General features: G+C 45.2%; 1 protein-coding gene across 2 annotated transcripts; it reads left to right on the forward strand.

Moving 5' to 3' along the window:
* Window positions 1-711: 711 nt before the first annotated feature.
* Window positions 712-68,383, forward strand: CPPED1 (calcineurin like phosphoesterase domain containing 1). Of its 2 annotated transcripts, XM_028705716.2 has the most exons (4): window positions 714-875; window positions 9,878-10,096; window positions 41,576-41,998; window positions 65,259-68,383. In XM_028705716.2, exons 1-4 carry the CDS (start codon window positions 809-811, stop codon window positions 65,486-65,488), a joined length of 939 nt encoding a protein of 312 aa, XP_028561549.1. In that variant the 5' UTR covers window positions 714-808; the 3' UTR covers window positions 65,489-68,383. The 2 variants fall into 2 exon arrangements, with proteins under 2 accessions (XP_077774614.1, XP_028561549.1); XM_077918488.1 differs by lacking the exon at window positions 41,576-41,998 and having other exon boundaries at window positions 712-875.
* The last annotated feature ends 47,204 nt before the right edge of the window (window positions 68,384-115,587 follow it).

The raw sequence follows: 115,587 nt of genomic DNA on the forward strand, positions 1-115,587 counted from the left end.
AGCAAAATTCTTAACCCGAGGTGATATTTCTGGGTTAGCAGAGTCTGTAACCTGAAGCGTATGTAACCCGAGGTACCACTGTAACAGTATTATGTAAGCCACCATCTTGCCAATCCTTTTTGTACCTTGCACCTTGAACAATGCTGCACCCACTTTACTTGGAAGCAAGCCCCCACTGAGCGCGGTGGGATTTACTTCTGAGTAAATGCACACACACACACACACACACACACACACAGGATCAGGACCTCCGCAAATAACGCCCTCCCCTTTCACCCCGCTTCCTCAAGGCAGCCACCACTTTGAATCTTTTATAGTACTGTCTTCTGCAGAGAGCGGGGATCTTTCCCTGCTGCAAACTGCGAAACCTGTTTTCTGCTGCGATCAACGGATCAAAGGTCAACGGTGGTGCAAGCGTTTGCTCTCTGAGCCTGGGCAGAGTGCCCTTTCCATGCCGACTGAGCGACCGTCCGCAGACACAGCTCATTCACAGCTGGGATCTGGCACTTCCAGATCCTAGGCATGGTGTAAGCCTGAGGAGCTGCTTTTGTGACATATGTTTAAGCTTTTCTCGCAACCTTTGCACGTCGGAACGCTCTCCGCCCTGCGGGGGGCGGGGACCACGGCTCCATCACTCACTTCGGGCCACGCCCCCGCCCTAATACCACGCCCCTTCTCCATAGACCACGCCTCTCCCCTCTCCTGCTCCCGAGTTTACTCCTCCTTCCCGTTCCCAGCAGTGGGAGGAGTATCGGGCAGTCCTGTTTGGTGGTCTGGTTTTGCTCTAGGGTGGTTGAGCAGGCACGCCATGGCCGGCAAAGAGCAGGATGAACTCCTAAAAGCCCGGAACCGTACTCTGAGCGCTTTCCGCGAAGGTATATTTACTTAATTTTAGGATCTCCCTGTCTCCAAGTCTGGGTTTTTTCGGTACGGAAAGTGAGAGCGGAACTCTTCCGCTAGGCGAGTTGGTTCCGCCCGGATACTTATCAGCGACGTACGGGTGGGCTATGGGGGACTGGAATAGGCGACGCGCCGAAGCGGTGAAAGAAAACGGGGGCTAGCAAAGGAAGGGCACGACGCGATGCTTATTATTTTCGTCTAGCTTGACTACGAGGGCTCTCCTTAGGCGGGGCGGGGGCAGTTAAGGGAGAGGGGAGAGGCTAAAGAAAGGAGGCAGCGTTGTGTAGTGGCTAGACCCACCAGGGTGGGGAGCCTAGTGCCCTCCAAATGTTGACTTGCTGGTTTAATTGTCTCTAGCTTTGGGGAAATGGCGGGGGTGTCCTAAAACATGTGGAAGGCCACAAGTGGGCTAGAGCAGGCACAGGCAAACTCAGCCTTCCAGATGTTTTGGGACTACAACTCCCATCACCCCTAGCTAACAGGGCCAGCTAACAGGGATGATGGGAGTTGTAGTCCCAAAACATCAGGAGGGCCAAGTTTGCCTATGCCTGGGCTAGAGTTTTAATCTAACGGGAATCCCCACCCCCTCAGGCCCCGCTGGGTGATCTTGAGCTAGTTTCTCTCTGCGTTACCTACACACAAGTCTTACTTTAAATGTAGTTTGCTGGGGTGTTGCAAGGATAAAACGTGGTACTAAGGCAAACTTGCCCAGTGTTCGTTTTTTGAGCTTGGAGGAAAGATAGGAGATAAATCGAGGTGCTGGGGAAGTTTCTCAGGTCACATGGATTTTGAAGTGAAGGTTTTGGAATTGTATGGCTGCCTTGTCAGGGCAGAAGCTTTCATAGTCAAAATATGTGAGTCAGGTAGGGAGAAGGACAACAGCTCAGTGAGAGAGCTTATACTTGGCATGCAGAAGACCCCAGTCTCATCACCAGTTAAAAAGATTTCAAGCAGCAAGTGATGGATGGGACCCTCAGCCTAACCTTCTGGGGAGCTGTTGCTAGTTGAGAGCTATCTGGGCAGGTATAAGGAAACTTGTTATTTCCTTTCCTATGGGTTTAATAAGACTGTCCACTTGATTGATTGATTGATTGATTGATTGCATTTGTATCCCACCTTTTCTCCAATGAGCTCCAAGTGGTGTACATGGTTCTACCCATCCTCATTTAATCTCCACAACAACCCTGTGTTGTAACAAATGCAAGACCAGACTATTGCCATCTTGTTGCAGGCTGACACCATAATCCCATACCCTCCAGCATTGCTCTGATGAAAATAGGGATGTCCTATTCAATAATAATAATATTGTGTGCCTTCCAACATATATAAAAACATAATCAAACATTAAGCATTAAAATACAGTGGTACCTCTGGTTACGTACTTAATTCATTCTGGAGGTCTGTTCTTAACCTGAAACTGTTCTTAACCTGAAGCACCACTTTAGCCAATGGGACCTCCCACTGCTGCTGCGCGATTTCTGTTCTCATCCTGAAGCAAAGTTCTTAACCCGAGGTACTATTTCTGGGTTAGCAGAGTCTAACCTGAAGCGTATGTAACCTGAAGTGTATGTAACCCGAGGTGCCCATGGCGGCGGCAGCGGGAGGCCCCATTAGCTAAAGTGGTGCTTCAGGTTAAGAACAGTTTCAGGTTAAGAACGGACCTCCGGAATGAATTAAGTTCTTAACCCAAGGAACCACTGTAAGCAGGAAAATGCTTAGTTAGCTGAGGTGTGGATACATCTGTTTTTGCAGTTAAGCTGGAAGTAGGTTGGTGTCTTGCATGACTAACCTCTATCACTATAAAAACTGAGTAAACAGAGATCAGGGTTTAGCCTCTGATCACTTCACTTTCCTGCTTGAGCAAGAAATAAAACTTTGCTTTTAGAGAATTTCTGGGTGTCACATGTCATTGCTAGTGAGTAAAGGACTCAGTTGTGCAATGGAGCTTAGGTGGGGTTTCCCCACATCAATTTTAAGATAGGGAAGGCTGAGAGGCAGTGATTGGCCCAAGGTAAGCTTCATAGCCAAGTGGGGATTTGAACCCTGGTCTCCCAGGTCTTTGTCTAAATGAGTACTCTAACCCAGCCTTTCTCAACCTTGGGTCCCTAGATCTTGTTGGACTACAACTCCATCATTTCTTGCCAGTCGTCAGGGATTATGGGGGTTGTAGTTTGAGAACATCTGGGGATCCAAGGTTTAAAAAGGCTTCTCTAACCACCATACCAAACCAAACCTCTCTCTCTTCCTCAGAAGGTACATAGGTCACAGGTGTATTCTGTGTTGTAGCTAATACTGGACTTCCCTTGGGAAATCACTTGTAGCTGGACTTGCCTACAACAGGAATGGATTTTTGAAGTGTTCCTAGTGTATACTAAATTTTGCTGGACTCGAGAAAGCTTAGAATAACAAGGAGTGGATAGTGTAGTTGCTTCATAAAAGTTGTCAGGTGGCAGGGCTGGCCATGAGGCAAGGTTCCCTCAATAGTTTTGTAAAAGAAAGACTTTAAAAGGTGCTTATTTTAACCATCTCTGCAGCACCATTTCCTTATTTTTGTTGGGTTTTTAAACCACTCCTGAAGGCTTAAGGTGAAAAATGGCACTTGAAATGATGACAGTAAGAACAGTTCTATATAAAATAGACTCAAAAATTGCTTGGAAACTCTTTTCACCCACTGCAATTCAATGTTTACTCTTTCTCTTTAAAAAAAATGGCTTATGTCGCTTCTGAAAGAGACTTTTGCCCTGATCTCTGAAGGAAGGGAGTTCTAAGGCCAAAAAGAGTCTCACTGTGCCTCTCTTCCAATGGCCCACAAACAATTGGCTGATTTTGGAAACAAAACAAAAATGTTGGGGCACCACAACCATTCCTCTCCCCTTTCAGATCAACCAGTGCAGAGCCACACCATACATTATAATCAGTGCAAATTGCATGACTCCTCCCAAATAATCCTGGGAACTCTAGTTTCCCTGTCATAGAGACCTGAAAGCCTGGCACCTCATCCTTGGAGGCAGCCACAGCAGCTGAAGATCATGATTTTCTAGCCACTGATGAATTTAGAACATAAGAAGAACCTGTGGAATTGACAATGGCCCATCTAGGCTAATATCCTGCACTTGCAGTGGCCAACCAGATGCCTATGGGAAGCCTGCATTCAGGACCTGAGTTCAACAACCCTATCCTTGCCTTTGGTTTTTAGAAGCTGGTACAGTGGTACCTCGGGTTAAGTACTTAATTCGTTCTGGAGGTCCGTACTTTACCTGAAACTGTTCTTAACCTGAAGCACCACTTTAGCTAATGGGGCCTCCTGCTGCTGCCGCTCCCCCGGAGCACAATTTCTGTTCTCATCCTGAAGCAAAGTTCTTAACCTGAAGCACTATTTCTGGGTTAGCTATTTCAGGTCTGTAACCTGAAGCATATGTAACCTGAAGCATATGTAACCCGAGGTACCACTGTATTTAGAAGCCTACTGCTCCAACAGTGGAGGAGAATATAGGCATTGGGGTTGATAGCTTTATGTTCAAGGAACTTGTCTAATTTGTATATCACATATTGTGATAGCAAATTCCACAGTTCAGCTTTATTCTGTTATGAATCTCCTGCTGTTCGGCTTCATTGGATGAATCTGGAGTCTAATATTACGAGGGGGAAAGTGTCTCTGTTCCCCTTGTCCATACCACGTATAATTTGCATGGTTCCCCCATCTTACTTGTTTTCCTTTTGTATGTGAAAAAGCACCAAGAAATTGCCGGTGGGGTTCAGGGAAGGAGAAAGTTACATGCAGCCCAAACTTTTTAAGGCAGAAGTAGCCATTCTAGGATTGCGACTACTTTTGCCTGTCGTTTCTTGTACTGTATTGTTATTTTTTCAGGGGTTCAGCTAACCATGGCCTTGATTAACCCTTCGTGAATGTCTTCGTTCTGTTTCCGTGGGAAATGTATTTAATCTCCGGAAAACAAAAGCCAAATCTCCTGATCCAGAATGGTGTATGAGTTCCTGCCACATTCCCATTCTGGCAAAGAGCTGCCTGCAGATGGTTTTGTCAGTTTGGAACAGAGCACCTTCCATTCTGCAGAAGACCTGATGACAGATGGAGTCACCTAGTTACACAAAAGTCTACAGTGAAATGTTATCACAAGGGATGTCCAGACACAATGTAAATGTCACTGAACGAAACTTGGATGCTAATGCTCTGGCGAAGCATGCATTCATTGGGGTTTTTAAAAGTGAGGTCTGCGGGAACTTGAATGAAATTTACTGGCTCCTTTTTAAAACTGTTTCATAAAGTGCTTGGGCAGGCTGTCGGGTTGCCCCAACAGAGGAATGTCAACTTGAACGTACCAAAAAGTTAAGGTTAATCTTGAATATATGTTGTGCTTTTCTGTTGCCTGTTTCTCTGAATCACTGGAGGCTGGGGAGAAGATGTGTGTGTTGTACATTGATACAGTTATGAAATTTTATGCATAATGAACACAGTAAAGATATTAATGCAAAAAAGGAAAACTTAGCATTAAGTTTAGTAAAAGCTATGGTTCTCCCAGTAGTGATGTATGGAAGTGAAAGCTGGACCATAAAGAAGGCTGATCACCGAAGAATTGATGCTTTTGAATTATGGTGCTGGAGGAGACTCTTGAGAGTCCCATGGACTGCAAGAAGATCAAACCTCTCCATTCTGAAGGAAATCAGCCCTGAGTGCTCACTGGAAGGACAGATCCTGAAGCTGAGGCTCCAATACTCTGGCTACCTCATGAGAGGAGAAGACTCCCTGGAAAAGAACCTGATGTTGGGAAAGATGGAGGGCACAAGGAGAAGGGGACGACAGAGGACGAAATGGATGGACAGTGTTCTCGAAGCTACCAACATGAGTTTGACCAAACTGTGGGGGGCAGTGGAAGACAGGAGTGCCTGGCGTGCTCTGGTCCAGGGGGTCACAAAGAGCTGGACACGACTAAACAACAACAACAAAGCATTAAAAACTCTTCACACAATAAAAACATCACAAATGTATTAGGATTGTACTAATACATACTGCAGGAGAGGGCATCCTACACATACCTTCCTATGAGGAGGTCCATTCTACCTGATGTTGGCATTGGGCTTTTAATGCGGTGACACCTGCCCATTAGAACCCCCCTCCCATTATACATTATTTACTAAAGTATTACTTATTAATACATCAGATAGGCACATTTTCTGTTGTCTCCAGCACTTGCTAAATACAGTCCTCTTTCAACAAGCCCTCTTAATGCAAATCCTTATTCCAGTTGGTGTCTGTATGGGATTCAAATTGATTTTAGTGTCATCACTAGCAACCCTTAGATACCAGGTGGCGATGATAATATTTACCCAGAGATTTTGGTCTTAATTGTTGTTGATCTTTTAGTTGGGTGGGTTAAGGTGTCTCTTTTTAAAGTTATTTTAGTGTAAGCATTTTTAGTTAATGGTGTTTTTTTTTAAAAAAAATGGTATTGTCTCAAAAAACCGACAACCAGCTTTGAGACAATTTTTTGTGGTAGGCAAAAAATTAAATATAATAAATAATAATGTACAGTAACTTCCCTGCTCATTAAATAGACAATGTCATCTGAACTCCCAGAAAACAAATCAGGATGAATGATCAATAAACATGATGTCTGGAAGTACCCACAAAAAAGGATTTGGGGCGGGGGAATGAGGAAGCAAATTTGGCTGATACTTCTTGAAACAAATAAGATAATGATAAAACATTATACTGTTCGCTCTCTGTGGTCTGTGGCTTCTAGAAGTTTGCGGTTAGCTCAGCTCACTTCTGATGCTGTCCCCTGAGGAAATAGGGAGCTTGGGTGACTGACCATGGGAAGAGATTTAGCTTCAGCTTTGCTCATCTGTGTGCCCTTTTGAAATTAAAATCAAGGCACACCCCTATCCCTGCCCTGCATTATATGGGGCAGACACATAATTAAGTGATCTTGCACTTGTCTACCCAAATGTAAGTCTCACAGAATTCATTGGAGGTTACTCCCCAGTAAATGGATGTAGGATTGCCGCCTAAATCTCTATTTTAGTTTTTCCTTCATTGCTGCCTCTGTAAATCACCTTTCTGCCAAAAAGTTCATGGTGGTACATGTGTATATTTCATGTGAGGCTGCCACTGTTGTGTCTAGTTTGTCACTAACTCAGGAAATAGCAAAACGTTGATACCGTTCAACTGATGTAACTTGGATATGCAAGCCTCTCTGTTCCTACACCTACATTTCTCTGAACAACGCAGCTCATCACCAGTGGATTATCACAGTGTGAAGCAATCGTGTTCAGCATATGGAACAAAAGCAGTCAACACAGTTTACGGAATCGGAACGATAAATCACCTTGACAGTTAAGTTAATTTCAGTGGTCTCTTTTCTGTGCTCAGACTGCCAAAGTAAAAAAAAAAGAGAGAGCCTGGTTTGGTAATATATTTGTCAGTATTTTCCATGAGTTACTGACCCTTCTCCTGAGGTCACACTACATGTTAATGATAATTATCACTGGTCAGTGAAGTAGCAGCAGGGGTCAGGAGGGTTGGCGAGGTGCAGGACCGACAGAAACAGGATTTGGACTTTGACATGTCCGGAAGGAGAAGGGCGCTCTCTCTCACACACTCACACACAAACAAACACAAACACACACACTGTCTTCTTGCTCTAAGTCACTCCCTGAGAAACTGTTTGCCTCAAAGGTGCAGTTTGCTCTAAATAGCAGCATACAGAGAAAACAACCCAAATAGCAGCACACAGAGAAAACAATCAGGAAACTGGGAGCAGGAGGGAGAAGAGAACGTGTCAACTGTGTCATACTACAGTGGTACCTCGGGTTACTGACGCTTCAGGTTACATACACTTCAGGTTACAGATTCCATTAACCCAGAAATAGTACCTCGGGTTAAGAACTTTGCTTCAGGATGAGAACAGAAATCATGCTCCGGCAGCAGCGGGAGGCCCCATTAGCTAAAGTGGTGCTTCAGGTTAAGAACAGTTTCAGGTTAAGAACAGACCTCCGGAACGAATTAAGTACTTAACCCGAGGTACCACTGTATTTATTAATGAGCTCCCTTAGGACATTATCCACTCCATAATTCTGATTCCATGGAGAGAGTGGGGCCTGCCTGCTGGCCTCACCCTCACCATTGCATGCCCTTTTTGACTCACCATTGTACTATCAATACATTGAGGTAATGTCCACTGTAATGTCCATTCCAGGAGGAATGGACACTGCAAGAGGCAGTTCTGGGAGGGGAGAAGCCAAATGGTAGCTGGTTTCTATTGGCCTCTCCATTCCTCCTCTGCATCTGAGGTGGGTAAAGGACCCCTGGATGGTTAAGTCCAGTCAAAAGCGACTATGGGGTTGCGGCGCTCATCTCACTTTCAGGCCGGCGCTTGTCCACAGACAGCTTTCCAGGTCATGTGGCCAGCATGACTAAACCACATCTGGTGCAACAGAACACCATGACGGAAGCCAGAGCGCATTGAAATGCCATTTACCTTCCCGCCACAGCGGTACCTACTTATCTACTTGTACCAGCGTGCTTTCAAACTGTTAGGTTGGCAGGAGCTGGGACAGCAACAGGAGCTCAACCCGTCATGGGGATTTGAACCTCCGACCTGATCGGCAAGCCCAAGAGGCTCAGTGGTTTAGACCACAGCACCACCCAGGCCAAGCTGTCCCACCTCTGTGCCTGTAGCGGACAATGCTCTAGAGAGGGCCATCCTGTCTCGCCTGCTCCTCTGAAGTGGCCTTTTGTGGAGAGGGCCATCCTGTATCGCCTTTCCGCCTGAAGCAGCCCGGTGGGCAGAGCAGGCCACAGTGTCTCACCTCATCCTTTAAGCCTTGTGTTAGGGGGTTCTTTGCTTTGACTTGAGACCACTTCAAACACTGTGTTCATATTTCTCTGTCCAATTACGCATTAGGTAAGCTGTTCCAGTGAGAGTTTTGCGGGTCTTTTGGTCTTCATTACGGGTGAGTCAGCTTGGCTTGATGTGGCAGAAAGGGAAAAATTCTGCACTTCTTCGTGCACAATTGGGGCAGCGCCATTAGCTGACAAGGTGATTAATCTCGCTGCCAGGAGATTTGCATTGCAAAGTGGCTCTTAATTGAGGTTCGGTCCAATTGTCTGTTGACCTGGGGGACTTGGCGATGATGAAGTATTAGAACCTCTGTTAGTGGAGCAGTGACCCCAATCCTATGGGGTGTTTCAGGGTGGGTGTGTCTTGTTTTCCTTAGGAAAATATCTCTAAAAAGTGTGTCTTCGGGTGAGGAAGGCACTGTGTCCAGACCCCACCTACCCTTAGTAATTCTGTGTTTCTTGTCTGTTCGTTGTACAGTGGTGCCCCGCAAGACGAATGCCTCGCAAGACGAAAAACCCGCTAGACGAAAGGGTTTTCCGTTTCGGAGGCGCTTCACAAGACGAATTTCCCTACGGGCTTGCTTCGCAAGACGAAAACGTCTTGTGAGTCTCGCCATTTCCCCCCCCCTCCCCCCCCTTTTTCAAAGCCGCTAAGCCGTTAATAGCCTTTTAACAGCTTAGCCGCTAAGCCTTTAATAGCCGCTAAGCCGCTAAATCGCTAATAGCGCTAATCCGCTTAGCCGCTAATGGGCTTGCTTCGCAAGACGAAGAAACCGCTAGACGAAGAGAATCGCGGAACGGATTCTTTTCGTCTTGCGAGGCACCACTGTAGTTGAACAATATCAATACAAAATGACTTTGGAGAACAGATTTGCCAGTGTAGTCAAGTCATTCAAATCAAAAGTGGGGTGATATAGTGCCTTTTCTTGTCTTGCGATGTCACACAAAGCTGTGACAAACTCCATCACTAGTGAGGGGAGCGGGGTAACGTGATAGTGCCTAAAAGTGTCTTTAAAATCTATAACTCTTGCTGTTATTAATGCAGAAAAGGTTTGGAATCAACTGACTGCAGTAGCATTTGTTTTTATCTTTATGTGTTTCTGTTTTTTATGTATTTAGATGCGGAACAGGAATGGAGAGCCCCTTTCTACTTCATTCAAGGAGCGGATCCTCAGTTTGGATTGATGAAAGCGTATTCAATTGGCGACTGTGACCATGGAGGCGACGAATGGGAAGAGGAGCTCAAACTAACACAGCAAGCAGTGCAAGCGATTAACCAGCTGAACCCCAAACCGAAATTCTTCGTACTCTGCGGAGATCTCATACATGGCATGCCAGGTAGGATAGTTTTAAAAGAGATAAAAACTGTTCCTGCTGGCACATTCCTCCAGAATCTGCAGGACTACTACAACTCCCATAATTCCAGATAGTTGCCCTTTTTTGGCAGGGGGCTGTCAGGAACTGGATTCCAGCAAGAACTCCCTGCAAGCAGAGGTTGGGCAGGAGTCACCCCAGCTTCTAAAAACTGTGTTTATTCAAACAGGCCTTTCAAAGCTGGGATTCTCTGCCAACCAGCTCTCCCTGATGTGCTTGATGCTTTTGTTGTGACGGTGTGTTTTGGCTCGTGACATTTTGTATGGAAGTGTAATTTATAAATAGTTTAAATAAACACAAGATCTGGAGAACCACAGGCTTCCCACCCCTGCTGTAGTCTAATGAAATGCAGGGTGCTGCCTTATACTGAATCAGACCCATTGGGCCATAGCTTGTTCCATATCGTCTACACTGGCTGTCAGCAGCTCTCCAGGATTGCAGGCAGGGGTTTCTCCCAGCCCTCCCTGGAGATGCTGGGAAGGGAACCTGGGACCTCCTGATCTGTAGTTGTTCCCTAAGAAAGGAAGCTCTTCCTTCTGAATGTCTCCTTGCACTGTGATGGGCAGCAGGTGGCTTGTGGGCTCTACCCGTCTTCCAACACCACATCTGGGTGAAGTAATCTTGTTAGCGAAATCAAAAGCCCGGCTTCCGTTGAAAAATGAAATGCTAAGCTTCTCTCTCCCTCTCATGCTTATCGTAATAGATTTAGAAAGTATAACAATCAAAGACTAGCAACAAAGGCATTAGGTGAGAAGAAGCTTTGAATTTGTACTGCAGCAATGTTGGTTCTGTTTCACAAGAACTTCTTTTTTCTGTTTAATGCCTCCCCCCCCCCCCCCGGCCAACTCTTCAAAATATGCTGAGTGCTATTACCTCTGGTTTGGCACCTCTCAGATCTTTTTTATTTTTTAATCTGCACCTCTTTTTTACTGCTGGGAAATAATGATGACAAACCAGAGATCTGCAACCAATATATTTATTTCTGAGGTGCGTCTCTATACCTCTCTTTAACTTTTTTTAATATATATATATGTGTATATATATGTGTGTGTGTGTGTGTGTGTGTATCTTTATTAATTTAAAATAAATACATTTATGAGAAAACAGACGTACTTACAAGTAAACAAAAATACCATCAAACGAACAAATAAAAGAAAAATCAAACAAACCACCACACTATAAGATACAAGAAGATTAATATAATGATCATCATATATACTCCTGATACGGAACACAATTATAAAATTTATAGAGAAGAAATTTAAAACTGACTTCCAATTAATCTCACTGTACTTTATCTATCCGTTACTTTATACCGCACAGTTACATATTTCTTATATAGTTTCTTTTTACCTCCCTGCAAACTTATATTTCTACAATACTGCTCTTTAACTTATAAAAATTCAAAGCCCAGTTTCCCAGCATGCCTACAACTGGCAGACTATGCTTTGAAGGGAGGCCTCATAGCAAGGGTAGAGAACCTTTGGGCTAGATGCCCCTTCAGGGCTGACCATTGGCCATGATAGCTGAGGCTGATGAGAACTGAAGTCCAACCACCTCTGGAAGGCTGCAGGTGCCCCTTCTCTCCCTTGTAACCAGGACGCCTTCACAGAAGGGAGGCAGGACTGAGATGGTTTGGAGAAAGCATGCCTGTACATGGCTCATTCTAGGTCTGATAAACCCCGGTTTACTGGACCAAGGTGGCTATGTCCGAGCCAGCCCTTTTGTATCACCTTGTGCAAATATCTGTCTCTTGGCCCTGGGTGGTATGGAGAAAGCTCCCTGGAGAAGTGGGAGAAGGATAAAAACATGATGCGGAAATAGTCTTTTTCTCCAGTTACCTTGCCACTGGTCTTCCTTTTCCTTGACCTCCTTCCTTCCTTCCTTCCTTCCTTCCTTCCTTCCTTCCTAACTTACCTTCCCATTGGGCTTCTCAGCTTTCTGGCTTACCCAACACCCCTTCTCTCTCTTACCTCTTTATTTCTTGACAGCACCACTAAGTAATTTATTTCTCTGTCTCCAAACTGATCTTCCTCTTTCCCACAAGAGCTGCTCCCCCACTCCCCCTTGGCGTCTGATATGCTCATGAACTTTCCATGACATGAGTAGCAGTTCAGCCCAGAGGCTTTGTCTCGCAGGCGTTCGGCTGTCTCTGACAACGGCAGCCCTCGATTTTCACTTCGTCTCTCTCCCTGCTCCTTTCCATAATAATCTTCCATATGGCTCACCTGTTGCTTACAATGGGACATAAAAAAACAACAACATATTAATATAATGATTCCTTGTAGCAAATGGTTCTTTTTCTATATGTGGGCAAATTGCCTTCAACCTCTCTGTCTTATTGAAACGTCACCCCAGCACCTTACAAATTGCTCATGTTCCGTGACGAGATCTACACAGAGATGCATCGTTATGAGTTTCCAAAGTGTCACTTGCTTATTCCATCCAGAAAATAAGGAGTCGTCACTGTATGGAACTGGCATTAGGGGTGTGGGAGGTGTTCGATTCAGTTCACATTTAAAAGCGAGCTCAAATAATTTGCACTTTGAAACACGACGCAAACTGAAACGCAGCCTTCTTTGAAATTTGCATGTCTCTGAATTTTTCAGTGCTGTTCTGCAGCCAAGTAATGTGTACAGAAAAGCGTATATATTAGTGCAAATAACCTAGAAACATGCATTATATTGGAGAAAACTGCTTTGCAAAAATATACATATGAGGGAAAACTCAACACAAAATGCAGTTAGGACAAATGAGCACTAAAATGCTGATGAATTTCCACACTGGCTTTTTAAAAAATCACAACTGATGTGGAGAAGTGAACATAAGAGTGAAAAAAATGAGAAACTGAAATGGACAGATTCTCCTGTTCTTAACTGACATGCATGGGGTGCATTCCCAGGGTTCCTTTGGAAGGAGGGCTTGATTGTTAAACCACTGGGGATTACAGCTCTGTGAAGGGAACAGGGGTCTCCTCACATCTCTCAGAATCCTTAAGAAACTACAGTTCCCAGGATTCTTTGTGGGGAAGGCCGTGCTCATTTAAAGTGCTCTGATGCAGGTGGGGCATTTGATATTGCTCCTGTTGTACCAAGTTCTTCATTGTCAGAGCAAAAGGTTTCTGGATGAGATGGCGGAGGATGAGGAGGATTTTAGGCTGATCCAGCAGCGGCAATTATTATGTTCTTTCTAGCCATGGTGATTGAATAGAGCTTCCAAGTTTAGAGACAATGTACCTTAGGATACCAGTTGATGGAGAACAAACCCAGGAAAGAGGGTCATTTGTCTTTATGTCCTCGTTGTGGGCTTCCCAGAAGCAACTGGTCAGTTGTTGTGGGGAATGCGATGGTGGATCCGAGATGGACCTCTGTTACTGTACAGTAAAGGTAAAGGGAACCCTGACCATTAGGTCCAGTTGTGGCCGACTCTGGGGTTGCGGCGCTCATCTCGCTTTATTGGCCAAGGGAGCTGGCGTACAGCTTCTGGGTCATGTGGCCAGCATGACTAAGCCGCTTCTGGCGAACCAGAGCAGTGCATGGAAACGCTGTTTACCTTCCTGCCGGAGTGGTACCTATTTATCTACTTGCACTTTGACTTGCTTTCGAACTGCTAGGTTGGCAAGAGCAGGGACCAAGCAATGGGAGCTCACCCCATCGCGGGGATTCGAACCGCCGACCTTCTGATCGGCAAGTCCTAGGCTCTGTGGTTTAACCCACAGCACCACCCGCGTCCTTACGGTACAGTAGGGCTCAGTTAATGCTCTTAATGTTACCATTTCCCAACCTAACCTCTCCTTACAGGGCTGTTATGGTGAAAATGGGAGCATGGAGACAATGTGTGCCACCTTAAGCTCCTTGGCGGAAAACTGGAATATGAATTTAATAACTTGAGGGATTGCCTTAGGATATGCCCTCTTGACCGCTTTCATCTGTGAAAATGGCACTGTTACAGGCGTCACATAATATACATTGGTTGCTTGTAAGAAATTGACCTTTTAGCATGGCAGCATCTACAGTTTTAGCATATTGTAGATTTGAGTTATTATTCCCTTTTATTCTTGTTTATAACTGTGTCTTTTATTGATAACTTTAAATTTTCATTATCCATCACTTTCAATAAAAATAATAAGAAGCAAAATGTATAAGGAGATTAATATAACTAACAGTACAGTGGTACCTCGGGTTAAGAACTTAATTCGTTCTGGAGGTCCGTTCTTAACCTGAAACTGTTCTTAACCTGAAGCACCACTTTAGCTAATGGGGCCTCCCATTGCTGCCACGCTGCTGCTGTGCGATTTCTGTTCTCATCCAGAAGCAAAGTTCTTATCCCGAAGTACTATTTCAGGGTTAGCAGAGTCTGTAACCTGAAGCGTCTGTAACCTGAGATACCACTGTAGTTGTAAATGAATACAGACAGACAACAAGAATTGTATAAACAGGAGGATTTATTTATTTATGGATATACTATGGGCAAATATGGAAAATGAATAACAATATACAAAATGGATGAAAATAATGTGATAAAATTATATGTGATATAAAAAACCAGAAGAAGGAAGGAGGGAAGTCAGCGCTTAGGAGCAAGTATAAATGTAAAATGCAACACATTGTGTGTGTATGGAGTATGCAGCCGGAAAACTAATAAAGATTATTTGGATAACTTTAAATTTTGTTTTTGTAAACTGCTTAGAGGTTTTATTTACAACCAAGCAGCAAATAAGATGAGTCATATGCTAACTACATAGGTTAAGAGCATTTTGAAGCAGGAAGAAGGTAAGGCGAGCCTCCTGGATCAGACCCCATCTAGTTCAGCATCCTCTTCTCACAGTGGCTGGTCAGTGGGAACCGTGCAAGGTGGACATGAACACAACAGCACTCTGCCTACCTGCAGTTCCCTGCAGGTGGTAATCAGAGGCTTAATGTCTCTGATGGTGGAGGTAGAACATAGCCATAAGGCTAGTGGCTGTTGAAAGCCTTCTCTTCCATACGAAGAGGCACTTAGGAAGCTGGCTTAGATTCAGACCATGGGGCCATCCATCTCAGTACAGTGGTACCTCGGGTTACATATGCTTCAGGTTACAAACACTACAGGTTACAGACTCTGCTAACCCAGAAATATTACCTTGGGTTAAGAACTTTGCTTCAGGATGAGAAGAGAAATCGTGCTCTGGCGGTGCAGCGGCAGCAGGAGGCCCCATTAGCTAAAGTGGTGCTTCAGATTAAGAACGGTTTCAGGTTAAGAACAGACCTCCAGAACAAATTAAGTTCTTAACCCACAGTACCACTGTACTGTCGACACAATACTATCACCCAGCCTTACCCGGAGATACCGGGGACTGAACCCAGGAACTTCTGATTGCAAGGCAAACACTCTACCGCTGAGCTATGACGACGCAATGCTTACAGAGAACGAGAATACAGTGTAATACTTCCCATAATATTTCAAAAGGGCTGCTCTCTCCTCTCCTCCTTCTCCCCTCGGTTTGCCAAATGTTACCAAATATACATTTTAGTCGCACAACTTATAAAACATTTAAACGGAACATATTGAACACAGCCAAGATCGCTTCTGTGCCGCTTGCCGTGTTTGCTTTGCGCTTGTGTAAACATTGACAGCAGCCCCCTGCGCTGTTTTCGAGCCCTAGCTAGGAAGCGAAAGAGCAACCGCTTCTTCCTCTGGAGGTCTTTTCGCGCCTACTTCTTCAAACAGTCTTCTGTGCCATCCGGATTACTTTGGGGATAAATGGCTTTGCACACGGCCATGCATTATTAAAAAGTGTCTTTTTTAAAAAAAGAAAAGGGGGGGAGGAAAACTAGCGCTAATGGCTAGCTAAGTTGTGTCCAAGGATGTGAAAGCAAGCGGTTAAGTACAGAGTGTCTCAGTTGACTGCAAATGCCATCAGTTGCGGAGGATGACGCAAGACTCAACCCAAGTGGTGTGAATCCCCAAGATCTCAGCAAGGACTTATCAGGGACAGTGACTAGTTCCCTGCATAGGAACATAGGCAGCTGCTTACACTGAATCTGACCGATGCTCCATCTAGTTCAGCATTGTCTATGCCACGGTTTCCCAAACGTGGGTCTCCAGCTGTTTTTGGACTACAACTCCCATCATCCCTAGCCAGCAGGACCAGTGGTCAGGGGTGATGGGAACTGTAGTCCAAAAGCAGCTGTAGTTTGGGGGACCCTGGTCTACACTGACATGCAGCAACTCTCCAGGGTTTCAGGTGAGGGGTGTTGCCAACACAACCCTGGAAATCAGACCTGAGACATTAACAGAGCTAGTCCCTCCCATTTCTGTTAGAAGGCCTGCCCAGGGCTTAGTGGGAAAATATTTGCTTGATCTTATCTTATTCATTCATTCATTCATTTATTTCCTATATCACCCTTCATCCAAAGATGACAGGGAGGTTTTCAATATGAAAACACAAAAAATGCATACTATAATAACAAACGGAAACACTAACCTCACATGCCCACAGTTTAAAAGGCTGTACAGATTGTTTAATTAGCCAAAGGCCTGGGAGAATAGGAATAGTTTTGCCTGACACCTAAAGATGTGTAACGAAGGGGCCAGGCGAGCTTTTCTGGGGAGAGCATTCCACAAGTGGGGAGCCACCACAGAAAAGGCCCGTTCTCATTTTGCCACCACCCAGACCTCTCGTGGAGGAAGCACATGAAGAAGTGCCTCTAATGATGATTGCAGTGTCTGAGTCAGTTCATATGGGGAAAGGTGATCCTTGATGTATTGCAATCCTGTGCCGTTTAAGCCTTTATAGGTCAAATCAGCACTTTGAATAAGGCCCAGAAACTAATTGGCAGGCAAGTGCAGCCAGGCTGGGATTGGCATTACAGTGGTACCTTGAGTTAAGAATTTAATTTGTTCTGGAGGTCTGTTCTTAAGCTGAAACTGTTCTTAACCTGAGGTACCACTTTAGCTAATGGGGCCTCCTGCTGCTGCGCCGCCGCCGCGCGATTTCTGTTCTCATCCTGAAGCAAAGTTCTTAACCTGAGGTACTATTTCTGGGTTAGCAGAGTCTGTAACCTGAAGCGTCTGTAACCTGAGGTACCACTGTATATGCTCAAAGTGGCTTGCCCTGGTGAGCAACCTGGCTGATAAATTCTGCACCAGCTGAAGTTGCTGAACTGTCTTCAGAGGCAGCCCTGTTTGCCTCCTTGCCATGTAGTGCCATGTATATGGGGAGTTAAACTAACTCTACTCTCCCGCTTCCTAGTGGGTTAGATCAGAGTTTAGTATTTACACAACTTTCCATGTGTGTGTCTTGGTTTAGAATCTCTAGCTTTAAAAAAAATAAATTAAAAATATTTAGTATTATTTTAAATAGTGTTCTTTGTTCAAGGGCTTCCAGAATTAGAACGAAGCAATGATGGGATGCAAAAATAATTCTGCTGCTGATTGCAATGAAGAAAATGACCTGATTAAGGAAATTGTCACAGGAAAGCGGGAATTAAGTCTGTTGTTCTTCTAAGGATTTGAATAAATCTTTTCTCCTGTTTCTTAATATAACATTTGAGGTTGTGGGGGGGGAGGCAGGAGAGACACTGACTTTTGGTAATCCTAAAACACAACCTGCCCCCGCACAATCAGTTTTACAAGATGCATCCAGTCGTGGATTCAGGCTACAAAATTGATGGCCTCTGATCTGCAGGCGTTTTGGTTGCTGTCTCCTTGGAGCCAATGAATATACGAAACAAATTTATGTGGTGATAAATTCATGCAGCTACAAGACTGGTGCCCAGCTTTTTGGAGTTTGTTTGTTTTTAAAGAGAGATGGACTAATTTAGTGTTATTGTTTTTTAAATTGCTGTGGTTGTTTAGTGTGCCGAGTTGTTAAGTTCATAATACTAGAACTCGTGGAAATCCAACAGAGCTCAGTGTTGGAAAATTCAGGAGGACATATAAAAAGAAAATGCCTCTTCACACAGTGCATAGTTAAAATGTGGAACTCTTTCACATGGGAGGCAGTGATGACCACCAACTGGGATGGCTTTAAAAGAGGACTAGACAAATTCATAAGGGACGCAGGTGGCGCTGTGGGTTAAACCACAGAACCTAGGACTTGCCGATCAGAAGGTCGGCGGTTCGAATCCCTGCAACGGGGTGAGCTCCCGTTGCTCGGTCCCTGCTCCTGCCAACCTAGCAGTTCGAAAGCACGTCAAAGTGCAAGTAGATAAATAGGTACTGCTCTGGCGGGAAGGTAAATGGGGTTTCCATGTGCTGCTCCGGTTTGCCAGAAGTGGCTTAGTCATGCTGGGCACATGACCCGGAAGCTATGTGCCAGCTTCCTAGGCCAATAAAGCGAGATGAGCGCTGCAACCCCAGAGTCGGTCACGGCTGGACCTAATGGTCAGGGGTCCCTTTACCTTTACCTTTTACAAATTCATAGATGAAAAGGTTGTCAATGGCCACTAGCCATGATGGCTGTGCTCTGCCTTTACAGTCAAGAGGCAATATTTCCTCTGAATAGCATAGAATTGTGGAGTTGGAAGCGACCCCCCCCAAGGATCATCTAGTCCAACCCCTTGCAATGCAGGAATCAAAGCTACAGCACCCAAGACAGATGGCCATCCGACCTCCAATGAAGGCGCATGGTACAAGAACACACACAAAAAACCAGGAATCAGAGACCTGCGTTGCTTCCAGAAACAGGAATGCTCAAGAGGGAGACCTTAACTACTGCAGCCTCCTAGGCTACTGGTCATCCACGGTTGGATCGGGACCCACCAATGTGTCATGCCTTGCTCCAAAGTGGGTTACAACAGGAGCACTTCCGGTATGCAAATATATGGCTAAAGATTGAGAAACAGGGGCCCCAGTGTGTGCTAGGGCAAAAAAAGGGGTACTGGGTATGATAAGGTTGAAGGGGTTTGTCCGAGACCACACCCCAACTCTGGCTGCTGGTAGTAAAGGAATTTCAGGGGTTGCTTACTCACAAGCAGCCTGGCAATTCTGGGTCTGTAGAATTATTATTATTTATTTATTTATTTATTTATTTATACATACCCCGCCCATCTGGCTGGGCTTCCCCAGCCACTCTGGGCGGCTTCCAACAGAAGATTAAAATACAGTAATCCATCAAACATTAAAAGCTTCCCTAAGCCTTCAGATGTCTTCTAAAAGTCTGGTAGTTTTTGTTCTCTTTGACATCTGGTGGGAGGGCATTCCACGGGGCAGGTGCCACTACCGAGAAGGCCCTCTGCCTGGTTCCCTGTAACTTGGCTTCTCGCAGTGAGGGAACTGCCAGAAGGTCCTCGGTGCTGGACCTCAGCTGAACCCATGCTATGATGTTGCTCTTTGGCCTGGTCCTGGACCTTTTGGCACCTTTGTCCTTGCCCCGTAGAATGTCTGGTCTACCCTCTGGTTCACCCTCCAAGGCCTCTGGCCCCAGAGATGGCCAGGGGTTGAGCCTGAGGCTTTCTGTATTCAAAGCGTGTGGTCTGCCTCTGAGTAGTGGTGCCTCCTCTTCGGAAAAGAATGGCCAAAGCACAGCTGCTGTTGAGCTGCTCTGGTGTCGAGGCCTAGGCACATGGCGACTTCCTAGGATTCCAAGAGCCTGGGGGCAATAAATAGCATCCTTATCAGCTAAACTAGGACGCAATCAAGCAGAACACTTGGGAGCGCATTATGAGCCATTAAAAGGAAGTAAGTAATCAGTGGCAATGTCTTCAGTTATGTAGAGGGTGATTAAAATTGGTTTGTACTTGGGATCATTATTAGTAGTAGTGTGAGAAGCTTTCTTTTTTATTGTGTGACCATGTATAGCGCTACCAAGAACTGTGGAGTTTAATCACGCATTTCATCAGATAGATATTTGCAGTGTAGAGACTTTGCCAGAAATACGGAGGTGCATGCGTCACCCACACCCCAGCAAATTATAGTTTTGTTGTTAGGAGGCCATGCTGTTGTTCTGCATCAAATGGACTGTATTACATCAGCAGAAGACATAATTGCCATGTACATAATTTCAACGGGTCAGTCTGCTTCAAAATGCATTTGCTGCATTTTGGATACAGGTGCTATTTTTTTTTCTTCTCCCTGCCCTGCCCTGCCCTGCAGTGAACTTGGGAAAAACATTTTCCTCTGGTTTTCAGAAGCCAGATTAGCACAGCACTGATTGGGCAGCTCCTTTGTCAGTCACAGAGTCGCATCCCCTTCCTCAAGGCCAGCAAACTTTTTCAGCAGGGGGGCTGGTCCACTGTCCCTCAGACCTTGTGCGGGGCCGGACTATGTTTTGAAGGGAAAAAATGAATGAATTCCTATGCCCCACAAATAACCCAGAGATGCATTTTAAATAACTGCACACATTCTACTCATGTAAAAACACCAGGCAGGCTCCACAAATAACCCAGAGATGCATTTTAAATAAAAGCACACACTCTATTCATGTAAAAACACGCTGATTCCCAGACCGACCGCGGACCCTATTTAGAAGGCGATTGGGCTGGATCCGGTCCCTGGGCCTTAGTTTGCCTACCCATGCTCAAGACAATGGCTGACCATTGTCCCTCCCCTCCCCTACCAGTTTCTATTATAAAATTGAGTGGGCGGGTGGAGAAATTTTGGTGCCAATCATAAAACATGCAAGGCGTTACAAAACAAAAGAAGACCGCTCACCTTTTTTTGGGGGGGGGGGGGATATGATGGAATCCCAGAGATGGTGTGTTAGGGCTGCAAAAACATTTTGAGCCTGAACATTGCATTGCTTTCCAGGAACATAATGCCAGTAGCATCCAGAGCAAGTGATGTAGATTTTTCCTTTGTATATTAGGCACACACGCAGCCCTCTGTTCTCCATCCATCCAAGCAAAAGGCATTATCAGAGGATACCAGGAAAGAACCCTCAAGGAGGATGCAAAACAAAGCCCGTGTTTGGGGGTGTATAGCCTGGAAAGAGTGCTCACTGGAAGGTCAGATCCTGAAGCTGAGGCTCCAATACTTTGGCCACCTCATGAGAAGAGAAGACTCCCTGGAAAAGACCCTGATGTTGGGAAAGATGGAGGGCACAAGGAGAAGGGGACGACAGAGGACGAGATGGTTGGATAGTGTTCAACAACAGCCTGGAAAGAAGAGGTGTGACCTGCAGAAAGTCCTGAAGGCCAGATAGAGAGGCCATATCTCATGTCATCAATGAATGTGGGTAAAGCAGAGTTCAACCTGATCCTGTTGCTGTTTCAAGATAACGTATGTAAATAACCTAGACCAGAAAGCAGCTATCTCCATTGAACGCTATAGGTTCCAACCACTTTAATGCCACCCGGTCTGTCACCCGGTTAGGCAGGGTCACATGATGTGGTTCCAATACTTCTTTGTCATCGTTCAGCAGCTGCTTGGCAAAAAAAGAACAATAATTGAAGATGGGCTATCATATCACCACTTAGTCTTCTCCAGGCTAAACATACCCAACTCCCTCAACCATTCCTCATAAGGCTTGGTTTCCAGACCCTTTTTGTAGTGTAGATTGCTGATGTCAGCATGCCTCCTAGCTTGTCAATATACTTCTTAAACTGTGGTGCCCAGATGTGGACACAGTATTCCGGGTGAAGTCTGTTGACAGATTATGATATGGTGGTACATAAGTACTTCAAGAAAGAAAGACAAGCAACAGAGGACCTTGCGGTAAGCAGTGGGGGGGCCTCTTAACACAGAGGGTTGTTGCCCTGGCACTGACTGACGTGGCAGCACTTTCCGTGGCTTGCTGTGTACCACTTAGTGGGCAGAAAGGCAGATTAGGAATATTTAAAATGCCCAGTCTTTCTCCCAAAGAGCCCACTACAAGGCATGCTGCATGGGGCAGATAACTAAATTACCTTCCACAAGTTGCTCCAAATGTTGACAGATTTTTAAGTAGATGCTACAAGTGCATGCCACAACCTCCTTCACGCTTCATTTATTGCCCGGTGAACTATGCTGTAGCCATTAATGACCAGGCAAAGTGGTTTTGCCTGCAATTTATTTATTTTTTTAAATGTCCAGCAGACAGAACCACACTGAACTTGATATGTACCTGATATGATAATGGATGGGTGAGGCCAAGGCCTGCATCGCTTAACAGTTCCTTTTAGACACAGGCCTCTGGAGCTCATCGTTGGCAAATGGAAAAGGCATAATCACAGCACATTATTGATTGTGTTGCCGTTGAAGCGTTGGAGGGTCCGAGGAATGCATGGCTTGTGAACGCCTGAGGAGATGTTAACACCACATTGCCACCTGCTTTGGGAACACCCATTGTTTTAATTATTGGAACTCAGTTGGAGCCGGTATGGTATACGGTAGTAGTAGATAACATTGCATTGGGTTATTTTTAAAAAATATGTTTTGGATAGCAATTTATGTTATGGAAATAATGTTTGTATCAGGACCAGAATTCACATCTCATGTCAGCCAAGATGTTTGGTGGGTGCTGGAGTTGGTGTCAGCTTTTTTGGCCTGAGGGTTGTTGTGAGGAGTTTTGTATGGAGCCTCAAGTTGTTTGGAGCAAGGGCAGCATAAACATGTCTCATGGACAGTCATACCTCGGGTTACAGACGCTTCAGGTTGCATTTTTTTCGGGTTGCGTACTGCTGAAACCCGGAAATACCAGAACGGGTTACTTCCGGGTTTCGGCGGTCGCACATGCGCAGAAACGCTAAATAGCGCTTTGCGCAGGCGCGGGTTGCAAACGTGCATCCCACACAGATCACATTCGCGACCCGAGCGTCCACTGTACTACTTCTGTACGCAACCCTTTCTCCTGTTCATTCCCCCCACACACATACACACGCTTTTAGATCAGGAGTAGGGCGACTTTTTCATCCTGAGGGCCACATTCCCTTCTAGGCTATTTTCTGAGGGCCACATGTTAGTCATGGAGGTGGCCAGAGGCAAAAGGGAGCAGAGCAACGTATGCACATTTTACCCCTGTACAGTTGGCTACTTTCTACACACACTTACACACCCCTCTTTGTCACCCGTCCAGGCAAGCAGGAAGTATTATCAAAGTTTGATAAGTGCCCAAGGAGGGTGCAAAGCAGGGCTGGTGAGGGATATGGCTTGCGGAGGGGGCCAGGTTGAGAGGCCTGGGGGCCACATTTGGCCCCTGGGCCTACATGTGCACCAAAGTCCTCTTCAGCTCTGCGGGGCTTTCTTCTGAGTGGACATATGTTGCGTTGTATAGAATTGCTCCGATATAAAAAGAAGAAAAGAACGTAATTCATCTTCTGCAGGTGTATGTAGTATAGTTCTGGCACTTGCTTGACTTCCATTTCTACTAGTGATTGGAGGGGCGGGGAACTGCCGTTTCTGAAAATGCATTGTTTCATAAAATATTAGTGACATAATGAAATGGATACAATACCTGTCAAAATTGTAAGGTTTAAAGCTTGTAATTAATTCCACCCACCCACACACTATCCTTTGGGTGGCCATCCTTGGGAAGCACACATGTCAGTGTAATAAATAGACATTTGCAGTTCTCTAGGTTGGCTAAAATTAGCATTTTCCAGCACCTTCATTCCCACCTTCCCTTTCAAAGCTTAAAAGAAAATGTTAAGGGAAATGTATTTGAAGCATGTACACACACACACAAATAAATATTTCAGTAAAAATGATTTAAAAATAAACTTTGAGTTTATTGGAACGTAACTTTTAAGCCACCTTTAAGCACACACACATATGTGTCGGCTTTGGTGTCAGTCCCATTGAATTCAATGGCACTTACTCCCAGGTTGGCTGTATGGTTGCAGCCTAAGTGTGCCTTGATTGAATTTCTTTTACTTTCAATGAGTGTTTTAGTTCAAATACTCCTGGCTCCTAGACTGAGATGTTTTATTGTGGTTTTATAATTGTTGGAAGCCATCCAGAGTGGTTGGGGCAACCCAGTCAGATGGACGGAACAACAACAACAACAGCAATTGCTGCACACTAATATTAAAATTGCATACCCCATATCTGCATTAAGTATTCATATTGATTTTAATAATATGTTATTGCTTCTTTTATTCCTTATATTGTATCTTAAGGTAAAGGTAAAGGTACCCCTGCCCGTACGGGCCAGTCTTGACAGACTCTGGGGTTGTGTGCCCATCTCACTTAAGAGGCCGGGAGCCAGCGCTGTCCGCAGACACTTCCGGGTCACGTGGCCAGCGTGACAAAGCTGCATCTGGCGAGCCAGCGCAGCACACGGAAACGCCGTTTACCTTCCCGCCAGTAAGCGGTCCCTATTTATCTACTTGCACCCGGGGGTGCTTTCGAACTGCTAGGTTGGCAGGCGCTGGGACCGAGCAACGGGAGCCCACCCCGCCGCGGGGATTCGAACCGCCGACCTTTCGATCGGCAAGCCCTAGGCGCTGAGGCTTTTACCCACAGCGCCACCCGCGTCCCATATTGTATCTTATCGTTCTACAATTTGAATTGTATGGCATGCAAATCGTAGTAGAAGAAAACAAAATGCAAGGAACAGAATGAGCAGTAAAAATTCAGTTGAAATTGTACAGCATCTAGCACAACATATTAGAATTTCTACAAGAGACAGAAAATTCAACCAGTGATCTGCCAAGACCCTCAGTAATTTCCAAGTGGTCTGGGAAGGGGGGTGGAGTTAAGAAACGGCTGGTTTAATGCATTGTGTTTTTCCACCCAGGAAATGCCCTCCGAACCCCAGTCCTGTATCCTATATTTCAGCTACTTTGGGAGGCCATCACTCAGGGGTAGAGCACATATTGTGATGCAGAAGGTCCCACGGTTTTAGACCTCCTGCCTGAGAGATAGCTTTCCACCATAAAGTGAGAAATAAGTGGCTACCAATTATCCACAGATGTGAAATGACCTGACAGAATTAAGTGTGGGATCCATTCTCTTTATTTCAGGATTGAAAGGTCAAATGGATGAATGAATCAAAAGTCAATAATCCATGCTAATATAATTCATTCATTCGTTGCCCTTTGCTTAATACCAGTCATAATATTAAAGCAGGCAATCAAGAACACAAAGAGAATAATGATTTTGTCCCTCTTCTCATCTCAGTCTCTTTTATCATCCCATCTCTGTCCCCTGCTCTTTGGCTTGTAATCATGGTTACTATCACAGTTCCACTATCAAGAACTCAAAGTTTGCTTAGCGAGTTACACCACTGCCCCACTCCCTCGCTAGCAGAAGTGTTAGAAACTCAGATATCACCAAATGGCACCTTAAACTTAGGTTACGGTTGTCACAATGGCATGTCTAGGCACCTTCTTTTGCAGTGAAATTTGTTGTTGTTATTCATTTCGTTTCTGTACCACTCTATAGTTTAAAGGACAAATCTCAAAATGGTTTACAACGCATTAAAACATCAAATCAAACTATTCAAGGGAAATATGTCATATCCTTCTCTAAGTGACATTTTGCTTTCCCCAGTCACCAACCTGGTATCCAGAGATGTCGAAAATGGTCACAATTGGACCCAAGCCAGTTGCAAAACGCACCTGGCTCCTGGCTAATTTCTAACACTGACTAGTAGTGGTGCTCCTTTGGGTAGCTGCCATTTTAATTTCCCATAATGCTACAGACTGGTGCTAAGTTAGGAACATTGTGTGGGAATTAAAATGGCAGCTGCCTTGCTTTAAAAAAAAAAAAAGTGACCCAGTACATTGCGTATTTTATTATTGTAAGCTGTTTCAGGACGTATCTGATGAAGAGCAGGATATGAATTGTTAAAGATATAAAGATTCCTCTGCAGTGTTGACAGATCTGCTTGCTGAGCATATGTAAGCCACCCAAGAAACCTTGTTAGCAATAGGCACATTACAATTTACGCCTTTATCAAGGCGTGGCAGATTCCTGCGCGGTTAGATTTTGCACGGCTCCCATTGTCCACGTGCTAAGAGCAAAGAAAATACCTTTTTAATTATGATTGCCACATTCCTTTAGCAAAGTTGACTGTCTGCGGAAAACACACATTTGTTGAAATCGGTTGCCACTGAGCGTTGCTCTGTCCGCGTCTTCCACTTACAAAACCTGCCAAGATAACTTTCAAGTCCTTAATTTGCTAACTATAATGAGTATGATACGGCTCGGTGGAAATGACACAAATTGATATTTTTAAAGACATAAAAACTAGTTAAAGGAACAGAAGGCAGACGGGGGGAATTATGCCGGAGCTGTCAGATTTAAACAAAGCTGCCCGGCCCTGGACAGTCTCCTAACGGAAAACATGAGCGATTGTTATCGAGCATGACACATTATTAGAGCTTCCACGGGTGGGATGCAGCTCTCCGTTCGGAGGAGCAACGGGTGCTTTTCAGCTAACTTGAATGTTACAACCCAATAGTCTTGAACCAAAGGATTGGTCTATCGGGGGCTACTAGCCATGATTGCTGTTACCTCGCCTGCAAAGTCAGAGGCTGCAATGCTTCTGAATACCACCTGCTGGAATCTTGTGTCCAGATTCTGCTTGCTGGTCTCCTGCATGTACCGTATTTTTCACTCTATAGGATGCACCAGACCATAGGAGGGGGAGAACAGGGGGGGGGGGGGAATTCTCCCCCTCTCTGCTCAGCGCCCCTTCAGCGAAGTGGCAGGAGAAACAGAGAGGGGAAACTGTGCAGCGCCTCTCCAGCGAAGTGAAGCCTGGAGAGCAAGAGGGATCGGTGTGCACCGACCCCTCTCGCTCTCCAGGCTTCAGGCAGCTATCCGCAAGCCTTCGGAGCGCAGCGGGAACTCCTGCTGCGCTCCGAAGGCTTGTGGATACCTGCCTGAAGCCTCCAGAGCGCAGCGGGACTTCCCGCTGCACTCCGGGGGCTTCAGCAAAAGCAATGCAAAGCCTCCGGAGCGCGGGGGGGGGCTCTCCCTCTGTGCTTCGGAGGCTGTGCGTTGCTATCGCTGAAGCCAAGGAACCTGCATTCGCTCCATAAGACGCACACACATTTCCCCTTAATTTTTGAAGGGGAAAGAGTGTGTCTTATAGAGCGAAAAATACGGTATCTGGTTGGCCCCCACAGGATGCTGGACTAGGTGGGCCATTGGCCTGGTCCAGCAGGACTCCTCTTATGTTCTTAACTGTCTGCTGGAACTGGCAGCCTCTCCCTTCCTTAACATATCTTAGTCTGTTGGTTTACATGCAGGGCTTCATTGCTTCACAGTGCCTTAAGCCTGTAGCTTTCTTTCCTGCCAAGACCGGACAAGCAGGACCGAAAAACACACTGATTGTGCCTGCCCGCTTCAGAGGGTTGAAGTTAGAAGCCCTTAATCCAGTGATTCCCATGGAATTTACTCTCCCATAGATTACTTGACCCCTGTCTCCCCTCACAGAGCTACAGTTCCCACAGTGGTTTAACAATCAATCTCTCTTCACAAGGAACTCTGGGAATTTTGGCTTGGGGGGGGCGGGTAGGGGCCTCTCCTACACAAAATAAGCCTATATGTAGCTCCAGTGAGGTACGCAGGTGGCGCTGTGGGTTAAACCACAGAGCCTAGGGCTTGGTGATCAGAAGGTCTGTGGTTCGAATCCCCGCGACAGGGTGAGCTCCCGTTGCTCAGTCCCTGCTCCTGCCAACCTAGCAGTTCAAAAGCACGTCAAAGTGCAAGTAGATAAATAGGTACCACTCCAGCGGGAAGGTAAACGGTGTTTCCGTGTGCTGCTCTGGTTCGCCAGAAGCGGCTTAGTCATGCTGGCCACATGACCCAGAAGCTGTACGCTGGCTCCCTCAGCCAATAAAGCGAGATGAGCGCCGCAACCCCAGAGTCGGCCACGACTGGACCTAATGGTCAGGGGTCCCTTTACCTTTACAGCTCCAGTAAATCCATATTTCCCATCTCACCACCCCCACCACTCCTTTGTTGTCTCTCGTGCTGAATTTTAGATTGTAAGCTCACTGGGGCAAAAATCTCTCATAATGCAGAATGCACCACAGGTAGTGATAGTACTATATAAATAACGGGGGGGGGGGGGGGGCGTTGCCTGATAGGTGGGATGTATGTAACACAACTGCATCACCACTCTTCTGTTTATAAATTCATAAACTGAATAATGCATAGAGCATTTATAGTGTTGTTTTATACATTTAAATGACCCACTTGCTTGATAGATTAAACGCTGCACTCCTGGGGGTCGCTTCCACTTCACCTTGTAAATTGTCAGCACCCGTCTCCCACCAAATTATCCCCTTGGGGGGCTATTACCGTTGGTTAATCTTGTATTATTAAAGCAAAACAGTGTTTTCTGAAAAATGCAGGCTGCGGAATTTTTTGCAGCTCAAAGGGGAGCTGGATGACCAAAGGTCAGGCTTAATAGAGAGGAATTTTCTTCTTGAATAATCCCAAGAGTTGAACTGTTTCTCTTTAAATCCCCATAGCACACACACACAAAAAAAACTTTTTTAAAAGGAAGGCTTTCCCTGTAATAATTGCCTGTCATTTGATGCACCGTGACTGCTCCCCTCCCCTTCCTGGGGTTGTAGACAGCTCTAGCCCTACCCAGAGTAGACCCACTGACGTTACTGGGCATGACTAGCTGAGACTTGTTCATCTCAGTGGGTCAGCTCTGGACACAACTTAGCTGGGGGCAGTCCTTCTGTCTCCAGCGTCGATCTGCTTAGCTTACTCACATCAGCATGCTTGCTTTAGCTTTAAAAGGTTTTATTGCTCTGTGCACACCACATCCACAGAGGATCCAGCTGCATTTGATTCTGCCTCCTGCATCTTCAGCAAAATTGCCAGCTAAATTGAGATCCCCGGATCTTCCTGTGTGATGGTTTGTGTTGGAACGCTGTATTGGAAGAGCACAGCATGGCTTCTCTCCCTTCCCCACCCCATCCCCAGCAAAAAAAGAAGTTACGGCAGATACCGTATTTTTCACTCTATAAGACGCACCAGACCATAAGATGCACCCAGTTTTTGGAGGAAGAAAACAAGTAAAAATATATTCTGAATCTCAGAAGCCAGAACAGCAAGAGGGATTGCTGTGCAGCGAAAGCAGCGATCCCTCTTGCTGTTCTGGCTTCTGGCATAGCTGCGCAGCCTGCCTTCGCTCCATAAGACGCACACACACATTTCCCCTTACTTTTTAGGAGGGGAAAAGTGAGTCTTATAGAGCAAAAAAATGCAGTATTTTCGTTCAGGTGTTTTTAAGCTGATCAAATTTTTACACACAAGTTACTGGGGATAAAGTATCACGTGATTGTTCTAGGCTAAGCAACTGATTCTGGGTGGCTTCTGATTATAATATAGTTAGAGACATTTCTGAACTGTTTGATGTTTATAATCTGGGCATTATTAGTGACCCCGCTTGCTGGAGATTGAGTGAGAGAGCCCCCATAATAGTAAGACTCTCAGAGGCTACTAGCCACGATGGTTGTGCTTTGCCTTCACAGGCATTAATGCTTCTGAATACCAGTTGCTGGAAACTGCAGGAGGGGAGAGGGCTCTTGTTTTCGAGTCCTGCATGCGGGTTTCCCACAGCTATCTGGGTGGCCACTGTGGGACTGGATGCAGTCTCTTTTTATGTTCTCAGATGCTTAAGGATGCCACCTGAAGTGTATGCAAAGGGGCTGAGAAGTCCGCTTTTGATTTATGAGGGAGGCAGCTGAATGGCCTTCTCGGCCACAAGCTACAGGGAACCAGGCAGAGGGCCTTCTCAGTAGTGGCACCCGCCCTGTGGAACGCCCTCCCACCAGACGTCAAAGAGAACAACAACTACCAGACTTTTAGAAGACATCTGAAGGCAGCCCTGTTTAGGGAAGCTTTTAATGTTTGATGCATTACTGTATTTTAATATTTTGTTGGAAGCCACCCAGAGTGGCTGGGGAAGCCCAGCCAGATGGGCGGGGTATAAATAAATTTATTATTATTATTATTATTATTATTATTATTATTATTATTATTATTATTATATGGCCTGACTTGCTGTAAAGGAAGCTTCCTCCATTTCTGTTGAGGTCCGCATGGCTGGGAGCCAGTGCTATGCAAGTTTACTCATGAGGAATTCCACTGGCCTAAGTCAGAGCCGTCTGCTCCATCTGGGCTGCGTCAAAGGGACTTGTCTCTCAAGCGGTTTGCAAGCTTCCATATGCAAACAGATTCCACCTGCAATAAGCAGCTGGCAGACGGAAGTAAAATATTTAGTATTTTGCATATTGGTTAGATGTCTTGCAGGCTGTACCACGTAAAGGCAGCAGAGACTTTTTTCATTTATTTTTCTCACATTTATCTTCCTGCTTTTTGTTTGTTTGTTCGTGCAACCCAAGGTGGTCTGCCATGAAACTGTGGTAGATCAGTCCATTAGTTTGGCTTTTAGGTATTTACATCCCTGGTATTTATTTATTGCCTGATTAATTCAAGATCTTCCCAAATTCAGTCTCTTTTCTCTCGATCCATTTCATTTGCCATCAGAATCCTCCCCAGATCCATAGGTTGTCTCCGACAGACTTCTACTCAGAGTAGACACATTTAAATTAATGAACCTAAGTTGTCTGTGTCCATTAATTTCAATGGCTTTACTCTGAGTAGGACTAGAATAGAATACAACCCCAACTCTCTTCAGTTGACACTCCCCCATTTTATTTATAATCACCCCCCCAATTAATTGCATCAAATGAGACTCCTCTAGAGTGGCAACCCTTATAATCACATCGCTTTCATTACCTAACAGAAATTGCTATTTTGTTTTATTTTCCACTTATGGCTAGTATTTTGATTCGTAAGAGTACAGAATGGCCACTGCCAAGAACCTTTAGAAATCTTCCCACATAGCAGGCTCATCTCACACAGCCTTCTATCAGAACATCCTGTGTTTTTCACCCTCATTTACGCGATAAACCACAAACTCTCCACCTCTGACTCTGTCCAACATCGAAGCTCCGTGTTAGCAGTGAAAGTACATTGTCGGGTTGTTACTTTGTGCTTTACAGTGTGTAACATACGCACTTTGCTCTCATCTCAGTGGCATTTTGTTACTACTATGTGCCCCCCTGCAATTATAGTCTTAACTACAGATGCAGTTATTGATTGATAGCCTCTCTCTCTCTCTCTCTCTCTCTCTCTCTCTCTCTCTTTCTCTCTTTCTCTCTTTCTCTCTCTTTGTTAAAATGTGTGGCACTTACTGCAACAATTTCATGGTGAATACCCGCACCTTTTTTTTCTAGAAAAAGAAGCACTGGTAATAAGTGAGCAGTAAACTATTTGGCCAATTTCCAGGTATAAATCTGGGGGAGCAGAGGAACTGCAGAACTATCCAACAATCCCTGTTGGTGGTAGAAATGACATTTCTAGGCTTTTATATTATTCATTTCACTTACACTTTTTGCCAAGCCTCCCAAAGAGATTTCCCAACAGGCACACATGAAAACAATTTCAAATCTACTCCAGATAACGGACCGGGATTAAAGAACTCCACTTCGAAGGCTGGTTGAAAAAGGCAAGTCTTCAACAAATGCTGAAAACACAAGAGAGACGGTGCCTGTCTGATATGTAACGGGGAGGGAGTTCCAAAGTCTAGGTGCCGCCACACTAAATACCGGCTTTTGACATTGTGTGGAATGGACCCCCTGAAGAGATCATTTCTGCGGGAGGCCCTCACCTGTGGAGCACGGTGATCATTTCGGAATATAAGAGATGAAACTCTCTTTTAGGTGTCTACATGGACACATACTCTGGGAGCCAAGATCGACTGCACTCACTTGCTCAGGCTGCTGCTGCAAGGGAGAATAATTGCTGGCTTGGGCGAAGCAGCACACTCCATCTTTCCCAACTGCAAGTGGGCAGCCAAGCAAGCACGTCCTCTGAGCCTGACCCAACACAAACCTAGGCATGAAGTGAAACCTGATGGGACAATGGCTGCTGCTCTTTTGCAATTCTCTGCTCCATCACTAGCTCCTCCTCCTGTGCCCTTTCGTCTCCTGGCCGTCTCCAGTGATGGGTAACTAGTTCTGCCACTTTCATTAACACCAGCAGGAAGGAAGCACCAGCACAGCAGTCAGGCATCGTTCTCCCACCACCACATACACAATCCGAAAGAGCAAAAGCTACCCCACTGTGACAGATTATGGGCTTTGGTCACCTCTAGACTGTTGCAATTTTGCAGGAGAGATTCAGTCACATGCAGGAAGTTTAGGTTTCCTCTGTTAAAGTGGATTAAAGCACCCTGGGCATGACAAATCCACGTCTTCTATCTTAAAAAAAACAACCAGATTCTTTGCAGTTAGGAAGACGACAGGGAAATGCAGTAAAACGTGCTGGATAATGAAAGATTGACAGGAAGTCGCATAAACAAGCAATTCAAGATGAATGTTCATTAAATAGCGGAATTTTTTTGCAGGCAGGACAAAATCGCAACCCAGATATTTGGGCATTCTGGTCTCATGCAAGGGAAGGATGCAAGTTGCAGCGTATCTTAGTGAGGTGGTGGCCAGTGTGGCAGAGCCATGTCTGTCAAGGTCGTGTTTCAGTAGGTAACACAAAGCTAAGGTTGGACCAATTGAAGCCTCCATCGGCAACATCCAGAGCCAGCAGGTAGAAGAGCAGGAATAGGCTAAACTAGGCAAAGCCGATCAGGACCTTGGACAGCTCACTGCCGAAGGAAGACCTGATGTTTCAGCAAGATGCAAAGCCTTTCTGAAAATTGGGGAAATTGGCCAGGCAGTTAAGCGTTACAGTGGTACCTCCGGTTGCGGACGGATCCATTCCGGAGCTCCGGTTGGATCCCAGGGTTTCCGCAACCGGAGGGACCACTTCTGCACATGCACGCACGGCAGCAGACCGCTTGTGCACACTTCCGGGTTTGCTGCTTTTGCAACCCGAAGTTTATGTTACCCAAGGGTAACATAAGCAGAGGTGCTACTGTATTGACTCGGTCCCTGCTGGGATGGTAAAAAAGTAAAGGGACCCCTGACCATTAGGTCCAGTCGTGGTCGACTCTGGGGTTGCGGTGCTCATCTCGATTTATTGGCCGAGGGAGCCGGCGTATAGCTTCCGGGTCATGTGGCCAGCATGACTAAGCCGCTTCTGGCAAACCAGAGCAGCGCGTGGAAACACCATTTACCTTCCCACCAAAGCGGTACCTATTAATCTACTTGCACTTTGACGTGCTTTTGAAGTGCTAGGTTGGCAGGAGCAGGGACCGAGCAACGGGAGCTCCCCCCGTTGCGGGGATTCGAACCGCCAACCTTCTGATTGGCAAGCCCTAGGCTCTGTGGTTTAGCCCACAGTGCCACCCATGTCCCTTATTGACTCGGTCCCTGCTGGGATGGTACTTTTAAAGGTCCTTTGTCTTATTCTTTTTATTCTTTTGCATTTTGTAATGTTGTTTTTAAATGTTGTAAGCTGCCTGGAAGAAAGGTGGGATATAAATACCTTGGATCCCAAATGCCTTGTGACTCAAACGTTTTGGCTCCCGAACACCGCAGACCCAGAAGTCAGTGTTCCAGTTTGTGAACGTTCTTTGGAACCCGAACATCCAACATGGTTTCCGCGGCTTCCGATTGAGTGCAGGAAGCTCCTGCAGCCAATCGGAAGCCATGCCTTGGTTGTCAAACGTTTTCGGAAGTCGAATGGACTTCCGGAACGGATTCCATTCGACAACCAAGGTGCGACTGTAATCATAATTGAAATATAGCTAATAATGATCAGAAGAAAGCAATGTGTTCTGGTCAGGGTCATCTTCCGAGCTGTTTTTGGGCTGTGGGGGTTTCAGAGCTTCCATAAATGTGGATGGGGCTCAGAACCATGTGTAACACTTTGTGCACCTTGATTTTCTTTTTTAGAAAATCAATAAATACCAAGCCCAGTTGGCTTTTTAGTTGCACATTTTAAAATCATGTTATTGTAACTTTTGTGCAATTATCGTAGCAATCGCCTCTTGATTTCCCCATGAAAGCAACCAGGCTAAAGTGCTAGCTGTGATGGACTGCTATTGATAAAGTCAGCCACAAATGGGCTGAGGTGCCAATATCAGTTGGAAGAGCTGAGCTGTGCTTAAATGAAGCATGGTGATTATTTTCACAGCGGTGGGTAGAAGAATAATCTTTGCGGGGGGGGGGGGGAGGTAGCTAAGTGGATTCCTATGTCATTGCTGTCTAAGGAGATGGACTAAATTCACAATCGCTCCTGTAATATAATAGATTAAAATTCTGGGAATAGTTAAGCTGCTCAAAGGTCAGCATGCCAAAAAATAAATGGACTGTTGGTGAAGCTCACAGTCACTTAAGAATTTTAGCATAAGAATTTGTTGCTGCTTACCTTTTGTAGTTGTATTTCCATGGTGTTTACCTCACTGTGGAAAGCTTTGAGTGAGGCAAGCTGATACAATTAATTTGTGGGTCAATTGTGTTTCCGTGCTGCAGAATGCTTTTAAAATAAGGGTTCTTGTACATTTGCCTAATTTGATCCAATCTGCTATTTTTACTGTACACAGTATATATAGAAGGGGGGGGGATATGAGTTTGGTTTTTTAAAAGGTGCTAGGAAGCTGCGTTATACTGACTGAGACCGTTGGTCCATTTGCCTCAGTATTATCTACATTGGCTCACCTTGTTTTTCTTATTGCACTCAGCTATGGACTTTGCCTATGTGAGTGGTGCCCAGGAACAGTTCACTGTGGGAGCACCAACACATTTTATGTATTTACAGGTGACTCCCCACTTATGCGGGGTTACATTCCGGGCCCCCATGCGCCTAAGTGCAATCGTGTAAAGTGGGGAGCACCCTTTAAACGCCCTCTCTGTCGCTTTGCCTTTAATCCATACCAAAAATTCTGTATCCAAAAATGTCCACAACTAGAATTGAAGCTCTGGGCTGGTAGGAGGCTGGAGGATGCTCAGGAAAGCAACAGCAGTTGCTGTTGCTGCTGCTGCTGCTGCTGCTGCTGCTGCTGCTGCTGCTGCTGCTGCTGCTGTGCTACCCCGCGTGACAGCTGTTTGGTGGAGAGGCTGAGCAGCACAAACAAATCCCACTCCAGTCTCTTTGGAGCTTCCTCCACCCTCACTGATGTCCTCTTTGGGCTCTGGGGACGATTTCCTCACGAGCCACAAGGACTCTCCAGCTCTCTCCCACCATTTCCGGGTTTGAACTGAATTATCTAATTATTTTCCAGTGCCCCGCATATACGTGGTTGTGCACAAGTAGAACAAGTGTAAATGGGGAATGCCTGTATTTATTTTGATCTGTATCTGGCATTTTGATCAAGAAAAGATTTCCTCACAGACTCACACACATATACACCAGGAGGCTTTAAAAAAAATGCTTTGTTTTATTTTTTGACAAAGTAATAATCTTAAATAAATAAGAATAAAAATCTGCACCCCCACCACTGAGACCATTCCATTGTAACTGTCAAACCTCCCAAAATTTCAACACCTCTTGCAATGGTTTGACCCCTTTCTATTTTAACAGTACAAATTCTACAGACACCCTCCATATCTCCTCAAAATCATTTCTCCTGCATATTCCCCGTCTTACCTTAATGGCAAATGCTAATTTATCATTAATAGCTATATCCCCCACCTCTTTATACCATTCTTCCATTTTATATTCTGCTTGCCCCTTCCACTTCCCAGCTATAATAATTTGTGCAGCTATCAATAAATTTGTGAGCAAGTCCTTCATAGCCTGTGAACCTTCCACCCCTTTGTAAATTGATAATAATGCTACCTCTGGATTTTCAGTCAGCTTTAACCCAGTGACCAGGAGGCTTTTGCAAAAACGAAACGAAAAGACAAGTGAGACCTTCAAAAAAATGTTGCAGCATGAAGTGCTCTTGTACAGTGTTGCCAGCCCAGCCTGCCCTCTTCTGGGCCCTGAACAACAGCCCTTCACACTGCAACATTTTGTATACAGTGGACGCTCAGGTTGCGATCGTGATCCGTGCGGAAGGTATGTTCGCAACCCGCAGCGCTGCACCTGTGCACACGCGGGTTGCGATTTGGCGCTTCTGTGCATGTGTGAGTGCCGAAACCCGGAAGTAACCCATTACGGTACTTCCGGGTTCGGCGCAGTGCGCAACCTGAAAACACGCAACCTGAAGCATCTGTAACCCGAGGTATGACTGTATTCTAAAACTGGCGTGTGAATTTTCTCCACTGCTTCTCGTCTTTTCCTTTTTCTAGATGGACATTTTTATTCCACTTAAAGCATAAGAAACCTCCCATGATACCGTTTTTGTTCTAGGGTATTCCCTTCTTGTTTCACATCTCACAGTGATAAATCAGTTTGTGGAAAGCAACAACTTCATATTATATTGCAGTTTGGCACAGCCTAATCATTTGCCTGTATGGGAGTTGGGCAGCCAATTCACCTAGTTTTCTCTGCTCAGGAAATGCTGAAGGCAGGGAAGGACTCCCATCAGGCAGCCCACTGACACACCACCTGCAGTCTGAAGGGAGGAGCTGAGGCACAGGTATACTCACCTCCGGGAAAAGTAGGTCAAAGTCAGAACAAAAACAAAGCACCACTGGGTATCTCCTTCTAGGCCAGAGGTGGGGAACCTGTGGCCCTCCAGACGTTTCTGAACTATCACTTCCCATCAGCCCCAGCAAGGATGGCCAAGGGGCAAGGATGACGGACGTCATCGTTCAGCAATAGCTGGAGGGCTGAAGCTTCCCCGACTGACAAGGGAAAAGGCCATGGAGGCTCACAAATTTGTAGTGTAGGTAACATCCACACTGCCATGGCAGTGTGATCTGGTCCAGGGGTGAAGGAGGTGGATTGGGTGCTACTGGTAGATTTGCAGTAAGAACATAAGAAGAGATCGTCCAAAAGCTCATCTAGTCCAGCATCCTGTTCTCACAGCCAGGTGCCAATGCAAGCAGGATCCAAGCACAGCAACATTATCTCCTCTAGCGATTCCCAGTGATTGGTATTCTTAGGCCTGCTGCCTTCAGAAATGGAGGCAGAGCATAACCATTGTGGCTAGTAGTCATTGATAGCCTTCATTCTTGGCAAAGGTGTCCCAGTTATGAAACAACAACAGCACCTAAAAAAGTTCTCCACCCCATCACCACCCTAAACTATTTTGAATGCTTAGGGGGAAACCAGGAGTGGATTTTTGTGTAAAAGGACTTGTGATCTTGGTTCAGGTATTGGTTACAAATTTCTGCACTCAGCATGTGCTCAGATAGATACAGTGGTACCTCGGGATGCGAACGGGATCAGTTCCAGAGCCCCGTTCGCATCCTGAAGCTAACACAACCCGCATATGCGTGTGCACGGGTCGCGTTTCACCGCTTCCACGCATGTGCGCGATGTCATTTTTACCATCTTTGCATGCGTGCGCGGCGAAACCCAGAAGTAACACACTCCGTTACTTCTGGGTCGCCGTGGAGCGCAACCCGAAAATACTTAACTTGAAGCGCATTTATCCCGAGGTATGACTGTACTTATTCTTAACCGGAAGCCACCCACCTGAGCCCATAACTTCCACCAGTCACTGGACCTCAGGGTCCCAGTTCAAACAAACAAATAAACAGCGTAGCTCCCATAAGTCTCAGCACCCCTCGTGTAGTATTTGTCCAGGGAGACCTGGTTTTGAATTCCTAGTCAGCCATATGAAGCACAGCTGGGTGAACTTGGGCAAACAGTTATCTCCCTGCCTGATCCGCCTTACAGGGTTGCTGTGAGGATAAAACGCAGGGAGCCATGTACAGTGGTACCTCGCAAGACGAATGCCTCGCAAGATGGAAAACTCGCAAGACGAAAGGGTTTTTTGTTTTTTGAGTTGCTTCGCAAGACGATTTTCCCTATGGGCTTGCTTCGCAAGATGGAAACGTCTTGCAAGTTTGTTTCCTTTTTCTTAACACCGTTAATACAGTTGCGACTTGACTTCGAGGAGCAACTCATAGCACGCGGTGTGGTAGCCTTTTTTGAGGTTTTTGAAGACTTTGGTGATTTTTGAAGCTTTTCCAAAACTTTTCCGAAACCGTGCTTCGCAAGACGAAAAAATCGCAAGACGAAAAAACTCGCGGAACGAATTAATTTCGTCTTGCGAGGCACCACTGTACCTTGCCTTGAGCTCCTTGCAGAAAAGGGAGGGTATAACTGAAGTATATATTGTTTTTGCCTGCCAACCTAGCAGTTCGAAAGCACCCCCGGGTGCAAGTAGATAAATAGGGACCGCTTACTGGCGGGAAGGTAAACGGCGTTTCCGTGTGCTGCGCTGACTCGCCAGATGCAGCTTTGTCACGCTGGCCACGTGACCCGGAAGTGTCTCCGGACAGCGCTGGCCCCCGGCCTCTTGAGTGAGATGGGCGCACAACCCTAGAGTCTGGCAAGACTGGCCCGTACGGGCAGGGGTACCTTTACCTTATATTGTTTTTATTGATAGTCCGCCTCGCATCTAGAGAACATTGAGTGGCATGCATGGTTTGCACATGTGGCATTTAACTGTGAGGTAGAGCAGGCTGAAAGATTGTGACTGGCCTGAGGTCACCCAGTGAGCATTGCAGCTGATGCAGAGAATTGAACTTCAGTCTGACCCTCTCCGGCAGCTACATCAGGGAGTAGGGACCTAAGGCCCTCCAGATCCTGTTGAACTCCAGCTCCTCTCAGCCACAGCCAGCATGCCTAGTGGCCAGGGTTGATATAAGCTGCATTCCAAGAGTTTCTGGAGAGGGCTAAGGGCTCCCCACCCCTACGGTGCACCGTGCTAGCTCCTTGACAGCCTTGCTTCTCTCTTAAGAATGATCTGTGGGAAACAAGTTTGCAGTGGTTTCTTCCCCCCAGAGATGAGAGGGTACTTGTCCATTCAGGACCAGTTCCACTTTGCTAAAACTCTAGCTGATACCTACCTGCCCCCACAGAGACTAGCAGAGCTGCAGGAGGGATCTGTCAACTGATGCATTATAAATGGCTCCTCTTTCTGTACTTGCGTCCTCTGCAGCAGGCACGGCCAAGGTCAGTTAAACACTGGATTTATTAGCAAATGGATTAGCACTTTGAGAGAATAGTCTGCCAATGTCGCCTCTGCTGACCACAGCAAGCTGGGGTGAAGGCAGCCTGGCTCCTCTCCTAGTGTGGAAGCAGGATCTTCAGCGGGAGACGGGAATTTTGTTTTTAAAAAGGCCCTCTGTGTTCCTGGCCACTTTATAAAGAAGGGGAGGAGAGTTTTCTGTCCCAAAGCAAATGGAGAACTGCTCAGTCTGCCCTCAGCCAGCTCCTCTTCTCCCCACCTTCCACATTATAACAAGTCCGGGGACTGGCACTGCCTATGAGTACCTTAGTCTCCGGGTAGAACTCAGCAAGGAGGAGGAGGGACTTAGAAGTGACTGGTTCTGCCTGCCATTGGCTCTGGCTCTTAATTGGCTCCCTGCCTTCTCCCCTACCAGTCCCAATGGGCACCGGCCGGCACTCCCTAATGGGTTTGCCATCTAAGAAGAGATGCTCTGTAGACAGCAGAGGAAGGGAAATGGAAATGAAGGCAGGGCTTAAAATTATTAGTTGCATTATTACTTGGCGCAGTGGTTACAGTGCTGGATTAGGACGTGGGAGACCAGGGTTCAAATCCCCATTGAGCCACGAAGCCCCCTGAGTGACTTAGGGGCAGTCACTGTCTCTCAACTTAACCTACCTGTGAAGTTAAAATGGAGAGGGAGAGGAGTGTGTACACCACCTTAAGCTCTTTGGAGAAAAAAGGTGGGATGCAGATGTAGTTTATAGAATTGTATAAGGGACCCTGAGGATCATCTAGTCCAAACCCCTGCAATGCAGGCATGTGTAGCCATCCCATGTGGGGATCAAATCTGCAACCTTGGTGTAATAATAATAATAATAATAATAATAATAATAATAATAATAATAATAATAATAATTTATTATTTATACCCCGCCGCCCATCTGGCTGGGTTTCCCCAGCTACCCTGGGCGGCTTCCAACAAAATATTAAAATACAGTAGTCCATGAAACATTAAAAGCTTCTCTAAACAGGGCTGCCTTCAGATGTTTTCTAAAGGTCTGGTAGTTGTTGTTCTCTTTGACATCTGGTGGGAGGGCATTCCACAGGGCAGGCGCCACTACCAAGAAGGCCCTCTGCCTGGTTCCCTGTAACTTGGCTTCTCGCAGCGAGGGAACTGCCAGAAGGCCCTCGGCACTGGATCTCAGTGTCCGGGCAGAATGATGGGGGTGGAGACGCTCCTTCAGCACCACGCTCTAACCGACTAAGCTATATGCAATAATAGATACCATCATCATTGTTACTTTTTTAAATTTGTTAGTTGCTTTTCTTACAAAGTAACTCAAAGCAACTTACATTAGAGCACATTGAAATTAACAATAAAAGCCTTAAAGTACAGCAATACAAGTGAAGGCCTTAAAGCTAAACAAATGGGAGGCTAAAAACACAGATAACAAAAAAAAGGGCAGGACTACAGGTCCTCTCCACTAAAAGAGGTCACAGTGCCACCCTTCAAATTAAGGGTTAAAAGCCCAGGAAATAAGAAAAATCTGCCTGGCGCTTAAAGTGAAAAACAAGGGTTGCATTGAACCGAGTTCTACTCAGTTAAATAACTACTAAGTCGTGTTATTTAATTTCATTGGGTCTGCTCTGAGTATGACTAACGTGTGGTTTACGCATACTTAGGCTTAGTTAGAGCAGCATCACTAGCAGATTGTTCTCAGAAGATCTGAGAAGATTTGCAGCCAGCACTGCAAGCCAACAGACACCGTAAGGTATCCATCCTTGTCCATGCCAGCTATTCCTTCCCTGTGATCTCCCACCACTTCCTTACCGAAGGAGATAGCCTTGCATTATCCTTCAATCTATGACTGCAGAAATATGTGCTACGTCCCCTTCAGATGTGGCTGAACTCCACCTTCCACCATCCCTATCCATTGGTCATGCTGGCTGGGGTTGATGGGCCTTGGAGTCCAACATATAGAGAGGGTCACAGGCTCTGCACATCCTGATGTACTGCAGAACTATACACCTCTCCAGCTTAGACTCTCTTCTAAGAGAGGGAGAATACTGAGTTTTCTCATTATATAAAGCCTGTTATTTAGTGTTGTGTGCTTTTCCTCCAACACATCTGCAAGGAGGAACTCAGAGGCTTTCATTTTCGTTTTCAACTAACTGTGGCTTGTTGTTATGTCTGAACCAGGTTAGTCTTCAAATGCTTTTGAGATGCAAGCTAGCTTTGAATTGTGATTTTTGATCCTGTCTTATGACCCGCATGTGGGTCCCAGCCATTACAAATGCCATTACATATTTATGGAACCTTTCCTGAATCACTCCTGCCAAGCCATGTCAAATAAAATAATCTCTTTTTTAAAATGGCAGATCAAATGCTCCGATGGTTTGCTCAGCTTTTCACGGTTTGTTGAATTGTACCTTTCCAGATCATTGTATTTTCTAATTGGTATTTTTTTGGGTTTGGGCTTTTGATAATCAAGTTCTTTGCATAATGAGAGTGGCAGATGTCGAAAGGTTAGGAGGGAGCCAGAACTGGTAGAAATCCTGCAGAAATAATGTCTAATCCTTTTGGTTTGTAGGGACACCCTGGCGGGAGGCACAGATACAAGACTTGAAAAGCACCCTGAAGGGTGTCAGCAGCGACATCCCCCTGGTCTTCGTCAGTGGCAACCACGACCTTGGGAACACACCAACTCCTGAAACAATTGAAGATTATTGCCAAAAGTGGGGTGACGATTACTTCAGCTTCTGGGTCGGAGGGGTCTTCTTCCTTGTGCTGAACTCTCAGCTGTACTTTGATGCTTCCAAGTGCTTGGAATTAAAGCAGGCCCAGGATGAGTGGCTCCAGCAGCAGCTTGCAATGGCCGAAGCGAGAAAGTGCCGCCACGCTGTCGTCTTCCAGCACATCCCTCTGTTCCTGAGAGAACCTGATGAAGACCATGACTACTTCAACCTGGAGAAGTCCATTCGGCACGAGCTCTTGGAGAAGTTCCGCAAAGCAGGTACGGGGTTCCTTCATAGATCAGAGAGAGGCCTGGTCCGCGGCGAGGCAGTCGGTTAGACCAGTTCTGGGCTTAGAGGACCACTTCAGTCTGCAGGGGGAAGATGGGGGTGGGCCAATATGCAGCTGCAGCTGATGGGGCGGCAGCGCTTACCTCCCATCAACAGCATCGCTGCAAACGCACCAGCAGAACCAATCTGGTTGCAGCAGAACCCTTCTTGTAAGCTGCAGTGATACCAATGACAGAAGCTCAGATAAACATCAGTACTTTGCCCCAGCACTCTGCCCTACTTTGTTAGAAAAGCTGCTAACATGTTTGTTGTTGCTGTTGTTGCTGCAGCTGCTATTATTATTTACCGTATTTTTTGCTCTATAAGACACACTTTTCCCCTCCTAAAAAGTAAGGGGAAATGTGTGTGCGTCTTATGGAGCGAATGCAGGCTTTGTGGGCTGAGCCAGAAGCCAGAACAGCGAGAGGGAGCGCTGCGCAGCTCTCCCCCTGGCTGTTCTAGCTTCTGGCTTAGCCGTGCGAAGCCTCTGCAGGGGAGCCTTTGTCCCACTGCCCTGCAGAGGCTTCGCGCAGCTATCCCTGGCTTTTGTGGGAGGTGGGGGAAGGGACAGAGCGCACGGCTCTGTCCCTTCCCCCACTTCCCAGAAAAGCCCCCAAGAGCCACGCTCCCTTTAAAGAGCGTGCGGCTCTTGCGGGAGGTCGGGGGAAAGCCAGGAGGCTTGCTTTCGCTGAAGCCAGGAGACCAAGCGGGATTGGTGTGCACCGATCCCGCTTGCTCTCCTGGCTTCAGGGATAGCCCCGCAAAGCCTCCTGAGTGAAGAGGGAGGAGTGCTCCCTCTTCGCTCAGGAGGCTTCTTATTTCTTGTTTTCCTTCCCTAAAAACTAGGCGCATCTTATGGTCGGGTGCGTCTTATAGAGCGAAAAATACGGTAGAGCCCTATCTCCATTTCCATTCCCCTTCCTCTGCCATCTCCCATGCACCTATCCTTAGTTTGATTGTAACCCCCTTGGGCAGTGGTGACTAGTGCAGCAGAAGGCAGGGAGCTCATTACTGGGTGGAGCCAGAGCCAATGACACTGCCTGCTGGGGTCACTGGGGCGGGGCTTATGTGTGCGCCCACTTAACACCCCCTCCACACGGAAGGGCTTCACTTGGTCTGCATACGACCCCATCTGCATGCATGTAATACATCTGTAAACAGGACTGCTTGGTACATAACAAATAGCTAGCTGAATAGGATATCTCTTTCCCATTCAGTTAAGTATTCTTATTAATTAAGCCGAACAGAGAGAGGGCTGCTAGGCAGCTCACCGTACAATAGCGTAACTAAGTTTGCTATGAAATAATCCCTGATTCAGAAACTGTGAGCTCTGCATAGCTCAGTTTCCTTAGTAACAGAGCTGTTCTGTTTCCTTCAAAAAAACAACTTGAAGAACCTTCTTTGCAGGATGTTGTCAGTCAGGTATAATACACTTTCTTTCTTTCTTTCTTTCTTTCTTTCTTTCTTTCTTTCTTTCTTTCTTTCTTTCTTTCTTTCTCTCTCTCTCTCTCTCTCTCTTTCTCTTCTACCACCCTCTCATCTCATACTTTGCCCACAAATAATCAATTTGAACACATCCTTCATTATGATAGTCAGATGATAAATAATGAAATCAGCCTGTTCTTGCATGTTTGGTATTAATCGTCATCATCATCACGTTTGGCTTTTGCAGTCTAAGAAGGTTAACCTTCTAATCACTTAATATTAATTCCAATTTTTCATATCCAAACTGGAGAAAATTAGAGTGGTTATTCTATTTTAAAAAATGAAATATTATTCCTTCCCCTCCTATTTGCTTTTTGCTGTCTTCTCCCCTGCAGTGCAAGGGCATTTGGTATTATTGGAGGGGTGGCGGGGTGGCGTGGAACACAACCCTCTGCTACAACAATAATTTTAACAAGGGTTGGCAAGGCATCTTGTATTTGGACAAGCAGCTATTTTTTAGTCAACGCTGAATTTCTGCAACTCCATTAAAGCCCATATAATGACAAAGCAAAATTATGCCTTTTTTAAACCAATAAGTAATTGAAAATATTGCAGCTAAGTAGTCCCATTCAACATATTTCAAACAAAGATGTTGTTAGGCCGAGATCTTCAGAGCAGAACTCTTACTTTGTTCTTCACGAACACAAAATAAGAACCTATTGTAATTTTGGAAAAGCTCGTTGCTTGTAGCAAGTGCTGAATTCAAAAGTCCTTGAGTCCTTGGAGAGATCAAGAGAGCCAGGGTTCTGTAGTACAGTGGTACCTCAGGTTACCTATGCTTCAGGTTACAGACTCCACTAACCCAGAAATAGTGCTTCAGGTTAAGAACTTTGCTTCAGGATGAGAACAGAAATCGTGCTCTGGTGGCACGGCGCCAGCGGGAGGCCCCATTAGCTAAAGTGGTGCTTCAGGTTAAGAACAGTTTCAGGTTAAGTACAGACCTCCAGAATGAATTAATTACTTAACCTGAGGTACCACTGTAACTGAAGTGTCAAACTAAGACCTGGGAGGCCAGAATTCAAATAACACCATGAAGTCCACTGAGTGATCTTGGGCCACCTCTCACCCTAACCTACCTGCACAGGGTTGTTTTGGGGATTAAAGGGGGGGGGGAGGGAGAACTGTGTATGCCACCTTGAGCTCCTTTCGAGGCAGGGGGAGGTGATATATAAATGCAATAAATAAATAAAGTCTTGCTTCTACAAGTTCTTGCCGTATAGAATGCCTTTAGAAGACAGTCATTTCCAGGTAAGCTGATCTGTTCAGATGCTTCCTCTACACACACACACACACACACCCAAAATAAACAGTTATTCCCAGCTGGAGGCAGCATAATTTTGTTTTGCTTGGCTCAAGATCCTTACTCCTGTCCATGATGAAAAATGTTCAACCCCTCATTATTACATTTCTAGGATGACAAACACCTGCTTGCTTTATATGTTCCAACTCTTCTCTGTTCACCAGGAACAGTCACTATTTTCTGTTTCTTGTCCCTGTATTTTGCTTTTTGGAGAGAAACAGGATTCTAGTTCCTAAAAGATGATTAGTCTCTCGTCATCTCCTCAGAGCAGGATCTCACACAGTCTTGTGGTTCCTCTACAAAAGCACTGCCCACATTAATATCACTGCGGAAATGAGAGGATTGTTTTAGGGAATGGCTAGGTTCTTTGGTGCCCCACCTCAGAATCCTACACTGAGCAAGGTTGTTCAACATGATGGCCTCCCATGCCCCTTCCAATATTGTGGGCTGGATTCTCAGTCCTTAAGTGATTTTCCCTGGCTGGAGTACGTCTTTGAACTCTGATTGTTGTTGTCCTTTAGTCGTTTAGTCGTGTCCGACTCTTTGTGACCCCATGGACCAGAGCACGCCAGGCACTCCTGTCTTCCACTGCCTCCCGCAGTTTGGTCAAACTCATGTTTGTAGCTTCGAGAACACTGTCCAGCCATCTCGTCCTCCATCTTTCCCAACATCAGGGTCTTTTCCAGGGAGTCTTCTCTTCTCATGAGGTGGCCAAAGTATTGGAGCCTCAGCTTCAGGATCTGTCCTTCCAGTGAGCACTCAAGGCTGATTTCCTTAAGAATGGATGCGTTTGATCTTCTTGCAGTCCATGGGACTCTCAAGAGTCTCCCTCCAGCATCATAATTCAAAAGCATCAATTCTTCGGCGATCAGCCTTCTTTATGGTCCAGCTCTCACTTCCATACATCACTACTGGGAAAACCATAGCTTTTACTATATGGACCTTTGTGAACTCTGATTACACTTCCTTAAATGGAGGACATTGGGGTGAGTTTGTGTAGAAACTACTGTACAAAGGCCCTCCACAACTTTGGAACTCACCGCCTATTGATATCAGACAGGCAACTTCATTGCTTTTTTCCCCGAGGCCTGCTAAAAACGTTTTTGTGTAGGCAAGCTTAATCAGATATCTAGAAAGTTTATGTGTTTTTAGTTTATTGCTGGTTTTAATTTTTTGAATGTGTTGGTTTTTTGTTTGTTTTTTACTAATAGTGTCATTGTTTTATTTTTTTTTTGCAATCAAGCAGTATATAGATTTTATGAAATAAAATGGTTCCTCACCACTGTTTGATCCAGTGTGTGGGGAAAGAAGCCGTTTTTCATTTGTGCCTTCCTCTGCTGCGTTATTAGCCTTTATTATAAGCCTGTTTTAGAGTATTATTTGTTGGTTGGCTCGTCAAATGTATGATCCTGCCCTTCCATCCAAAGGAGCCCAGGGTAGCAAACGCACAAGTGATAAAATATCTTAAACCTCTAAGAAAAACAGTTCTGATACAGGTGCAAACTGGGAAAGATCTCTACTTTGAAAGGCTGGTTGAAAGAGGTAGGTGTTCAGCAGGTGTCCAAAAAGACAACAGAGGCGGGCACCAGTCTAATATGCAGCAGCAGGGAGTTCCAAAGGGTAGGTGTCACCATGCTAGAGACCCAGATTCCTCCATAGTGCAGATCAGACCTTCTGATAGATGGTACATGCAAGAGGCCGTCCCGCCGAACGCATTGACCAATTGGATATATTGGGTAGGACCCAAGCCACTAGGAGAGCCAATTTATAGCTGAACAAATCAATAATCCAGTGTTGCTTCTTTCCATTGCATTGTCTTTCCTTTCCTGAAATACAGTGCTACCTTGGTTTAAGAACACTTTGGTTTATGAACAACTTGAACTAAGAACGCTGCAAACCCAGAAGTAGGTGCTTTGGTTTGTGAACTTTGCCTTGGAAGCAGAACATGAGTGTGTTCCATTTGTAAATTGAGTCCCCCGCTGCTATGGGAAAGCACACCTTGGTTTAAGAACACTTTGGTTTAAGAACAGACTTCCGGAACGGATTAAGTTCGTAAACCAAGGTACCACTGTACTACATAACTCAGAAGATCCAGAAACCATTGTGTATTACATCAGCCTTTTTATTCTTTCATTCGCATTTGGAAACTTTCTTTTCCATTCCCCCGCCCCCCTTTAAGATTTGTTTGGTGTTACTCTGTTTTAGCAGTTCCATGTGAACAACATGTGCGCTTGTTTGTTTTGATTTGATTTCGGTATTCCGTTCATTGTAAGCCATCGAGCTAAAACTCGAGTCCCAGAAGCTGCATCTGGTGTTAAGCACTGAATTCAATTTCTCACTTCAGAAGTGTCCTTAACAGTTGGGCTAATTAAAGATAAAATGGTGTCCTTATCATAAATATTTATGAATTGAAAACCTGGCACTTTTTTAATTTCACCAAGTTAAGCCATGACGATAAGCTTGCGTTACCAAATGAAAATGTCAACTTCATTGTAGTTTTACGAGCAGGGTGGAGGAAATCTGTTGAAGAAGCCAGTCCCCTTTGTTGTTTTGACTCAGGTGCTTTTCAGAGCAGAACCAGGCCATGTGTTTAAATCATATCTAACACATAAAGCTCACGACTTCCCTCAAAGAATCCTGAGAAATGTAGTTTGTTAAGGGTGCTGGGAACTGTAGCTCTAGGTGGGGGGAACTCTGCTGGTTCCCAGGATTCTTGGGGGGGGTCATGTGCTTTAAATGTACATTGGATGTGGACCTGCCAACATGGAAACCCTAAGATCAGGGGCTGAGAACCTCTTTTTTGTGTCAAGGGCCACTTTAGCTCATGGACAGTCTGTTAAGGGCCACATGCCAGCATGGGGTGGGTGATGGAGAGATCCAGAGACTAGGGGTTGGATCCAGCTCTGATCAAGCCACGTTCTGCTTCTGCAACAGAACTTACCTTCCTTTCCTCTCCCTGTGGACCCCCCAAATCAGGCAGAAGTGCCAAAGCATCGCCTGAACCCCCGGAGCAAATTTTAAGGGGGCAAGAGAGGAAAGAAGTATGTTGTCCAATGGCAGCATGGGAAACAGCCCAAAGTTTTTAATGTTTAATGCTGTATTGTGTTTTTAAGATTCAGTTGGGAGCCGCCCAGAGTGGCTGGGGAAACCCAGCCAGATGGGCGTGGTATAAATAAATTATTATTATTATTATTATTATTATTATTATTATTATTAGTTGTTTGAAGTAATTAAACCGTGGTTTAGGTTGTTGCCTGAATTGAGCTTTTGCCTTTGAAATGCCTCTACAGTGGGCAGAATTTATAGCTTTAGCCTTCAAGTAAGCGATCTCACTTAGTACCCTTGAATGCTACACAGAGAGAGAGATCAGTCTCTTATCTCACAGCAGATGTAGCTCTGCACTGCAAAAGCCACCTGGGCTGTATGGCCAATGGTTTCAGATGATGCCCCCAGGTTGTCCTTGAGGGCCTGTTTAGTTGCAAAACAATGCTTTTAATCATCATAGCAACCAGGCGATATGTATCCTTTTATTCGGGAAACATGAATTTCTACGAGGATAACTTCATTAAAACCCTTGGCTTATATTGGTGGTTTTGAAATGGATGGCTCAAATTGCCACTATTTAAATTGAACCACCATAGTCATCCTGGTGTGGTAAACAACTGGTGTCAGGGGCGGTGTGATTGTTATTTGCCATCAATAGGCCCGTGGCCCTTTCCTCTATGAGGGAAGGTTGCAACACTTAGGTCTTTTCACTTTAGTAATAGAGGCACGACAGAGGCGTCTAAGATTATGCATGCTGTAGAGGAAGCGGATAGAGAGACATTTTTCTCCCCTCTGTCGTAGTAACTAGAACTCGGGGCCGCCCAGTGAAGCTGAATGTGAAAAAATCAGGCCAAGGCGGAAGAAAACAGTTTCCCATGCAGTGCATAGTTCATCTTTCAAACTCGCTCCCACATGAGGCAGTGATAGCCACGAACATGGATGCATTGAAAACGGATTAGACAAAGTTGTGCATGACAAGACTATGAAAGGCTGCCAGCCACAATGGCTATGTTTTCCCTTCATTGTTGGAGGCAGTGTGCCTCTGAATATGTGGGAACCACACATAGAGAGAGTGGTGTTGCGCTCAGATGCTGCTAGCGGGTTTCCCATGCCTCTTGGCTGCTTAGAGGGAGGGTAGAATCATAGAAACTAGCCTACCGTGAAAGGTAAATCTTTACCTACTGTGAAAGGTTAAAAATTACATTTGTTGCTTTACCTGCTTTTGCCTGTGACCCTGCCTGCCACTGGCATGTGGCCCCCAGAATGCTTCCCGGATGGAAATGTGGACCTCAGTCTGGAAGAAAATGTTCCTTCTGATGTCTGCCACATCAAAATGGATGGGGTATGGATGGATGCATCTAGACAAAGGCACGATGTTGGTCTCTGAGCATGTGAAGGCTGAGGGCCTTCTGGCGGTTCCCTCATTGTGAGAAGCAAAGCTACAGGGAACCAGGGAGAGGGCCTTCTCGGTAGTGGCTTCCGCCCTGTGGAACGTCCTCCCATCAGATGTCAAAGAGATAAATAACTACCTAACATTTAGAAGACATCTGAAGGCAGCCCTGTTCAGGAAAGTTTTTAATGTGTGACATTCTAATGTATTTTTAATCTTTGTTGGAAGCCGCCCAGAGTGGCTGGGGAAACCCAGCCAGATGGGCGGGGTACAAATAATAAATTATTATTATTATTATTATTATTATTATTATTATTATTATTATTATTATTATTTATGCTCTTCTCTCAGAACACTGCCCTGGCTCTCTCCACCCCCATCAAGTCTGCAGGAACTACCTTGGCACTGTGCTCGTTTTCCCCTCACGCAGCTACCTTTTTACATCTGCCACTCGTTGCCTCAGCGCAGGCTTAGCAGATTGCTGGTTTGGGCCCTGCAGGGAGGGAGGCAAAGTGTTCTCACTTCTCACTGGCAACGAGAGAGAAATCAATTTCGTTCTACAGAAGCTAGAATATGGAGGGCCAGATCTGCTCAGCGCCATTGGTTGCCCCACTGCTCTGAAATAGCAGCAGAGAATCACAGCAGGCTGTTGCTGTGGACTTTCCTGGATAAACCCTGGAAAAGGGGAGTTTCCTGCCTGCCAGTGGAACATTCTGAGCTGGTGCGATATTTATCTATGTGAGATTCTGCCCCCCATCAGAGTTGTTTTGTTCCTGAATTTCCATTCCATTTAGAAAGGTAAGCATCAATAGATTCTGTAGGCACAACCAAGCCAGTTCATTTATTATTGTTGTTATTTCAAAGTATATCCCACCCTCCCTCCCAAAGGAGCCCAGGGCAGCAAACACATCGGTAATAAAGCAGGCTTTTATTTTAAGTCGTCTCCCCGACCCCTCATTCCCTTTATTAACCTTTCTCAAAAATACAGATTAAAAATAAATCATACAAAACAGATGCAAAGGGTAAATTATTAACACAACAGGCTTAAGGTATCTCAATAACTACATATAAAACGTTTCGCTTTATGGGACTAGCAAAGATCTACATTGGCTCCTAGTACACAATTCAAAGTGTCGGTGCTGACCTTTAGAGCCCTAAACGGCTTCGGCCCAGTATACCTGAAGGAGCGTCTCCATCCCCATCGTTCAGCCCGGACACTGAGGTCCAGCTCTGAGGGCCTTCTGGTGGTTCCCTCAGTGCAGGAAGTGAAGCTACAAGGAACCAGGCAGAGGGCCTTCTTCGTAATGATGCCCATCCTGTAGAATTCCCTCCTGTCATATGTCAAGGAAGTAAACAACTCGACCTTCTGTAGACATCTGAAGGCAGCCCTGTACTGGGAAGTTTTTAATGTTTTGACATTTTACTGCGTTTGATGTTTTATTTTGTTAAGGCGCCACCCAGAGTGGCTGGGGCGACCCAGACAGATGGGTGGCATAGTTGAATGAATGAATGAATGAATGAATGAATGAATGAATGAATGAATGAATGAAATTATTGACTGCAACCTTATGTATGCTGTACATCCTCCCCCCACCCTACACACACACATACTGAAGAGAGCAGGTGGGTTCAGTCCTGTAGGGTTTCTTCCCCTTCCCTAGCAGACCACAGGTTTGAAATCTCCCATCAGCTGGTGAGCAGGGGATTCAGTCCTGCGGGGTTCTTCTTATAAGTAAGTGCCTTCCCTGCAGGGACTGTGCTTGTGGAGGAGCACCATTCTGGGCCCTCCAGCCTTCGCATCCCCTGACAACCTGGATAACTCTGGGCAGCCTGGTCTATGGTGATCTGGGTCTGTCTCAGCCCATGTGCGGGTGCCCCCAGTTCAAAACTGGCCTGATTCAGATTGAGATCCGGGCTTCCCCTAGTCCCAAGCTCCTTAAGAAGGAGGGAAAGCTACATATAACAGAAATTATAATCAGATACAGTTTCCTGTGCATTTTTGCCATTATAACCTTGGTTACTATGCAGAAAAGCGTTGATCTAACTTGGATCCAAGCTTTGAACCAATTCCCATTTTAATTGCTGCCCTGCCAAAGCACAGATCTCTGCTGCATCTAAGCCAGGAGGGGGGGGGGGGAGCTTGAAACAAGAACCCGAGAGATTTCAATCTGTCCGTCTGAAGATAACCTCAAAAGGGAATGGAGGCTATGAGGAACCAGGTCATCCAGGACTGCTATATCTGCCTGTCTTGATAGAGGATCTCGTTTTTCAAACTCCAAGTCCCCATCTTCAATTACTTCTTTAATCAGCCTTTCAAGATAGCGCCTGCCAATGTATTTTGCATGCTGGTTTTAAGCCATTGGGCTCCTTTTCCTGTCACAACCATTTAGGTTTCCTCTGAGAATTTGCTTTTGCTTAATGACGCCTTTATTAATTTATGCTAAAGAAAAGAGTCATTGATGTTTGATTCGTAATTCGATCTATAGTTGGAGGGGGTTTTTTTTATTAATTAAGGCAGAAATAAGATATCTACCAAGAGTGGGAGGAGAGACTAGCATAAAAGGAACACTCTGAGATGGGGCAGCAGCTCTGGGTGGTTGATTTCCCCCCCCCCCAAAAAAAACCCTTTGGAGTTAGGCTTCAGAGGATTGTGTCATGGCCCCCATATCCAGCAGTCATTGAGACCACTTTTCCCTATGATGAACTACTGTGAGTAAGAATAATAACAATGAATAATGAACGACTAAGTCAATGAAATTTATATGCCACTTAATTGCCAAGGTGACTTATAAACAGTTTACAAGCATAAAACCAATTACAAAACACACACAAACATGATTACACCACAGAATTCCATTTAAACATTAAAATAAACACCCCACGATTAAAATGTGTAATAAACCAGGCCCGTTAACACAGCACAACACCCCCTCCTGTGGTAATCCTCACAGAACTCTAGCCCAATGGTTGCCATTAATTTGATTTTGAATTGATTTTAAAATGAATTGATTTTAGAATGTTGTGTTACTTTTATTGTTGTTAGCTGCTCTGAGCCCGACTACGGCTGGGGAGGGCGGGATATAAATTTAAAAAAATATTATTATTTATTAACAATTAAAACAGTTAAGGACATATGGGGAGCTCTGCTGGATCAGGCCGATGGTCCATCTACTCTGCCATTTTGTTCTCACAGTGAGACCAACCAGATGCCTATGGGAAGTCCACAAGCAGGGCCTGAACACAAGAGGCCTCTCCCTTCCTATGGTCCCCATCAACTAATTAAGGGGTCAAGGGCACATTCCAGCAAGGCAAAAACATTTTGGGTGCAAAGCAGGGCCCGTAAAGGAGGCGGGCTCAGAGGAGGGTGTTTGTGGTGTGGGAAGACACCCAAGGGCCAGATAGTGTAGCCGGGGGTGGGGGAGGACAGCATTTGGCCTCTGGACCTGAGGTGTCCCCTCCCCAGAGATCTGCATCTCCTCCAGCAGAATCTCCCTTCCCTAACCCCAGTTTTGGGAAACAGTTCACGACGATAACACTAAAACAATTTAAATGGCCTTCACGTTCTTAAAAGCAATGAGGCCTTTCAGAAATTATTTATCCTGGGCCCAATCATGTTTACTCAGGAACAATCCCTGCTAATTTCAGGGGCGCTTAAATCCAAGGGCTTAACGTTTCCAGCATGGGCATTTGATAAATGCGTTTGAAATGAACTGTTGGCATGATGTGCTTTAATAAATAAATAAATAAATAAGGCATTTTTGAGCCAAGAGAGTCTTGCTTTGACTTTCTGATGCCACATAGCTATTCACTCCACGAGATTCTCTCTAACCTCCCTCAATGTATCTGTCAGAACTGCCAACAGATCTAAAGCAACTTTTGCATATTAAGTAGAGCCCACGATAATTCACTGGCGGGTTTGATTCTGCAGCGAGACGTCCGTATCGATACTTGGAGATGCATTCCTTTCCTTTTCTCACCATGTAAGGATACACTTCTTCTGTTGCCTATTGAATGGAGGGGTCACAAGGTAGAGCTGTTGATAAGGCAGGGGTGGACGACCGGTGCCCCTCCCGGCGTTCCTGGATTGCAGCTCCTCTCATCCCTGACCATTGGTCATGCTGCCTGGGGCTGATAGGAGTTGGAGCGCAGCAGTAAGTGGAGGGCCATAGATTGCCCAGCCCTATTATGAGGTGTGTTTTTTTCTCCTTCTCAGCCATCCAGTGAGACCAAATGTTGGAAGATTCAGGAGAGACAGAACAAAGTACCTCTTAATGCAAAAAGTATGGACAATAAGAAGGACGCAGGTGGCGCTGTGGGTTAAACCACAGAGCCTAGGACTTGCCGATCAGAAGGTCGGCAGTTCGAATCCCCATGATGGGGTGAGCTCCCATTGCTCGGACCCAATTGCACAGCTGATTGGAATGTTGTTTGGCTCTGAGCATACATTAGAACAGGGCTGGGAAACCTCTGGCCCATGGGCAAATACTGCCCCACAACTTCCATTTTCTACAACCACATACCTGTCATTCAACTGGGTGACATCAGCAGAAGGACAGGATCCAACCTTTGTTGGGTGCTGCTTTGCCAACACATTCCCTGAGTGTGAAGCTGGTGTGAAGCAAGCCCCTGCAGAGATCAGGATTGAACCCTTCACTCAGCAGCTGATGAATGGAGAGTTCAGTGCTGTTTCACCAGTGTGTTTCCCTCCTCCCACCCTCACAGGTCAATTTTGACAGGTGGGCAGGACTGACCGCCTACCAGTCACTTGATGCCATCGTGACGCCAGGTGATTGGCAGGTGGGGCGGGGAGATAAAGATCTGGCCCACTTAGCCAAAAGGCTTCCCCACCCCTGCTACAAAAGTGGAGGGGGAAAGGCGGCTTCTCCACCTAACAATATTGAGAGGGCTTTCTGAAATCATAATTTGGCAGCACTACCTGGGGAGAACATTTCTAAGTGAATAAATTGCATCTGAGTGCACGGCACATTTTTATGAGATTCTTTTTATGTTTGAGATAAAAAAAGGGGGAGAAAAAAGAGAAAAATCTAGACCAAAGTAAATTGCTAGCTTGTCATCTTTGCATTATTGCACTGATTGGATCGTGTTGACTTTCTTTTTCTTTCTTTTTTTATGGTAATGAACAAAATAAGTTGAGTAAATAACTGAGGTGGCAGGGCAGAAAGGGGAAGCCTGTGTTTATTATGTTAGCAAAGCTAGCTGCATCTTCTGTTAGATGTAGCCGCGACCTGCTTCCCTCTCTGTTGCGCAACAAGCATTAACGGTGGCCCCTGTGAGTTTTCAGAGACAATGTGAAATAATCAGCCTACATTTTCAGATGCCAGCAGCCTACAGCCGACGTCTGAATATGTTGGTTTCTCCGCAAAGTTGTTTCCAAATCAACGTGCGTAAAGCTGGGGTTGTTAGGCCAAGAACACAACCCAGTGGGGACTCTGAGTACGCATGCACAGGCTGCAAACATAAATAAATGGATGTGGGAATGTGGGAAGCAGAATTGAGAAAAGGCTGGTATTACACAGGTGCAGGCGTTGGCAGAGTAGGACTCTAGTTGCAAACTTGAGTGTGGTGACGTGGAGTGGCCTTCAGCTTGGAAAATCCTGGCCTGGTATTCCTTAAACCTTTTTCTGTCAGGTAGATCTCACAGAGGGAAAGTGTTCATGAATATGTTTGTCCCCAAGGAAGAAGAAGAGTAGAAGAAGAGTTTGGATTTGATATCCCGCTTTATCACTACCCAAAGGAGTCTCAAAGCAGCTAACATTCTCCTTTCCCTTCCTCCCCCACAACAAACACTCTGTGAGGTGAGTGGGGCTGGGAGACTTCAGAGAAGTGTGACTAGCCCAAGGTCACCCAGCAGCTGCATGTGGAGGAGTGGAGACGCAAACCCTGTTCACCAGATTACGAGTCCATCACTCTTAACCACTACACCACACTGGCTCTACACCACACTGGAAGGTGCAAATACACTTCAAAAGAGAATTAGACAGAGTCATGGAGTCATGTGACTATTGGCAGCTGCTCCACTGCTAGAGATATTATGACTGATTACCAATTGCTGGAAATCACAAGTGGCAGAATGTTGTTGCATTCGCGTCCAGCTTGCAGACTTCTGGTCAGCCACCGTGAGATCAGGATGGTGGACTAGATGGGCCATTGGTCTCATTCAGCAGGGCTCCTTTTAGGTTCCTATTGGTCAGAGTACAAAAGCATTTGGAGAGTCACAGGTCCCCTAACCCTTGCATGATACACACTGAATTTGTTTATTTGGGAATGAGCTCTCCCTGGTGCTGAATTCTGTGCTATTATCAGCTTTCATTCAGGAACCCCTGAACCTGCTGCAATTCCGACGTTAACATTGCCAGAAGTTCCATGCATTTTGAAGCACAGCTACCTCAGAGAACACAAGCAGAGGAATGTGGCTTCCAGGGGAGGCGGTTTTAAGTCACTTTTATGGCATTTTTCATCGCAAATGAAACATTTGGGCCTTTGGTACCTCGGATTAAGTACTTAATTCGATCTGGAGGTCCGTACTTAACCTGAAACTGTTCTTAACCTGAAGCACCACTTTAGCTTAATGGGTGCCACCGGAGCACAATTTCTGTTCTCATCATGAAGCAAAGTTCTTAACCTGAAGCACTATTTCTGGGTTAGCAGAGTCTGTAACCTGAAGCATATGTAACCCGAGGTACCACTGTATACAGTAACAGACTACGAGGCAATGGGCAGTGTAGAAAGTCGGTTGCAAGTCCAGATATGCTCAATATATATATATATAGGAATATCTGCAGGAAGACCCAGGAGGCAGAGGATTATTCGATGAGAAAGAAACAAATGGAAAGAAAATGCTTTCTTTTATAGGAAGGACTCTCACCCAGTAAAAGCTATCCCCTCCACCACTTCGTCTCTCGGGCCCAAGCTTGTCATGTAGGGAAATTGTTCTTTATAGCTGGCTGAGACAAGACTAATGTTGCCTGTCAGACCACTTCTCCTTGCACTAGTTATGCAGCTTTTATATATTCTGTCCCTGTGTCTTGCAATTACAAAAGCACAGCAACATGAGGCTCTCTCCTGAATCCAGTGGACTTTTCTACGGCTTTTCAAAGCCGTCAGTTTGCCGGCGGCAGCAAGATGTCAAGGAACGCCAGAGGTGTGCCCTCGGCAGGAGAATTTTCCACTGAGCAAGGTGTGCAGTGGGAATGATGCAGTTGGAAGGGATCCCAAGAGTCATTGCGTCCTCTGTAATACAGGAACCTATACTGGCCATTGGGAAGGAAGATGTCTAGAATAACCTCCTCTTTCATTTGAGCCTTCCTGAAGCAGCAAGGTCTTCCTGTGCTCTGGCATGTTCCTATGTCCTTGGTTATCAAGTGATCTTGACTCTGCCTCCTAGTTCACCCTGTGATCCTGACATGCTCTTTAGACCTGGCCACTGGTGAGTGCTGTGTTTCCTGGTTCCTGCTTCTTCTTCAGCCCAGATTGCTATCCTTGGCCCACCCTTGGCACAGCCAATCAGGGGCCAGGAGGTCAAGGCCAGGGGTCAGGAAACTTTTTCAGCATGGGGAGGTCCACTATCCCTCAGGCCTTGTGGGGGGTCGGACTATATTTGGGGGGTGAACGAATTCCTATGCCCCACAAATAACCCAGAGATGCATTTTAGATAAAAGCACACATTCTACCCATGTAAAAACACGCTGATTCCCGGACCATCTGCAGGCTGGATTTAAAAGGCGATTGGGCCAGATCCGGCCCCTGGGCCTTAGCTTGCCTACCCATGGTCAAGTCTCATGACACGCAACTAACAAAAGGCAAGATACCACACTGCTGCCTGTCTGTCAGTGTCATACAGTTTGCCAGGCAGCATTAAAGAGCCAATTCACTGATTAAAGACCCAAGGCGCTGGTTTCCAAGCTTAAAAAAAAGTTGTGCATCTTTTTTTCTCAGTTAATTGTGGAGGAAACTCAATTTACTGAACCGAATATTATTCCACCAGAGAAGCATTCACTTGTCACCAGGCAACCATAAAAACATCTTGGCTTGTGGTTGTATTCAGAGTAAACTCATTAACAGTCACTACTAACTTAGACCTATGGATTTCTGGGGGGAAGTTAGTTAGATGCAATCCTTTACCAGTTATCGTAGCTACTTTCAACTTTTCAGGGTGTTTTCTTCATTAGGACCTACTTTTATATTTGCTGGAATATAATTTTAAAATATTCTGAACGTTCCTGCCAAAGAGTTTGACTTTCCTCCTCAACTTGGAAGCGCAGCACTGAGTCAGTGAATCCACTTTTTGAAGTTTATTACACTGAATTATAGATGCAACTTTCATCCCAGGTAGGCAAAGTTTGAGGAGCTATACTAAATAAAGAATATTTCATTTTGATCAGGAAGCAAAATAGGGCAAGCCGCTTTAGCAGCAAGGACTCCACCGGAGTTTGAAAACCAAGCGGATCTTTCGCTCACAGCTTCAGCTGATTGTCTTTTCCTCCTTTTCTTTTCTGCTGCTTTGTGCTTCCTCTGTTTGAATCATTGGCAGTGTCTCTCTTTTGCCCAGGCAAGCCTGAAAAGCATGCCACAGAGTAGGGAAATGAAAAATAGGTCATGTGTCTGGGGGGGGGACCCCAAGTGGCAGTTGAGTTCCCTTGGGATATATAAGAAAATGAGACTTCCCTGTACATCCCATCAAAAGTGAAGGGGGGAACTACCAATAATCAATATAAATTTATTATTTGTCATCATTGAATTTACATCCCGCCCTTCATCGCCAAGGAGCCCAGGGAAGCAAGCACATTCACAGCAAACTTTTTTTTAAAAAAAGCTTTTAACACATTTTGGAAATAGTTACCATTGGCTATGGAACTTACCTGGCAAACCTTTGTATCTCATTGAGATTAAGAATGATGCAGAGCAGTTAGCCCTTTTTATCGCCCCGCCAAGGTGATCAGACCCAAGCCTGGCCTTAGCATTTGCTTATAGTTGCAATAGTGTGGGCTTGAGTCCTGAAAGGGTTAACTGTGTTGAACTCAGCACTTACTATGGGAATGCATAGTACAGTGGGACCTCGGGTTAAGAACTTAATTCATTCTGGAGGTCCGTTCTTAACCTGAGGTACCACTTTAGCTAATGGGGCCTCCCGCTGCCGCCACGCCGCCACCGCGTGATTTCTGTTCTCATCCTGAAGCAAAGTTCTTAACCCGAGGTACTATTTCTGGGTTAGTGGAGTCTGTAACCTGAAGCGTCTGTAACACAAGGTACCACTGTAGACCCCTGGTTAACAAGTGGTTATTTCATAGACACCAGCTGAGTGACATCTCACGCTGTGACCTTAAGATACAGAGTCAAGAGACCTGCCGCTGGAATTTCATGATTCGTCCCTTTGGTTGCTATGGGAGGGTTCTGTGGACTAGGGCTGGGTGATGTATCAATACATCATCCAAAACCAGATTGAAGTCCACCATTGTGGTAATGGAAGTATATTAATAGTGAAATAATTATTAAGCTCTAACTGTATGTAGGTTTTATTTTACTTCTGAACCTCCGGTTAAGTACTTAATTTGTTCCAGAGGTCCGTTCTTAACCTGAAACTGTTCTTAACCTGAAGCACCACTTTAGCTAATGGGGCCTCCCACTGCTGCCGTGCTGCTGGAGCACGATTTCTGTTCTCATCCTGAAGCAAAGTTCTTAACCCGAGATACTATTTCTGGGTTAGCGGAGTCTGTAACCTGAAGCGTATGTACCCTGAAGCATATGTAACCCGAGGTACCACTGTATTTGTTTTTTATCTTATATTTTGGAAATGTACATCCAGTTTTTTCCCCTTTAATTTTTGGGGGGGCCCTCAAGAGAGTGGGGCCCTAAGCTATAGCTTGTTTAGCTTATACGTAAATCCAGCACTGTGGGACATACATGAACATGAGCAATACGCCAGTAAGCTGACTCGGCAGGATACAGACTATAAATATGGGCGCTGGAGACACTGTCAGGCAGAACTCAGAATAGACAAGGAGATCTCAAGAGATGCTCTGCATCAGTCAGCTCCCAGAAGGATCATTTGCTGTCATGTCTAAGGGTTCTCTGGAAGAGGTCTGGCCTCTCCATGAGGCGCAGTGAAGCAGTCACCTCACGCAGCAGGCTGAGGTCAGCTGGGAGGGGGAGCAGATGCAGCTCTGAGGAGGAGTGTGCCGCTCGCTGGATCCTGCGCATGTATTTATTTATTTATTATACCCTGCCCATCTGGCTGGATTTCCTCAGCCACTCTGGGTGGCTTCCAACAGAAGATTAAAATACAATAACCTATTAAACATTAAAAGCTTCCCTAAACAGGGCTGCCTTCAGATGTCTTCTAAAAGTCTGGTAGTTGTTGTTCTCTTTGACATCTGGTGGGAGGGCATTCCACAGGGCGGGTGCCACTACCGAGAAGGCCCTCTGCCTGGTTCCCTGTAACTTGGCCTCTCGCAGCGAGGGAACTGCCAGAATGCCCTCAGCGCTGGACCTCAGTGTCTGGGCAGAACGATGGAGGTGGAGATGCTCCTTCAGGTATACTGAACCGAGGCCGTTTAGGGCTTTAAAGGTCAGCACCAACACTTTGAATTGTGCTCAGAAATGTACTGGGAGCCAGTGTAGGTCTTTCAAGACCGGCGTTATAGGGTCTTGGCAGCTGCTCCCAGTCACTAGTCTAGCTGCCACATTCTGGATTAGTTGTAGTTTCCGGGTCACCTTCAAAGGTAGCCCCACATAGAGCGCATTGCAGTAGTCCAAGCGAGAAATAACTAGAGCATGCACCACTCTGGCTGGGAGGGTCTCAGCCTGCATACCAGATGGAGCTGATAAACAGCTGCCCTGGACGCAGAATTGACCTGTGCCTCCATGGACAGCTGTGAGTCCAGAATGACTCCCAGGTTGTGCACCTGGTGCTTCAGGGGCACAGTTACCCCATTCAAGACCAGCTTTGCCTCTGCCGTCCTGTTCCTTCTCCAGCCTCCTTTTCTCTCCCCCACTGCTTTCAGTGCACCAGGGTTTCCCCAGCCTCCAGTTGCCTCAGGTGGAGGAGCAGGCGGAGGCAGGTTTTGCCTCAAATGGTAAAATGGCCTTGGCCAGCCCTGCTCCAACAGCAAATGGAACATAAGATTGAAGCAGTCTGGAATGGGTTTCATTCTAGTTGGATGCAAGGATAAGTAGTTTTCTTTGTCTAGTCTAAGTAGACTGTGTGTGTGTGTGTGTGTGTGTGTGTGTGTGTGTGTGTGTGTGTGTGATGCATGTCGATGTCTAATGCTTGCTGTGTAACCATCGAAACCCACAGCCTTCACCCATTAGTGTTCTTATTGCTCTCTAATCCAAGAGAACCACTGCCTTTGGCAAACAAAACCTTTGGCAGAACACCATTAAGACATTCTGAAAATGGTTTGAAATATGCTCTCATTCGCCAGTCCCAGAGTTGCCCTGTTCTGTGGCCATGAAATGCCTGAGTAAACAGGAATGCCTTCAAAAAATTCTCCTGAAAATCAGTTAATGATGGAGACAGATGCACCTCACAGTGAATAAGTTATTGTGCTCTGAAGAAGGCTCTGCAAGCTCCTTTCCTCTAAGTGGAGGGCACTGACAACAATGACCAGTGCTGCACTTTTGTAATTTTACACTCAAAGAGGGGTCATCATCCTGGCACCCACATGTGTCAATATGCCTACCAGTACCTCCTAAGTCACCCAGAAAAGGTCTCAGTAAATATCCCCTTGAAAAGCCACATTAGATTGTTTGTTGTCCCTGCTGAGTTTCTGTTTGCACTGACTTGGCCTCTCTCACATTGAACGCCCCCCTTTAAGCATGCAGACATTTCGTTGGATGCCAGGATTGGACACCCATCCTCCCATTGTGAACAGAGGAGAGGTACACAGAGATTCTCCCTGTGAGCAAGTGGAGGTGTCCGATTCAGGTGCCTTTTTTCCATTGACGGAGGGCATGCCAGCACCATTTTGTGATCCTGTCATTTTTAGATATGGCAGCCATTTTGTTTTTTACCTCACGCTCATGGCAGAGATTTTATGATTGGCATCCACAGATGCTTTCTGAAAATTACAGATGTGCAGACCGGCAACACCCACTCGAGACTTAATGGTCTTTTTGTGTGGAGGGGGAGCAGTATTTCAACATGTAATAAGTCAGGCTTTCCCTGACCCGTAAAACTGAACCCTGTTATTACTAGATTTCTGTTTTTCTCTCTGCTTTTTTGCTACCGTTTTACCCTGTTAATGTTTGTTGTTCCATACACTGCCAATATATTTAAATGTTAAGCAGTTTGGAAATGCTTTTAAATAAATAAATTGGAGGGGAAGTCACTTTGATGTCGGGATGTGAACGTTCGGTTGTCTGGCAGTCATTCTGTCTTTCTCTCTCACACACAATTAAACCATCAGGAAATGAAAGTGTTTCTCTACACACACACACACACACACACACACACACACACACACACACCTCTTTTGTCAAACGGCATCATTATGAGTGGCCTGTCTCGCTCAGTCTTCAGTAAGTGGAGTCACTAATAATTAAGAAGCCGTTGCAATCAAAGCGAGCTCGTTAGGGGAGTTGACAGTGTTATTGGGAACCTGAAGGAAATGTGGCATTTGGCAAAAATTGAATTGGACATTAGATTGGCAGCAAGCAAAGTGTTGACTGAGATCAGCTTTATGGCGCATATGAGTCCAGTGGTGGTGTTTTTAGCTGCAATGGCTTCTGTGTTCTTTCCAGGCTCAGTTCAAAGAGCCCGTTACTACCTATAAGCCCTAAATTAGGGTTGCCATATTTCAAGAGGTGAAGATCCAGACACAAAAGTTGTTGAGCTTTTTAAAGGCAAAATTGGAGCTTTTTTTTAAATAATAATTTTTATTAGTTTTCAGTTACAATCAAATAATAGCCTCATTATAACAATACCAGTTTATAATACAATTAATAATACCAATCGTTCAAATACAGAATTATATAATTTAGGTGGCCCTCCACATCCTAGAATTAATGGTTTTATGGTTTTCTTTATTTCTGTGTTCCAAAATACGGTAGTATTCATTTCAATTACATTCCAGTCATCATCATCTCTTATACAACAACTGCAATATTAATAACTTCACCAAAATTCACCAAAATCTACACTACTGACATGGGTTGCCATGCATCCAGATTTTCCCAGACTTTTCAGCAATTTTTGTCCGGACACCATTTCCTGGAAAATTCCTACCTAAATGGCAACCCTACCTAAATGACTTGGATTGGGCAGGACTGCCTCCCTTCATTAATCCCAGTCTTAAACCAAGGCTCCATCTGCACCATACATTTAAAGTACTGTTGTCCCACTTCAAATCATGTGGCTTCACCCAAAAAATCATGGGAATTGTAATATGTTGAGGCTCCTGAGGCCCCTATTCCCCTTCACAGAGTTCACTGGTTTAACCCCTCTGGGAATTGTAGCTCTGTGAGGGGAATAGAGGTGTCTTTTAGCAACTCTCCTACTTTTGATTGGTGGTGGCTCTCCAGGGCAAGAATCTGTCCCCATCATAGCTCTGCTCCAGGGTGTGTCCTTGGGGTTGGGGCTTTTGGTCCAAAGAGGTAAAAGCCTTTTACTGAAACATTTCATCTAGAACAGGCATAGGCAAACTCCGGCCCACCAGATGTTTGGGACTACAGTTCCCATCATCCCTGACCACTGGTCCTGTTAGCTAGGGATGATGGGAATTGTAGTCCCAAACATCTGGAGGGCCGGAGTTTGCCTATGCCTTATCTAGAAAGCCAGGTTCAAAGCTCAGCATAGTCCAAGCAAGCCAAGGTCAAGTTTGGGGAGCAAGGAGGGGGAACTAGAGGAAGCAGAGACCTGTGGGTTTTTTAATCAACTGGAAGCCTCAAGAGGGAGACCTCATATGCTGTGGCTTCCTAGCTGCTTGCTCATGAGTTGCCAGACAATTGTAGGTCTGTAGACTCATGCTAATGGAAACCCATTGCACAGCACAGTGGCCAATCTGTTGTGCAACGTCACCCAAATGCTTCTTACGTATTTTTATTCATTCATTTGTTCATATTTTTTTTTGTATACCGCTTTTCCACACACACACAAAATGCTCAAAGCAGAGAACAGGACTATGTTCCAAAAAAAACAGTACAAAAACCATTCCATAATAATCTAGCAAAACAGTAGCAGATATAATAACCTGCAAAGGAAACTCACATCAATACTGTGGATATAAGATTACCGCACTTAAGCAACATACAGCATCCAACAGCAAAAATAGCAAAGGAGCTTCGCAGTTTCACCTTAGTCCTAGAAACACCATTCCCATGGTGTATGTAAATTATTATGAACCATGTTATGATGTAGCTCACTGCCCATATCTCCCTTTTGTAGATAAGCCACTCTGTGTATTGTGATTTTCGGGGCTGAGGATGATGAATAGTGGCATACAACAGCTCTCCAATACAAGCTTCAAGAGCTATTGCCTTATTTGGTTTTTATTGATGAAATACAATATTGGGGGCAGATCTCCACTCATAATTCTTGTGGAACGGTGTTCCTTTGGCACAAAACGTTTTGCAAGTGGAGCAGGTATGCCGCTAAGAGACTTGAACTTAGTTCTGTATTGGATAGGACTCTCAATAATAACAAAAGCAAGAAGAATGACCTTCCTGAACATCTGATAAAGGTACCGCTGCCTTCCAGCCTCTTGGAAGTGCATAGGATTGAAATCGAGGCCAAGGAAATTTGTTACAGCCTCGCAGCCAAAAGCTTTTGTTTCGGGAGCTCAGCCTGTTTATGAGATGCTGCTGTTTTTCCCCTTAATTCCCTATCTCAAAATGGCAATGCATCCCAAGCAATTTCTATTAAACCGAAATCAGTTTGCATTAGTAACAATTAACTGTAAAAAAAAAAAAGCTTAAATTACATGCCGCTTTTATTGGCACTCGTAAACAAAGCCGTAAGGATATTGCCTAAATTGACATAATGCATATTATCTTGTGCAACACTTCTCTCTGAATTAACGTATTCTTTTCAACCTTTCTTTGGTCAACAAATGAAATTAAGGGAATAATCTTACTTGTAAAAAAATTTAAAAGGCCTTAAAGTAAAGCCCTAAATCAGGGGTTGCCAGTTCAGCGCCTGCGGAAGCCAGCATAAATGCCAGTGACTCCTATGGTGCTTTCGAAAGGTTTCAGTAAATATCCCCTCAGAAATCTGCAATACATCAGAGAACTGTTTCCTCTTCCTGCCCACTTTCTGGTTTCACTGCATATTGCCACCTTAAGTATGACCATATTTCATGCCAGGATTGGATGCCCACAAAGGAGACTTTGTGGGACTGAATACAGTGGCCTTTTCCTCCATTGATGTGAGGCAGGCCTGTACTATTTTGTGGTCCCATCCCTTTTCCTGCTTTTTCAGGTGTAGCAGCCATTCTGCCATGTCCCCACAGCAGCTCTTTTTCGTTAGGCCACGCCCCCAGGGAAGCCATTTTGTGACTGGCACGCACGTCACTTTCTCAGCATTGCAAATGTGCCCACTGACCCAGTAAGGTATGAGTCAGCTGCCCTAAATTGGGTTTTTTTTTTGGGGGGGGGGGTATCATAAGATAACATTCATTTGTGAATCTGCCCGGTTATTAAGATTATTTGTGGAGGCCCATCCCTTCAGAAACTTTACATGGAAAAGGAGGCTTTGTAGTGGTTGCTTTGATACTGATTTTTTTGTAAGATCTAAATTCAAAACTTTGAAACTCCCTGACTCTTGATAGCATGCACACACCTTCACGCACGCACGCACACACCTTTTGGCACCTGCTAAAAACATTTTTGAGATAAATAAGTAAATAAATAAATACAACTTCTTATATTTTACTTAATATTTTTTCTTGTGCTTCCCTCTATAGTCGATGTTTCGAATTCTGTTGGTTCGTTGTTGTTGTTGTTGTTGACTGTGTTTTTTCTTCCCCCTTTTAAACAGGTGTCAAAGCAGTGTTTTCCGGGCACTACCACCGAAATGCTGGGGGCTCCTACAAAAATATTGAAATGGTTATTTCGTCTGCCATAGGGTGCCAGCTGGGAGAAGACACGCATGGGCTAAGGGTGGTGGCTGTCACCCCTGAGAAGATTGTTCACAAATACTACAGTTTGAATGAACTGAGCAATCGAGAGGTCGAGAAAGACATTGCAGCTTTGCTTAACCAAAACTAGCCATTTCTTTCCTCTGCCAAAATATGGGGGGGGGGGCGCCTCTCCAGCTCCGGGTGAGGTATCAGAACTGTGCATTGTGTGATTTCCTTTGTGGTTTTTTTTTAAAGTTGGCCATGGCAAAGATTTCTCATCATAATCAGAAAGCACCTGAACGTCGCAAAGTCAAACAGGCAGTCAGAGGGATTATATTCACTTGTCAAGGGTGCGTATAAATTTAACTTGTGCTATAAAAGTAGTGACAGCGCTATTGATTTTGTAATTAAGGAGATATTCTGAGAATGCGCTGTTCTTGGAATAAACCACTTTTATAGCAGCGCTTAAATGCACTCGCGAACAAACACACGGCACAACCGTCTACATGACAGCCCAATAAACAACAGGAGGCTGCAGGGAACCCAAATGCCACGTTAATGGAAGAATGAAAGGGGTTTGCCCTCAGTTCAAAGCAAATACTAGGTACACGTATGCAATTACAGGGCAGCTGTAAGAAGCTGGGAAATATTCTATACCTGTTTCTAATAAGGAAAGACACCTCTGACATGTGCAATTTGCCACAGGTCTGTCATGCCTCACAGAGGCTCCATCTCTCCTATACGTTTATAGCAGGATCGGGCCACTTAGCAGTCATGGCTTGCCCCAAAGAATCCTGGGAGCTGTAGTTTGTTCCGGGTGCTGGGAGTTGTCAGGAGACACCCCCCCCCAATTCCTCTAACAGAGCTACGGTTCCCAGAGTTCCCTGGGAAGAGGGATTGGTTGTTAAACCACTCTGAGAATTGTATCTCCCTGCTAGGGAGGGGGTGTCTCCTCTAAGCACCCTTAACAAACTACAGTTCCCAGGAATCTTTGGGGGGAGCTATGACTGTTTAAAGTGGAATGGAGAGCAGGGTTGTCTCCGGGTATTGAGGGCTTCCTGGCCTAGTGCCCTTGGGTGGCTTTCTTTGACATCAGTGGGCTCCCCCTGGAAGTTATAGCAGCAGCGACTTCCCACGCTTCACCAATGTACCATCACAGCAGTGGATTGTGGGCAATATAAAATGGTGGCTCGCCCAGGTGAGCTGCACCTGGGTGCCCTGTTCTGACCCCCAGGACCTTACGATCTGGGGAATCATGTCTCAAGAGACAATGCTCCACAGCCTTCCATTTTAAATGCTCACTTTATGGCATTTTTGCGTTGATCGCTTGAGTAGGCCCTGCACGTGTGTGCAGTGCTCAACTGTAGGCACGATTTGACACTGATTCACCACCCATGAATCAGTCCTCTGAAAGGAAATCATTTAGAGCTTGCCATTTCCACCTCGCTACAAACAAACCTAAATCAGCGGTGAGCTAATTTAACTGTTTGCAGCTTCAGCCAAGAAATTCCGGGAATTGTCGTTTGGTGAGAGTACTTAGAATTCCATTAGAGAGCCCTAAGTCATTTTCAGAAATACAATTCATGGCGCTCTGCCCTTTAAACCAATGGAACCATCAGTTTAAACCTTTTTTTTTTTTTTTTTTTGCTGGTTTCTCCTCCTCTTACACATTTTGATTTCTTAAAAGAATGAAATCGAACTCACACTCTGTGCTGGGGGCGGGGGAGTATTTACTCAATGAAGTAATGGGGTTAATTGAGGTCTTTTGAGTCCAGGGTTATTTGTAGATGGCTTAATAATCCTACCAAACTGGTGGGTGTGGGTGTGTGGTTTTTTCCCCCACTTTTATGGTTTAATAGGTTTCTTGTGTTCCTATGTGGGACCAGTCCACATTTTAAAGGGTGGGTATATTCCTTATTAAGGAATATAATGTGTTGTGTCAGCACAAACCATGTGTCTTTTGGGGCTCCCAGGCTTTCAAAATGTGTGTATGTAGGGAATTCACAGACCAACGGTATTACAAATTGGTGTGAAATCACTTTTCAATGAATAACAAATCACCTTCCTGTGCTTTATAACAGCCTACATTTGGTGTGTGGTTATATAAGTGCGGTTATAAACCTGGATGATATGTTATCAAGTGAAATGGCAACATTAAAAAAGAAGAAGACGTATTTTTGAAATGTGTACACGGCTACTTCAAGTGATCATTCCAAACTAATTGTACCGTTTTAAATTGAATCCCTCAGAACACAAATTGAATAAATGGAATCACTAGCTCCGCCCAGATGTTAAAGGCTTCCTAAATTGAAGGGAGAGTGGGATCTGTTCCTACAATCCTGTCACCAAGACCAGGTGTTCTCCATGGCGAAGATCTGTAGAAGGAGTTCTGAAATGCCCAGGGAAGCAATTCTCGCTGCAGACCTTATCCACTGTGGAGCAGAGACAGAGGACTTGGGGCCTTCCAGAGCTTGTTGGACTCTTATTCCCATCAGCCCCAGCCAGCTTGGCCAACAGTGAGGGATGATGAGAGTTGGAGTTCAATGATGCCTGGAGGGTCCAAGGTTTCCTCCATGCTTGGTGGTCTTCAGCTGGTGGGTTGGGACCCCATATTGGTTTGGATCCTGATGGAAGGATGGGTTGAAACAGCCACATGATCAAGATAAAAATAGCGATGGGGAGGAGAGAGAATGGAGGGGATAAATGGTCCCCAAATACATATTTGGATTAAAAGTGTGTCCCAGGTCAGAAAAGTTTGAAGATCACTGATATAGAGGTGATTGGGATGTGGCAGAGGGGGTGGTATAACCCAGCAAATCCTTCCTCTCCCCACAGATATTTCTAACACACAGGAGAGTTTTAGCCACTCAAGTGGGGTACTGTTTGATCTTTTTTTAATGTGAATGATAAGAAATGTTCTTGTTTCTTTAGTTTCTTTCCCCTTTTCAGGGGGATTTAGAATGGTTATGATTGTTTGCCTGTTGGCCTTAAACCTGTTTGACCCCCTGAATGGAAAACCAATTAAAAAAAATGAGGTGAGAAATCTCCTGACTTTGATCTTTTTTTATACAGGCACTCTTAAAAAGTAATAAAAATCTCCATTTGCAATATATGTGGTCTAGTCGGTATGATAAAAGTGCAAAGGCATAATGAGCGCTTGATTTATGAAGAGGAAATGTGTAAAAATTCTTTTGTAGTAAAAGGCACCACACCCCTGGTGCATGAAAAACTACCAGGTCTTACCAAAGGTCTTTTAGGATCCCAGATCACACCTAGAAGCTTCTAGAAAGTTCACGAGCAGGACACAATGCTACTGCCACCCACCGCCACACTCAAATAGAATCATAGAATCGGAAGGTACCCTAAGGGTCATCTAGTCCAACCCTCTGCAGGAATAGCAACATGTGGTCCCCCATCCAATTGGAAACCATACTGAGCCCTGCTTAGCTTTGCAAATGTGTTACCTGTTTTATCGCTGCACCATGGAGCTACGTTAGCCACTTGTTTTCAGAGGGATACTATCTACATGTTTGGGACGCAGGTGGCGCTGTGGGTTAAACCACAGAGCCTAGGACTTGCCAATCAGAAGGTCGGTGGTTCGAATCCCCACGACGGGGTGAGCACATGTTGCTTAGTCCCTGCTCCTGCCAACCTAGCAGTTCGAAAGCACGTCAAAGTGCAAGTAGATAAATAGGTTCCGGTCCGGCGGGAAGGTAAAAGGCGGTCTGTGCGCTGCTCTGGTTCGCCAGAAGCGGCTTAGTCATGCTGGCCACATGACCCAGAAGCTGTACGCCAGCTCCCTCGGCCAATAAAGCGAGATGAGCGCCGCAACCCCAGGGTCGGCCACGACTGGACCTAAGGGACAGGGGTCCCTTTACCTTTTATCTACAAGTCTGGAGGTTCTATTATTTCAAATTGTCTTTTATTTTAAAACACTATTGTCCAAATGAAGATGACTGCTGGCACTGCTCCTGTGGAGACTGGTTCCTCAGGGTGAACTGGGCACTGCCCCCAACAGCCTCCATCTGCTCTCAGCCAATCTCTCCCCCCCCCCCCCACGTGCCCAATTTCTTTGTTGTAGCCCATCCAGGGCGTGGCACAGGCTGTCACTTTCCTCCTCCTTCATCTCTGTGTTTCCCTTGCAGAACTCAGCAGGGGGACATAATTGGCATTAGTTGGTCCTGCCTGTCATAGGCTCTGGCGCCACCTACTGTTGGATTCCCTGCCTTGATGCCCTACCAATGCCCCTGATCAACAGCCACGGCTATTGCGCTGCCCATTGGGCTGGTTCACCAGCAAGAGTGCTGATAACCTTCGTTGGTGGGCAAATCCACTAGGCTCTTTCCCATTGCTTCTTGAACTTGATGGCATAAATCGGAGCAGAAGGGGGGCTTTGCAGGATCAGGCCAAAGGTTCATCTAATCCAGCATCCTTTTACCATAGACGCCAGCCAGAAGTGTGTGCCTTCCTTTTAAAGGTATCATTGCGAACATGATAGGCAGAGCCCAGCCTTTGCTCTCATACACAAAAGGTCACCTTGGCTTACGCATAAAATTTTTAATATATATATTTTTTTTCATGTTCCCAAAGCATTCATCACAGTTGTAACCTTTTAAGGCCCTTTAAGAGCAGTGAAAAAAGTCCCCATTGGGGAGAGTGAGCAAGCACTTTACTCATTTGTCACTCATTGACAGTCCTAATAACTGCTAGGTTGTTTGGAGGGTGGAGGGGGTGAGGGAGGGTGAAGTTCCAACTGATTTTATGAAAAATGAGCAACTTCTCATTCGAAAAAAGGAAGCTTTGAGCTCTCAGGAGCCTCTAAACGAGATGCTGAGGTGTTACGATACAATACGATAATCTTTATTGTCATTGTCCCATACAGAACAACGAAATTGAAAAAATATACATCAGACATTCAAAAACCAACAAGCCTGCTATCCCAGCCTGGTTAACCCCCTAAAAACTCTGATACCCCATAATTAAATACAATATACTCCCACAGAGACTACCTTACACTGCGTTTAAAACCAAAATCACATTTGGATAAAAACTGTTCCTCAGGCGGCTAGTCCTAGTCTTTATAACCCTGTACCTTCTTCCAGAAGACAGAAGCTGAAAGAGATCACTTCCAGGGTGCGCACTATCCTGCACTATCTCTTCAGCTTTCTTATGACACCTGGAAGCATAGATTTTCTCCAAAATGGGAAGAGTGCACCCATATGAGGAGCCTTGAAAGATTAAGCGGCAGGTCTTGAAGCGCCATTTCTAAGAGTAACCAATCAGAGGCCCGTGGGAAGTCAGGGCATAGGGGCCATAGCCCTCCCTAGCAACTGGAGCTCTGTGGTACACTGGTCCATTTAGCTGCCTCACTTAGTGAAATGGATAGACACATGAAGAGCACATTGATTCAGAGCAAGATGGGGGCCCTCTTCCAGCTTGAGGGCCACATTCCGTTCTTGACAATCTCCCAGGGGCCACACGTCACTGGTGGGCAGGGCCAGAGGCAAAAATGGGCAGAGCCATCGGTGTAAATTTTATCTCTGTACAGTTGGCTAGTTTTAAGGCACATGCATGCGCCTCTGTCCAGAGAAGCAGCTGAAGGACACCTTCCAGTCGGGCAAAAACACTCCAGTGAAACACTCATTTGGCCCCCAGGTTGAGGTTCTTTGCCCCAGTTTCAGGGGATTCGTTTCCACTGAGTGAAGAAGAAGAAGAAGAAGAAGAAGAAGAAGAAGAAGAAGAGGAGGAGTTTGGATTTGATATCCCGCCTTTCACTCCCCTTCAGGAGTCTCAAAGCGGCTAACAATCTCCTTTCCCTTCCTCCCCCACAACAAACACTCTGTGAGGTGAGTGGGGCTGAGAGACTTCAGAGAAGTGTGACTAGCCTAAGGTCACCCAGCAGCTGCATGTGGAGGAGCGGAGACGCGAACCCAGTTCCCCAGATTACGTGACTACCGCTCTTAACCACTACACCACACTGGCTCTCAACTGCAGCAGCTTACATGCAATCAATCAAAAGAAAGAGAGTTCCTGTCTGCACAATTACAATCTAAAAGACATGACACGAAAGGAAAAGTCAGGGAGAAGGGAGGAGGGGAAAGCAAACACAGGCACCAATTCTTGAAGTTGAATGGTAGCTCTTATCATGACCAGCTGGAAAAGACACCGTTCGTGGAGAGCAGTCTGGTGAAGGCTGTCTTAGAACGGAGCTGATGGAAGGGGCTCTGCTTCGCAACTGTTTGTCCTTTCCACCAAAAATCTTCCAGTTATTGCAGAGTGGATAAGTGGGGGGATAGTGCCAGTGACCAAGCTGACGTAAAAAGAAAGCTGTTAGTAACAGCCATCAAAATAAATTAATGGAAAGATGAGACTTATTTATACAATTTGGGAATGAAATAAAGAAATAGCCAATGTCTGTCCTTGCAAGTCTCCTTGAATATAAGAGTCTATTCATACGTAAAGTCTTCAACACACACACACACCTTTTCCCTCTCTCCCTTTGTATACATACACATTTGTTTTCCCTTTCCTCCTTTTTAAATTTAAAACACAGAGGAATTTAAAATTTAAAAACAGAGGAATAAGAGCTGATTAGCAGGCAACAGGAATTGAAAGTTGCACCAGGGCATTGGAAACAAGGGACAAAGCCATAAGGAAGGACCAAAGACTCAACCAAAGGACGAGGCAGAAGACAGGAGGAGGAGCAAACCAAAACTCAGAAGGTCAAATCCTGGAGGAGGACTGAAAAGCAAGCAAGGAGTCAGGACTGAAGGTCAACCAAAATACAAAAGTAGCACACCAAGGCTTGTTGCTTAGGCAGGGTTAAATTTAACAGGAAGCGCTGTTATAGTATGTTGTGGACAAGAGAAGTCAATGCCCAGCCTAAAGGACTGAGTTCAGCCTGGGGCCTAAGGATACAGTGGTACCTCAGGTTACATACACTTCAGGTTTACATACACTTCAGGTTACAGACTCCGCTAACCCAGAACTTTGGGTACCTCGGGTTAAGAACTTTGCTTCAGAATGAGAACAGAAATCGCGCACCAGCGGCGTGGCGGTAGTGGGAGGCCCCATTAGCTAAAGTGGTACCTCAGGTTAAGAACAGCTTCAGGTTAAGAAAGGACCTCCGAAACAAATTAGGTACTTAACCCGAGGTACCACTGTACTATGTTAATCACAACCCACAATTCTGTGGCTCCTCGCACAAACCAATTGCACCTAAATTTTGGGGACTCTTCACCAGAGCCACAGCAGCTCACAGCATTAAGCTAGACATGCAAGTCATCAGACCCAGTGTAAGACTACTTCCTATGCTTAGCCATAATTTCTGCTGTTTGCCTAGTACGTTGAGAAAAACAACAGCAACAACAACTCTCTTTGTATGTTGGGGAAAAGACTATAGGTTTGCACTCAGTGGGAGTGACAGTTTCTTAACCCTAGTCACAGCTGCAGACACCTTTCCGACCCCCAAACTCTGTTTCCATCAGCCCAAGTCAAAACAAAGAAGTTTGGTTGGCTCCATTTACTTTGCCGGGCATAATTAGCTAGTGGAATTAATACTGATGCCTCCACTAATCAGAAGTGGCAGAGGCCCTTGTGGTCACACAGCACCTCTTCGCGTTTGTTTATGTAGAACAAAATCGCTCATGCTGAGTAAAGTTAGGAAACAGACCACCCACAGAGATGCTCTAATTATCATCTAAGGAAACGAGCCTTTGATGTTGTGGAGATGATATTTCCACCGTTCCAACAGGGCCCATAATTGTAACTACCTCTTAATGTATGAAAGGCGCTTTCTCTCTCTCTCTCTTTTTTGCTTTTGCTTTTTAGTACTTTGGGGAAAACAAATAAGGAAGTCCTTAAGAGGAGTCATATGTGCCAGCCATGCCCCTCACTCACAGAATGCTGATATTCCCACCAACCATCCCCCCACCCAGTAACCCAGGCTTGACATTTCTGAAAAAGAGGCGTGACCCGACTATGGCTCCATCCTGGAACTGTAGCCAATCAGGAATCCACAGTCATTAGGGGACTCCCTATTCCAGGGGTCAGCAAACTTTTTCAGCAGGGGGCTGATCCACTGTCCCTCAGACCTTGTGGGGGGGCTGGGCTATATTTTTTGTGGGGGGAATTGAATAAATTCCTATGCCCCAGAAATAACCCAGAGATTCATTTTAAATAAAAGCACACATTCTTCTCATGCAAAAACACCAAGCAGGCCCCACAAATAACCCAGAGATAAATTTTAAATAAAAGGAAACATGCTGATTCCTGGACCATCCACAGGCCGGATTCAGAAGGCGATTGGGCCAGATCCGGCCCCCAGGCCTTAGTTTGCCTACTCATGCCCTATTCCCTTCCCAGAGCTACAACACCCAGAGCAGTTTAATGATCAATCCTTCTTCATGGAGCTGGGAATTGTAGCTCTGGAAAGGAAATTACAACTCTCAGTGCCTTTAACAAATTCTTTGGGGGAAGCCATTATGGTTTAAAGTAATATTGTGGCACTTGCAGTGTATGGTGTGAAAGTGGCCTTTGAAACAGGCCTCATTTGCCGATGAACATGATCGATCGACATCGGTGTGCATGACACTTATACAAGTTGCAGGAATAGGGATGGGGAAAAGCAAGATTCGGTTCGTATTTAAAGGTGAACCTTCCTATTTTACACTAAATTCGTGAACCGAAACACAGCGAAATTCACACTTTTCTGAATTTTGCAATTCAGATCTCCAGCCAATTAATGTGCACGGAAATGCACACATTAGTGAAAATAACACAGAGTGCATTAAATTAGTGGAAAGTGCTTCACAAAATGTGTATATTAGGAGAAACCTGCACCCAAATGCTGGTGAATTGTCAGCAGAACTTTTTTTTCCTTTTAAGCCAATGGATGTAACAATGTGCTGAACTGAAAATTGGAAAAACGGGGAAGTGAAGGAACCAAAATTGACAGATTCAGCCATCCCTATACAGGAGGACAAGTCACTTGCAATCCAAGATTTGACATGGGAGGCAACAGAGGGAGAGAAACAGAAGCAGGTGCAACCAGGGGAAGAGTATGCATTTAATTCCATTACATGGCTTAATTTCCGTGGCTTGGTGGTAGAGCATCCGCTTTGCACACAGAAGGTCCCAGGTTCAATCACAGAGGAACCCATTCCTGAAACACTGGGGAGCTGCTGTCTCTCAGTGAGAACAATGCTAGATGGATTGATGGTATATGATGGCCACTTCCTGCATTTCTTTACAGAGGGGTTTGGGGAATACGCCGTGTTGGGCAAATCAAGGGTTGTATCCAATTATGTCCGAGAAGATCTGCTGAAATTAATGAACCTAAGTTAGTTGAGTCCATTAATTTCAGTGGGCCTACTCTGAGTAGGACTAAGTAGGAGCATCAATACAATCCTAGCAGGGGGTGCATCGACGGTGACAAGATTTCAACAGCCTATTTTGGCACAAGGCGGTAGCCCAGAGCTAATTGCTCCCTGCCGGCAGCGGCATGCATCCTCTGCTCTGATCAGCCGCCTTCCCTTGTTGGCTGTTTTGCAACAGACCTTGTCCCTTTGGGGTCCCTAATTTTAAAGCTATGCTCAAGCAGCTGCCTTTATCATACCAAGAACAGGCGGCGCCGGGTGCCCCTAAACGCAAGCTGATGTAACTCACGGCAGAAACAGCAAAGGCTGTTTCCTGTAGGGACCTTTCAATCAGTATGTTTTCCTTTTGTCTGAGCCACTGAAGGGGAGACGGGCTTTGTTTCGGGCAGGGGGGAAGCGCGAACGCAATCAATAAGCTGCTTTGGATAACACCGGCACTAAGCTGGCTTTGCATTTGCTGCTTGAATGCTGTAATGCAATATCAGGAGTGTCTCCGTTTCAAGAGGGCCAGGGTGGTAATTACGACTGCCGAGCGCAAGGCGGAAAGGAGCTTGAAAGATACACGCATTCAATTACGCATTGTTGACAAAGCCTCCAGACTGTGCTGTTTATGGAGCCTTCGGGATCAGTTGGGGGAACTTGCATCAATAAATAGCAATTAAAATAGTGCAGGGCGTGGCCGGGGGCAAAATGCTGGCTGCGATGGTGGTGAGGGCGGGGAATGCAATAACGGAGCACATTGCAATGGAGTATCCAGGGAGGAAGGGACGCGGGTGGCGCTGTGGGTTAAACTGCAGAGCCTAGGGCTTGCCGATCAGAGCGTCGGCGGTTCGAATCCCCGCGACAGGGTGAGCTCCCGTTGCTCGGTCCCTGCTCCTGCCAACCTAGCAGTTCGAAAGCACGTCAAAGTGCAAGTAGATAAATAGGTACCACTCCGGCGGGAAGGTAAACGGCATTTCCGTGCACTGCTCTGGTTCCCCAGAAGCGGCTTAGTCTTGCTGGCCACATGACCCCGAAGCTGTACACCGGCTCCCTCGGCCAATAAAGCAAGATGAGCGCCGAAACCCCAGAGTGGGTCACGACTGGACCTAATGGTCAGGGGTCCCTTTACCTTTACCTTTATCCAGGGAGGAGGCGCAAGTGGGACTCTGAACAAGGACACTCCGTGCTGCAACAAATTGTTGCAGGCCCCACGGCTTGAATAGAACTAAAGCAAGGAACTGAGGCAGGCACGAGCATATGCTGAGCACACTATGACTCCACTCAACACCCACCTTGTCTGCACACCAAGTGTTTCTCTTCAGTTGATCTTTAGCTTAGCACAGACTGCCATGCCTGAGCCATTCATCTGAGAGGGAAGGGGGGTCTTTTTCTCTAGATCTTCCCTAATAGGAGCTGATAGGTATCTACTGCATCCTGTGGGTACATTTGTTCCTCAGCAGGAAACTTCGGTGGCATTTCTTCTGCCTCTTACATAGATCATGCGCTCATTACTTTAATGTTCTCAATGAAATATCGGTTGCTGCATTGCCACTCAGCGGGAGCTTAAAAGCACATCCCCCAACTGAGTTTCCCTTCTGCCCCAGCCTTCCTTCAAGCAGAGTGTGGCACAATGGCAATTCAGTGGTGCTCCTCCCTGACGAATTGTCCCACGGGGTGCATGACAGGTTCAAGAAAAGTGTGTCAAAGGAACAATGAATAGAAGCGGAACTCCTTAGGATTCATACTATACAGATATTCTTAGGGAAGGCAAAGCAGGGAGAAAAACTGGTGCGATTCTAAGCTACATCAACAGAGGTATAGTGTCCCGATCAAGGGAAGTTATAGTACCACTCTATTCTGCCTTGGTCATACCACACTTGGAATACTGTTTCCAGTTCTGGGCACCAGAATTGAAGAAGGATATTGACCAGCTGAAACGTGTGCAGGCAAAGGTGACCAAGATGCTAAAGGGCCCAGAAACTGAGCCTTATGAGGAACGGTTGATGGAGTTGGGTATGTTTAGTTTGGAGAAGAGAAGAATGGAGAGATGATATGAGAGCCATCTTCAAATATCTGGAGGGCTGTCAAGCTCGTTCTCTGCTGCTCCAGTTGGTAGGACCCAAACCAATGAGTTCAAATTTGGCGTTTTGTGTGAATGCAATCTGTATATTGCTGACTCCAAGCTACAGTTTCTCTAATCCATGTATCAGAAAAGTCGTGGCCCTCTAGATGCAGTGGTAGCTGGTGCCCACTGGGACTGGTGGGGTGAAGGCAGGGAGTCCAACCATAGGTGGAGCCAGAGCCAATGAGACGTAGAGCGAACTCATTCTGTTTTTGTCCCCATCCTCTTTCTCCCACTTCAGTTCTCCAAGGGCAACACCAAGACTAAGGGAGAAACTAACAGCCAGTGCCACCCCATGGACTGGTTTTACGTAAGGAAGCAGGCATGTGGGGGCTGTCTGAGGTTGGTGGGGCAGTGCCTCATTTGCCTAAATGGACCAGCCTCCTAAGACAAATTCAACAACAGCATCAGAGCCTTCATACCTTTGGGACAACGACCCAGTTATCTGGGGGTTCAGTAAGACTCAAATGACCTCCCCGGCCTGCCTTATTACTTACAACCAGCTCAGGAGTGGCGCTGGCTATCAGCTCCCTCCTCCTTAGCCTCAGGGTTGCCCTTGCAGGGAGGATGGGGGGGGGGGGAACTAGCATTCATTGGCTCTGCCTGACATTGGCTCTAGCGCCACCTACTGCTGGGCTCCCTGCCTTCCATTCTACCAGTCTTCATGAGCTCCAACCACCCTGGTAGCTCATTTGATTTGGTGAGCTTTATTCTTTCTTCAATGCAATGCACATTTTCCTGGCCTTGCAACGACCCTGCACAGACAGGATTCCTCACAGAAGTCCTGAAGAACGCCAGCTGCCTACCAACCATCTTACGTCATGGTTTCCCCCCTTAGCGAATCCTTCCTTTTCTTGTTTTCTGTATGCCGTTTCCACGCCACATTAAGAATAAGGTCCCCCGACAGGTGTGCTTCACAATGATTACCGCACTCCTTGCGTGTGTTCTGGCTTCCTAGCATCACCAGAGGCATAATCACTTCCTATTGCCAGTCTCTTCTTGCTGCTTGGTGGGGACAAACGCAAGTACACGCTGGGTGAGATGTTGCTCAGAAACATTTTGTCGTTGAACATGACAGAATGCGAGGGCTGGAGGAGGTTTTTTGGATGGAAAAGTCTGAACCATTTTTAAAAGCCAGCTTGCTTGTTTGGGGGGGGGGGGGAGAGTGTCACTGAATTTAAGCTGCTTTTCCACTTCAGCATCGACAAGAAGGAAATAGTAGAGTCATTCATTTAGAATAGGGATATCATGCAGCCAAATGCAGTCTTTTTATCAGGCCCACAGAACTCTTACCAGGACACACACCCTCCCAAGCCACACCTTCCCTCTCCAAGCCACACCCCTCCCAGGCCACACCTTTCCTCTCTAAGCCACACCCCTTCCAGGCCACACCTTCCCTCTCCAGGCCACACCCCTCCCAAGCCACACCTTCCCTCTCCAGGCCACACCCCTCCCAGGCCACGCCTTCCCTTTCCAGGCCACACCCTTCTCTTGCCCTGCTTTGCCCCACCCCTTTGGGTCTTTTTGCCTGGTAGGGATGTGTCTGTCTACTCTGATAATGCCTCTGGCTTGCCTGGGTGGAGTGGAGTATGTGAGAAACTAGCCCCCTACTGTACAATGGTAGATTTTGCACTGGCTGCTCTGTCCACATTTGTTTCTGGCCCTGCCTGCCACTGGGTTGCAGCCCCTGGACAGTTGCTCAGACAGGAGTGGGGCTCTCAGTCTGCAAAAGGTCTCTCAGCCTGGGAGAGGGCTTCCGAAACAGCCAGTAATTTCTCTCTCTTAAGTGTCTGCCTCATTGTGAAATCTCCTTTCATTACATGCGGCTGAATTTCTCTTTGACACAAGATGAGCCAGGCATCAAAATTTAATTCCCCAATGAGAGCGCAATGAATCTAAACCTCCTTCCATCTCATCTCTCCCAAGTAGCCCCGTCTGATATATTGCCTTTGTGGAAGATCTAATGGGCTCCCTCTTTTGTTACAACGATAGCAAAGCCATGATCAAAAGTTCTGTTCTGAGAAGAACAAGGAAGCGTTTCTGCAATTCTCCCTTGCAGAGCGTGACAATTCTAGGCAGCCAATTCCTGGGTTCTTTTCTAGATATAAGCTACCAATGCATTTGTCACAATGACAGGCTTTACAGATGTGGAGAAGCCATCTTTTGTTAGGCTGACGGCTTGCTAGTAGACCGGGACAATCAACTGATGTTGAATCAACCAATGAGAAATAGCTAGATGGGGAACCAGTGGTCCTTCAGATATTGCTGGACTACAAATCCCATAATTCCTGGTGCTTGGCCATGCTGGCTGAAGCTGATGGGAGTTGGAGTCGAACAATGTCAGTAAAGCCACAGGTTCCCCATCCCTAGTTGAGAATATGACACCTATCAAATTTGGGGAACAGGATGCTCTCCAGCTAGGGTGAGGGGGCAGAGAAACAGCCATCTATTTCTCCCAAAACTGTTGTGAGCAAGGCAATATCATTGTTCCCTGGTGGTTTTGTGCCCATTTTCAAAACAGAACCCCTTTTTTGATTATATGGGGGAATAATATAATAGCAATACAGTGGTACCTCGGGTTAAGAACTTAATTCGTTCCAGAGGTCCGTTCTTAACCTGAAACTGTTCTTAACCTGAGGTTCCACTTTAGCTAATGGGGCCTTCCGCCGCTGCCGCAAAATTTCTGTTCTTATCCTGAGGCAAAGTTCTTAACCCAAGGTACTATTTCTGGGTTAGCGGAGTCTGTAACCTGAAGCATCTGTAACCCGAGGTACCACTGTAATAAATGGCCACCCTATGCTTGAGGGATCTTACAAAAGATTGAGAATCGTACAGTAAGGTGCACCCGTTAAAATATTATTATTAATATTTCTTTGTTATTACATTGATATGCCACCTTTTCCTCTCAGGAACTCATGGTTGTGTACATGGTTTTTCTCCTTCCTATCTCATCCTCACAACAACCCTGTGAGGTAGGCTAGGCCCAAGGTCATCCTGTGAGCTTCATGGCTGAGTGGGGGATTTGAACCCCTAGCCTACCTCAAAGGATAAAATGAGGGAGGAAGACAACTAGGTACATTGTCGGAAAGGTGAGCTATAACTGTAAAGTTGAATAGATAGAACATTATTTATTTATCTGTTTGTTGGATACCTTACATAATTCCTTTATTTTTACAATCAGAAACACCACTCAGTTTCTCCTGTTTTATTTCCGTTGACTAGATGTTTCCTACACATTGATTGAATTTTCTCTCATTGCCTACAACATGCTTAATTTGTTTTGGATCTGGCAGAGGGGAGACGTGGTTCTTCCACCTACTTGCGTCCCATTTGTCACGGCTAATGTCTCAGATGGCTGGAAAGATTCATCCTTTTTTTCACTCTTTTATTTTGCCAAGACGCTTCCCAAGATGTCAACACTGCAGTGACAGGTTTTTCTCATGAAAACATAACAGATGAACGCTGCAGGCTGCAGGGAAGGGGACAGCAAAGAAGAGGGAAAGATGAGCTTGAGAAAGTGTGATGATCAGGAGCCCTGGGTCGGATTATCGCTCCCTCCTGATCCAGCAGCTGGCTGCCTGCACTTGCGAAATTGAAGAGTCTGTGTTCTTAATTCATCATGAAATGTTTCATTGAAGAGAAAAATTGTGCCTGATCATCGGAACCCCTTTATCCTCCGCTTCAGGGTGACTGGGGTGGGGTAGGGCAGATGACATACCTGCTCAATTCCCACAAATAAAAAATAGGGGAGAAATTCACTTTGGTTTGCATTGCCAGATCTTCACCTCTTGAATTAACCCATGAACCAAAATTTGCATTACCTGATATAGACTTCTCAGAACAATGCATGAACCAAAACATAGCTATCCTTCGAAATTCTCACTTCTCCAGTATACAAAAATATGTATACCATGCATTAAAATGCACGCTTTTCCTTAAAATAACATACCGGAATGCATTATATTGAGGAAAATTGCTTGCAGTCATGTGTATATATTAGAAGAAATGGCAGATTTGCCATTCCCTACTCACAAATGCATTACACTCAGAGTTTGCATGTGTGACAAACACCTAGGGGTCCTAGTAGACCACAAGCTTAACATGAAACAACAGTGTGAGGCAGCAGCTGGGGGCAGGAGAGCTCAGGCCATTCTAGGCTGTTTCAACAGAAGTATAGTGTCCAGATGAAAGGAAGTAATAGTATCTCTCTATCCTGCCTTTGTCAGACTCCACCTGGGCACCACAATTTAAGAAGGCTATTGACAGGATGGAGTGTGCTGTGTGTGTGTGCAAACAGCAAGACAGGGCTATTGCTATTGTCATGTTCTTGTGAGCTTCTGGTGGAAACAGAAGGATGGTCTTAGCCACCAAGGCTCTTCCTATATTATTAAAATAGGCAAATTTAAGGAAGAAAAGTCTGGCTCCTAAGCCATGATGGCTACATGCAGTTTTCTTGTGGGCTTCCTGAAGGCAGCAAGAAGGATGCTAGACATCAGAGGCGCCATCTTCTCAAGCTGATTGAGGGGGCCCGACGCGACATCCTGACGTCATGCACGTGATGTTGCCAGGAGCCATGGGCAGAGCCAAATGCCCTCTGAACATTGAAGGGGGACTGGCCCACTCAAGAAAAACATGGGGGAGGGACTGTCGGGTGAAACCCTCTTTTCCTACATGTCTGTTGAGATTGCAAACTATGATTGTATGTATATAAAAGAACAAACTGCCTTGAGAGCTTAGTCTAAAAGGTGGGATATATACGTAGCCTCTGGCGCTCTCTCAATCAGAGATGACAAAACTCATAATTACAGGGCACCTAATAATATTCCGATGCACTCTGCATGTTATGAAGAGCAATCTGAATTCCTCTGTCGGAAGCAACATGCCTCTGAATGCCCGTTGCTGCGAATCACAAGGGGGGAGAGTGCTGTCATGCTCAGGTCATGTTTGTGGGCTCCCAGAGGCCACTGTGAGAACAGGAACCCAGACTAGATGGGCCTTCAGCCTGATCCTCTTGCATTCTTAGGTAGGGTTACGACTGCAGCCTTAGCAGAGCATATTTCCATGCTGTGAGCTGCAGAGTTGTATGTTTGTTCTTCTGCTATCATTCATATATTCTTGGATACAATGTTTTTGAAACTTTTTCTGTTCTAGCATGCTTATTATGTGGAACGCCTTCCCATCAGATGTCAAGCAGATGAGTAACTATATAACCTTTAGAAGACATCTGAAGGCAGCCCTGTATCAGGAAGTTTTTAGCTTTCGATGTTTTGTTATGTTTCTGTATATGCTGGAAGCCTCCCAGAGTGGCTGGGCAACCCAGTCAGATGGGTGGGGTACAAATAATAAAATATTATTATTAATAATATTATTATGGCTGTGACACTATGGCTAAAGTTAACTTAGAAGTATTTAATGCCATCCTAACGCCTGCTCGTGGGTGGTGCTGTGGGTTAAACCACAGAGCCTAGGACTTGCTGATCAGAAGGTTGGCGGTTTGCATCCCCGCGACGGGGTGAGCTCCCGTTGCTTGGTCCCTGCTCCTGCCAACCTAGCAGTTCGAAAGCACATCAAAGTGCAAGTAGATAAATAGGTATCGCTCTGGTGGGAAGGTAAAGGGCGTTTCTGTGCACTGCTCTGGTTCGCCAGAAGCGGCTTAGTCATGATGGCCACATGACCCAGAAGCTGTACGCCGGCTCCCTCGGCCAATAAAGCGAGATGAGCGCCACCGCCCCAGAGTCGGCCACAACTGGACCTAACGGTCAAGGGTCCCTTTACCTTTAATGCTTGCTCACATGCAAAAAACCACAACTGAGTCCAGGAGATCACCACCTTTGCATTAGTATTTTTATTCCATTGTTACTCCATAGCAGCTGGCAGGGCAGAGCAAGGTGGCGTATCTTACTTGGCTTTCCCATTCAGGGGTAACTGAGAAGAGGGAGAGGCAAGGTGACAGGGAGACTGGTGTGGTGCAGGCACAGCAGCGGAACCAATCCAACACTTCTGATGCTGCATGCACCACCACCTCCCTCCTCTCCCTCTCGAATAACCAGAGGGGATCTCTGCTTTGGGAAATCGAGTAAGCAGTACCACTCCACCTGCCCTCTGTCCTGTCCTGCCCTGCTGGCTGTTCCTGTTGTTTGCATTAAGTTAAAGTAACTTTAGGATGGGGTGGGGAGACAGTTCCTCCATTCCTCTAAATAAACAAGCCAAGCCTTGTGCAGAACTGCAAAATATATATATTAATAAAAAAAATTAAAAATTCCTTTCATTTGCCATGTCACCTATTACAATTCACCCCTCCTTTGAGTGTTTTAAAGGCATTATCCCAAAGTCAATAGTGTTTGCATTATTCAGATGACTCGCTTTGGGCTGCCAAGAAGGTTAAAGTGACAAAGCTTAGGAATAATCTCTCTCTATTCTTCATGCTCTCCTCCCATCATCCTCCATTAAACAGGGCTTTGTAAGATCAATAACGCAAAGATCTTGCCTGTTTAAAAGCAATATATTTGGCCTGCTTGTTCCCCCTACACACACACACACACACACACACACACACACAGAGAGAGAGAGAGAGAGAGAGAGAGAGAGAGTTAGGAAAAAGGGAGAGAATTTGAGATGTTTTATTTGAACAGGAATGATATTCAATCAGAAGGGGCTCACCAGGCAGAGTGGGGGGTGCTATAATAGCTTGCTGGCTGCTTGTGGGATACTTGTGGGCTGCTGCTATTTGCCAGGAAGAGGAGGGCCCAAAAAACTGGTGCTCCTGCCAATGTCTTTGCACTCTGCAAACCCTTCCCCACCACCTAACGTCTCTTGGTAAACAACATCAATCCACTTGCCAGGAATCGAATGCTATGGCTCCACCCCTTCTAGAGAGCTGCTTCTGTGTGCAGCTGACTTCTTTCCATCCTCGGGTGATCTCTGTTTTTTGTCTTATTGAATTTCATTGGGAAAGAACCCCATTTTAGTGGCAAGAATGTGCTCTGTGGGGAAAGAAACCCTGGCATATCTGCAGAAAGGTGATAGGTGGGAGGAAGGACGTATTCAGCCTGAGATTAGGGATGGATGTTTCTGGTTATTTCTGGACATTGTCAATTTCAGATGTGTTCACTCAGGAGTCCATTTCACCCTAGCAGTGTTTGCAATAAATAAACGAATTTGTACAAAACTGTATTTAAGTTGTACTCATTTCGTACTAAAATATGATTTCTGTACATATATTGCCCGAAATACACTTTTGCATGCCAAGAGCAGCATTGTGAACATTGAAGAAGTGTGAAACCTGAAGGCTGAGGGCCTTGCAATCCATGAATTGGTCTGGTCAGTGCAAGTTAGGTTGCTTAAAAATTCAAGCTGAACAAAACTCTCCCCCTTCTATATAAGCAGGACTGCCTGTTGCAGTTCAGTTGCTCTTTGTTCTTATTTTTCCAATCTCAGTTTCAATTCTACATGTCTCTACACTCATTTGCATTTAAAAAAAAAAGAGGCGCCATGAGAAAACCGTACAGTTAGGAGTAGAACCACCGCAACAAAATTCCCCATGCACAGAGTGGTAGGATGTGTAGAGAGCCAGTGTGGTGTAGTGGTTAAGAGTGGTGGACTCGTAATCTGGTGAACCAGGTTCACTTCCCCGGTCCTCTACATGCAGCTGCTGGGTGACCTTGGGCTAGTTACACTTCTCTGAAGTCTCTCAGCCTCACTCACCTCACAGGGGGTTTGTTGTGGGGGAGGAAGGGAAAAGGAGATTGTTAGCTGCTTTGAGACTCCTTAACGGGAGTGAAAGGCGGGATATCAAGTCCAAACTACTACTACTACTACTACTCTTCTATGTGGTCAATGGTGTTGAATGCCACCAAGAAACCACGGGGACCCAACAGATTTTAGAAAGGATCATGATGCAAAAGCAGAAAGAAGGTTAACTGCATGGGGACGCATGGAGGGTGGGTTCCTTGCTGTTATTGTTCATGGCTCTTTTGTTTTATGAATGCATATTTACAGGAACAAAACTTCCTCAAAAATGGGAAGAAAGTGAGTGAATACCCAAGAAGCAACTGAAAACGAACTCACTGTATTTCAGAAGGTTATTGAAAGTGTTGCATCTAAAGAAATCATCATGGTTGTGATTTGTTGTTGTTGTTGTTGTTACTATAGGACCATACACCTTGAATTCATGCTAGTCAAGAGCAGGAATGGGCAAATCTTTCGATTCAAATTTCTCATTTTTCCAGCCTCAAGTTCAGTTTTCCACATTTCCATATCAATTTGCAATTTTTTATTTTTTTTAAAGTCCTCATGAAAATTCACCAGCATTATAAGGCTTGTTGTTGTTGTTTAGTCGTTTAGTCGTGTCCGACTCTTCATGACCCCATGGACCAGAGCACGCCAGGCACTTCTGTCTTCCACTGCCTCCCGCAGTTTGGTCAGACTCATGTTTGTGGCTTCGAGAACACTGTCCAACCATCTCGTCCTCTGTCGCCCCTTCTCCTTGTGCCCTCAATCTTTCCCAACATCAGGGTGTTTTCCAGGGAGTCTTCTCTTCTCATGAGGTGGCCAAAGTATTGGAGTCTCAGCTTCAGGATCTGTCCTTCCAGTGAGCACTCAGGGCTGGTTTCCTTCAGAATGGATAGGTTGGCCCTGCACGGCATAGCTCATAGCTTCTCTGAGTTATTCAAGCCCCTTCGCCACGGAAAGGCAGTGATCCATGAAGGAGGCATTAAACACACATCTTTTTTCCCCAAGCAATTTTCCCTAACGTATTGCAGTATTAAAGTCATTTTCACCAATATATGCATTTTAATGCACATTTTACCTTAGTAAATGCAGTCATATACGCATTGCTGGAGTGGAATGAGCTACTGTAAAAACCAGGGAAGTTGTGCTTCAGTTTGCATATTATTTCGGAAAGTGGAAATTAGGATGGTTACATTTCAGTACACATACTGTTTCAGGAAGCGCAAAGTGCATCTCATTCCTTCCCCATCCTTAGCCAAGGGTAACAGGTCTTATCCCCCATCCCTCACATTGCCCTGAAAATCAATCCCCCTCCTAATTCCTTTTCCTGGGGAGGGGGGGTGACACTGTTCAGCACCCATGTAGTTTACACATTTCATAAAAACCAGAAAGCTAGTTGACAAATTCCCATGGGCCTGACTAGACTTGCGGATACAGAGGGGGCATTGCTCATTTTGCAGCCTTCCCTGTCCCTGAGCAGCTGTTGACATCTTCACAAAATCACTGGGCAACAAAGCGGAAGCTGTTAAAAATCCATTACATAACACCGGCCTGGTTGTTTTTTCCCAAACCTGCAAAGTGCCCAAGAGTCTGAATGATATAAGAAAAAGGGGGAAAGATGTGCAAAACCTTAAAACCTTTGGAAGGGTGTACAACAGTAAATGTAAGAAAGAGCACTGCTGGATCAGGCCAGTGGCCCATCGAGGGCAGCATCCTGTTCTCACAGTGGCCAACCAGGTGTTTATGGGAAGCCTACAAACAGGACCCGAATCCCTGCATTGTAGCCTTATGAGAAAGGGAGGAAAGCTTCTCCCTACGAACTTATTACATATAATTTTATATGCCTCTACCAGAAATCCTCTTACCTTTTCTCCAAAAGGTAACAGGACATCTTTCTCCAAAAGGTAACAAGACATCACCTTGCCAACAAAAGTCCGTATAGTAAAAGCTATGGTTTTCCCAGTAGTGATGTATGGAAGTGAAAGCTGGACCATAAAGAAGGCTGATCGCCAAAGAATTGATGCATTTGAATTATGGTGCTGGAGGAGACTCTTGAGAGTCCCATGGACTGCAAGAAGATCAAACCTATCCATTCTGAAGGAAATCAGCCCTGAGTGCTCACTGGAAGGACAGATCCTGAAGCTGAAGTTCCAATACTTTGGCCACCTCATGAGAAGAGAAGACTCCCTGGAAAAACCCTGATGTTGGGGAAAATGGAGGGCACAAGGAGAAGGGGACGACAGAGGACAAGATGGTTGGACAGTGTTCTTGAAGCTACCAGCATGCGTTTGACCAAACTGCGGGAGGCAGTGGAAGACAGAAGTGCCTGGCGTGCTCTGGTCCATGGGGTCACGAAGAGTCGGACACGACTAAACAACTAAACAACAACAACAAACCGGAAATCCTCTTACCTTTTCTACAAAAGGTAACAAGGTCACCTAGCCAACCACTGGTCTTCCTGAGCATCAGTACACAAGCTTCCAAAAGTCAACAGTGGCGGGGGGGGGGGGAGAGAGAGAGATGTAAAAAAACAACAACCCAGAAGCCTTTTTGTTAGGTATTTTAGGTCAAGACATACCAAAGGAAATGAGGATTTTATTTACGTATGCCACTACAGCAGCAAGAAAGTTGATTGCACAAAATTGGAAGACTGGAGAAATACCAGCTAAAGAACAATGGCAAGAGAAGTTGATGAACTATGCAGAGCTGGCCAAAATGACAGATAGACTAAGAAAAAAGACAACAGAGACTTTGAAAAAGATTGGGAACCATTCATATTATATTTGCAGAAACAAAGAAAGTCAATAGACTTGATGGCAGGATTTAAATAAACATTTGCATTATTAGCATTAGAAAATGTTTAGAAGATAGTGAAATATGATGGTGTATTTGCTGTTATTTTTATGTCTTTAGGCTTGAAGTTATGTTATTAATAACTTTTTCTGTTAAGAGAAAGCAAAGTGGGTGAAAATGGAAACAAACCAGAAGCAGAAGTTGGGGGACGCCTTGGGGGGGGGGGATATATAGTAAATTTTAAGAATTTGAGATGTATGTAATGAATGAAAAATAAAAATGAATAAAAATTACCAAAAAAAAAAAAAAACCAGTGGCAGGTAGTCCATCTGAAGCAAGGAAAAGCACAAGGTTTGGGGTAACGGTTTGGAAGCAATGCAAGAGGCATGACAAGCCCAGAGAGGAGAACCGCTGCTGCAATGAATAAGTAGACGGCGTACACAGCATGATTTGTCACTGGTTCATGAGCCTGAATGCAATGTTTGGTGGTAGCGCAGCCACAATCCATCCACTCCGCCTCGGAGGAAGACCGGCTATGTTCTCTAATGTGGCGCACTTTATCACTGCAGTGGTGTCAGTTTATCATTCTAATATCCGCTCCTTCCTTCCTTCTCTCCCTCCCCACACCTCCTTTTCTTCCTAACCTCTGTTATGCAGTCAGCATAAGAATCCAGCAATGAGGCATGTCTTGGGATAAGCAGCTAGGGATGGGCAGATCTGTCCATTTTGCTTTATCTCAGTTTGCCATTTTTCCATTCTTAAATTCAGTTCTCTACATTTCCACATCAGTTTCCTGTTCTTTTTATAATAATAAAAAAAAAACTCATGAAAATTCACCAGCATTTTAGTGCAGGTTTCATTTGATATATAATCATTTTTGCCTCACACGTTTTTGCAAAGCAGCTTCCACTTATGTAATGCATTTTAATGTTCGGATCACCAATATATATACTTTTTAATCCACACTTCACCCTACCTTATATGCATTTTTGTACACATTGCTCAACTGGAAAAATGCACTGCAAAATTCAGAGAACTGCAAATTTCAAAGAATGGCTGTGTTTCAATTCATGTACTATTTTGCAAAGTGTGAATTGTGTTTATTCATCTTTAGAAGCAAACTGAATGTGATTCTTTCCCCCACCTTGATGAACAGCTCAGTTTAGACATCATAATGTCCTCCTTCACACAACACATCCTTCTGCAAGCAAGCAGTGGTTCTCAGAATCTACCTTTCGGGAAGGTGCAAAATGAGACTCGATCCCCTGAGACTGCTGCTTATGCACAGTATTGAGAGAGAGAGAGAGAGAGAGAGAGAGAGAGAGAGAGAGAGAGAGAGAGCAGCAACATGTATATCTTAAGGAGAATGTAAGCAGAGTGGTTAATATGCATAGCAACCAGCCATTGTTCACATTCACCAGGGCTCAAGGAGAATGTGTACATCATCTATTCATGAAGAAGAATTTTTTTCACATTTCCCAGGCAATGAACATAATCTCCAACAGGTCTTGGGTGACAAGATTGCTATATATTTTATATCATAAACCAAGCATACAATGCTTCTTAGGCATTTGGGGTAGTCCACACACACACCCATTCTATTTTTATTAGCCTGGCTTCATTGACTTCTTTTTTTTCCCCTAAAGCAATCACTCCCTCCAGGAATATGCCATTGCAAAAAACGGGAGGAACACCTCCTGCGTTTCCTCAGGTATGGCTTCTTCCCGCCACTCTCACCCATTTTGTGGCATAGCTCCTTTTTAATATACCAGAATGCAAAAACACCTCCACCTCTACTGGTGATGGAACCTTAATGATCTACAGCTCTCCCAAGTAATGAGTAAAAATGCATCTCATCAGTATCAACGGGCAAAATATGGTCTATGACTGTTTCGGCTCCCTGATTCATAATGAATGAATTATACACCCACACTCCTCAAGGGCAACAGACAATAATATTGTGTTGACTGTGTTTTAAAACAAAATATGTAGGTTATGTCCCAAAAAAAGTGCTCTTCTAAGTGCAGTTTCACCTTGGCTCCTAGGTTTGATTGCTTTTCCTGTTTATGTAACACACACACCACCGCCTCATTCCCTGTCTCCTAACATACGGTGAGAAATGTTAAGACAATGCTTGGGAAGGGGAAATACTAGTAGTAGTACTAGTACTGGTAATAATGTGACCTGCAACAAAACATGGCAATGTGGAGTATTCCTCTAGAACAGTGGTTCTCAACCTATGGGTCCCCAGATGTTGTTGGACTACAACTCCCATCATCCCTGGTCATTCTGGCTAGGAATGATGGGAGTTGTAGTCCAACATCTGGGGACCCACAGGTTGAGAACCACTGCTCTAGAAGGAGCCAGACACACCCTTTTCCAGGAAAGCTCCATTCTATTCTAACAGTTTTCCATCCCTCTGCCTCCCCAGTCCATCCACTATCCAAGGCCATTCAGCAAGCTCATTCTTCACTGGGTGGTTTTGACTATCTCCTTTACTTGTTCCCCCCCTTCAAAAAAAAATTTTTTTTGTACTTCTGCAAACCTTGAGGTTTTCTCAAGCTTCCTCATGCCTTCATCTGGTGTGTGGATGGTGCTGTTTTAACTATAAGACGATTCACACAGAGAGAATCTGTTTCTTCCTTGGATATCTACAGCAGGACTGGGGAGCTGGTGGCCCTTCAGATGTTGTTGTACTCCGATGCCCAGACAGCATGGGTCAATAGTTAGTGGGTGATTTGTAATTTAGCAACATCTGGACCACTTGAAAACAATAAGGGGTGCTATATTTTTTTAAAAAAAAAAGACCTGAAGAGCTCAGTGCTAAAAACGTAAAGACCAACAACAAACCAACATATTGTTTAGCTGGAGAATTGTGTTGCAAAATTCAGAGAAATGCGCATTTCTAAGGGGAGCTGCATTTAGATGGGCAAATTCAGTGATCAAATTGCAAACAAGATCAAATGTCTCCTCCATCCCCTGGAAGGGATTCTGCCATGTGTCTTCCCCATGTTATTGGGGGCTTGTTCTTTTTAATGTTTCCTCCCCTTCCTCATATCAGGTTCTGCAAGAATGTCCAGCTGAAGTTCAGGAGGCGAAGGCCTCCTTGGAAAGGCAGTTAACATGGAGTAATGAAAAAGTGACTCAGAGTAAATATTTGAACTATTTGAAAAGCAATTGTAATAAACAAATTACGCTAGTGGGACTGCAAGAAATTTTGTAAGGAGGATTATGTGAAATATTGCAAGGAAGACTATGAAGAGAATTATTAGTTAAGGACAATTAAAAGTAATAGAGAAATTAAGAAATGCAGATTAAGTGATAAAGAATGGAAAATCTTCAGAGGTAGTTGACGGAAGTCTAAAATATTGTATAAGATAAGAATGTATGTTAAATGATTGTTGGAAATGATATGTTAAAAAATTAATAAAAATGTATAAAAAGAAAAGAAAAGGTGACTCTTAAACCATGTGCTTGGTGGAAACAAAACAGAGGGGGGAGGCTGTGGGACTCAGTACTGAGAGACAACAAACTGCATCCCATAACTACTGCCAGGAAAGAAGAGACAATGTTCGCATTATTCCTGTTCAAAAGTTGTTTACTGCTTTATGCGCGCGCGCACACACACGCACACACACACACACACACACACCATGGAACTCAAGTAGGCGCCATCTTGGATGACTATAAAAACAATTAGACTAATTCATGGAGCAGCTACTTGCCCTGATGCACACATTCTTCCTCCACTGTTGGAGGCCGTATGCTTCTGAATCCCAGTGTTGTGGAAACTTCCACTATCCCAGGGAACACACGGTAAGAGCATTGATTTGACAAGAAAGGAAGTTCCAACTAAGCCTTAGGAACAACTTTCTGATAGGAAGATTGGTCCAACGATGGAACGGACTGCCTTAGAAGGTAGCGGGCTCTCCTTCATTGGAGGTTTCTAAACAGAGGTTGGACGGCCATCTGCCAGGGATTCTTTAACCGTGATTCCTGCTTTGTAGGGGGTTGGATGAGTTAACCCTTTGGTTTGCTCCCAACACTACGATTCTATGACTTTTGGCAAAGAGCACTGGCTGTTGTGGAGTCCACCTGGGTAGAGTCCAAAGGCAACTTTGTATTGGTTATAATTTTTTTTACAACCAAACACATGCTTAGTCTGTTTATCACATACACAGCAAAGAGATTGGCAGGGAATGGGTCATGGTTGCGCAACTTGCTTATCAGCATCAGAACATTCCAACAGACCATGTTCTGCTCCTCCTGATATCCAAGGCTATATTTTTCCACGACACCAGTTTGCTGCAGGAGAGGAGAGCACTCTTGTGGTCATGTATGGCTTATGGACTTCCCAAATGCATCTAGTTGGCCACTGTGAGAACGGGATGCTGCACTAGATGGCCCACCGGCCTGATCCAGCACAGCTCTTCTTATGTTCTCAAAGGGCTAGCCCGATACTTTTTCTTGCCCCCCTTTTCAGGTGGCCCTGCCCATCTGTCAAAATTGACTCTGATAAGAATCTGGCCCATGGAGCCCCCAAAGATTCTCCACCCATATTCTATAAGCAAAGCATATGCTCTACCACTGAAATATGGTCCTGCCTCTCAGGAGTAGAACTTTCACTCACCTCACAGAGTGTTTGTTGTGGGGGAGGAAGGGAAAGGAGAATGTTAGCCACTTTGAGACTCCTTCGGGTAGTGATAAAGCGGGATAGCAAATCCAAATTATTATTATTATTATTCTTTTCTTACTGGGTGGGATGGAGTGGAGGGAAGTTCCTATTCAGGCATATCTCACTCAGGTAAGAAAGTTCTGCTAGCTCCTCCTGTGACAGAGGGAAGTTGTCCACAGCTTGTTGCTGAGTTTCTAATAATGGTAAGAGAAGAAAGGGAATGGAAGGAGGGCTTGGAGCCCAAGGACAGATCAGTGTGCTTCTCCAAGACTCTCTTATGACAGAACGAGGCAGAGTAGGTTTGAAGCCACCCACATACGATGCATATTTCATTTGTCTTGTAAAAAAAAATGAAGAAGGGAGGGGAAAAACACCCTAAGGTATATAAAAGGAGCCGGTGAAAGAAGCCCCTATGGCATTTCCAGGGTTGTGTAAAATATGATTCAGAGCTATAATTAAGTATAACAAAGAGATGTACTATCTGCAGCTAAGGGAAGTTACATAATGAGAGACACCGGGGCCTGTTTTATTTGTGGCCTTTTCCATTTATAACATGAAAAATACATGACATGACATCTGAAGTCCAAAAGTCATGGACAATGCTGCCATCAAGCTAGACTCAACATACTGAGCTTTCATTTATTCAGGAAAGAAAGTACAAGGCAGACATTTTGAATTATATCAGGCCTGCTCCGCATATTACATTTTGTAGAAGTAAACCCAAAGGCCAAACTACACAATTACATGAAGTTGTGTATTTTCTTCCTGTGGCTTTTAAAAAAAACAAAAACTGAAAAGAAGCCTTGTAGGCTACATGCTGTTGCTCCCACCCTGAAACTTGGAAGCAGAAGCTCATCCTTGCAAGTAAGAAAGATATCTTTATTCAGTCAAGTAACGGTACAGGCTCAGCAGCAGACACAGAGCTCAGAGGGCCATGGTTCAGGAGCTCATCAGGAGGGCAAGATGTTAAGAACTGGACCAAAGCAATGAAGATGTCCCAACAAGTTTCCACACCCCACCCACCAAGCTTTTTAAAGACAAGGTATGGAGCTCTTACTCACCTAACTTACTTGTCTTGTGGAAATATCAGGATTGCAAATGTGCACTCTATTGAGGTTCATGGTCTGCTCCCATCTGCAAAGGCAGCGCTTGGTTCTAGGTGGAAACACTGCACTCTGAATGGAAGGTAGAGGCATGTGTGTAGACACTCACCTAACATACAAAGGTAAAAACATTACACTTGTTGCTCCACCCACCTCTGGACCTGCTTGCCACTTGCATGTGACCCTGAGAGGGTTGCCCACAAGACTGAGAAAGCTTTCCCACCCTTGGCTTCATAATTTTAACATTTACCATTATCACTTATGACTTACCATTCACCATTTCTCCTGGTTGCTGGTAGATCGCTACAAGAACATATAGAGCATTTAAAACTCTTTATTTTTGTCCTCTTCAGTGATGTCTGGCTTGAACGTTTTGTTTATCTGAGGAGAGAAAGTTAAGGCACTCTTGAAGCTCAACATCATATTCTAGCCCCACCCCAGACAAAATGTGCTACCTGACCTTCATGGCAAACCCACTTCTATCTACAAAACCCTGATGAGATAGGTTCACTCACAGCGCAGCCGTGTAGATTGGGAAAATCATGTTCCCATTTTATACAAGGGGAAACTGAGGTTTTGCTCACCTAATATAATTCCATGCCTGGGCCTGAGATTCTAATTCGGTAGAACAGCCTGAATTCTTAATACACCACAGTTAGTTACTTCTCCAGCAGTTTGTACAGCCTGTTCCCTTTCCCATGTTACAATTTTCCATTTAGGACAAGCAACTTCCATGAGAGCAGGGGATGTCCAGAGAGTCTCATGTGTTGCCTGCTCAGTATTCATTCAGGCACCGAGCAAATAATTTAAATAATAATAATAATAATAATCCAAAACTTTGAAATTGATTTTGTGGTTTCTGTGCACACACACATCCCGGAAAGCACGAGGCATTACTGCAGTTCAAGGACACAGTTCAGCCAGGCAAAAGCTCTTGAGGAGGACACAAAGCAGGACTTGAGATTGGCTGAGAGAGGGGGCGTGGCCTAGGGGCCAGTTATAGAAGCCTGGCAGGCTATCAGAAGGTGAACCTTTGATCAAGGGGAGATTCTGAGCATGCAAAAATATTATTATTATTATTATTATTATTATTATTATTATTATTATTATTTTCATTGCAAGTTTTTTCCCCCCACAGCACCATCTCCAACTTTGTCCACCGAAAAGCACAGCCACGTTTTTCACACTGCAGTCAGCTCCTTCTCTCCAAGAGAAGTGTTAGCTGGCCAGTTTGTGACGACGAAAAGAACCACCTGCCGTTTGAGGAACGCCTGCCATTTGAGTGGGATCCAGATGCAAACATTTCAAGAGGCCTGCTTAATCATGCACTTTCCACGCAGGTGGTGAAATATTGATCTGAGGCCACTTCGTAGCATCAAGGAAGAGACGTTTTCACAGAGCTCTCTGCCGATCTGTTACTGTTGTACATGTCTATCAGAAAACACCCTGTGATTCTTCGAGCGGCACACTGGGGAAGCAGAAATATAGATGGTAGATGTGCGGCGTACTTTCCTGCGGTTGTCATAAACACAACTTTTGTCAAGGGGAAAGGAAATGAGAAACCACGCAGGGAGATTTTTATGTATATAAAAGATATCCCCGTTGCTAAAACCAAGACTCAATCATTCCAACAGCCGTGTCCCATGAATTGGCATGAGAAGCCATCAACAGAGGTCCCTAGCTGCCTTCAGGAAGTCCTCAAATCCCTCTGTGCCTTCTTAATTACAGCCAGATCTGAGCTTGTTTCAGTGTTGCCCTTGTAGAATACAGGTAGGAAGGAAGAGGGGGACAAAATTAGCTGGCTCTGCCTGTCGTTCATTATGGCACCACCTGCTGTTCGGCCTCCATGCCTTTTACCCTATCAGTTCCCGTGGGTACCAGACACCACTGCTCCAGACAACCCCCTCCCATTAAAAATAAGCCAACAAGCACAGAAACTTGAACTGTGGAGGGTTGCCCATTTGGGTATATGGGACAGTGTCCAACCAACCTCAGCCAACCCCCACCTGTCTGCCTTCCTTACAACCAGCTCAGGGAATTGCACTGTCAGTCAATCTCCATCTCTCTGTTGCACTTGCAGATCTTAGCAGCAAGGCAGAAGGATGGGGGTAAAACTAGGAGGAACTGGCTCCACCCTGTCATGGGCTCTGGCGCCACCTACTGTTGGGCTCCCCACCCTACCAACTCCAATGGGCACCAGCCACCCCTGGCTGCCACAGCACGAACAACAGTAGGTGCATTAAAACTGTGTCTGATGCTGATTAAAATCTGCAAATGAACAGAGAGCGCTGCCTCCTACAGGTAAGGTTATTTGCCCATTGAGCTCAGGGGGTTTGTTCCTACTCTGATCAGTGGCAGCTCTTCCAAGTCAGGCAGATGTCTTTCCCAGTGCCAGACACCTGATCCTTAACAAACTGATGAGATTGGTCTCAACTATGGCTAGGGCTTTTCAGTACTGGCCCTGACTTGTTGGAACGCTCTGTCACGAGAGACTAGGGCCCTGCGGGACTCGACATCTTTCCACAGGGCCTGCAAGACTCCTGGCTTTTGGTTTGGACTCAGTCCCTCCCCTAATGGTTTTGATCTATGGGCTACTTTTAAAATGAGGCTGCATTTTAAATTGAATTTTAACCTGTATTTTAAATTGGGTCCCCCCCCCCTTATGTTTTTACTGTAATTTTACTAGTGTTAGCTGCCCTGAGCCCATCTCTGGCCGAGGAGGGTGGGGTATAAATAAAATTATTATTATCATTATCATTATCAATCATTATCAATCATTATCAATCATTATCATTATCATTATCATTATCATTATCATTATCATCATCATCATCATCATCATCATCATTAACCTGTGACCTTCTGCATGCCAAGAATGTGCTCTAGTACAGAGCCACAACCCTTCTTTGAACAAGTTAACCTCCTTCCGATGGCTATTTTCCATAGTGGCTGATATTTACTGGGCAGAATGGTGCAAACACCCGCAAGGTACCTTTAATACAAGAGTGAACTTCACCCATAGAAAAGGACTCTGTGAGCATCAGACCAGCAGCATAATTTTTAGTTTGGGACTTTTTTTTTCTGCACAACATTCTTTCCTGCAGCTTCCTGTTCTTGGGCAGCTTATTTTTGGAAATCGGGTGGTTTGGTGAGTTTCAGACCCCTTTGGAAATGCGGCTGCTGATGCATCCCAGCCCTTGATGCAACACATTTAAATGGCACCTGTCGGTTTTGCCAATAGGTGAGCGTGCCCCACTTGTGCAAAGAGCAAGTAAACCACCTTTATAGGAAGACCTGATTGCCCACCCCCAATTTTGTTTTCTTATTCCCCCACCCCCATCTGCTAAAATGCAAATATAGCTACATCAAGGTCCTGTGGGTGTCATTTAATAATAATAATAATAATAATAATAATAATAATAATAATAATAAAATAAAATAAAAAAAATTATTTATATCCTGCCCTCCCCAGCCAAAGCCGGGCTCAGAGCGGCTAACAACAGTAAAAATAACACAGTTTACATAAAATCACAATCAATTAATTGAAATACATTCTAAAATCAATTCATTCTAAAATCAATTCAGAATCAAATTAATGGCAACCATTGTGCTAGAGTGCTATGAGGATTACAGAAGGAGGGGGTCAGACTGCGCCTTGGCCAAAGGCCTGGTGGAACAGCTCCGTCTTGCAGGCCCTGTGGAATTTTAGATTTTTCCCTGGCACCCACCCAATCTCTGAGCCTCACTCCTAACTACCCACTTAGTCACTTCCCACTTGGCGAGGGTGTCTATCTTTTCCTCCTTTGAAAAACTTATAGAGGTGAAGGACGAAGCTGGAAAAGTGGCACTCTTTTCCCCATTTCTGCATGCTTTTCAAGGTTCAGATCTGGCTCCGACGTTTTCCCAGATCTTCTCAAAAAGTGAAATGCCTATATTTTCTCCCTTTCTCTCAGAGTGGGGTGTGGGTGTGGATCTTGGGCAAAAAGTGACCACGGCACTCATTCAAAACTCCAGAAATACCGTATTTTCCCATCTGTAAGACTAGGGGTCTTTTTTTACCAAAAAATAGGTTTGAAATTGGGGCTCGTCTTATACACGGGTAGTGCTGAGGGATGTTTTCTTAATTTGGAGTCCCCAAAAGTCGAGGGCGTCTTATACCTGGGGGCGTGTTATACACGGAAAAATACGGTAGTTGAAAAAGAGAAATGCATTTATTATTTAAGATGAGAAAGGGCTGGATCTCAGTAGTAAAGCATCTATCTTGTATGCCAGAAGACCCAGGTTTAGTCCCTGGCATCTCTAGGTAGGGCTGGTGGATAACCTTGCCTGAAACCTTGGAGAGCTGCTGTCAGTCAGTACTGAGACAATATTGAGCAAGCTGAACCAGTGGTCTAACTCAGCATAAGGCAGTTTCTTCTGTTCCTAAGATTCTTTTGGAGCCTGATGCAATGGCTTTTGTTTGGACACAGGAAGGAGGGAGGATCTGGGCTGTTCACTTTTGAACATTACAAATTGGAGCCTGCTGGGAACCACAATCTGATGTGTGTAGAGAGATCCACTGTACAGAAGATTGGCACCCTTGCTGTCCATGGGAGACTCTGCAGTGAATAAGGTCTCTATAGTTTAAAAATCTCAATGTATTTTTTTAAAGATTTTTTTGAAAGCTTGGTTCTTTTTGAGAGAGAGAGAGAGAGAGAGAGAGAGAGAGAGAGAGAGAGACCTCAACAGAAATAAACAGGCTCAACCACTTTTGTGAAGCAACAGAAGACCTTGGCAACTACTTGATTACCTAGCAACTCTCATAGAGCAAAATAGCCCCCAGGGTGGAGGTGGGGAGAATTTGCATGGTTTCAGGGCTTGAAAACACTGAAGCGAGAATTGTTTTGTTTTGATTCTCACCATTGCTGGGCATCGTCTGGCAATACAAGCATACATCAAAAGAGATCTCAGTTGCAGTTTCCTTTCCCTGTTTGCTAGTAATGGTGATGCACTGGCAATGGCATCATAATCAATCAGTTTGATTGAGGGGTTTTAAAAAAAATCCCACCATAGGATTTCCTTGATGTCACTGGCTTTAAGTTCCAGGATCTGTGCTAATGGATGGCAGCTTGACTAGGGTAGCCAAGTGTCCTAATTTACATGGAACAGTCCTCTACTCAGAGGCACTGTCTGGTCCAAATCTGGTTTAAAGATTAAAGAAAAACGTAAGAGATGCCCCTCAAGGATAGCAGCTGAGCAAAAGCAAGTGGTTCACCTGCTCTCACAGTCTCCTCAACTATGGTGTGATCAACTTAATTAGAACCACAATGCCAATAGGTAAAGGTAAAGGGACCCCTGGCCATTAGGTCCAGTCGTGGCCAGCTCTGGGGTCACGGCGCTCATCTCGCTTTATCGGCCAAGGGAGCCGGCGTACAGCTTCCAAGTCATTTGGCCAGCATGACTAAGCCGCTTCTGGCGAACCAGAGCAGTGCATGGAAAAGCCGTTTACCTTCCCGCCGGAGTGGTACCTATTTATCTACTTACACTTTGAAGTGCTTTTGAACTGCTAGGTTGGCAGGAGCAGGGACTGAGCAACGGGAGCTCACCCCGTCGCGGAGATTCAAACCGCTGACCTTCTGATCAGCAAGTCCTAGGCTCTGTGGTTTAACCCACAGCGCCACCCGCGTACCACACAATGCCAATAGTTGTTTCTAAATCTGCACCTCTGCATATATACTTAGCACCATTCCAGATGCAACTGCCATCAGCCCCAGTCAGCACAGCCAATGGTCAAGGAATTATGGGAGTTGTAGTCCAGCAATATCTGGAGGGTCACATGTTGCCCATCCCTGGCGTAGACAATACTGATGGTCTGACTCTGTATAAGGAGATTTCCTATGATCCAGTATTTGTCCCCTTGAACTATACTGATTGGTAGTGACTACAGGGTTTCAGACTGGGGACATTCCCAAGCATATTTGGAAGTGCCAGGGATTGAACCTGGGACCTTCTGCATACAAGGCAGATGCTCTTCCACTGTGCTACAGCTTTATATGGTGTTGAATCCATTGCATTCTCAGGACTTAGGTTAATTCAAGCTTCTGGAGTATATTAAGAACAAAGGTGTGTTCCCACTAATAAATCAAAGAGTAAGAGAAGATGGGGCATGCAATTAAACATTTATTGGATGCATGCACTGTCAGGCCAGAGATGAAGACGTATCTGATTTTGCATTTACATCGTTTGATTGCTTTGTGACACTATGCTGCTCCTATGCATCCAAGCTATCTCCATAATCGGGGGGGGGGGGATTTTCCTCACTGTAAAAGCTGCCAACTGTATTAAGAGGGCTATAACTTCTCCGAAACACGTTTTTTCCTAGTCCAGCCAGCATATAACGAGACCATATTTCAGGACTTCACATTCTCTCGATGCCTTCATGATGGTTGGAAATCTCAATTTATATGGATGATCTCCCGCTTCCACCCACCCACCCCTTATGGTGAAAGTCTCCAAAGTAAGATATTAAACTCTGATGTTAGCACTTTCTTTCGTGAGTTTCTGCACAAAGATTGATTGAGATTTTGACGGATAGGCTACAATGCTCAACATTGCCCCGAGGAAAGAAATGTGATTTCGAGGTGGGCAGCAAAGGGGAGCTAAAGGAAGCTGACAGCACTTCTCCTGCATGAAGAATGTAAGAAGAGACCTCCTGGATCAGGCCAGGGGTCCATCGAGTCCAGCATCCTCTTCTGCCCTCGGCCAACCAGATGCCTAAGGGAAACTCCCAGGCAAGACCTGAGATCAACAGTGCTCTGCCCAGCTGTGATTCCCAGCAACTTGTACTCAGAGGTGTATAGAATTCCCCCTTCAGGGTTAGTAGCCATCGATAGCCTCTCCTCCATTAATTTGTCCGGTTCTCTTTTGAAGTCACCCACGCTGGTGGTTGTCAGGCTTCAGGGAATTTGATCGCTCCCACAGTGAGCAGCCAAGAAGCAGAGCTCTTACCAAGTCCTTTTTTCAGTATTCACAGAGAGAGGCTTTGAAAAGTGTCTATCCATTTCAGTAAAGTCCCACCCCATCCATCTCTCCTATTGCACATCATCCCTGCGCCAGCTGATCTGTGCTTTCTGCCTCTGAGCTTTCTGTTCTACTACTCTCAATGCATGCCGGGTCCTAGGAGAAGGGTGTCAGGAATGCTTTCTAATGATAACGTGTCAGCCAGCTGCTCCGGCTTTGCTGCTCCCCCCTCCTCTTCCATTATCTCCCAGATTTCCCCCCTCTTCTGTCTCAGAGTCAGGACCTTCTGCAAACCACAATTGTAAATCTATACTGCCTTTCTCTTCTCAGAAAGGTTCAGGAGAAGGAGAGGGGGCGGTCTCCACCATTCTTCCTCCGATGTCCAGTCGCTGACAATAGTTACCACTGCCTCTTGTGGAATGAATTCCATAGCTAGATAGATAAACTTTATTCACATTAGCCAACGGCCATAGCAACATAAAACAAGCAATATATACAATTGAACCAAAGAGGATCTCATACATTACATGTTGTATTGTCCCATCTATTCGGCCTTCAGGGATGTGATGTTACAAACCATTCCCAAATCAATAGTCAACTCTGAGGACCAAGTAAAGTTTTTACTGGTGGACGCTGATCCACGGATTTCTCACGTGGTAGCGGTCTTTGTGGTGAAGGCTATGAAAACTAGGGTACGGTTCCTGGATGAAACGGTGAGGTCCCTCCCATTGCTCTCCTAACCTGTTGCTGTATCTTCTTTCTTGAGTGGTGGGGTTTTTTGGGGTAGTTTCCTTGCTGGGACAGCATGGCATGAATTTTAGCTTACTTTTATAATTTTATTGTTTATCTTTTAATAATGTTTTATGGTATTTTGTGTAAAGGCATGGACCTCACAAATTTAATAAACTTGTTGTTGTTGTTGTTGTTGTTGTTGTTGTTGTTGTATATACAATTAAAAAGACAACAATGGGTAAAAAGGACAATCAAATGACCAAGATTTTCGTTCCATAGTTTAAATTTGCACTGTGTGAATAAGTCCTTTTATGCTCTACGTCTCTTTTCTGAATTAAGGTCTATATTGGGGAGGGACCACAACGTCATGGAGAATGCACATGTCTTGAATGCAGAAGGTCTTAGGCTCAATCCCTGGCATCCCTTCACGAAGGGGAGTGGAAGAAAGTTCCATTGCTCAAGCGTAAATCCTTGCACTAATGGAACAAGTTCCTTAATGCTACATTGGATGCAACCCAAGAATTCTGTCTTTGCATGGGCAGGGGTGAAGCCAGCCTTCTCACAAACTGCTACCCTCCAGATACATTTGGATTTCAACTCCTTATGAGCCTCGGCCAACATGACATGATCAGGGTTGGTGGAAGTTGCAGTGAGAGAACATTCAGAAGGCATAAATGTGGGTAGGGGAGGTTGGTTTCATCCCATAACCAGGTACAAAAATAATGACAAGATGGGTCTGCTATGAGTAGGACCAGCATTCAGATGTACCCCAAAATGTCTGGGGCTCTGTATAAAGAAAGTGCCAGGAGAGTTGCTTGGAGTCTGCTAGGCACTTAAGGAGGAGACGGCACATTTTCCATCTGCAATCATTGACACTGGAGGCAGGGAAGCAAGTGAGTATTCGGTGTCTCACCAGGCAGATTCAGAATTCTAAACTGTTTACGCTTCGATATACTTTCATTCCAGTTTGTGTACATTTTACGTATCTTCACTTGTGTTGATACAAAATTAGAGATCAATTTTTAAAGGAGAGGGCTGTGTTTTTGCCAGATTTTGTGCTACTCGTTTATTTATTAAAGTTCTACCCCGTCCTTCCTCCCAGAGGAGCCCAGGCAAACAACCAAACAGCCAAAAACAACAACACAAAAACAAGACAGAAATGTTTTTTCATTATAAAAAAAAACATTTAAAAACAATCAAATATCCTCCTGGCTAAATAATTTCACTGTTGTCAGGAACAGTATCTTTCATCCCTGAAAACCGGGGTTGCGTATTAAAATTCTGCTGAAATGTTAATAATGAAGGAGACAGATGCACCTTACCAGGGAGGGCATTCCATAAATGGGGAAACAATACTACTACTACTACTACTACTACTACTACTACTACTACTACTACTGTTATTATTTGTACCCCACTGTGATGGGTTGTGAATGCTCTCCGCAAGAAATGCCTCTGCTCACTCAGAGATACATATATACATCCTTTATTTTACATATGTACAAGCAGCACACATAATCATGCGTTCGAATCCTCTAGGTCAGATTCTCGGAGTGACTTACATCCGCCCCTTTTCCAGCAGAAGAGGCGAGGCATTCTCATTTGATGTCTCTGCCCCCTCCTCTTTAACACTCTCCTTTCCTGAGCAGATGGAACCGGCACCGCTTCGCTGTCCGTGCCAGAGCTTCCTGTGTGGTGTTGAGGCTCTGCTCCAACATCTGAGAGCCTTCCCTCCTCCTGAGTTTCCCTCCTTTCCTCCACTGGCACTTCCTGCCCCCCTTCCTCTACCTGTCTCTCCTCCTCCCCTGCGTTCTCCGTCAATACCATGACGCCCACCCATCTGACTGGGTTGCCCCAGCCACCCTGGGTGGATCAGCTGGAACCACCAAGAAGGCCTCTTCTTCCAATCATAGTCTGAGGTGGTTGATCCTGGGGGAGATGCTCTTTGAGGTAATTGGGTGCTAAGCAATTTAGGGCTTTGTGCACTAGCATTAACACCCTGGATTGGACCCAGGAGTTGGCATCCAGGACAATGCTTTCAGGATCAGTGAAACATGGCTCCATTGAACTGCCACAACTTACTAACCTAGCAGCTGAGTTCTGCCCCAGCCGCAGTTTCCAGAACATTGTCAACCTGAGCTGGGCATAAACACTCCTGGACACAGAGGCCGTTTGGGTCCCTAGTGATAGGCTGGAATACAGAATCACGTTGGCATTTCTGCTTCTATATAATTTCTGCATTTTTCTATGTTACTTTTATAACAGATATTTATTTGATTTTTATGCTGCCTTTCTGCCCCAAGACGATTTACAGGGCAGTTCTGACACCTTCCCAAGCATGCTTGGTGGAGACACAGGAGAGGGCCTTCTCAGTGGCTGCTCCCAAACTCTGGAAGTCCCTCCTTAGAGAAGCCAGACTGGCTCCCTCCTTCTTGTCCTTTCGCCAGCAGATGAAGACTTTCTTGTTCCAACAGGCTTTGGGGAACTGACTGCTTTTAATGAAAGGACCAGTGCCTTGCTGCTTGTGTTGTAATTATTGGTATAGTTTTAATAGATGTTAATATGCATGCAGGACGCGGGTGGCGCTGTGGGTAAAAGCCTCAGTGCCTAGGGCTTGCCGATCGAAAGGTCGGCGGTTCGAATCCCCGCGGCGGGGTGCGCTCCCGTTGCTCGGTCCCAGCGCCTGCCAACCTAGCAGTTCGAAAGCACCCCCGGGTGCAAGTAGATAAATAGGGACCGCTTTCTAGCGGGAAGGTAAACGGCGTTTCCATGTGCGGCTCTGGCTTGCCAGAGCAGTGATGTCACGCTGGCCACGTGACCCGGAAGTGTCTCCGGACAGCGCTGGCCCCCGGCCTCTTGAGTGAGATGGGCGCACAACCCCAGAGTCTGGCAAGACTGGCCCGTACGGGCAGGGGTACCTTTACCTTTACCTTTTAATATGCATGCATAGTTTTAATTCTATCAGTGTTTAATTAATTCTTAATTATTGTTCTTTCCTATGTTTTTAGCAGTTCTTAAGACTCCCTGGAAAAGACCCTGATGTTGGGAAAGATGGAGGGCACAAGGAGAAGGGGACGACAGAGGACGAGATGGTTGGACAGTGTTCTCGAAGCTACGAACATGAGTTTGACCAAGCTGCGGGAGGCAGTGGAAGAGAGGAGTGCCTGGCGTGCTCTGGTCCATGGGGTCACGAAGAGTCGGACACGACTAAACGACTAAACAACAACAACAACTTTTATCTGTAAACTGCTTAGAGTTCCATCTACAATACTGTCTTATTTATTTTATAGTACAGTACATTGATTATTGCTTTCATTTTATGGATCAATGGTCTCGTTAGATAGTAAAATTCATGTGAAATTGCTGTTTTAGGGGTTGTTTTTAAAAGTCTGGAACAGATTAATTTGTTTTGCATTACTTTCTATGGGAAAGTTCACCTTGGTTTTGGAATGCTTTGGATTTGGAAATGACTTCCGGAACAGATTAAGTTTGAGAACCAAGGTACCACTGTACCGGTTGCTGGAAACCACGGCAGGGGAGAGAGCTCTTGTGCTCAGGTCCTGCTTGCAGGCTTTCCACAGGCATCTCATACCCCACAAGTGTCCTGGGAAGATCAGGACATCCTGTTTTTTCCTGCAAGACTTCGTCCCCAAATAAGTGTGTTTTTGGGGCTCCGTTGTCCTGTGCAGGCAGGTCATATGACTAGTGCTGGAGCATGGATGGGAAGACACATGTTCTGGTTTGGGGGCTCAACATGTTGGAGGGTATGATATCTTGGTTGGCCAGAGTAAGAACTGGATGTTGGACTAGATGGGCCATTGGCCTGGTCCAGCAGGTCCTTCTTATGTTCTCAGTTAGGTCCTTGGTTCTCCACCTTCCCCAGGACCTTTCAAGGATGGAAGAATAACTGTATTACTCCTCCTTGTTTTTAGTTTCATCGTTTTCGGGCAAATGGATTAGCTTCCAGTTCACCTTACACACCAAACTACATGCAAATGATGCCAGTTTCATTTCATTGCCTGATTTTGTGTGTGTAATACACACAAAACACAAGTGCTTTAGTGTAGTGCTACCTCCCTAAAGCTCAGAGAAAAGGAGAGGGAGGGTGCAGTTATTTCTCCTAGTGCTTTATCAAGTGAGAAAAGCCTTAAGAAGAGATTTAAGTAGCATCAAAGACATTTCCAGGAGATATTGGCTGAAGGATTCACTTGTATCTCACGTCTAGATCTGGTAAGAAGATCTGTCAACAGCTCTCCCGCTTTACCGTACTGTGTGGCACTGAAGGGCCCTATCGATTCATTTTGTTAATCTTATATTTAAGGCACAGGCTTGCTTGAGTAGCTACATCAATGGAGTCAAACAAGACCAGGCTCTTGAGTTATGTGCTATCGAATGTCCTAAGTAAAGCGTATACAATTTATAGGTTTTCCCAAAACAAAATATTGTAACAGACACTGCAGTTGGACAGCCCGGACTTGTGTCAATAGACAGCTATTTGTCACCTGCCAGGAACTGAGAAGATCACCAGATGAGACACATCCTCTGGGTGAAGGCAGCTGATTGTTTGATCCAAAGTGCCAGCCCTAGAGATGTGCCAAAACGTGTCTGGAGCATAAAAAGCCCACTCCGGAGATGGTGGTGAAGACTCCAAAACAAACCAACAAAAAATAAGCTTTCAGAATGGCCAATGATATGATGACAGAACTTGGCTTCAGCAGCAGAGATGAATTCTGGGATTTGATGTAGTAGCCGTAGGAACCAGAGACTACTGAGGGACCCAGCTGGGCCTTCAAGATGACAGAAAATCATGCAAGCTCCTGGAAGTAAGAAATTGGAAAAGGACATGGAAGGTAGTCAAGAGTTATGGATGAACAACACCTTTGATGGAGCCTGGACCCAACAGCTGTGGAAAGCCTGGCTTGAGTTTGCTGGGAAAAATGAAGCTAAACTGCCTGGGATGAGCGAGTGAGGATAGCCCTATTCCAGTGTTAGGTCTAGCCATGTTTGAAGAACACATGGAGAGGGTGCCCCACCTGCTGTCTGTGTCTAACCTTGACATGTTAAGTTTGAAGGTCCAAAAGGAGACGCTAAGTTAGCTCAGAATCCTCCCAGTTGCAAACTCAACACAGAGTTCCAGTTCATGGGAGGTATTCTAAGCACATCCAGCTCCCTTCAGACCACCAGTCTGGAAATGGACTGGCAGGGTTGGGGGTGTTGGAGGGCAGGAAGGGCACACATGGCACTGCTCCCTTCCATGTGATCGTCAAACATGATTAGACCAAACATCTGACTAGGGCTATCCTCACTCACCCTGTAGGATCATATAATTGTAGAGTTGGAAGGGATCCCAACAATCATCTAGTCCCAAGTCTCTGCAGTGCTGGAATCATCCCTACATCCACTGTGTGCTTAATGGCACATTCTGTTTCTTCTCTCGGTCCCTGTTTTTTTGGCTTCCCAATCCCAGCTAGGCATCCGCTTGGCCACTGTGAGAAGAGGATGCTGGAGGAGATGTACCACCGGCCTGAACCACCAGGCTCTTCTGGTGTTTTTATACAACCCCTCCCCAAATGCAGTACTGGACGCGGGTGGCGCTGTGGGTTAAGCCACAGAGCCTAGGGCTTGCCGATCAGAAGGTCAGAGGTTCGAATCCCCACAACGGAGTGAGCTCCCATTGCTCGGTCCCTGCTCCTGCCAACCTAGCAGTTCAAAAGCACGTCAAAGTGCAAGTAGATAAATAGGTGCCGCTCCAGCGGGAAGGTAAATGGCGTTTCTGTGCACTGCTCTGGTTCGCCAGAAGCAGCTTAGTCATGCTGGCCACATGACCTGGAAAACCTGTGGACAAATGTCAGCTCCCTCGGCCAGTAAAGTGAGATGAGCGCCGCAACCCCAGTCGGCCACGACTGGACCTAATAGTCAGGGGTCCCTTTACCTTTATAACGAAGTATAATTTAATAACACATATATAATTTCTAATGCACTTCCAAATTCTAGATATAGCAAAGATGTGCATGTTGAAGAACTGAAATGATTGGTGATTCTCTTGCCTTTTCTATTTCAGCATTCTCTTCATGCAACTGAAATCCCAATGGATTCTTAGGCAGCCACGCTCTTAGTAAACAATGGGCTGGAATTGATGGTCATAAGTGGCACTGACAGTCGCAAGTGTCTCTTGATTAAATTAGCTGGATAATTTGTGTGATTGGTGCACAAGTGTGTCGTAATTAGCTGGCTGGCTTGTTTGCTGTAGTCTTAGGCACTAGATTTTCTAAAATGCAAACACTGCACTACATGAAAATACACACAACCAACTAGGTTTTCACTTCCAGGTGGAGACAACCTTTGGCCTTCCAGATTTTGCTGGACTACAGCTCAGTCACCCCCAACCATTGACCATGTTGGCTGGGGTTGGTGGGAGTTGAAGTCCATTATCTGGTGAGTTGCAAGTTCCCCATCCCTGTCATGTTTGGGGCCTATAGTTTTTGCTGGTACTAGAAGTGCTTTTCCCCTGAATCCAAGGGAACAGAATGTCCACTTTTCAACCTTTCATCCCATGGGCAGATGGGTTTGCTCTGGATTGTAATACTACCCTCTCTTAGGAAGTAAAATTTTCAATCCTTGTGAATGGTTGACACAAAAGTATCAGATTTTCAGACTTTTCTAGCATCCGGTGACCTGTGTGACATGCCAGTTTTCTGGGTGATCTGGAAGTCTCGTAACCATTTGGAGTAGCCTTTGATCTTGTTTCTAGGTAGGAGTCCACCAATACCTCTCACCCAAGACTTTTCTAATAATCACAGCAAAATGGAGTTAGGATGTACTGAATTTCAGCTTCAGGAAGCTTTCTTACATTTGTCCACCTAGACCAATATTTTCTACTGCATTCTTGGCTGGCAGATGCTCTCCAGTTTCTCCAAGAAGAAGGGTCCCTTTTTGGATCATCTGACCCCTTTTAACTGGAGAAGCCAGGGATTGAATTAGGGGCCTTTCCAGACAGCTATCTAGCATTTCAAGCGAGAGGTGTACAAATGTCTAATTTTTCAGGGGGGGGTTTCTCTTAAAAATGCAATCATTCGCAACACATGTAAGCCAGAATTCTGAGCTGTAGCTCCTTGGGAAGTGCCCAAACCATTCTGACTCGAACACACATTGGTAAATCAGGGATTATATTAGAAACCTGAATGCTGAATGACAAATAATTTCATTTCGTTTCTGTTTCCCCCTCTTCACTCTTGGAAGGCTCCTTAAATCATGGTGCCCCCCTTTTTTTCGTTTGCTTGGGAAATGGTCCATGATACACATCAACAAAGCATTTTCAAATCTCTTCTTGAATGGACAAATGGTATGTGTCAAGTGTTCCTAAATAGAAAGCCAAGACCTACAGAAGTGCCAGGCAGGCAAGTGATGGGAGGCAGTAACGCTTCTGAAAATCAGTTCTGGAAACTGCAGGAGGGAAGAGTGCTCAGGGGTTTGAGTCGTGCTTACGGGTTTCCCCCAAGCATCTGTTTGGGCACTGTGAGAACAGGATGCTGAGCTATTGGCCTAATCCAGCAGGCTGTTACGTTGCTTTTTTAAATCCCATTGTTTTGGACTAGGATCATACCGTGAGCCTAGAATTCTAAACTCACCTGTTGTCAGGCTTCGGGGAATTTACTGCCCAGATGGCAGTAAATAAGCAGATCAAATGAAAGTAGCATTCTTACCTGTTCGTTTCTTTAATAATCACAGTGAGAGACAAAGGATATCTCTCTAGAAATGGCGTTGCTCCCAGTAAAGGTTTTCCCCTCTGTCCCCATTAATCTGCGTCACTCCTGCATCGGGAAATCTGAGCTAGTTGCCACTGTGCTCCCTGTTCTATCTTCTTAAAAAATTGATTTATTATGCAAATACAAAACAAAGGCAAAGCATACATACATACATACATCTGGCAAAAATAAAGACAAAAAAAGAAAAAAGAAACACACACAAACACACACACACACACACACAAACACACCCCTACAAAAAAACAAAAACAAAATAGGTACAAAAATAAAAACGATACGAAAATGGAACAAATTCAAAGAATATAAAAAGTAAATAACTAAGAAAGACATCCCAGGGTGCCATTTCTCTGCTGAGGTACTGGCTTTTCTGGGATTTTTGGTTTTGACTTCTGTCAATCACACAGCAGTTCATTTCCTGTGGCTAAAACAGATTCTCTGTATTTCATTATACTCCTCACCTTGGTATGAGGAATCATATTCTCACTTACTGGTTTATTCTAAACCCAGCCAAATCCTGGTTGTTGAACCTTGATTCGATAAATAAGTATTTAGGCATTCCCATTCCTCCTGGATAGTTTTGTTAGAATTATTCCTTAAGGCTTCGGTTAGCTTAGCAAGTTCCAAGTACTCGCTTAACTTCTGTAGCCATTCTTCTTTAGTTGGTATATAATTACCCTTCCAATTTTTGGCTATTATAATACCCTAGCCGCAGTTATTGCATAGAAAAAATGGTCTTATTTTTTTCTTTCGGAATTCTACTATTATCCCAAGAAGGAATGTTTCTGGCTTTTTATGAAATGTGATTTTTAATAGTTTTTTCATTTCATTGTAGATCGTGTCCCAGAATTTTTGTGCTCTCTGTTCTATCACTCTCAAAGCCCGTCTAGTCTTAGGTGAAGTGGGGTCAGGAATGCTTTCCAAGGACACTGAATCTGCCATCTGTCTCTCTCCTGGCGTTTCCTCTTCTAGCTGTTCCTCACCCAGTATTTCCCAGCTTTTCCCCTCTGGACTACGCCCCTCTGCAAACCACTGTTCTAAATCAATACTGTCCTCCTGCCCTTGGGAAGATTCAGAACAATGGCTCCCACCATTACTCCTCAGTCCAGCCTCTGACACCTGTGTCGAAGACCCATCGGTCTCAGTGGGATTTACCTCTGAGCAGACATGTATGGGATCCTGCTGTTAAAAGCAATCCTAACTCACACACTGACTTATGCAAACAATATACAGTGGTACCTCGGGTTAAGTACTTAATTCGTTCCGGAGGTCCGTACTTAACCTGAAACTGTTCTTAACCTGCAGCACCACTTTAGCTAATGCGGCCTCCTGCTGCTGCCGCGCCGCCGGAGCACGATTTCTGTTCTCAACCTGAAGCAAAGTTCTTAACCTGAAGCACTATTTCTGGGTTAGCGGAGTATGTAACCTGAAGCGTATGTAACCTGAGGTACCACTGTAATACAATAATCACGCTGGCAATCTCTCTCTTAAACATACAAAATGTTGTTTTATTTCCTCAGTTCCAAATTAGCACATTTTCCGGCCAGGTTATAACAAAATTGTCACTGAATATTTCCGCAACGAAAGAAATATTAATACAAATAAGTGGTTTGTTTTTTTAAAAAAAAAATTATATATACATAAGATTCGAAATAATATAGTAGAAGATGGGTTAAAATAACACTATTAGTTTATAGAACCAGATTTGGCTACCATATATACAGATACTATCTCAGACTTAATACCCTATTTCTTACGCTCAAAAGTTAAATGGAGCAAAAATCCAAATTGCTTCTTCTATCCGTTACTTTCAGTATGTGAGGCTTTACAAAAGTGTAGGTAAGCTGCGTCTTTAAGAGTTTTCGGTTTTCCGTGATTTAATTATATTTAGAAGCATCTGGATATCTACCATTTCAGATCATTCAATATTCACTGGAGAAAGAAGTAATGCATGCCAGCAAATTGTCACTGTGTAATCGGAGTTACATGTATCCCAGCAGCAAAATGCTCAGAAGAATTGATTATACGCAGGCTGAGACATCTATTGAAGAAGCCACTTTATAGAAATGCAGAGAAGAGTGATTTCTCCTTCAGTGGTATCATGGAGAACGTTTCAGTCAATTGACATCGGTAGAGAACAGGCGGGGTAGGAAAACAGGCCTTGTGAATATAGAAATGCAGCAATATATTATTTTTTTCAGAGCTTCCCTAAAGCTCCAGATCCCCAGGTTAGCTACAAGTATGGTAGTATTCTCAACTAGAATCAGTTATCATGTGGTCAGTCATCCAAGATCACATGCCTTGTTATGGCTGACTTTCTCATATGCTATCCACCTGTCACTGGAAACTATAGGGCTGGGATAAAGGGAGGTCAATTTGCTTTGAACTCTGGAGTGGTGCCAGCCTCTGGATGGTGCATAACCACCCCAAGTTTCCAGTAGGGGCTGGCAGCAGCAGCAGCACCTGCCATAGATGTGGTATAGTGGGATCCAATTTTGCAGCTCACAGCTTAGGAAGAGTGACAGTCTATTACCGGTAGTTTTGAAGAATTCAGGAACAATGAGTGTTTATAGCATAAGGAAAACAAAAACAGGAAATGAAAGGGGGAAGATGGATATATCGAGTTCTTTGCTCCTAGTTCACATCTTTTCATTTCCCCAAAGGACCGAGGTAGCGCTAACATAATCTTGCTCTGAGTGGTGCACCAGCACTAAAAAGGTGGGGGTATGAAACTCTCCGCAAAGAAACAAAGAATAATGCATCCCCTAGGAATGTGGTAGGTAGGATCAGCTTACTGTATTTTTTGCTCTATAAGACGCACCCAACCATGAGATGCATATAGTTTTTAGAGGAGGAAAACAAGAAACAAGAAGACAATGTAAAGCCTCTTGAGCAAAGAGGGAGGAGCGCTCCGGCTGTGCTCAAAAGGCTTTGCGTGGCTATCCCTGAAGCCAGAAGAGCAAGAGGGATCGGTGCGCACCAATCCCTCTTGCTCTTCTGGCTTCTGGGATAGCTGCAAAGCCTGCATTCACTCCATAAGACGCACACACACTTCCCCTTATTTTTTAGGAGGGGAAGAGTGTGTCTTATAGAGCGAAAAATATGGTAACCTGGACCCAACCAGAAACAAGGCCCTACCTGGGCTTTCCCAAAGCCCAGCTGTGAAAGGGGGAAATCAGCCTAAGGAATGCAGATCACTACAGGAGGAACTCTAGTATACAAGGGCTGTGGGCCACAGCTAGCACACGCCCAAGCTCACCCAGGGTATACAAAAACAGGAACTGTAAATTAACTGTTTGTAAAGTGCATGTATGCCACAGATGAGTTTCAAAACGCCAGGTAGCAGTAAAAAAACAACAGCACACAAATACAGTCCCCAAATTGCGTTCTTTCATTAAAATGTAACGTAGGGGTGGGGAACCTCTGGCGTGTGGGCCAAATCTGGCCCACCAGGTCTCCCAGTTTGTCTCACAAGGCTCTTCTCCTCACCCCAAATCACATCCACCAAACCCACACCTGATGTCATATGTAACATCAGGTGTGACGCAAGTTAGAGACACAGGTAGATCCCTGCAGAAAGCAGGATTGAACTCTCCAAGCATCGGCTGATGCAAAAGGAGTTAAATCCCGCTTGGTCACTATCCCCTCAGAGGTCAACACTGAATGGTGGGCCGGACAACTCACCCAGTTGTCCCAAGCTGGCCCACAGGATGGGCAGAAGATAAAAGGTTCTCCACCCCCTGGTAGAACCAAACAGAAGGTAGATTTCTTTTCAGATTTCTTGGTTTTTCTCTCAAAGCATTAAAGTGATATATTAGGTACCGCACATCTTCTGTGCTTGCAAAAAGGGCATTACTGAAGAGCTACTAAATTAATACTGAGAAAGGTGGGAAGGGCCGAAAGGAAGGCAGTGTGAAAATGCAAAAGGAGTAAACAAGTTCAATTCTCTTTCACACAGAAACACGGAAGCTCAGATGTGTTCTCAAGAGTGATTTACTCCTAAGGCCAACGGGGACGCAAGTTTCATATTGCACTAAAGAACACAGAGCTCCTGACTGAGTAACCCGGTGAATCGCAGCAGCGTGGTTTAGATCCCCCCTCGTGATAACTGAGCAGCATGACATCAGTGGGACAAAAAAAAGGAAAAGTGAGTTCCACTCAGGGTGGTGTTTTAGCTGTATGCAAGACTTCCAGAGGGGTGGCCGTGTCAACCTTGAGCCTAAAAAATTCTTTGCGGCACCAGCTCTCATGGGCACTAAAGTCCATGTCAACAGGTTGTTGGGAAATAAGAGGATGCTATTAGGAGGGTCCAGAAATCCTACAGATGGCACTGAAAGCACATGCAAAGAAGGGTGGTATCCAATGTCCTTTTCCCATTAGCACAAGGATATCAGGGGGAGGAGAGTGGGGGGTAGTTCTATTGCACAAGCAGAAATTCTTGCACTGATGGGATAAGTGACTTAGCAATATTTTGGATACGAGCCAAGGATGGCCCTCTACCACCAAAGGCATTAGCTGGAGCCAGGACACCCTGGGCAGCATATTTGGCTGCCTTGCATAAGGGATCTATGCATATGCATCTGTATGTATGGAGGACTTATCCATGTGGGGGGACCCTGGTCCAGATCAGCCCCCCCCCCCCATGGAAGTGATATATATGCAGCTAGAGCCAGTTGAATGTTCAGATTGGGGGGGGGGCATAGTGTTTCTTGCATGTAGGGGCAGGGATAGACCTTCGTACATTCTTTCGACAGAGTCCTAGTAGCATCAAGTGAAAATGATCTGTCGTGATCTGTACTTTTTTTTTTTTGCAGTTCGCTGCCATCGGACCCTGTTTTGACATTTCCCCCTAGACAGCATCTTGACAAACCTAGACAGCATCGTAAAAAGCAGAGACATCACCTTGCCAACAAAGGTCCGTTTAGTTAAAGCTATGGTTTTCCCAGTAGTGATGTATGGAAGTGAGAGCTGGACCATAAAGAAGGCTGATCGCTGAAGAATTGATGCTTTTGAATTATGGTGCTGGAGGAGGCTCTTGAGAGTCCCATGGACTGCAAGAAGATCAAACCTATCCATTCTGAAGGAAATCAGCCCAGAGTGCTCACTGGAAGGACAGATCATGAAGCTGAGGCTCCAATACTTTGGCCACCTCATGAGAAGAGAAGACTCCCTGGAAAAGACCCTGATGTTGAGAAAGATTGAGGGCACAAGGGGAAGGGGACAACAGAGGACAAGATGGTTGGACAGTGTTCTCGAAGCTACCAGCATGAGTTTGACCAAACTGCAGGAGGCAGTGGAAGACAGGAGTGCCTGGTGTGCTCTGGTCCATGGGGTCACGAAGAGTCGGAAACGACTAAACAAGAACAACAACCCTTTCTCTCTATTTGCACCCAAACTCCAAAAGTTTGCAACCAAACAAAGAGTTCAAGAAAGTAACTCTTAATAATGAAGGGTTGCATCCAATGTTAGCCCATGAAATGAATGGACATGGATAACTTAGGTGAAGCTGAGTCGGTTAAGTAAAAAGGGGACATTCATCGTCTACTGAAGGCCATGAAGGGAGCGTTTTTGGTTCTTACCGGTAATTCCATTCGCCTTCGGCAGTCGCTGCTCTCAAGTTTCCTGTGGGCATCGCTCTGAATGTTCAAAGGTGGCATCCTGAATACGGGATTGTGAGCAGAGCAAAGTGGGGACATCAAGGGTAGACTCTGGAGTATCCAGAAGAAACATAATAAATAGAGCATCTTGGACTGAAGGGGAAATTGGGATAAGGGGACTCTTGAGCAGGCTGGGATCTTTGAAGACAAGCTGCCAAATTTCTATGGGCTCTACAACAAAGGCCAGCAATTCACAAGGACTCTCTCTTTTACTGCAGCTGAAACATTAGATGCACTGAATGAAATATGCTTTCGTCTTCTACACACATGCACACAGAGACCCCTTTCTCAAAAAGGCCCCTTTCCGGAATTTCTGGGTTTGCTTCGCCTGAGTTTTCAGATCTGAAATACTTACAAGTTGGTGCCACTTTCTTCACCCTTAATACGACATGACAAGTGACTTCTCCTTAGCACCTCAGCCGTTCCAAGCCCCATTCATTACTGCCGCATGAAGCCCGTGGAAGCTAGTCCTTAATACATTCCTATTCATTTCATTTGACAGCTAACAACTAAACATGTTTTCTCTCTCCCCACCTTATACAATGAAGCATTCATTTCAGGATGGCAAATTGAACCTCTGCATATGGCTTTCCTCCGTGAGCCAAATTCCAAATTTACTGCCATTGTGCCTTATCTCTCAATGGCTTGCTGCACTAAACTCTGTCACCGTGTTTTACGGCTGGAGGCCTGTTTCCTCAAATTGAGGCAGATTTGTTTATTGCCGCTCCCTGAGCAATGTCCTGTGCAAATAGGAGAGGCTTAAAAATGATTAATCCTTTTTTAACAAGTTGTGATATAATGGACATATTTTGTGGGGGTCTTCTGAATTATTTCAAAACACACACACACACACACACACTTTGATTTATTTAACTTAATGGGAAGCTTGGTTTAATAAAAAAAGTTAAGCCTATTTGTACACAAATGGGGTGTGTGTTTGTGAAATGTGGGAATGTGAGGAGATTCTGGGGCTGGGTTTTCTCAATGATAGCAACTATTCCTCAACAACATTTGCCTCCAGATCTCTCTGTGGCCCTTCTTTCTTTAGAGAATGCCGCCAATCCTCCTAATGCTTATAAAAATCTGGTGTTTATGTTACTATCAGCAGCCAGATTGGTAATGGCCCAATCCTCAAAAAGTTCCTTTGCAAGAGGAATAATTTACTAATGAATGGGACATTGTTTTATCTGATCAACTGGTCAGACATAGACGTGTAGTCCAGGTGAAGCCGAATCAGATAGTTTTGATGCACACTGATTCCCTTTTTTTAATCATATAAATAGGGCTAGTCGTATAGTCATGTTCTGCCCATG

This window comes from Podarcis muralis, chromosome 14, assembly GCF_964188315.1.
Source record: "Podarcis muralis chromosome 14, rPodMur119.hap1.1, whole genome shotgun sequence".
NCBI classification, from domain to species: Eukaryota; Metazoa; Chordata; class Lepidosauria; order Squamata; family Lacertidae; genus Podarcis; species Podarcis muralis.

What these genes read in the sequence shown, in the direction of transcription:
- CPPED1 (XM_028705716.2), top strand. Translation starts at nt 809, where the DNA reads ATGGCCGGCAAAGAGCAGGATGAACTCCTAAAAGCCCGGAACCGTACT. An exon ending in TCTGAGCGCTTTCCGCGAAG is followed by an intron (nt 876 to 9,877) that starts GTATATTTACTT and finishes TTATGTATTTAG; the next exon opens with ATGCGGAACAGGAATGGAGA. An exon ending in GGAGAAGTTCCGCAAAGCAG is followed by an intron (nt 41,999 to 65,258) that starts GTACGGGGTTCC and finishes CCTTTTAAACAG; the next exon opens with GTGTCAAAGCAGTGTTTTCC.